This window comes from Psittacula echo (assembly GCF_963264785.1).
Source record: "Psittacula echo genome assembly, chromosome: 8".
Classification (NCBI taxonomy): Eukaryota; Metazoa; Chordata; class Aves; order Psittaciformes; family Psittacidae; genus Psittacula; species Psittacula echo.
This window is the reverse complement of record NC_137744.1, coordinates 5,772,564-5,916,742: the sequence shown is the minus strand read 5'-3', so window position 1 is coordinate 5,916,742 and position 144,179 is coordinate 5,772,564. Positions and strand designations below refer to the sequence as shown.

The following is a 144,179-nucleotide window of genomic DNA, read 5'->3' as shown; positions in this document are numbered from 1 at the left end:
GGAAAAGTCCTCATGTTTGCTGGAGAGGCAGCCTAGGAGTTAAATAACAGCTGTTCTAACATTTGCATGTTCATTGAGATTTCGAAACCACTTGAAATTAAACGCACAAATAAATATTTTACACTTAATATGATAGTTGTACGCTTAAAATACCAATTATTCTACTATAAAAAAAGATTGTGTGTTCAAATAGTCACATGTCCTTTACGAAAGACAATGTATTGATAAGAAGGCAATTAAGTCTTTATTACTGATGTAATTTAAAATTAAATTAATTAGATAGCAACTGAACCTTGAAAAGTGCTCTTTTAAAGATCAATTTCTATTTCATTAACTTATAATACCTACCATAAGAGACACAAATAAAACCGTAGCCCCATGGGACAGAGGATGTAGATACTGTAGGATACTTCTGAATTCTCCTACCTGTCTTTAAATAACCACGGATTTAGCATTGAATTGTCCCAGGACAATTTAGATGGCCTAAACCTCATTTATGAAAAACAGATCAGATTAAGAGCTACCAGCTCTTAGAGAGGAAGGTGAGAGGAAACTCCATGAGCAGGCGGCACCATCCCCAAGCTCACCAGGAGCTAAGGATGGGGAAACAGTCCCTTCCTTCTCCCCAGGAGAAGCTGCAGGTCTCAGTATGGAAGGATTTATTATTAAACAGGTACTGGAGGTGATGGCACAGCCATGGCATCTAAATTAAGAACATTTTCACACTTTGGGAAAATGACAAGAAAATGTAAAGTAAGCAGCCTTCTTTCCCGGAATAATTACAGCTCAGTGGTGAGGAGTCCCTGGGATTTACACCATCCTCCCAGCAAGAAAAGAAAAGAAAATCAAAAGGGCAGGTGCAGCCAAAGAAGGATGGTGGAGGTGCAGAAAGGGCATCTCACTGAAAAATTGTTAGTCAAAATAAAAAGCTTAGTTGGAACAATCACAATTATTAATGAAACTGCCTAAAATTTGTCGTGCTTCCAGACATTAGTAGGCTTTTCATAATGAGATTATCAGGATGTTTCACTCCTGTATTACCAAAGCAAGTTTTTGGCATTTTTTATTTAAAATGAGATATTATTTTGGATTTTTCATCTTTTGAATGGGTCTCACTTTACCATCTTCTTTTGGGAGCTTTTAGTAGAAAGACATTTTGTTTCCTGCCAGCCCAAAATGGCTCGTTCTGTATAGAGACAGATTTCTTCCTGTCTAGGGCATCAAAATGAAAAACTGAAAAAAGAAAAAAAAATCTAGCTTTCTACCCAAGAAATGAGCCTGGCATTGGCACAAATACCTGAGACAGAGGTTTGGGGTAAGCATAAGTGAAGACCACATCTAACCACACCCTCCCGCACTCCTAGCATCCTTGTGGTTTCTACCACTGGAAAATTAGCCAAGCGATCTCTCTCTTTGTCTCCCTTTCCCTCTTTGCCTCTGTTCATTAGGATGGTATGGAGAAAAATTAACTGCAAAACTGTCTCAGTGCTGAGACAATGATGAGGTCAATGGCATCTTCTGGGGAGGGGCTAATTGCAAGAAAAATAAAGTGAGGTATTAAATCTTTCTCCTTCGTACACTCTTAACTGCAAGACAACGAATCCCGGCGCTCCATCTCCCCCTTCCTAGGAGGGCTGCACCTTTGTTGTGAGTAAATTGGAGTCAGGCTTTTTCTTTCTCTCACTTTATATCTTTGTGACACCTTTATAGCTGCTAATTGTAGGGACAGGTGAGTGAACTCAATCTTTAACTCTTATTCTGGGGAAGCTACTGAACTTTTGTGCAATCTGCTAATTACAAGAACAATGAACTTTGACTCATTCGCCTTTCTCACTAGTTACCTCTTCAGGATGTTAATAACGAGGAAATGGAAGGGTGGCCTTCAGCCGCCCTCCATAACTGTCAGCCTTTACTGCACATGGGAAGTCTGAGATTGCCAAAATAGAAATGCTTGATTTGGGAAGAGGAATCTGAGCACAAAATTCAGCATTTTAACCCACAGGACTGGTAAATCTGCCTTTCTTTTAATGCAGTTGGTTCATGCTGAAGAACAGGTTGGTCTGAGTACATACTGTGCTCCGCTCACAGCACCATGACACTGCTCTGAAAGCACAAAAGAGGAGTTGCTGCCTTTATCTGCTGGAAAGAGCCCATGGCCACAGCAATCCTGTGGCTGCAGGACAGTGTGAGCACACCCATGGGTGCCATACAAGTGCTGGAGAAACAGCAGCTGGAAGATGTTTAGACTGTACATGGCTCATCATCGGTGCTTTCCAATGGAAGGCTAGCTGATAACAAGCTCCTCTTTCGGTTGCTTAACATTACCTGGGACATGCATCCTTATTCACCATACACACATGCTCTCCCAAGCAGCCTCCTCACCCCTGAGCAAGCCACCAGGTACAGCTCAGGTCACTTTTTCACTTAACCCTACAGCTATGCAGCTGGTCCTAATGGATTAGAGCAGCACAGCAAGCTCAGTAATTGCCCTAGGTCTGGATGAAGCCTCTGCTCATTTCTAAGCTTGCTCTCTAAAATGCCCAATGGAAATGAAAACCAAGGAGCACAAGCACAGGAAAACAAGGAGCACAAGCAAAGTTGTCTCAGCAGTTCAGTTTCCAGAAGCTGCAGTGCAGCATTCACCCTTTCCTCTCAGTGACATTGTAGTGACAATTAATCATATTGTCATCTGACTATTGATACAAGGGGACAATTAGTCACCAGGCAGTATGTGTTTCCCCCTTGCAGCACTGAAGCTAAGTTTGAGATGGCAAATGTTAGAAGGACAGGAGCACAGTGGCTATTTGCTCATGCAATTCAAGTACTTTTGGGAGCAGGCTGGCAAGGATAACTCCCCTCAGCTGGAGCTGTCAATGCGCAAATGCAAAGGTGGGATGGGCTCTGGCTGTATTTCCTGAGTTGCCCAGGAGAGGAAATCACAGGGGATGGCTTTGGTTCTTTGAAAGGGCTCTCAGGAACACCCCACACCAAGCACTGCATTTGTTAAGGTAGCTGGCAGACAGTCAGCCTTGTCCTCTTGAAAGTCCAGTTAAAAAAAGCAGTCTTGGAAAGGATTCCTAAAGGGAACTAATTGAGCGATAGCAATGTTCACCCTTAGGCACTGAATTCTCCTCAGCAAAGGAGGGGCACACTCCTTAAGATCATGTCAGGCTGCATATCTATAAATACACTTGGGGATGTGCAATTGTACTAATAATATCTTCATAGAGACTTTTGGTGGCAAACGTTGAAGCATTTTGCAACGATTAACCATGGCTCTGATTTCATGACCTCAGCATGGGCTACTACCAAAAAGGACAGAGGAAGTTTATGGACAGAATAAAGTTGCATAGAAAGGATGCCCTGAGAGGCTGGGGCATCTTGCAGCTGTGGCTCCCCAGCTCACCATCCAACTGCCAGGCCACGTTCCCACTCTACAGATTTTCAGCATTTTCACACTCCCTCAAGGAGAGATCATTTCTGCAAGGAAGGTTAATTAACACTGACCCACAGGCCATGATTAGAAGACAAGGCGCGCATTCTCCTGCATCATCTTTCCACATCCCGCTATCTGAAGGAAGGGACGGTGAAGCTGTGTTAAAGCTATTGTTCCTAGTGTTGAGTGCAATTATGCAAAATATGTTTAGAAGGGATAGTAATAAAATAAGCATTGAGGGTTGCATCTCAAATCCTTCAGGAAGCCAGTGCCAAGCAGGATCCAGAGGTCTGGGTTCAGGATATCCCTCTACCTATCCCCCCACCCCTGCAAAATGAAAGGATCAGGTGAAACTCTAAGCAAACTTTGCTGAAATAATATGGCATTCTCCTAGCTATCATTTAGATTGAAAATATAGCAGGAAGTCTTTTCCAGCTGAACTTGCTCCTCCTAATGACAGTTAATAACAATGATTGCTGTTCAGATTGAAACTGCATTAATACAAACTTCAATTTAAACAGCAGCATCTTTGTCTAACGCCAAGAGGTTTATGTGATGCATAATCAGCTCTTCTAAAAAGTGTCACATTCTATGCCCCAGCCTTTTAATCAAGAGGTAGTCAAATAAAGTGAAAAAATAATGGAAAAAGAAAGAAAAAAGAAAAAAGGAATACAGTGATTTGATATTATTCAGCATCCTTTTCTATGGGATATTTTACTTATCTGACCAGTGTCAGAAGGTGACTGACCTCAGTTTTTCCATTTGGGCCTAAAGCTGAGTATTTTGAAGAGGTAGGGCTTTAAATGAGGTAGGTAGAGTGTCACATCTGAGAGGATCCAAGCATTCGGCCCTAGTCTCACAAGAAGAAATTACTTCAGCACACACATGTGTCAAGTGGCTAATGCTACCCATTACAAGGCATTGGTACCTGATGGAGATCTGATAGGAAGATGTCTTGCATTCCCAAACAAAATCCATGTGTGTAAAGCCATGTGGAATTTTCCCTTAGAAAAATTAAGCCCAACCAAGCATTTCTTAAGCTATACAAGAAAGAGATAAGCGGATACCCATAAGCTTGCTGCCCTCACTGCAAGACTAAAGACCTGGAGGCAAACAGAAAATTGGACAAAATGAGAACTGAATTAGCAGAGGCAGATAGAGACAAATTGATTTAGTGCCTTCCATATTATTTAGACAAATAGATAGATGTCATCTAGCTTCATTTTAACAAGCAGCTCAGCAGGCATCATGTGGTTAATGATTACTACACCTGAAGGAGATAGAAATTAGGAAAGGAGCTATAAAATGGGAACTAAACAGGGGGGTGGAAGAATAAAAGGTAATAATAATAGTGGGACATGGTGAGATTGGAAGGAGCTTAGGTGGAGCTCCTCCAGGGTCACTGCTGGGACCTTTCTGGCTAAATATTTTCATGAAAAGCTTCCAGCCCCAAAAGCCTTGGGGACGCTCAAAGCCCAAACTGGGAGCAAAGACACTGGCTCGTGTTTGATTCATGAGGAAGCAGAACCTGGCAGAGGATTTGTAATTAAGCAGTGTTTTGTCAGAGAAAGGCCTGACTTCAGAATGAAGTTCTTCCCTTGGTATGGCTCAGCTGAGCTCCAGCCTTTAGCTGCTTGAGTCACAAAAAACGTTTTTTCTGAGTTCATCACTGTTATAAATCAAGTATTTCCACTAGTTAAGTCAGTTATTCCTTATCAAATATAGAAAAGGAAAAAGCCCAAGTGATAATTCAGTGGAAGCATTTGTAACGGCAGTGGGAATAATGAATAAATGCCTAATTTTAATTTATTTTCCTGCTGTGTCATGGCTTTATGTTTCCAGGTTTTATTAAGCCAGCCCTCCCGTTTTGAATCACCAGGTAGATCTTTCATCGCTCAGTGAGTTTCCAGCTCTGCCAGATGTTAACAGCAGAGACAGGAAAGGCCTAAATGCAAAGACTGACTTAGGGGAACACAGCATGGCTGATTGCTGCCCATTGGGTTGACAGAGCAATGGACTTTACTAAAATAAAAGGCCCTGCTGCTCTGTGTTGCATAGGAAAGGAAAAAACCTCAGCCTCTCTAGGACTACAGACTATCTTGCTAAAGCTTGACTGAGCACAGAGGTTTAATTCCAGTGTGGGAAGAAGGAAATCATTTACTCTGAGTCGGTGCAGTTCCCATCAGAGCCCCCTTCTCTCTCAGCAGCGCCTCATCCCCAGCTGCCTCCCTTTCCCCTGTGAGCACAAAGCAGAGCACGGACACATTCCTGTGTGGAATGGGCTGTATCCCATTACGGCAGCTTGGCAGCTTACCCGAGAAGAGAAGGAATCCACCTCCGATTTTGTAGGACCGAGGGCTGACAAAGGGCACACCACACACCAGCAGCAGTCCTCCCACCAGCCCAGTAGCGACAGCCAGCACGATGAACGCTGTCCAGAAACCTCTGTACACTGCACCGTAAAGAGCAAAGTCAGGTGAAAGGAGAGGAAAAGCAGTTCACTTCAGTCCACGCTTAACTCTGTAATGCTGCTCATGTTAGGCAGGGCTGGAGCTCCTGCTCTGCTAACTCCTGGCTGCTACATGGGTGCAATGTGCCTGGAACCTATGCAAGTTCAGGTTGAATGTCATGCTCTACATAATGGGATTGGAATGAGTTCAAGGGGTTAGAAGGGTTTGCCAGGGAAGTACACCACAAAAGGGTGTGAGAGTAAAGAACACTCTGCTGAGTTGTGTCTGTGGGGGATGGAAAAGCTTGGCAAGAAAGGAAAGAAAACAGGAAAATTTGGAGAGATGGAATCAGACCACATCTTTGTTCCATTTTAATTAACACTTACGGAAGGTGCCAGGTTCCTGGTTTAAAATACAGTTCTTGTAAGCAGGACTACAGGGAAAACGGGAGCTCATGATTTCCCCTGTTAATGGCCTTGCTTGACTCCAAGTAAGAGAACAGAGCAAAAGAACAGCTGCCTCTCCATCCACTGAATTGGGGAGGGCTGCTGTAGATTCATGTCACCGTGCCAGCCAGAGCCAAGCAAGTTCAAAGTGTCCATCGCATGCTACAGGACAGGATGTAGCCCACTAATTTCAGTCTCCCAGTAGCCAATTCTCTTCCAGTCACTGCCATAAACCTTGGCCAGAGGTAGTGGTCCTTAGGTAGAGAGTCCTGAAACCCTGCTCCCCATTCCCCTGATTTATCTGATCCCTTTGAACCACCGCATCTCACTCTGTTGTTTTTCAGAAGCGCTAGTTAGAGAGACTTACGCCGAGCACGAGCAAGTGGGTAATGCTGAAATGATTCACACTTGAAAGAAAAATGATACAGAGAAGATGCGTTTTACTCATTTGAAACCATTTTGTCAGGAGAGCCACTTAGGGAGAGATAAGTATCTTGAACTCTCCAAAACCACAGAATTCATTTTCATGTTTAACCTCCCGTCACCCATTTCTCTCAGGGAGCCTAAGAGGATGCAGATAAGGCAGAATTATCTCTGGAGCAGGTAATAGCTGGAGGACCCCTCCGCCTGGGCAGCCTCCTGTTTTGTCATCATTTGCATTTGGGGATGGACTGGTTTGAAATAAAATGAACGCTAACAACAGAAGCTTCTGCTCTCTGCAGGTGTCCAAATGCTTTGCAGCAAGGTTGGTGCAGCAGAGGAGCCCAATGCTCCCACTGCCCTAAATGTGGGTGCTGAGATATACTTGTCTCCCTGGAAACTCCAGGCAGAGCCCTATAGCACCCCAGGATGCAGCCACAGTGCAGAATAATCCCCCCGCCCAGCACCTTCCTGGGACCTGTCCCAACTGGCATTTCTGAGAGGCAGCTGAAGAGGGTTTCATAGCGAGGGCTGACAGGCAGGGACAGATGCCTCCAGGGCCCTTTATTTAGTATGGAAAAAATAGTGTGTTTATCAGCAAGATCATTCAGAAACCAGACATCATGCCTGTCTCTCCCAAGCAGAAAAAAAATCCCACTGCTTAACCCGCATATTTGCTGCACACAGCCTGCAATGGGCTCCTCCTTCCAACTGTCGACAGGTCCCTCGTATCCATTTTGCACTACGGCATGTTCCCCGAGGCAGGAATGCTGCACAGCACAGCAAAATAAACTAGCTGCTCGCCCTCACATCCTCCTCCTGACAAATGAGGTTTTTTTAGAAAAAATTAAATTCTCATGGAAAAAAAATAAAACATAAAAATAAAAAAGGTACTGCTAAAGGCTAAGGAAAAGGTCAAGATGTTTGTTTGTGCAGTACGCCTGCCCTGGATCCCCGGAGGCAAGGCAGAGTGATGCACACTATTTAAAGAAATCAATTCATTTCAAAAAAGATCATTGAATTAATTCTAGCTGCTGCCACCAATTTAGCAAATTAAAATTCCTAACAGCAGCTGATTCATTAAAGAACTCTGAAAATATAGAGAAACATAAATAAAAAGGGAACCAGTTGAAAGGAGAGCTCTCCAACTGTGTTGTATTCGGTGTATTAAAAATAAGCCAGTCACTTACGTGAATCTTCTAACAATTTGGTCTTTAACTGATTTTCCAGTGTTTGTTTATTTTGTCACGCAGTAAATCAACACCAGAGCTCTCCCAGGAAGCCAGATGCTGGAAACGAGTCAGCGATGAGCTGCCACAAACCTGCAGCCCATGAGAAATTGCTTGCCCACAGGGTCTGGATTTGGCCTCAGGGACTGAAGCCCTTTGCCTCCAGCACTTCCCAGGAAATGGGAAGGTGGGAGAGAGGATTTAGCATCCTCAGTTGCTCATAGGAGATGCTGAGCACACAGCGGGAGAGTGCACTGCTTATGGCTGGCTTTGGAGGAGAGAAGACGTGGGAGAACATCTCAATGACCTCACAGCTTGGGTCGCTCGAATGCAAGGCCATTTTGTAAAGGAGCTTCACAAAACTCTTGGTCATGCTTGGCCTCATGCATTTACAATGGGAGAACTATAGTGCTGAAACACACCATAAATCTCTACCCAACCTCTTGGGCAGGGAGCTGCTGGGGAAGGGGAAAGAAACCTACCTGCAGTTGTGTCATAGGAAGGATGAGGGAAAGGTCCGAGAGCAATGGGCATGGGGAAGAGGTAGCCATGGGTGCAGAACTTGGGGTGTGCTTGGCTGGCTGAAAATGAACATTAACAAAATAAATAAATAAATAAATAAATCCCTGCTTGCTTTTATTTTTCTGCAAAATCACAGTTACAGTATTCAGATGGCAATGCCCTATTCTGCAAACATCCACAAAACCCTCACTGAAATCAGAAGGCTGGGGAGTAAAGGATAGTAAATCCTGGTTAGAAAGAAAAAAGAAAAATAAGAATTATGACAGAGGAGAGGTATAACAGGATCTGGGACTGCTACTCGTACATCTTCTCATCTTCATAACCTGAGGTGGACATAAATCATGAAAGATGGAGCAACTGAAATCGGTCTAAATATTCCCATTGCTGTTTTCCTTCAGCGAATGTGTCAGACCGTCTGGAAAGGGCAAAGGTATTTGGGTACCAGAACAAGATACCTTACAAGGCATCCAGTTTGTGAGAAGTGAAAGCACAATTAGAATGGAAATGCCCCATCAATATTAATACCACTGAGATTTATCATGATTAAGGGTAATAGAATGAATGTTAAATGAATTAATTAATGGTTGGCCACTTATTTAAATATGTTCCCCAGCTCAAAGGAACACTTTATAATAGGTGGACATTAGTTCATGCTAAATTGACTATGGAATACCTATTGAATTAATTATTATATCTGTGAGAGCAGCAAATTAATTTGCCATGATCAATCCTATTATCATAAATACCTAAAGAAGCAATACAAATTTGCCAGTTATCAGAAAGAGCCATTTTACTTTCAGGTAACATTATATTATATTGTGTGTTTCCATCTAATATAATTAGATCACAAACTCCCTCTCTCAGGCCTTTCCTTTCTCATAAAAGGATTTCTGTGTGAAAATCCTCACATTATTCAGTTGAACAGTGGCAGTAACTGGTCTTGCATGATTTTACAGGAAACACAGGTCAGGGACTGGGGGACAGCAAAGTCATCTGAAATTTCAGTCACTGAAGAGTACGTTTATTGTGTACTGCATTGAATCTGCATTATTTGCAGCCAAATGCCCTACAAAGCGATCACACTGCTTCTCAGGCACATAAACATCTTTGACCAAACCGAAGCACCAGCGAGCACAGGGTCAAGGTTTTGCAGCGTAAACCTTTGCAAAACTTATTTAACATCTCTTTTTGTAATGCCAAATATTTCTCTAAGGTTGTGGCATCCCAGGGAAAGGCTGTCCTCTAATCACTCACTGAGAGCCAGTTGCTGGCTCAGCCACCAGCAAGGCTGGTGCCAGGCATGCTGGGGGTTGGTCTCACTCCTTTGCTCTTTCTGGTGGGAGCACCTGGTTCACTGGGCCAAGACCCCACACTTCAGTGCATGTGAGCCACCAGCCAGCGCCAACTGTTGTCTCAGAACAGGTTTCACCTTCTCCTTCAATTTTGTTTGAAGAGTGAATGTGCTTTCAGAAAAAAAAAAACCAAAACAAAACCAACCTCTTTTGCATCCATTTCTGTTTATTCACACGTGTAATTTCAATGACCTTCAAAAGCAAAACAGGTGAGATCTTACAATAAAGATCTTGTGTGCTTAAGAGCAGAAACACAGCTCTCCATGGTCCACCACTGCCCACTGCTAGAGGTCCTGAGCACTCAAGGAGACCACAGGCATGCACATCCAGCCTTCCCCATGCTGAAACCAGTGGTAGGTGGGAACACTTAGCACCCTGATGGCTGAAAACACCGCCACCCTGCTGCCAGGGAAGGCATGGGCTCAAATTTAGCAGACCTTGACTGAACACGGACATCAAGAGGTAGGGGCGAGGGGGAAGAGTTGTCCTTGCTGGTGAAAGCCACCACTCTATAAAAACTTTGTTGTGATATATTAAATGTCATCAAGAGGTTTCTACATTTCTGTGAACTCTGAGAGCAAAATGCAAGTCAAAAAAGAGCCCAAAAAGGGTGAGCAAAGTTTGCTTTTGATAGCGAGATAATGAGAATAAAAATAAAATTAAAGAAAGACAATTGTCTCCTCATCCCTGGAAGCCCTTCTTGTACTTGTTCGCAATTCAAACTGTGAGTGGATGCTGTGGATATGGTGTGGTGGCATCGTACTTACTGTACCAGAAGGTCCAGATGGTCTCCGAGTGACCCTCGCCAAAGAACCAGCACCGCCAGAAGAAGCCCTCATGATGGAAAGTGAGGATCTCTTTCCTGACCTCCGTCAGCATTTCAGCCTGTGAAGGAATGAAAGCCCAAGCTGATACAGGGATGATCTTGGTGGAAAGGTGAAAGTGTGTGGGTTTTGCTTAGACAGTTGTTGCTTTCATTTCTGTTGAGGCTTTCATTTGTTGCTTGAGCTGGTTTTGGAGGGACTGGGGAACACAGAGGCAGCAGCTGCCCTTGACTTTCTGCCATCTCATAGCGACAAAATGTTCTGATAGCAAATCATCTTCCAGACCCAAACCTGTTTCTTCTTTCTCTAATATCTTTAAAACACTGATTGTCAGAGCTGGATGGGTATGTCAGGGAGTAAAGCATTCTGAGTATATTCTACTTAAACACTTTCCTTCAGTAAATGTTATTGCTGTTGTAACCAGTAGGAAGCAGGTTGAATGCCAGGTAAACAATTTTAGGTGTGACCCAGCGCAACAGTTCTGATGCCCTTGCTGCTCCGCAGGATTCACGTAAGGTCTGGCTTAACCCCAGAAGACAGCTCATCTCTAAAACTTCCAGAGAGCCTCTTCCAATCACCAGCTCAAAGGTTTCCTTATTTCTCTCCCTCCGCTGAGCCCAGTAGAAGTTATGCCAAGCTTACACGAGACACAAATTACTCTGCCCAGACTAGTTTTCTCATAAACTATGATAGGGATGTTGACAATTTCTCCTTTTTTTTGAGTCTACTTGGACCCTCAGACGAAACCTGTGAGCCAAAGGTTTAGGTCTTTCTAAAAGGAAGGTTATTGCAGAGTTGAGTCATGGACTATTTTACCAAAAAGCTAATTAAAACTTTATATAGCCAAAATCAGTTTTATCTTTATCACATGCAGCTTGTTAGAGGAGACATGACTGTTACAAAATTACATTTGTGGAGGATGGAGAAGCTCCACCTTGGGCTCTGTGAATTAGAGGAAGGAGACAGGGTTCAAATGCAAGGTGCTAGAAGATACTTCCCTCGCCTCAAGGCTTTTATTCATCAACTTATGGCCACTTCCAGAGCTCTGAACTGACTCTCCTTTTACTTTCAGGGTAAAATACTAATTACGACAATGGTACCATACAGCCCTCCAACTTCAGCAGGCAGATGCTGCTGACTACAGCACATTTAATCACTGTTTGGCAGATTCTCAAGACCATCCTTATCTGAAAGGGACAGGATTTGCCAGTTTAAGAAAGGGCAGAGAAGGTAAAAAACACAGCCCAGTGTACACAATCAGTAACTGGAATAGAAATAAAAGAAACAGTGTCTGAAATAGAAATAAAATAGCTCAAAGGAAAGAGAACAGTTCCTATTTCTGCTTGGTGCTTTTGAAGTCGCTCTGCCTTAGTGACAGGCACACTAACACTGGCCAAGAGCGTATCTTAAATGTCTGAGATGCTTTTTCATGTCGTGCACTGCAATGTTGCTAGTCAATCCACTTTAGAAGTCAACAGCACAAATGAAAGTCTGAAACAATTAACACTGTCATTTCCCAAGTGCACAAAAGCTGAGTTGCTCTCCTCTGTCCGTGACACCCCACAATCTGTGGGGCTTTACTGCACTGCCTTAAACTGTAAAGACAGGCAGTTTTTCTATTATAAGTTTGGGGTTTTTTTCTTTTTTTCAGTAGAGAAAGTCATTTGGAAGCATGACTCAAGCAGCGTCCTACATTTGGTTATCGGATTTTGAAAGGAAAGAAAATATTTCTTGCTGGCATCATGATGCTTACCTGGTGTGACTCACCACACCAGAAGAAAATCAAACCTAATTGGATTGAACTTTGAAGTGACAAAAAGTCTGCACACAACAAGGATCATCCTGTCATTCTGCAGTTGAAACCACACGTTGATCAGCACAAAAACAGTTTTGAAGAGTGGGTGGCTCAAGGAACTGATCTGGTGGTTATTGTATTGAAGAGTTAGACAATAGCAAGTGCAGATAAAACCAGACTTCTGAAAGGATCTGTAAACCAGTGATACCAGCAGTTAGCACTAAAATACCATATTGCCCTGAGAAAATTAAAATTCCTGCCAGCTGAAATCCTATATAAATCTTAATTTTGAAATATATAGGACTTTTCTAGTGAGATGGGCAGGAACTCATCTGCTGTTTTCTGCATCTGATATTTGCTTTTGTTTTCTGTCTGTGCTGTAGTCACATCACTTCAGATGTAAATGATTGCCAAGCCCTACACTTGAAAACATGAACTACTTTTAAATGAAGAAACTACAGAGGAAGAAATCTTTTAATGGCAAATGTTAGGAAATATCTTTTGTCTTTAGAGGTAAATACTGTCAACAAGTAAAGCTCTTATGTTTTTCCTTTCATTCCCTAATGTTAGTATCTGCAAGATTACAGAGGTGCTGTCTTCAATGTTTCCTAGACAATACTGTACTTCAGTTAAAACGGTAGATACTATGGAAAAGCTGGTTTATATTTTAAAATTAGCTCAAGCTGACATTTCACATGAAGAGGTCATTTTAAATGAGCATAAATATTACCACAGATGTAAAACTTTCAAAATCTAGCATTTTAAATTATTTAAGTAGGTCAATTCTCCCAAAGTAAGACAAGATTTCAGAGTTTACCTCCCCGCTCTGCAGAGTGCTGTTCCCATGCTCAAAGACACCACAGGTCTCCGTAGCCAGAAGCCAGTAATCCGTCCCAAAAGCGATGAGAAAGAGCAAGATGCCGGTGCTGCCGAGGATCCCGGCTGCGAGGGCGGCTACTCCAACCTTCATGGGGTAAGCAGCAGATCTGCAAACCAGAAAAGAAGAAAAATGCTGAAGTTTCCACAGTTGCTGGAAGAGGGGGACGAGAGAAGGGCTATTTTTAGACACGGATAATAATCTTCTCTTGGCTGGTGTGAGTTTCAGTGGGTGGTGGGAACAGGACTAATAAAAGCAGATGACCTGGTGTAATCAAACAGCTGTGGCACTAAGGAACATGACAAATCACTACTGAGACAGAGCAGGAAGACTTCCAAATAAACACATGGCTGTTCATTTCAGAGGAGCGGTGCAGAGAGACCTCAGCCTCTTCCAGACAGGCAGTGTTTGTAGGTCGTGAGTGGTTAGGATACAGAACTGCCCAGGACTCTGTGCACAAGATTGGCAGAAAGGCTGTGCGTGGCTTGGGCAGATCTGAACTTGAAGATCTTTACCATGTCATGAAGACCTGCAGCCATTGCTGTGAGGTACCTTTAGCTGTGTCCTTGCAAGCACAGTATAGAAGTTTGGAATACCCACCTCCTTCCATCTCCATGCTTCCTCTGAGCAAAACGCTAACACAACTTTCACACAAAGTATCCCCAGAGATCCAAGTAACCACATTAAAACATTGGTGAGACCTTAAATATCTTGGTGATCTCGGAATTGATGCAATCAACCCATGCAAACATGTTTTAATCCACAGGTCCACAGCTAGCTAGACAAGGAACATTAAAATCAGCTGTACATACCAACATACCTAAAGCATCTTGCTATGCAGCTGTAGAAAGTTGTTCACTCTCCTGCAGAATATATAGCATCCATCCACCTCCCACCACCGAGCCTGGTGTGGAAGAAGTGTCTCATGGAGATGAGGACATTCCAGCAAGAATTTCATTGCCATTTGATTCTTAACATTTTTTGTCTTCTGCTGGAGCATCTGCTGTAGATCACTGCCAGGAATTGCATGCCAGACTAGGAAAATTATAATTTCTGTAGGACAATAAATATATTCCTGTAACATGCCAGGAGGTTGGGGGAGGAAATGGAAATTACAGTGAAAATTCAAGTTCTGATTTTCTAACCTTAGCCTAAGTCATGACCTGTTCTAAAAAGCAGGATAGATGACAATGTTGACTTCCTATGGGATTTTGTGTTGCCAAATAAATTTCCAAACCAATTTAATAGTTCAAGATAACTGCGAACATATGGGTATCTTGGAAAAACTGCACACTGGTTAGGGAAACTGGAGAGGGTTGGGTAAAATTTTGACTACACTTCTAGCCAACTGTTGAGGCATATGGGCTGATGAATGTGCTCGCTCTTCTTCTGTAAGTGCAATAGACCTTAAGTTACAATAATTTCTTCTATCCTCTGCATTGTTCTTTCTTAAATATTGCAGGTATACCCTTTAAATAATGCATTAAACCTCTCTGCCTCACTGTCGCAATGGCAGAGCTGCTCTTTGTTTAACCTGACTGCAGGCACATGAGGTATCCATGGGATCCAGGAAAGAGGTCTCTGCCCAGAGGGCTTCCCACACTCACAGGTGGAGGAAGAAAGGTGGACAGGCTGCAGACTTACTGTCATGTAGGCCAAAACTCAGCCCCAGTCCACACAACCCTAGCACACAACAAGTTTGAGCTAGAGCAGGACTGCAAGAAGCAAGAGTGCAAGGAGAGCAGAATCTGGCATGGTAGGGCCAATGGTGGGAGAGCAAGGCAACAGGCAGCTGCAGGTCAGGGCCAGCATGTTGTGTCAAAGGGTAGGTTTACATCTTGGTCAGTTGTTAAAATGGAATCAGGCCTTCTGATGTTAGTACAACAAGCTACAGCAGGGCTGAACACGGCTCTAACCAGGTAGAGACATCACTATGATGCCTTCAAACAGGGAGCAACAGATACGCATCTTACGGGAAAGCCATAGTACGAAGGCCATTTTCAGTGAAGTGAAAATATATATAATGTCTCCAGCCCGCTTAACCATCCCTTTTCTTCCAAGCAAACTATTTAGTCAGCTAAGGGAGAGGAGAAATCATTCTGACATAATATAGCCTCCCACCAAAAACACTTTGTGCGTCTGTAAGGGAACAGTAAGCAGCACTGCTCCTCCTCGCTCTCTTTGCACTGCCACCCTGGAAATGAACCCTCCTCAGCCTTCTAATTCTGCATGAATAAACACTTCACTGTCTCTCTTGGCCACTTACCCTCCCCTCCTGCTTTTAGATGCCATCTCCACTGGAAGCAATCCCTACTATTGTGATGGGCTTACACACAGGTGCCCACAGCCAACCCCCCCGTAAACCTTCACTCCTCCCATCGCGACATGTATTAACCCTCTCCCTGGGCAGCTCAGCATAATCACTGTTTTTCCATAGTTTTGAACTTCAACACCATACTCATCTTGCAGTCATCTGGTTACTTTGCAGGCAATGATTACTGCAGTGAGATGACATCTTTTTTGTATTGAACATAAAATGGTTAATTAAATACAAAGTGCAATATATCTATCATCTAAATAATCTTCAAGAAGTGTAATTTCAATCAGTTGCCATTTAACTAACATGTAATACTGGTTAAACCTGTCTGAAGTGACAAGGAAAATCAGTTGTCATCTATTCTTCTGATCTGTATCTCACAACTGAATGCAACCAACAAGGGACCTTTGGCAATGCTCGAAGGAGCTCAGTGAAGGCAAGGATTTGTACACCACAAGTGAAGGCTTATTTTGCAGATTGCACTGCAATTGTGTAAAATTAAAATGCAAAGTGGGCACTTGTGTATTTTTTACAAAGGGATTAATGCACACTTCCCCATGTCTGTGTGTGTTTTTCAGTCATCCGTATTTGGCATTGTTGTATTTATGCTAATGTGTGTTCGCAAGTTAGCACTGTTTACCATTTGGAAGGTGTCCTCAGCAATTCTCTGTTCCATTGGCAGAAAACCCCATGTGTGGCTGAGGCAGAGCATTGCTGGTGCCCAGCCTTGGCTCCTTATGGGCTGTTACATGCCCAGCCAAACATCCTCCAAATTCTTAGGCTGTGGAATAGGAATTGAGTTTGGAAGGTCAAAACATCTCCCCATGCAATGAACTTTCCTCTTCTCCTTGGCGCAACCCCTGCACCTGCCCACTACCATTAGGATCTGAAAAATTCCTGGACACAAGGGACAATAAGATTGTGCCCGGGACCCCGGCAGCCTCAGGGACAAGGCAGAGGCTCCAGCAGCATATGATGGGAATACCCAGGTTCCAGCACCCAGCACCTAACCCGTGTACCAGCATTGCTTCTCTATTTCCCCAGTGCTTGGGGAACAAAAGTAGATAAAATTCTTATAATAATAGGAATGTTTAGGGATGGGTTTTTTTTTTTTCATAAGACTAACAGAAAATATAGTTCCTTTACCCTTCAGAAAAAACACATTGATTAATTATAAGGTTCAGACCCATGTGGTTTTGAGGTTTAAATTAGGTTTTTTGTTTTCTTTAGTGTGTTTTGCTCATCTAGATTTTATACAATGCAATAGACAGCCTTGTTAATAGATAGGACACACATATACTATAAGAAGCGGAAAAAAAGAAAGAAGAAATGGCCACCAATAAATCATTCCAGCCCCCTCCCTTCCTCTGCACTTAGAAAGGGCTGGGGATTTTCTGATGAACTAATCAGAAAATGTAGAGCTTAAAAAACAAAGACCTTTTGAGCAAGTACCTCTGGAAAAACTTTAAGGGGTTTCTTAATTTTCAATGGTTCATTTCAAGATCTAAGAAAAAAAAATTCCATTCTGAAGGGCAAAAACACCTTTTGAAATCTATCAAAGAATGAAAACTATTATTAAATACAGAAATTGATATAAAATTTTTAATAAGGTATTTGTGAAAATTACGATTGTCTCATCCATTTTATTTCATCTTATCCTGGGCTCCTTCACGATGTTGCCTTTGCATCTGAACTCTGTGTGGAAACACTATCCCTGTGGAAAACGCGTAGTGTTGGGGGTCAGACTGCACACCTGGGGCCACACTATTGATAATCAACATCAAGTATTTGTTATTCAGAGGCCATAAAGAAGGCACAGTGGGGCCATAACGACAGCCCAGGATCTACACAGCCTGAGTTACAGTATCACAGTATCACAGTATGTTAGAGATTGGAAGGGACCTCAAAAGATCATCTAGTCCAATCCCCCTGCCAGAGCAGGAACACCTAGATAAGGTTACACAGGAATGTGTCCAGGCGGGTTTTGAATGTCTCCAGAGAAGGAGACTCCACAACCCCCTGGGCAGCCTGTTCCAGTGTTCCGTCACCCTCACTGAGAAGAAGTTTCTTCTCAAGTTTAAGTGGAACCTCTTGTGTTCCAGTTTGTACCCATTACCCCTTGTCCTATCATTGTTTGCCACAACCCTTTGTGTCTGCAGCATGTTGTAGGATAGGTTGGTCACTTGTACTCTGTAGTTTGCATTGGGATCTCTGGAGGGCTACGCCAAAGCTAGGTAGGTGTATCAACTGACTATCACCAGTCAGACAGTCTGACAGTACAACAGTCAGACATAAATACCATTTAATTACCAAGGAAAATGATCCTCAGTTCCTCCCTTACCTCTTCTGGTGTCAATGGAGAGCTGCCTTCAAGGTCCTCTTGTCCAGAGCTGCCAAATGAGGGCTGCACCACAGGCAGCACTAGAACCTAGGTGTAAGGAAAGAGAAGTCATAACCTGGGCATTTTAGTGACATTTATTTCCTAATTGACCCCAGTGACATTTTTTCTCCCTTAAGCTTTTAAACTGAAATTATGAATCTCCAAAACATACTTACTTGAGCAAGGAGCTGGGGCTAGTCAGCTCACATTTTTCATAGAATCAGTGCTTTACCTTTTGGCTGATCAGACTCCAACAGCGCAGTCCAAGTAATTGTTATTTTTTTGTGTTGTGGTCCATGCTCACAGAAAAATTACAAATTATGTAAACAGATCAAAATATTTTCATACTGAAAGCAGAGGATTTCTTACAATTTTATAAACAGATCTGATTTGAGTGCTTCCTTCAGAGACTTCCCTGAGTATCTCTGCACTGGAGCTTACCCTGATGATCTGTCATGCTCTGAAAGATGTTCCGTGTAGTGTTTCCTTAGGTAGATGGGGTGAATATCTCTCATAGGTGTCTGCCTTTACTGTTGTCTCCACAGACCTTAGAACAAGAAACCAAGAAAGAGAGCAAAGCCGTCCAGACCACACCAAGTGCTACCCATGCTGTATCATCTTTGCCTTGGAAATGCTATCAACATCCCTGAATGGCTTTGCAAAGAGCAGCCCCCCAGTATGATCTGCACGGGAACAGAGAGAAACAGATATCCGTATTGATATTTGCCCCTTTAATTCTGCATTAAAACTGTAATCACCGGTTCATCTCCATCATGCTCCTTTTTCATCCCTCCCGTCTACGAGTCTCTTGGAAGAAGCACATAAGCCTGGATGTTGAAAGATCCTTAATCTTATTCAACATCTTATGAGGTTGAATACTCCACAGTTCTTGATGTCAGGAGAGAAAGAAAAGCTCAAATTTGCTTCACCTGCTTCTTAAGTGTTGCCCGTATTTTCCAGGATTAAGCCATTATAATCTCCTTAAGCAGTCACGAAATAAAATAAATACAAGTCTGATTTTATGGTCAAAATAAAAATAATTTTTCAAAGTCCATGTGCTGAACATGAATTCTTTTTTGGAGATGTGAGTGCAAGGAAGATTTAGCTTAAATGCAGCTGCTTGATCTATGTGCCCAGACTTTTCCAATGCAGTTTTTGGACTTTTACTCTGCCGTTGAGCTACTCCCCATCATTAGCAACTTTTGCCTTTTTAACCCTAACTTCCAAAAGACTCTTGAAAACTTCCAAAATAAGCAGAGAGCAATAACTCTCTGAACTACTAAAGGAATCAAAATGATGCAATTTATTTCCACAGAACCATGCAATATTCAATGATACACTGAATCCATGTTTTTAACACTTTTTAAAGGACTAAAACCCTGGAAAGAATTAATTAGGCATGCTCTGAAGCCTGAGCATTTAACAGTTTTCCACCCAGTTGTAGAATTTTAAGACCACCAACACTGGATACTGGCAAAGATTATCAAAGGTATTTTGGGCTGAAATCCATACGAGTCAGAGGGCTTGGCCACTAAACAACTGGAAAATACTTCATGAAAGCTTTAGCTGTGCTATTATATTTTGTAAAGAAACGTTTAGAAAAAATCCATAGTATCTAGAAGGTTAAATTTGGGGCAGAATGACTCATTGGGAAAGTATGTACTGCACAGAATACTGTTTTCTCTTCAGATCAAGCAAATGGTTGATACAGCAGAGAGGTATTTATGGTACCAGCACTGCAGAGCAGGAGTGGAATAGGTTAATGGGCTGGGATCTGTGCAGGACCCAGTAGTACATGGGCATAGCAATGCAGGGCTGGCTGGAGCAGCCTCTGCAGCCACAAGCCACTGAAACACACACCTGGAGCTGAGCCACATCTGGAATTGTTAGAGGCTGGCATTGAAATGTCTCTTGTGTGAGATGAAAATTATACTATTTTGGCAAAATGCAAGCAAAATGGCTTTTTTCTTTTTTCCACATCAAAATTTCAGATCCATTTTCTGATTTTTCCAACTATTTCTGTTGCCTACTACAGTATTACAAAGAAACCTACACATGCCAGAACAGCCACCATTTGATAAGGTCCTTGGTAGCTCATAACCATATTGCAGGGAACTCATTTTACACAATGGGAAACTCAAACAGAGAAATACCGCTATTTAAGTATCCAGTGCCCAGAAGCATGATAGATGTTGTACAAGACAGAGATGGTACAGACATCCAGATATGTTGGACAAAAGCAAGACAGCTCAGAAGCCAAAAGCAAGATAAAATAAAAACAAACAAAACCAAACAATCAAAAAGCAAGAATTGACCAAAGGATTCACAGTTTCTATCCTTGATTAAAAAATCTTGATTAAAAACTCCTTGGCAAGCAACTTGATTTATTTTCCTTTTTGCTCTCCAGCTACAGGATAAAAGGGACACATCTTAGAAAATCTTTCTATAGCAGAAATTAAGGACAATTTTTATATGCTGTGAACATTAAACTCCAAGGAAACAGTAGACATTTCAACCCCAGAGAGCTGAGGACCTTCAGGTTCAGTATTTTCTTCCCCTCTCACATGTATTCAATTGCTGACACCAATAAACAGATCATTTTCCTCACTCATTACAATCGCTTGCCTTGCTCATGATCTTGTGATCACTGACCAAAGGCTGCACAGGGCAGGGCTGAATGCGCCACTGTTCAAAGCGGATCTGACAGGCTTGCTGTGCCAGACCAATGGCACCCAGAGAGACACCGTGTGTCACCAGCCACCACCGACATCATTGTGAGCATGTTACGGATGCGAGGAGGTAATAACTCTTAGATGATCTCATAACACAGCATATTTAATTGAAATAGAAATATATATGAATATGTTGTAACAAGACTTCCACACAAGGCAGATTAAAATGAGAAACAAACCAACATTTTAATAAAGTAACTGTAGATAACAATGCACATATACTAAAAGTCAATTAATACATATATGTACATACACACAAAATACATATATAAGGCTAAAAGGTCCAATTTTTGTTTGCAATGAGGTGAACTTCCAGTGATGGGGCAATGAAGAGGGGCCTTTGAGTCAAAATGAACTATATTAGCTTATGTCAGTTCACGGTGAAGAAGTTTATTCAAATGAAAATGAGAAGTCCACATCATTGCAAAGTAAATACACAAAATTTTGTGTCTTTAGTTTAAAACGAAAGCCCCACTGTACCAGGCAGTGGTCTCCTAGTGGAGTATTACTGCACAGAGGAGATTGGCTCTGGAAGTCCAAAAATATCCTGGAGGGGGTTTGTGAATTCCTACAATTTCTTTTATTCTTATTTCAGAAAGAGTCACTTGCTCAGATTAAATACTCTTGAATCCTTCAATGCAGAGGAAGGGGAAGAGAAAGAAAAATGTCAATATTTGCAACGCTAAAACTTATCCTATCAGCTAAGGATAAGAATTCGAGGGCTTGGAAACTTATCTGGAGTTTCGAAGAAAATTACCCAAATGTGGACATATGTGTCTTCCTCAGGTGCTATTACCTGCATCTACTCTGCAAAGGGGATCACACCTTTCCCGGCAGAAGCAGTCCTGGCAGCAAAGTTTTGGGTCCCTCTGGCTGCTATGTCCTCTAAATAGACGCATTCAAACCTCCTCTGACCCTCTCAGCTATGACAACAGTGATCATTTCAGGGACCCTTTGCAGGCTTGCTGCAAACCACCAACCACTTGCTTGCTCTTCTGTTTACGGGATGGCACACTCGTCTCCTGGTATTGACACTGGATGTGGAGCTTCCTCATCTTATTTTCTGAGGTGAACCATTCCTTAAATAAATGCTAAAAAAATTAATAAGACTATATTTTCCCCTTTTAATAAAGCTATAATAAGTTTCCATTAAAAAAACCATGTCTGGGTGTGGGACAGACCCTCTGGTAAGACAAAACACTTATTTAACTAATTGATTTAATTTTGGACTTACATGATTAATGTCCAGAAGCAGGACTTGGTTCTTCTTCCTGGCTAAAGTTCCCAAGGAGCAGAAGAGATCTGTTGCTGGCTCTGCTGTCTTTCCTATTGACATGCTCCAATGCCTAATAAGGCCCTCCTTGAGATTATGAAGTTTTTCCTAATGCTTAATCTAAATGCCCCCTGCTGTTTAGTCTATCCCTGCTGACTAATGAGAAGATCTGATGTCTCACCTTATTAAAACATCCTTTTTTGCAGTTATAGACAGAGTCATCAATTTTCCCAGGCTGAAAAGACCAATTTTTCCTAGATATTTCTTAGAAATTCCCTCTCAGACATTACCTTGCATTGTTAGTGCTCAGCTGTGCATCTTTGCCCTTGGTTCCTGTTACACAACACTGGTGTTTCGATAAGAGCACACGTTTTGATGCAAACCGCTCAGAATAGTTTGCCCTGTCCATATTGTCCTTTTCAGTATGCATCTTATTTACATTATCTACATGTATAGTAGCCATCCATGAAACAGTCAGATCCATCACTGGAAGCATCTCTTGTGATTTCACATCTCCAAAGCCAGCTCTTTCTCCACTTCCTCCTTCTCCCCCCAGGCCATACCGCTGGGCTGCAGTGGTGGGATAACACACATTGACTTGGACCGATTCTGCTTCACTTCCAGAAGCTTTTCTGCATTCCCCACTGCAGGAAGAGAAAAACACCAACTTGTATGAGAAGCATTCTCTTTGTAGGTCAATGGGAATGAAGGAATACTGAGAGCTACTGGAGGTGGCCATTTGCTCGTTGGGGGTGTGCTATACCACTGCAGGGATCACTTTTCAGTTATAAAACAGAGGACAAAGATCAGTGTTTCAATGGAAGAAAAAAAGGGGGAAACAAGACCATTTAAACCCTATTTTGTACTGCGAAATGTGTTACATTTCCGGATCAATATCATCATTCTTTTGACAGTGCCCACCAGCAACTTTGCAGAACAAAAAATCATATTGGTGACTACCTTAAAAGAGCTTTTCAAGATGCAGGTGTCCTGCTAGAGCATTTATCATTTCCTTTTGCCACATTAAGTGATTTTTTGGGGGGTGGATATACGAGCAATCATGATTGAAGAGTTATAGTCTCCTACAGCCGTGTTACCAGAGTATGGTGGGGGCTTTTATGCTCACATCTTCCTGGGGAGAGAAAAACCCTGCTTCTTATCACTTTCGCTCCTTACACGCAGGTTTCTCTTCAGGAAGAATATAAACATTCATTATAAACTGTGGATCAAAATAGCTACATCCCCAGTGGATGTCCATCCTATGAACACACAAATGCCACCCACTTCTGTTCCTCCCATCCACTCTTGCAACCCTGTAGTTAGTTACCTTTGTGCAGAGAAGGTGCCAGCTATTCCATGGCTCTCTATTTAGCAAGTTTTCGGTTAAGTGTTTAAAGAAAATTACAAAGGAAGCAAATATTTGAAATTGAAGGACAAAAAAAGATAGAAAAGAAACTTGTATGTAATAAGCATATGTAATAAAGAAACATTCTGTACATTAATATTAGTCCCAGTCAAACTATCTCAGCCCATATTGGGAAGCAAGTTTACTTTTTCTTGTTATTTCCAACAAACATTGACTCTTTTGTACAACCACTTTTACAGACATGATTGTCACCTTCACAGACACAACTTTGCTGAAAAGTCTTGTGCCAAGTATTGTAAAAATTCAGTGCTCCATTTCCCACTGAATATCACAGTATGTTAGAGATTGGAAGGGACCTCAAAAGATCATCTAGTCCAATCCCCCTGCCAGAGCAGGAACACCTAGATAAGGTTACACAGGAATGTGTCCAGGCGGGTTTTGAATGTCTCCAGAGAAGGAGACTCCACAACCTCCCTGGGCAGCCTGTTCCAGTGTTCTGTCACCCTCACTGAGAAGAAGTTTCTTCTCAAGTTGAAGTGGAACCTCTTGTGTTCCAGTTTGTATCCATTACCCCTTGTCCTATCATTGTTTGCCACTGAGAAGAGCCTGGCTCCATCCTCATGACACTCCCCCTTTATATATTTATATACACTAATAAGGTCACCCCTCAGTCTCCTCTTCTCCAAACTATAGAGACCCAGCTCCCTCAGCCTTTCCTCATAAGGGAGATGCTCCACTCCCTTCATCATCTTAGAATACCCCACTGTGGTTCAGAGGCTAAAATGACTGCCTACAGTTTTCACCAGCTACATCTTGTGTGAAGCTTCATTGATAAACCTTTTTTTTTTTTTTTTAATGTGAAATCTAAGCTTTCAGTTATCTAGAAATTGGGTTCAAGCTTATGAAAACATGAGGTCTTGACCACTAATCTTTCTGTGACTGATATTGAAAACAGACAGTGCTGCTAATGGGGCACTCAAAATGCATTATAATAATGCTTAGTGAGAAACGAAATAATCTTTAATGTTTGAAAATAATTCTGGCACAAACTTCACATTTTGAAATGTAATCTATTTTTATAAGGATTTAGTTTATTCAGTAGCATCACCGTAGACAGAATGATCTGCAATTACTGCCAGACATCTTAGTGCTTGGCAGAACACGAAGAACAGTACCACTTTCAAATGCTCATGTCCTGGCTGGACACAAGAGACAAGAAAGCTCTGTGTAAACTCATGCACCCCCTTGCAGCACGTAAGTAGTATGGAGGTTGAACACCTGGACTGGGACAGATCTCTCACTGTGATGATTCCCAGCATCACTGCCTGCCCTGAGCAGCAGCCTGGAGCACCTTCACTGCCAGCAGTGCATCCCAGCACACCTGAATCTTAAAATCATTTAGGCTGGAAAAGGTTTTTAAGATCATTCAGTCCAACCATTAACCCAGCTCTGCCAAGTCCACCACTAGACCATGTCTTGTCTCAGGTCGGGCTGAGAAAAGGCACTTCCCTCACTCATGATGCTCATCTAAGGAGCACCACTTTGTCCCCTAGGCTGGAGTGACGCCCCTGCCACTCTGCCTGCAACACACAGCCCAGGTCTTCCTGCTGCTGATGGCTGCAAGGTAGAGAGGGCAGGAGGTTGTGCCTTGACTGCCTTCCAAATCCAAACCCTGTAATGGATATGCCATAAACTCAGCACATCCTCCCTGTCCCCAGCTGGGCTATGCCACAGGGATGGGACCTGGCATTCAGGGGAGGTAGGAAATCACCACCAGCACCCACCAGCTCCCCAGCTTACCGGTGAAGGAACGGCACAGCTTGGGCTGCACGCTGGAGTCACCCTGCTCTGAGTAGGAGTCATCCTTCTGTGACTAAGGAAGAAAAGTACTTTAATGCATTTATGAAGATTGCTACCAAGTCTGTTAATGACACTCCTGCTTCATAAACAAGCCATTTGCAATCTTCAAGGACTTTGTTTCCATTCGTTTTACTTTTGCCAAGAAAAACAAAAAGAACTATAGCTAAAAATAGACCGAATAGATGTTCAGGAAATATTTACAGATGCTGATTTGTTTCGAGTTGGTGGAAGAGGTCTGAGCTCTCCAGGAGTGATTCGGCAGATAGGAGAGGAGTGAGCAGCCCTGGAATGGGGGGACGGGGCAGGCGAGTGCAGGAGTCAAAGCCCATCCTCAGGGCATGGACATTTCTCACTTTGGCTGTTCCCTCACTTTGGCTGCAGACCAAGGAGGCAGGTAAGGAGCTTGTGCACTAATGAGCTCCCTGTCCTTTCACTCCAGAGCTAATCTCTACCCTTCAGGAGAATAAATAAATAAGTAAATAAATAAAATAAAAAAAAAGAAAAAATGGAAAAGAAAAAAAAACCCAAAGCCCTCAGGTAGCACAATGCTGCCTGGATTGTTCAGTGCTTCTGTAAACTGGGAATAAGTCTCTTAATGCAGCTGTGATTTGGCACCTCAGTCCAGCAACCCAGACTGCCAATAACTCTGGACATCTCCCAGCCTGGTTTGCGTTTTGTTTGAGTTCGTTCTCCTCCCTCCCCTAATGAGGACCGGTGCCCTCCATCCCTTGTTCACACTTTTATTGACCATTTTAATAACAATGCCTTCCAGGCTCGAGCAGCAGCGCCCAGTTCCCTGGAAAGCCATTCCCAGGGGCATTTAACGATTCTCAGAGCATGCTCCATGAAAGGGCTCCGACATAATTACCAAAGGCAGTATGTCATTTGTGCACATGGCTTACAGGCAGCTCCAAATAAGCTCCTTCTGGGGGAGTGTACTCGTGTTTGGCAGAAGAAAAGAGGCCAAAGTTGCCTGGCTACAGGTGCAAGGATTTTCTGGGTGCTCAGTGGTAAATAAAAGCTGTCCTGGGTCCCAGAGACTGCCCTGCCAGCGCACTCTGTGTTGGATCCTTGCCTAAAACAAGGCAAGCCCAAAATCTGGACAGCATTCAGAGCCAGGGTGATGCACAGATCCAGCAAGCAGCAGCATTCGGCAGGAATTTTGTCCTGAGGCGGAGGAAGGCAAATTTTCTGTTGGAAATAGATAGTTTTGGAGCTAATCCTCTGGGCTGCATTTCAGATCTGAAATCACCTCGTAGTCTTGCCAAGGCTTTTCTGCCTGGTGTAAATCATTTAACCCGCACTGCTGGCTCGGGAAGGATGAAGATTGTTCTTCTTTTACTTCTCTCTGCCTTCCCGATTCACCCTCCAACCTCTCATTGGCAGGGGCCTCTTAACACATCTCTCAGTACTGTAAAAGCAAAGGTAGACACCTAAAGTGTAATAGACCCCTAAGGCACCTAAAGCCACCCAGGTTAGAGAGAAAAGGTGACTATCCTGCCAAGGGCACTGGTTTCTCCACACCAACAGTGGAGGGAGATGGACTGTCCATCAGGCAAGATGAGCTTCACTGCTGGTTCCTCCCGAGCTTAGCGCAGCCACAGACCTATATGCTCTTCCACACATCCCTTATTTTGTGGCGACTGATACAGGAGGAAAAGACCAACCCACACCTCATAAATTACAAGACAAATCCAACTGAGCTGCAACAGCTTTATATTTTGATAGCAAAGGAGTAACCAACTTCACTAGAAAAGGAAAACTATATAAGCAGACGGCCAGCAAGCAGAAGCAGCAGTGTTTCTACTGAACCAAAGGGATTTTTTAAGGATTCACTCAGCACATAACACCGAACTGATTGAACATGTCACCAAAGCTTTTATCGAATAGACTGGCAACAGAAGACGTGCAGGCACTCCACCAGCACCGGAGGGTTTTCAGTGGCCCTTTGCTTAAAGTTTGTTTCTCAGTTCCTTGATTTCCAGTTGGGTTTGCAAACGCAGTTGTAATGCTTCCATCTCGTGGTGAAATGCAGAACAGAGAGATGCGTGACGTGACAGCATCTAGTTTTTTCTTGCTGACTCAAGACCTGGAAGGCCAAACACTTCCCTTTGGGACTACAAAAGATGGAGCAACTGACAATTAGAAAGATCTTAAACACTAACTAGCTATAGTTTTCATTCATCTCTTTTTTAAATAGGAAAATGCCATTTGCTTGTCAACTTGACAGGAAATTAAATCTAAGTGATTTCATTTTTCCCAAAAATTTAAAATATTGTGCTGCTTTTAATGGGCCAAGATCTACTTTTTAGCACAATATTCCTTCTTTCTACTGACAAATTCTGCAATCTGTCCTTCTACAGCATGCAGGAACAGCACCCACCCTCCCTCCCACCTCGTGTTAATATTCTGGGGCTCTTCTAGCACATTATCCCATCACTTTTGGGCATCACCTTCTTTCTGTTTGCAGTAAAATGAGGCAGCTATTCTAAAACATTAGCAGATAAGCTGCCGATCACAGACAACACACCTGACTTTTCCTTTTGGGTGCAGAGGGATCCTTCCTGGGCTTAGAGTCTCCTCTACAGATGTCACTGGAATCAGCTCTCCATATTGACGCCTGTTTCACTTGGACTGGCACAAAGCAAAGGTGGCTGCTGTAAAGAGGTGCAGTTAGCACCAACAAATGACTGCTAGAGACAGCAGTATTCAGCACCAAACTGGCATTTCACAAAATCCACAGGAGCATTTGCCATCCCAATAGGATATTAGCCACCATCCATGAACCAGGATACATAGAGAGTGAATTCTACTGCTTTTGCAATTCCCCCAAAATATTCTGTTCTCTGAAAGGCCACCTCTAAGTATGCAAAGTGACAGAGAAACAGTGTTCCCAAAGGTGCTCAATTTCCTTCCAAATGCACTGCAGTACCCAATGGGAGCAGCAGCAAATGGGAAGGCAGGAGCACAAGGGTTAACAAGCAAATGTCGTTAAAGTACGTAACATTGTGCTCAAAATCAGCCCTAGTTTGATGTTGTTCTTTTGAAGTTTAATTATACCAAATGTTCTACAGGAACATGCCATGTTCTTGCCTATCTATTTTGAATTGTAAGTACCAATCAGCATGTAAATGATCAAATTAAATCTTTCAAGTTGTTTGCAAGAGCCGGAACACCTTTCTGGAATGAAGGGTTGAGAAGCAGCAGCATTTGGTGTGTTACTGTCATTCTCAGTGGGTTCTTCAATGACTGGTGTTTGAACAAAGAAATCAGAGCAAAAGAAAGCCTGCAGCAGTCCCAAGTTCTTGTGCTGTCATGGAAAATCACTATCTAAATAAAGAAAGATAAATTATTTCTTTTTAAAAGGTCATTTCTGTTCTCCTTAGTGATGGAGCCTTGCTGCCCAGATTAGAGACCACAGTTTGCACTTGCATAGTGCTCTAGCTCAAGCCATCAAAACCTAAGATTAAGAGCAGCAGGTGAAATTTAGGGATGGCTCAGCAATTACTGCTGCTGACCTGAGGGTTTGGGAGCAATAATATGAATTGCTTTTCCTCTAGAGCAAGAATTACAGAGGATGGAATGAACTGAAAAGACCAAGCCTGCTCCTCATGCAACATTCTTGGACCGTTTTGTCTTTCTGCAGGGAAATGTTGGCCCAACTTCTTCCACTGATTTCCAGAGAAGTCAGCAAAAGTCTTCATCAGCCACAGACATCATATTTACCTTGTTTCTCCTCTAGTTCATAGCATGAACTGACATGGAGCTGTGCCAGCAATGAATTTGGACTCAAAGCACTTCTCTCCGGAATCCAGTATGCAACACCTCCCTCTATTTTACTTTCAAGTCTGCCCAGAACCATAGTTGCTTTTAAAAGCAAAAAGCTCACCTCCAGAATAAATAACAAATCTCACAATGATGCTTCTGCCATTTCAAAGAGTTGGGGGGAAAAAAAAAACACTGAAGAGGTTCAAATATTTACAGTCCATCTTGGGCCACTGACAACGGGTGAACCAAATTCCTGCCTTTAACGAAATCTCCCAGAAAAGAAAACATGGGAGAAAACAGACCTCTGAATCCACGGTCTGAAGCCCAATTAATAACATTTGCTCAGTAAATAACTTTCCTAGCACGGATGGAAGCCTGTGTTCACAAAGCACTGAGCGGTGCTGCACCCAAGATGGCTCATTTGTTTGTTAGGAGTTGTGCTGGATTTTGGTTTTGTTTTGGTTTTATTTCTTAATATTTCCTACTCACTGGAATGTAATTTAGGATTGAAACACAATTTTTTTTTTATTTATGGTAACAGGATTTGTCTTTAAAAAGAAATATCATCAGTGCTAAACAGCACTCTTCCTACCACTTGTTATACTGGCACAGGGAAAGCATCCTGTGCATGGTCTGTGCATGGTCTGTGCAGGTCCAAGAGTTCACTGCTACCTCTTACCTCCTTCCTAGAGCTGACCGTATCACTTCCTCTCACTTCCACCTGCAGGCTCTTCTGCCGGAGGATCAGGATCTCCTTGGCATGCTCCACGGGCTCTGTTTCTCCGGGAAGGGTGTGCCTGTTGTACGCTGGCCCCTGCACGTTGCACCAGAGAGACCACTGTCAGACATGGAACCATCCCTCTCTCTGCAGCAGCATCCCCTCACTAATACCTGTGTCCCCCAGGGTTTCGCCCCCTGTAATCATCTTGCCTAGTTATGGGGGTAAACTGATCTGTCCAAGTAAGAGAGATGGCATGGAGGGAAAGAGCCAAAGAAGGAAGATGGGACTTCAAAATCTGCTTCTCTACGCAAAGCTGCCCAAGTGATCACTGAGTGACAAGACAGATATGCATCTCTATGAGTCCAGGTGACACATCAACCTCTCTATTCAAGGTGTCTTCAGTCTCAGTGCCTCTGCCCAACCCTCGAATATTTTATATCAGCCCAACTTCAGATATAAATCACACAATCAACAGGAACCATAAATCCTGCTTCAAAAGCCATATACCAACCAAAGCCGTATCTCTCACTAACATCAACTGCCATTGTCACTACAATGTCCCTACAAGGGTTGAGGCTGGATCCAGGAAGATTTGCAAACAAGAGGTATGCCTTCATCTTCCTCCCATTCACCATTCCTGAAGGTTCCCTCCCAGCCTTATCTAGTTGCTTCTCCCTGCTCAGCAAAGGCACAGGAAGGGGAGGTTGATCCCTGTGTTGAGCTACCAGCACCAGCCACATCCCCAAGGACTCAGTATTTCATGCATAATCTGTAAAACAAAGGCTTAGGTGGATTTTAAGGATAAGGCTCCATGTATCACCATGCAAACAGCGATTAAAATGCACAGTCCTCGGTGCTGTGTAAAGCCTCAGATTCGTAAGTTATTCTGTAAACAGCAAATGGTTTCTGTGCTATTTAACCAATTGCACCAGTTCCATGGCAGAACTGCCAAGCAGTTTTAAAACATCTGCAGATTAAGCTTCCCTCTCAGCTCACTGGCTGTGCTCTGTTCTATGAGAAAAAACTCAATGTGAGGATAACCCCATCCCTGTAGGTAACCAGGAGCTCCTGCAGCTGCTGGATCTGTTAACCTGATGCCTGAAGATCCATGTGCTCCTCCTTTCTCCTTTCTGGTTCTGGGTGCTGATGCCTAAAATACTTCATGAAATTATAGGCTGACTGGGTGAACCTTTCAAAAGCTGTCATGCTGCAAACAGAAACGTGCCACTGACTTGGAAACTGGATCTGGCTTCACACAGCCAACTATTCTCTGCTCACAAAGAGACATCATTAGTAATTATGTAAATATTCATAACATCTGCTCAGGCTGTTAGGATAACTGAGATAACTTTTGTTATTGGACATCTAAAGTACAGATTGAGGGAAAAGTTATACCGTTCTCCTTATTCGATACAGGTTCCTTGCCAATATTTCCTGTATGTTATCCAGGACAGCCGGATTCAGAGTATCCTCCCATTTTGTGTCTGTTATGACAGTCCTGTCATTGTTGCTGCGAAGGAAACCAGAATGCCTTATTTTGGAAGATGCTCAGCAGCACAATCAGTGCATCCCCAAAGCCCAGTGTCCATGGCAGCCCTTTCAGATTCCACCACCAGGGAACACAAGCAACAGATAATTCTTGCAGATGGAGCTCACTGCAGATGGGGCATTTGGTATTTGCATCAGAGCTGTCCCATCCATGTGCTCCCTGGTAGATAGAATAGCTGTGGGGAGCTGTGGCAGAGCAGAACCTTCTGTAAGGGATGGGATTGGCCATTCTGACACACAAATATTTGACCCTTTCATCTCAGCCAATGCTCATTCTCATTGTTGGTTCCTTCAGTTCACACAACGGTGCAAAGCCATCAAAAAAAATGGTGTAAAAGCCTCTTCCTCAGAGCACCATTTCTGTGTAATTCTGAGGGGGGATACAGGCGAGCCTCCATGTAAAAGAGGCTTGCCTCCCGTCATGAATGAAGAGTGTTCACCCATGCCAGTACACTGCTCATCCACCTGACCATTTTTAATACCCACCTGCTAATCTTTAAATCATGGTTACTTAGCGTTTGTCCAAGCTAAGTTCCTCCTTCCCGCGGGACAGCCCAGCAGGGAAGAGCAGCAGAAGCCAAGAAGTTTGCAAAAGCTTTCAATAACTGCTCCCTCTGGTTGGAATGAGTGACGGAAAGGGAACAACTGCAGGAGAAGGAGCACTCACAGCAAGGATGGGTGAGACAGGCCGTGCCCCAGCTGCCCTGCTTCTGCCAGCTCAATGGCATGTTTGCGCTCCAGCTTTTCATAGAGAAGCACAATACTTGATTTTGGCTGGTCGTATTCTCGAAGTAGGATCTTCTGCAGGTATTTGCTGTTAAAATATTCTAATCTGTTTGAGAATGAAACAAAATGGGTTTAGTCTCCTCCCACAACACCCCAGCAGCAAAAGCAAGCCAGCAGGTTTATAGCCCTTGACCACTTCATATTCCATTATATTCCATTACCTTCTTTCCAGAAATCAACAGTCCAAGAGATCAGTTGCTATTTATTTATGCACTACAGTACATAAGCTAAGATACGAAAACTTTGCCAAATACAATAAAAGCTCCCCAAATTGCCAGATTTAACATGAACTCTACTGTAAGTGCTACCAGTATGTGCAGTAGCCCCAAGGGATGCAACAGATTTAAACACTTCCAGATCCCCTCTTGCGCCATTTCCTCTCACTTTCTGCTCAAATGCAGCACAACATTTGGAAAAGATCTAGCCGGTATCAAATACTGACGCTCAAGTCTGGCAGTCGCTGGCTGTTCACAAACCTGCTCGAAGGGAGCCAGCAGCGATTCCCATACCCTCTAGTGGCACTTCCAAGTACTGGCATTCCTAAGGAAATCCCTGCCAGCTGCATTAACCAGAGTCCTTGCTATAAGTTAGCTGCGTTCGTGTCTGCACAGCCAAAGAAATAAACCTGATAAACTGTTATTAATTTATTTTAGGTTGTTTGCATTTAAAACAAAAAAAAACCTCCTACGTGTACAATCCATCAAAGTTCAGTGAAAATTGAGCACTTTGCAACAGAGATCTGCAGAGATTTGCTATAATTTGTCAGTCCACAGCAAGCAGTTGTGCTTCATACTTTTAGTTTTTAACTGTGCACACACTGGGTTGGAGTCCTCAGCTCCTTCAGGGCCAGAGAGGCAGGAGAGTGCGGGCAGCACTGCTGCAGGCAGGGACAGGCTGAAGCTACATGGGCTGTGTGTTGTGCTGGCGTGGCCCTTTTGTTTCATTTCTTTGGACAAAACCGAACAAACACAATAGCAGAGAAGAACAGGGTCTTTTTAGGGTGAAGCACAATATGTGACCTGCAAGTGAGGAAGCACCCCAAGAGCCTGGTCTCACCTTGGACAAGGAAAAGCTGTCCCTCTCTCCCCTCCCTTATGCCCCAAGGATGAATGAGACCCAGCTGCCCACAGTGGAAACTTAGGGAATAGAAACCAGCCTTATTTTTTCTACACATGTACACAGTTGTATTTTGGCAAATCCTTACTTGTCTTTCCAGTAATACTGTCCCCAGTGTCCAGATATATCTTCAATGCCAGCCAACAAATGATCCAAGAACTAAACAGAAAAGAGGATTTTGCTATACACCAGTTGCATGTATTGCATATGTGATGAACCCAATCAGCAAACATCAAAAGCCAGCAGACAAAATAGGAGACACTTTCAGCTCGGTACACAGCACTGGTAAACAAGGAGAGGGGCTGGCGGGCTAATTCCCCATCCAGTCATCCACGTATGTCCCTCTGCTCTGGAGTACAATAAGTGGTTTGGCTGCTGCTTTCAGGTCTGTGAGAGCAAAGAATAATCACTGAGGGAGGTGGATCTGCTCTTTATGATACGTACAGGACGGCTGATGGCTTGCATGTCCTGCATATTGGGCCTTGATAAGCAGGAAATGCTCATATTGAGGTTTTTGACGACAATGCGTCTCAGGAGATTGGAATCTTCAGCGTATAGATGCAGATAACATGCTTTGGTTTGAATAATAAATACTGTCTTCCCCCAGACGCTTCCCACTAAATGAAATAATTGACCACATTGTGCCTTACACAAAAAGATTATTATTGTTTGAAATTATATTAAAAATCCCAGACAAGTTGATTTTTCCACCTAGAAGCTTAATTTCTACAATTTCCCAAATTGCTTCCTCTCCTACTGGCAGCCCCAACTGGGAGAGGGCTCTGCTCTGCTGCAGGTCAATGGTCCTCCATACTCAGGTATACCAATGTCCCTGGAGCTTCCTCCAGCTCTGACATTTTTCGTGGGGTCAGAGACAAAAAAAATCAGAGCTGTTGACTCAGCCCTGCAGCCTGGTTCAGATTTAATGTCATTAGCTATTAGCAGTCATACAGTTGGAGGACCAGCAAATTACCTCACCCCCACTGGTCATCACTCTTGCAAGCAAGAATATCCCTACTATCCAGAGAAATAAATTTGAGGAAGAAAGCTGTTTCTGCATCCCAGTCTGCATTGTTGCTTTCCCTACTTAACTTAATTGGTATCCAGTCATTTTCAGCTCCCATTTCCTAATAAACACATTTCCAGAGATTATTTACTATTCACACACTAACAAAAGAAGAAAGTATTCTCTGTTCAGGATGGGAAAAGACTCTTCAGCCTATTGAACTGTTCTGTTAACCTCAGACAAAGCTCTGCAATACAACCTAATTGTGAGGATGCCAAACAGTTTTTATGAATGTCCTCAGACCAAATGTCTTTATTTCTAGCTATCCAAAAAGAAGATAAAAATACGTCTGAAGGAGCCATACCCACAGAAATGTGTCTGGGCACAAACAATGAGGTTCAGAAACAGACTTCTACGTTGGACAGAGATGCAAATGCAAAGCCTCAGCTAAATGTGCAGAGTACCCTGCTTCCTCATGGAGTTGATCCCCTGTCTGAAAAAATCCGCTATAACTAGAAAGGCCAATGTTTGGATGGCGAAAGCAGAGTGAACTGAATTCCATCTTAAAAATCATCTAATTTCAACACCCTGCCATGGGCAGGGATACCTTCCAGTAGAGCAGGTTGCTCAAAGCCACATCTAACCTGGCCTTGAACAATTCCAGGGAGGGGGAACTTCTATGGTTCCCTCCAATATAATTCCAGCCTTTATCCTCCTTTTTCTAATTTTTTTTTTTTTCTGCAAAAATGTCCAAACTGATGGCAGTGATGTGGCTGATGAACACACGGAAGATCCCAACCCCGAAAGCAACCAAGGTTCTTTTTCTTTCTTTCACTCTTTACAGAGAAGCAGAAATGTTTGAGTTCGGTTAGACTACAAGTTTTGGGCAAGTTGTCATCTTTCTCTGTCATGTTTGTGCAGCACCTAATGCAACATCCGTCTAAGTTGGTGACTGCTATGCCATTGCAAGTAATAACCTATGGTTAGGAAGCTGCATAAAACTTTAAACCTGGAAAGGGACCTGCAGAAGATTGAAACTGCATATCTGTAGAGTCCCTGGAGGCACACACGTTTCAGGAGGACCACATTGCTACCAGCAAAGCATATTGGAAAATGCTGGCTGCATTTTAATGGATGCACTTACCCGAATATGGATCTGCTCTCCCACTGTGGGAGCACTCTCTCTTTTCCTCTTAACAGCCAACAAGTCAACAAGAGGACGGATGGTCATTCCCTGCAGCACAACCACAAAGACAAAAATCAGCCTTTCTTCACATATCAAGCGCTCTTAGTGGTACCTGCACTGGGAAAAAAAATGTCACCAGCACAGGTTTGAGCCACAGCTACTTCCTTCCTTGCCAGAACAAGACCTGATGTTTGAGCTAACGCTTCTCATGTGCTCTGCTTTATTAGCAAGGCAAAATCTGCAAAGCTTCAATAAGACTGGAAGCTGTTCTTCCAGCTGTAAGCCAAACATTTTGTTTGCTTGTGGTAGCAGCCTGCCAGTGGGAGCTCACACAAAGGCTTCAGGATGGGGGTAGGCAGAGAGGGGAAATGCTCCGCTCTCCTCATCTGGCATCTCAAAGACCACAGAAAGTCAACCAATAATTTCAGGGTCAAGCCTGTGGCATGCTATTCCTTGTAGCCTACCAGATGGAAAGAGGCTTGAAACGTTCAAAGTTTGAATGCCTGAAACTATGATAGTCCTTGAGACTTCACAGCACGGAGCCTCCACCAGTGTTTGTCTGCTAACTTTGAGTATTATGTGTCACAGATCATTACCCCAACGATCTTTGATGGCCTGCCGGTGGCTAAGTTTACTAATCAAAGTATCCACCTGGTGAGAAGGGTCAAGGGAAGAGTTTTGATGCCATTTAAGCCTCGTGAGAGAACTTCTAAAGTGCTGTTGTGCTACATTTCTTAGTCTGGCTTTGGTGTGAAATGAGTTTTCTAGGACATGTTTATGGCAAAAATGATGGAGTAGTTGATGTTCATGGCTTCTGAATGTCACAAATGCTGGCACGGAGGAGAGCTGAACACATTTTTAATTGCAGAAACAATTAAGGTGTCATTTTAATAGCTAATAGCAATAAAAAAGCATTGCTATTCAGAATAAATAACATAAAACTCACAAATTCAGAAATAACAGACATCACAAAAATTAAGTAGAGACTATGCAATTGATCTCTTGGCTTCGCTGGATAATCAGCTGCATTTGGTTTCATTTTAAAGTGGCCTTTTGGAGTTTTGTGACCAGGAATCACAAACTTAAACTCCTGAATTCCTTCGGCCCTTCCTGACCTTGGGAGCATCAGTGGAATCCCATGTGCTGTCTCAGACCATGTGTTATTTCACAACACACCCGCAGGTCCCCTGTGATGCTCCTCCACCCACTTGCAATAATTCATTGAAAGTGCATCACCTGATGCTGACAACTCTATCATGGCTCATACAAAGTTTTCTACCACCAGCAATTCAATAGATAATGGGTGGGTTCAGGCAACAAACAACAAAAATACCCAAATCAAATGAAAGAAACTCACACATGTGCCAAAAAATGAAAACACCACTCTTAATTATTACATTTGCTAGCAATTTCATGCAAGAGGTCAGAGGCCAATAGACTGAGTGAACTTCAAACAGAGAACGTGTTATTTCATTTGTAAACCTCACAGAAAGGAAGAACAATGGCTTTTTGCAACATTCCAAGCCCATAGCTCCTTGAAGGACTTTCTGGGCTACATGGTGCATATCCAGGCCTGCTCAGAAGCACTGAGGACTTGACAATTGCTCAGTCAAACTTCTCAGAATTATCAACCAGGCTCATTGTGAGAACAGCCTTATGCAACTGAGTTAAAAAAGGCCAAAATAGGTTAATTTCTTGAGTTGTGTAATGCACTGATAGACCCATGTATGGACAAGCCCAAAGGCTAAGATGGTGATCACTAGCTCATGTAGCATGAGGCTTTTCAGAGAGTGTGATGAGGATTCCTAAGAAAATGAAGTCAGTTTGTGCTCCGACAAGATGCTTTGCTGGCCTTCCCCAGCTTAAAACAGCCCAGATAATCTCTCACCTAGCTTCCGTCCTATCTTAACACAGACACCCCCTGCCAAGTCTGTACTGATATCACTGAGAATATAAAGAAAACTTACTGTACAAAATAACAGCAACAGCAAAAGTCCACTATCTACAGAAGTTGGTTTGTAGCCAATATTTCACTTGTCCTTTGCACCTAAAGGGACAGAGCACCATCAAAGGTGCTAGGATATTAAAGATATTAATTCTTCAATAATGCATCCATCAATGTGGCTGGCAGCAGTGCCACGAACTTCAGAAGCTGTAGGAATCGTTTGTAAAGGTTCATCTTAATACATGTCTCTATTTGTGTATGTATAGGCTGAGATCCGGCATTGAAAAGTTCATATCCTTCTGTTTCAGCTTAAGTTTATTTCCACCCTCCCTGTTCTCATGGTGGCCTCAGCTACACAATACTGCAGGTATCCTGAGCCTGAGCAAAGTCTGTCTTTATAGACACTCTGCTCCTGCTGAATGGCTGAAGGTCAAGGGGTCGTCCCGCCGACACGTACCCACAGGGGACCCTGTTTAACTCTCACCCTTTCGCATGGAGATGACATCACCAGTTGAGCTTTGAGGTTACACAAAAGCCCTTTTCCCAGTCCTGGGAAGGATTTTCCGAAGCCTCGGCAGAATAGAGCTGCTGCCTTAGAACAAGCTTTGTCTGAGACTCAAGAGCGTCTCTGCATGAGCGGACGTGCCTAGTGACCGTGTCTTTTCAATTTCTGACCCACATTTGCATCTTAAAACTCGTCAACCTCCACCTAAGTACATTTCCCCTATCCCTGGCCCCTGCTCCCTCCTTTCAGTCTGAAAGCTGTGCCCGGTCCAGCTGCCCTGCGGGTCTCAGCTCCGAGCCCATCAGCATGTCACACGTTGACCATGTTTTCAGCTCATGATGTGGATTAGGTGGATGTGGGGAAGCAGAGAGCCAACACCAATCCTCCACATTGCCCGAGTGCCCAACACCCACACCTAAGGGGCTCAGGGAGGCCAAGAGAAAGGAATTTGCTCTTGTGGACTGATACTCAGCTATGGGGACACTCAGCAGCTGCCACCGTGACCCATCAGCTCCCAGAGCCCCGGCTGCTGCTCTGCTTCCTCCATCCGAGGGCAGGAAGAGGGCAGCCCCGGGTCAGCAGCTCTGCATGGACCTCATGCTCTTCAGCCGGAGCTCCTGGGGAGCTTTTCTGCATGGCATCATTCCCAGACCCGCATCCTGCTTGCTTCAACCCTATGGAGACCCACGCTCCGCTTTCTGGGATGGTGCACACCAGGCAGACATCAGTCTTGTTCACTTCAGGACCAGACAACTCGAACTTTCCCACCACATTCTCCTCCAAACTCGACAGCATTTCTGAGGTGAGCTGAGAGGTGTATTTCAAAGAAAGCCCGAAAGGAGCCTTGCCCTTACACAGACTTGCTGCTGGGCAAAGAGCAGGGAGACACCTCCAAAATCATCACACAGAAGGCTGCAAGGATGCTTTTACCACTAGATGTCAGAGCAATGCTGTCTGCCTGCTCCTCCCGAGCTCAACAACTCCTTACAACCTCAGCCTGTGCCTGAGGGAGAGAAAAGCTCTCTCCATCACAGACCTGGCAGGGTGCTCATCCAGAATCCGTCAAAAATAACAGCGTATGATTAGTGAGGAGAGCAATACCAGCACCGTCCTGCCCCAGCTGCAGACTGTCCATCCTCGCCCACTACGCAGCCGTGAGCTGGGGTCAGATGTGGTGCTGCTCATACGGTCCCAAAGAGCAGCCTAAGCTGCAAATGCTCCTACAGCCTTTCTGTAGGATTGCCCTTTGCAAAGCATACTCCAAAGACACAGAAATCAGTCTTTAAAACGGGGGGGGGGAAGGTATCTCCATGCTTCAAACAATAAACCAAATATCTTGGAGCAATCAATGCTCTGAGGGTTCACCTCCCTCTCCCACCCTGGCAGCTGCTGCGTGATGTGGGCAGGTTGAACTCACTCGCAGAAGCTTTGGTGGTGGGTAGGAAACAAGCCAAGAATCACCAGGGCAGAAAGAGAAAGCAGGTAGCAACAGGGCTTAGGGATCAGTTATAGAAGAAAGATTAAAGGCAAATAAATCAAAAGTGCTGACTTTTCTATTCGCTTCTGATTTCCTTGCTTTTATAACAAGACACACACCCAAAGTTGTTTTTTTTTTTCCAGTGGAAGAGTTAAAGCAATCCCCTTCCTGCTGCATCATCACAAAATAACTGCAGCTGCTTTGCTGCATGAATGTGAAAACATCTCAGACATTGACACAAAATATAAAATAAACTAATGACTGTTGTTGCTTCCGCTGTTGGGTGCCCCAATAAAACTCATTTTCAGAAACCATTAAAAAGTCACTCCCCCAAATTAGGCCCCTTTAAATTTGTCCCACTTGTGAACTACCAAAGCTGCAACGAGCAAAGTATAAACTTCTTACAGTTCTTACTGCCCGCGTTCAGGGGATCTGGAACATCTCCAGCATCTTCTCACCTCTGGGATCAGGAAAACTGATCTTCATTTTACTGCACGGCTCAGGTAGCATTTCATTTCACAACAAGGCCTCCAATAACAAGTGGCTCTTACCTTGCTCAAACAGCAAACTAGTTGTAGAGGTTGATTTGTGTTGGCTTTGCTCGCACATAAAACACATAAAAGCACTGCTTTAGAGAGGAAACCTACGCCAGCATCATTCTTCACAATTTTCAAAACTGCTATCCCACTAGGATGGACCGGATAAAAGATGGGACAAGTTATCATGGAAAACGCACAGCACGCGTTGCAAGTCAGCAACTGCTTGTCAACCTCCCAAGCCTTCTGCTTCTTTCAGTAATAATTTTAAGTTTTCATATGCCTAACCACTCAATAGAGGGAAAGATTTAATGACTGGAAAATCTTTGTATCCACCTAATAGCTTAGTACTGGTTATTTGCCTGGAAAAGAAAGAAACCATGCTTATTCTCTACACCTGCTAGTGACACCAAGACTGTTTTTACCTGTACAAACACGGTGAAGAGGATGACAACAGTTGTTGCTGCAATGAAGAGCTTCTTTCTGTGAAAGTCAGGCAGCAAGAAAACCAAAGAGAAACAAATGGCTCCTCGGAGACCCCCGTAGGCTATAATGAATTGGTCTTTGCTGGTGATGGTGTTCACGTGAAATCTGTTCACAAAGAAAGTCAGCACAAGAACCCCTGAAAAGCAGGAAAGATGGAAGCATCAAACCAAAAGAGCAATTAGATACAACGCAAAGCATTATACTGTAAAACACCTCTGACCTGGCAAACACCAGTCATGAGGAACTGGCCAGGGAACAAGGTATGCTCCCAGTATGCCATTGGAGAAGAGCTTTTCTTCCAGCTTGGTCCAACAGGTCTGTGTTTGATTTGTTCGCTTACGAACTAATCCCTGATGCATTTCTGATTTGGGGTATTATACCACCATTGACTGGCCACAGTTTTGGGAGTTTGTACGCCTATTAATTGTGCTATAAAATGCAGTTTTAGGTAGCTCATCTTGTAACAAATTCTCTTGGTTTTTAACTCAACCTTGTGCTTATTACAGCCCAGCTGGGAAACCAGAGCTTCCTTCAGAAGGACTCTGAGCTCTGCAGGGGAGTTTTAGTGTTCTCATCCCGCTCCAATGACCACGGATCCCAGAACATGCCGCTTACCTGGTGACTCAGTGTTAAGCATCAGCTAAACACTGAACAAACAAGAACTACTGGCAGCATAGGATATATTAACAAGATTTATTTTGATGGTGGTTAATGAAAGTTTTTAGGGCAATTCCATAGTCATGTGCCAGCCAAAACTTCACTCGTATAACGGCACAGAACCAGATTCCAAAAACTGAATTGAAATACTAATTGATTTACTCTAATTGGTGCAAACAAATGAGTAAATTGCTCACATTATAAGTGTTCTCGAGGCAAACGATTCTCAACAGTTTCACCACGAATTACCCTCCAATTTCCAAAAGTTTCCAAGCAGGAGCTTGGATAAGCAGCTCTCTTCTGCCTGTGTAAATGTTGCTTCTTCACAAACCTTTCACTCAAAAATTTATGTTGTATGAACTTAAGATGACATAAGGTGGCACAATAACTGATGTAATTTATAGCCATTTGCAAATACATAAAGAGATACAGAAAGGTACAAAAATTGGGGCCTTAAATCAGTAAGCCATGATCTAGTACCAACAGATATGATAAACATCTTTTTTCCTGAAGATTAATGGCCATTTTTAGAGCTGATGACACAGACTGACACTGACTTTAACTAGGAATTAGCTGGACCCACACCACTGCTGCTTTTCTAAAGGGTGTTTGGAGAAGAAATAAACTTCAGAAATAGTGCACTTGTAATGCACGTATCAAACATCTTCCCACACACACGCAACTAAAAATAGCAGACTGCACATCAGACCGGTCTGAAGAAAACAAAAAGCTGGGGATGTTTCAGGAATAACGAACTCAATTAACCTTGCAACACCTTCCCCATCTCCAGATCTCCATGGAGCTCGTACCCAGGCCAGCAGATGCGAAGTACATCCGTTTCAGGGTTCTTTTTAACTTCAAATAAAGTAAATAAAGCATACCTCAGCTCACGTCTGCAGCTACTGTAAAGCTCAGGCAGTGCTGATGATTGAAAGGAACAAAATTTACTTGAGCTGATATCATGGCCTTTGTTTTAATTTAATCATTCCTCATAAATTATCATTAGCATTCCCTAAACTAACTCAAGGCCAGTTTTCCCCAAGACATGACATACAATTCATCATTTTGAGCAGAATATATTTTCCTCTGGAGATGGACCTTGAGCAAGTGCAGAAGGAAACCTCCCTAGTGCTTGGATAACGGTAGAATATTAGTGCTGTAATGTGATTAGAGCATTTTGCTTTTTAGCTGATCTCTCCTACGTCAAAGTAATTCCAGGTCTCAGGCTTCAGCAGAATCATTTCTTGTTTAACAGCACGAGGAGGGTCCAATAGAGGACAAGATCACAGCTCAGGCACTAACCCCAGTATTGTTGACCCGAAAGTCCCCTATTCCTGCAAGCAAACTCTATGGGTGCCTCCCATTTCTGGATCAGTGCCTCAAGCACGTCCAGAGCTGCCAGCTGGGTCTGAGCAAGTCAGGATCTCATCTCAGCCACCACCTCCAAGACAGGAGATTCCCAGCCTGTGCAGCACCTGGCCCAGCTCATGCCCTCCCAGCGCACCTATGGCTCTCCAGCAAGGTGCTGCAGAAAAGGGACACCCTGCCCGGAATCAGATGTGCAAGATGATTTTTCAGCCCTGGTTTTTGTGGTCTTATTTAAATCAAGGGAGATTTTGAATGGAAAAAGGGTTTTCTTTCCTAGCTGCTGCACTGAGCTCTTCCCTAATAACATGCTGCATAATATGAGGATGCAATCAGAGGAGCTGTGTTTAGAGAGCCAGAGGATCTTGTGATGTTATTATGTTCCTCATGTCTTGCAGTGAAGAATTTTTTGAACTAAGAAAAGTCAAACTAAGAACTTGAACAAATAATTTAGAGAAAACCACTTTCCCATAATAAAACATTTGAACATTCACACAACTAATAAGCATGTTTCCAAGTGCATTTATGGTGCAGTTATTAAAACAAACCTTGGCATGTATTAAACAGCTAATGAAACCCACTCCGCTATGTCTTGCTAATCATGGCCAATCCTATTTAAGCAATTTCTTGAAGTGTCTATCAAATTTGAGTTCACTCTGACTCAGTGGTTTGTAAGCATAAATCCTGTTGAATTGGTTTTAGCTGTCAAATTCTTTGCCAAAATGTGTGCTGTTATACTTGCAGATATAGTTAATAAACTTCCATAAATGGGAAGGCAGGCACTGCACTCACTTTGGTGACAGTAACTGCACAATGTAAGAAGCAACAGAGAATCAGTCTCTCTGAAGCACCAAATCAGTGCAAAGATGCAACTGGGGACACAAAGCAGCGTATCTGTTTTTCTGGTCCTTTGCAATGCAGGAAAATAGGATCTCAGATTATTCTGGGACCAGGACTCAGGTTTTCATTGCAAGTGATCAAGAAAATTATCTTTAGCCACAATTATCAGGAAAAAGTTTTAATACACAGCTCTGGTCCTCTTGTTATCACCAAATCTTGGTCACTTTTTTCCTGTGAGATTGGTCAAACACTGCAATAGGCTTCCCAGGGATCGTGCAGAGTCTCCTCCAAGAAGACAATCAAAAGCTGTTTGGACAAAGTCCTGCCTAGCTGACCCTGTTTAAGTAAGGGTTGAACCCAATGACCTTGAGAGGTCCCTGCCAACCTCAGCAATTCCCTGATTCTGTGCAATTCTGTCATTCTCTCTCCTTATCTGAGGTTCTTGATTAGGAGCAGGAGCATCCTCACACTTCGGGTCCCAATTTTCATCTACCCAGCAGTAAGCAAGGTAGATGCTCTTCTGTAAAGCAGAACAGCATCTCTAGGAACAGCTGGAGGCTCCTCCAGTTTCTCATTTAAGGATGCTGCTGTACACAAACTTGTTACAAATTAAATCCCTTAAATCTCTGCAATTCAGAATATGCTGTCAGAGGCCTCATGATTTTACACAGCTCTCTGATCCCAAGCTATGTACTTGCAGTCTCCCTTCTACTGTGAGGAATCCAAGGGTCTAATAAGCATTGAAATAGGAGAAGAAATCATAGCAATCAAAGGAGGGTCTAAGGCAGAGATATCGATAAAAGAGATGTCATAAGAAATTCTGCTTAGCACCAGTGCTGTCTATGGTGAGTGCACAGAGTAGGAAATTGTAATAAAAATCAAGACTTGCTATTGAGAAAGCAATAGAGGAAGGAAGCATTGGCTGGGGTCTCCTACTTCAGCCCTTGCATTCACATCTGGGATAACCACACATACAGAGTGAGCAGGAAAGGACGATGGGGGACAGGAGCATTCTCTCATTAAATGGAATTACATTTTCCACTCCCATAAATAATAATATATATTAAAACATACCAAACAAACAAAAGAACCCTATAATTTCAGCATACCTAGTGCTCTCCAAACAAGACAGAAAATGACAGTGAAGCAAATGTACGGCCAGTTCCACTCATGATTTTCTCCAATGGTGGAAACTCCAAGGAAGATGAAGATGAGGGTATCGCTAACACTGCTCCACATCTTCATGAAGTATTTGACTGTGGTGTGAGACTTCAGAGAGATGTTGGCCTCCACGTAACGTTTCATGCCCATGGCACAAGCAATGATGCTGAGAAAATGAAACAAAAAATGTTTATACTTAAGCACATAAAACTAACACATTGCCATGTATAAAAAAAAAAAGGCTTCATCAAGTTTTACATGTTTGCAGGCATCTCACTGTAATGATTCACCTCCTACATCAGTCCAACGAAATCAGGAGGAACACCAGGACAATAGACACTATAAATGTTGCCAACACTGTCTGAATCTGGTTTTTAACAGCTAAATGACTCACTATCTATTGCATTTACCATAGCCACGCAGCAATACCTACAGTTAACAACACCCAACTCTTCCCATCATAATACACTGCTTTCAGCATTTTAACTTTGCCAAACTTTAGTCTTACAATTGCCTTGCAAATTTTCATGGATAATTGGTTCTTCAAGTTACAGGGTACATGTGGATAGCCTAATTCATCAGCTTTGCAAATCAGTACATTTTGAGGCCAGCAATCTTAGAAGATCAAAACTGTTGAGTGCTCAAGGAGTCGAAGCTCCATTTTTTATATTTCAACCTGGACAGAAACACTTTGTTCTAAATATTGCACCAGGAACAGCAAAATGACTTTTAAGTTTCCAAGATCTGATTTCCATTGATATTTTTAAGGTCATCTACACAAATGTTTTATTAATTTCGAAATTGCTTTCAATGGAACATCATGGCAATTCTGTTTATTATATTACACAGAGAAGCATACAAAGAGGTAGGTCCTCGGCTTGCAGAAGTGCACCTGGGTCTCGCAGACTGACTTTAAGCACTAGCTGTGACCAGGACAGGTAAGTGACCTACATAGATGCAAATAGGTGTTAAGATAGCTAGTGACCTCCACAGCATCTTATCCAGAATGTACCTTCTCAGCTAAGAGCTATTGAGAAAACTGCCATGCAGTTACTGCTTTGCAGTGAAACCATCACATTAAAAAGGGGCCTATAAAGAAAGATGGAGAAAGACTTTTTAGCAGAGCCTGTTGTGAGAGGAAGAGGGGTAATGGTTTCAAACTAGAACAGGGACATTCAGGCTGGATACAAGGAAAGAATTCTTTACAATGAGGGTGGTAAAATACTGGCTCAGGTTGCCCAGAGAGGTGGTAGACACTACCCCTGGAGACATTCAAGGCCAGGCTGGACATGGTTTTAAACAGCCTGATTTAGTTGAAGATGTCCCTGCTCACCGCAGGGGTTGGACTTGATGAGCTTTGAAGGTTCCTTCCAAAACAAACCATTCTATGATTTAACTGCTGAATTTCCCAATAAAGATTCTTTGCTTTATCTGGCCTTTGATGGAAAACAGGGTTGCCCCCGGCAATGAGAGTTTGCAGATGGGCAGAGCTGACTGTGCTCTGGTTGTGGGCTTATAACTTGTACGAAACCAAAGTCCCCGGTGTTCTCTCCCATAGCTAAATAGCAAGACAGTGCTGGCCACTGCATTTCTGCTCCTAACCTGTACTGCTGCTAACAGAAGCAGAGTAATGGCTCGTTTCTTAGCTCATCAGTGAACCTCTACCACATCTTCGCTGCCACAACTCAACATCGATTCCTGGACCAAGACAAAGGAATGGAAAACCACTATATTCATTTCTGCTCTACACTCATTTCTAAAGCACTAGGAAAATTAGCAACACTATTATGGGAAGATACTTATCAGATATGTGGTCGGAAAAAAAGGAAAACAAAACAAAAACACTTTTTCAAATGAATATGCACTTCCACCAACTGTGAGTTACTGATTACTGGGCTTTAGATTCAAACAAAACAACCCAAACTTAAATAAACAAAACCCAAACAACAATAAACCCACGCATTCCTATTCCTTTCTCTTAAAAATAATTCTCATTTGGTTTCCCTCATTGCCATGAAATAAACCCATACCTTTTTTTGAAGGAAAAAAACATTTGGGTTTGTCTGAAGTTAAAGCTGGACTTCAGGGAGAGGACTTGCGGCAAAGGCACAGGATACGAAAGGTTAGGCTCGGGAGAGACAGGATACTCTTGCTGGGGAAAGAGATTCCATCTTACCCAGCATTGTGAGACTTTTTTGTCTAACGTTGTTTAAGCGCACCTCTTTCATGTCCTGAGAAAATGTACCAATACCTTAAAATTTCCTTAAACTGGTCTTTTTTGATTTATCCTTTTCAGAGTGACCCACTTTGCGCAAAGCACTGAGCCAGAAAAAGTAACAGAGATTGAGCCACAGGCTGAAAAGAAAATAATAAATTCTTCTGTTCCTGCCTCAATAAATAGCGGGTAAAACAGTTCCAGCTAAGAAGTAAGAAATCCAACAAGCATTTCTGGGCAAGTGACTTCCAGAGCTGTGGTTTGGGAGCACTTATTCGTGAATGGATACGGGTTCACACCAGATTCACAGAGAAGGAACCAGCTTGACCTGTCTTGTCACAGCTTCAAAGATGGACACTGATACTAAGGCAAGAGGAAAAAATAAAACCAAAAGAAGACCAAACGAAGATAAAAGACACGTGCAGAGCTGTTCAGCAGATTGAGCTGCATTCACAGATTTATTTTTTTATTTTTGACTCTGTAGAACTGATTTTTTTGGCAATCAAATTGTTTTTCAAAGAACAAACTGCCAAGATCTGCTCCTTTCAATGCAGTATTCCCTGGTCACAAATGAAGGAATTGTTTGAAATCAAGATATATAAAAGAGGCATTTATAATTTGGCAATTATAAGACCAGCAGTGCAGGAATCAGCTGCCTTTGCAATTGTTTTGCTTTAGAGACAATGCATTATTCAAAAGAATAGAAAATGGGTTCCATAATGGGTATAGTAGATTGTGATTGATAGAAGGAGACACCATTAGGATTGAATGTTTTCTGCTCCATGATGATTATGCAGCATGTTTATTTCACTGTTCTGTCTTACAGTCCTATAAATAGGCTTTCTTTTACCTATTCCCAGAGCTAGAATTGTTTTCAGTAATGCCAGAATATTGCTTCTATTAACCATTCAAGGAAACGAAATCTGCAAGATATAGGAATGGTTTATCTTCATTATTATCAGATTTACAGCTGTTTACACTGTAGCTGTCCATGCAGTCTAAGTATGTCTTTTGGGAAATATTAAATAGTCAGTTGCAATCCTCAGTGCCAGCTGACTTAGTTTAAGTAGGAGAGCCAAATTCAGTGGATACCAGCCCACAGAAACCATGACTGAATCACTCTGTTTTTCATCTGTCTCTGCTTTCCAAGGTGAGCTTTTTTTGGCCATTAACACTATTATCCAAGACCCAACTTGGCTGAGGAGTTGATTAAATACTCCTTGCAGCTCTTCAAATGTTGGTTTTGGCTAGGCAAAACATGGAAAAAATAGCAAAATATGCCAAGAAAGCCTCTTCTGGCTCTGGCAAATCTACTAGACATCTCACTGCTTGAATGCCCAGGATTTCCAAACGCAAGCCATGGAGCTCAAATAAACGTTCCTCAATAACCTACACAAAGCGATCAGCCATCGGAAGCTTGCCCAGCAGGAATCATCTGGATTGCTTGTGACTTGCAGCTATTACCATCGATGTGTTATTGTGTAATGTGTGAAATGGGGTTATACCTCTCAGCTCTTCCACAGGCTCTTATACTCAGTGTTCACTGCTATACAGAGATTTCTGACTAAGCAAACTTTAATCTTTTTCTGTTACTTTTCAGTAAATACAGTCAGAAAGCTTTCCTGGACAGATGAGATGCTGGGATGTACTTACGCCACAATCCCCGAAAGGTGAAACATTTCAGCAGTGAGGTAGGAAAGGTAGCTGTATAGGAAGACAAAGAGTGGCTCGATGACACGGATATCCTTGGTGAATCGCGTGGTAAAGGCAGCGGTCATCCCAAAAATAAGACCTACTAGGACTCCTCCTAGCCCAACCACAAAGAATTTTCCAACTCCAGCAAAAACATCCACAGTTTTGATGGTTGGCATTTCACAGAAAGATCGAAATAGCTTGTAGAGTACCTGGGTGAAAAACATGAAAACCAGATGTTAACAAGATATTAACCAGACATGGCCATATGTAGCAGCGACACTAAAATACGCTGCTGGGATATCTGACAGTGCAGAGTCAGCATCTTTCTCTGTCAGTTGGGTTCCTACTACGGTAGTGCTGTGGCAGTCACATGCATTTACATCTATGCAAAGAGATGTTCACCCGAGAGCTTCAAGGACCTCAGCCTAGAGAAGTGGACCAGAAGTCCTATGCTAGAAGAGACTGTCGATGCGTTTTCCCTCTGCAGATCTCACATCCCACCTCTCAGCACCAACCCACCCTTCCTCTGAACATTAAATACTCTAAATAAAGGCTAATCCTTACCACCGTCACTGCATCATTCAGGAGCGATTCACCAAAGACCAAAATGTGTAGCTTTTCATTGACATGTATCTCTTCAAAGACAGCCAACACTGCCACAGGATCCACAGCAGCGATCAGGCTGCTGAACAGGAGATTGTGGAGCAATGACACATCCTGCAGGCGAAAGGCTTTCACTTGGCAGATCCCATACAGGGAGAAGCCAATCCCAAACACATTCCATATTGTCCCCACGACCGCGTAAAGGAGGATTGTACCAATGTTCTCAAAAAAGGGACGGCTGGGCATGAAGTAACCTGCGTCAAGGACGATGGGTGGCAGGAGGTACAGGAAAAAGATGTCGCTGTCCATAACAGGTGGTGACTTGTCATTTAAACCATAGATGATTCCCCCCATGATGAGTCCTACAAATATCAATAAACAGCTTTCGGGAACAACAGAAGGCAGCTTGTTGTAGAGATGAAACCCTGGAAGGGGACAGATAGATGAAAGCCATATTATCTCACCAGCCCAAACTGGCTAAATAGCATCAAACATGCTCCCACCTTCAACAGGCTACACCTTAGGGTAGTAGTAATCAATGCCCACAATTCAGGTGAACTCAATCAAAAATTTGCTACAAGATCTGAAAGATCACTGAAAATACCAAACTTTCTAAAACTACTGTTGGTTCAGCCTGCATTGCATCATGGCATAAGGTTAAAGATATATTTTAGGTAATACGCAAACAGAAAAACTAAATCTGCATAAATAAAAACATATTTGGAATCATTTATGACTTAATCTAGTTAATCTTCAGCACCTACATAAATAACAACTGCTAATTTTAAACAATACGGATTCTATACATTAAAAAAAATAATCACAGAAAGCATCCTCAATTATAAATGGTGCCACTTTTGATATTACTTAATCATTAACACTTAAAGCTAAAGGCAACATTTAAAACAGTCAGCCTTGTGCAACACCCAATGCTAGAGAGAAATGCTGACAACCACAAGTACTTAAGGTCTTTAAGAACAAGGCATTCTCATTTGAAGACGAAGGTGTCAGTGGACAACCTGCATGTAGTGTAGCTCGCAAGTTAACTGAAATGAATACACACTTTGGTACATACTGCAGTTAAATAAAATTCCTTCTCCTAGAAAGCCCGATATTCTTCCTACTAACAGCAACAGCATGCACAGGTGTGAACTTCCAGATGGAAAAACATCATTTCCAAACACAAATGCAACTGAGTGTTTATTTTCTACGTGTGCAGCATGTCTGGCACACAATCTGTGCATCCTTGGGACTTGGCATGTTATCTCAGGCTCCAAGATCGGTGAAGCAGTGGCCACTCCTGCCCAAGCCATCCCCAAAGAAACCCTTGTCCCTCCTTATCCTCTCAAGATACCTTACCTATTTTGGCCAAGGATGCAAGCATGATCCAGAGGGTGATTTCAAAGGGGACTTGGACATGCTGATAATCCAGAGAGAAGAACGCGTGCTCTGAGGATTCGTTGCCCTGAGCTTCCTCAGCAGCCCAGCTGATGTTCTCCGAGATGACATCCTCTAACGGTGGCATTGGTGGGGATCCCTGCTGAGCTCTGACCCTGGTGGCTTGGAGGACGGAGAAGAGCAAGGACCAGGCTAGGACAGCAGCTGCAGCTTTGCACCCTGGCCTCTGATGCTCCATTTTCCCTGGAAGCTGTCGGCCACAGGGATTTGAACACTGCCTGCTCCTGGTGAGCAGCTCCCACTGCTGCGGTGAGTGGTTGGGAGCACTGCTGGAGACTCCGGAGCTCAGCTCGCCCTGGCTGCATGGGTTGATGCAAAGAGAGGAACAACCGCTCCGCCTCACACTGACTCTCCTCCCTGGTCCATTAGTTTCCAGCTGGGAGACTGTGCTGGAAAATTGCACCCTTTGGTACCATGTGCCCAAACAGGCTCCTCCTGCAGAAGCTTCCATGAAGAAATGCCTCATGCCCCCTGAGACCAATAGCACATCTTTGCATGCTTGAGAAAGAGATAAGCTGCATTTACTCCTAACTCTTGACATATTTTGACTTCCAGTCTCTCAGCAACCCTTTTTGGAGGGTGAAGGAGACAGCCAGGCTTTGATGGAACAGGTCCCACATCAGCCTCACCCAGAAACAGACCCATCTGAAGTAGACTTCAGTGGATTTCTCCAGTGCCCCCAGAGAGAGCACACAGCAGCAACATTACTGATAATCACAGCTTCCATTGGTAAATCCAGCAAAGCACCCCATCTGAGGCTAAATACAGAGCTCCAGTGTTGTGCTGGGCAGAGATCACCTGTGCTGGACGAATATATTTCAACAGCCGCTTAAAGCTTCTTCCTATAATACAGGAAAAGTTCCCTTCACCTCTCTTGGCTACTTCAAACAGCACCAAAAGCTCGTTGAGCTTGCTTACAAAAGCTGAAGAGACAAAAATAAAATGTTATTTGCAACAACATTAGATGTATTAATAACAGAGATTATAAACGTATTGGGCCAAATTCCTCCATTGTGGAGTTTCATTAAGTTGATGCTGTTTCAACAGGGATAAATTTGGTCCAAAGAGCACACATAATTAAAGTACAGGGGCCCCAGGCTGCTGCTAGACTGATCGATGGCCTATTTGTTTCTCTTCAGCTGCCTAAATGACACCAAAATTGAGCTGCCAATAACAAGCTGGTGACCCCCTTCTCTGCTGTAAAGTAAGAGCCCAAGACCATGCAGACTCAGATCCTGGGCTTTCAGTACCATGCGAGCTCCCTGTTTCTGATCTGATTTGTAAAGCCAGAGGAGGATAAACTTTGGGAGACAGGAGAGATGCAGTGATACACTCCTGGAGCGTATCCTTTAGCATGGCTAATTTGAATTTAAAGTGTGCCTTTACCACACTTGCTGACTTTAAAGCAAAGCAACACTCCTCCCATTAGAGCAGTCTGCCAGCAAACTAAGCTAGTTTAAACTCAGTGCCATTTCTCCCTTTGTATATTTTAAAAGTAAGCAAAATTGCAGGACAGACACTTGGAGGAGAGAAATTCCACAGGGTTTTCCTCAGTCTCTGTTCCATGGTTCAATTCCACGGGGTCTGGAACAGGGAAGAGAGGAAGACATGAGAAGACAGGACCCTTGTTACTCCAAAGGAGGGAGAATGCATGTTTTTAACAGCAATTAAGAAGTAATTAAGAAATTACTTAGGGAGAGCTAAGAGCCATGGAAGCAGTTCTGAGCCCAGGCTCACATTCCAAGCCATCATATTTCCTCTCTTTCTGCTGAAATATTTGGTGCCAAATTTGAGAGTTTAAAGACTTGTTCCATTTGGTGGCATGGAAAAGGAGTTTTGCCAAGCTCCCATTCTCCTCCATCCCAAATGCTCCATTTCGAAAACACAAGTTAATAATCGCTTACATTTACCTTAAGCTAAAAATGAAATGTTTGCATCTTGGAGGGAAAAAAAGACCCACAGTGGGGAGCTCAATAGCGCTATCTGGAAAATGAGTTTGTCGGTAGAATCAATATCTATTTGATAATGGAACCAGAAAAAAACCCAACAGAGTTGGGATGGTATCTGAGGAAGGTCAACAGAGAAGAGAACATTAAAACATGCCTCATTGCTTTCAGATAAAGTTAACTTATAAAATCAGGACCTTAAGGGCTAAGCAACAGTTAACAGGTGAAGCAAAAAGGCACTCATGTACTTATTTACCTTAACTGCTCACCCAAACAGAGCTAAATGCACCGTGGTCCTTAAGATAGTAAACGTTAACAGAGGGGGAAAGAGCCTGAGCCAGTACCCTGTGCAGAGTTTCTAATGAAACTGTGTCCTGGTTTCTCTTGTCTCTGCTCCTTTCTGCAACAAGGGTCCACGCAGACAATCAGTGCAGCCTCTCGCTGCACACTGGCTTTCATCCTGCAGGCCTTCGAGTGTCTCTATTAAAAGCTCCATCTCTTCTCACTCTAATTACAGGCCTGCCATACCTAGACCTGCACAAGGATAATTAAAGACTCTTTGCAACATTTTGGACATTGTATTTCATGACAGCGAAAACCTTAAATTTGCTTTTAGGATTCTGAAGCTCATCTTTCTGGTTGCATTGTTTTACCCTGATGTTCTATATAAATACGCTTGTTACTTCAATTAAATTCTTACATGTATACTTGTTCATTACATATTAGTTATAAATAAACCGAAAGCAAAAGGCAAAATGTTTTTCCAAAGTTCTATAACAGAATAGATGTTGTTCCTCTTGTAATGGATATTGATATTATTGAACAACTTTTTAATGCGAGTACCATTTGATCATTGACATGCTTTCATTTTCTTTCTAACGTAACGTGCTTTCCCAGATTTTAAGTTTCCAGGCTAGATTCTGATGCCCATAATTGTATTGACAAGTACCTTGCCCCCGCTGGAATGAAGAGGACTACGAGAAGAACAGAGTATTGTGTGATACAGTAACAGCGACCACAATTCAGGCTCATGCAGTGAAAATGTTCTGTTAAGATAACTGTTTTAATTCCTTATACTTCTTAATCAATGGCAACACATTGTCTTTACTTACTTTGAGAGAAGAAGGAAGAAAGTGAAACCTTTCCCTGCCTTCCTCATGTGTAATTACTCCCAAGTATACTTCAACTCTTCTTTATCACTATGAACGCATGTATCTTTTAACAAAAATGGAAATATTTGTAAATCAAACCACAATTTCCATCACCTCCTGAAATCCATATATCAGCTACCGAAAATTATATATGAGAAATGTGAATAAGCTTATGCCTTATATAGGGGGAAAGAAAAACAGCTTGTTGTGCACCTTTTAGCTCCTGTACCACAAAGACTTTCCATACTATTTGGGCCTCAAATCACAAAATCATTTAAACATTTACGTAACTACAAGCACACAGAGTTTCACAGTTTATGGTTAATAATGTGAAAATCATATGCTGGAAATAGCCAGCACAAAGAATCACACAGTATAACCATCTCAAAAAACCTGCCGAGCTCATAACTCACACAATCACCTTATTTTTCAGCTTCTCCTCCTCACTACCAGCATTTTCCATTGCATTTTATTATGCCCAGTGAAGACTGCACATGAAATACTGATCTTTCTGAAGATCCAGGACTGAAGAGTACATATTTCCATCTGTACACAGGCCTGCAGGCCAACACAGAAAACACATAACGCTGACAGGCAGTTCAGCAAGATCTAATGGGAACTGAAACTGAGACCAAGCTCCTCATCACACTTCCCTTGCTGGGAAGGATCACACTCGCAGCTGTTCCAGACAGCTGGAATGGAAAGCCCCTTAAAATTCAAAGTTATAGCATGTGTTTTTCTCAGCCTATCACAGGCCATGGATATATTGAGAAACCAACTTAGCATTGCAGTGAGCTGGATGAATTGATGCCCTGCTTAACTCATGAGCACCCCACAGAGCTCAGGCAAGAATGGATATTTAATCTAACAACACTGACTTCATTCCAAAATCTGGTTTTAGTGAGAACTTGAACAAAATGCAATAGCACCAAGAAGTGAGTAAAGAAGAATAAATCAAAAGAATCAGACGTTCTGTTTGCCCACACTCTCTCACCATCAGGAAGCTGCAGAGGATGTACAGAATACTAGATGCAAATTTTATGGTTCACTGCTTAACATTTTGCCAACTTGAAAAACACAGATTTATCACTGATGATTTTATTTGCTAAACGGAGAGAGTTTGACAAACGCTCCCCCCACATCAATAGTCACAAGATCTAGATTCTTCTTGCCTTGTACCTACTTCTTCCATCCAACTTCCGCAGTTTCCATACTGCTCTCACTGCAAACATAGCAGCAGGTTACACTCCCCACGATGCAGCAGTCAACACAGCTTCACAATTAGCAACACCTAATTAACACAGGTCTTAAAGAATTCCTACAGGGCAATGCCAGGCCGAGTACCATTTTAATCATTTTGGCACTGACTTCTGTTTGGATTCTGCTTTTGTCAATAACAGTTTGAGCACTTTGAGCAACTGCTTAAATCGCTTGTAAACTAAATGGGCTTTAATGTTTTTCTTCACCATTATAACTGGAGAAGCCTGTAACGGTGGCCTTGAAGTATCCAATTTTTCTCCTTTTGCTAATCTAAAGAAATATTTGCCTGATTTAAACTCCAAACTTTGGTTCCCAGAGACACATCCAGAACTCACACAATCGCAAATCAGATTCATATTCAGGTGGTGATACAAGATTTCTTCTATTAAATAATACTTTTAATACTCCTTAGTTTTCAGGTGATCAAACTCAAGTCCTTAAAGCCATGCAGAAATCTCCAGATCACAATGCTATACAGCAGGTCAGACTAAGAGACCCAGAAGCTGAGCTCACCCAGAGGAGTCAACCATGAGGTGGAAGTTGTTTCTTGTTAAATGGGAGCCCAAGCCCATAGGACTTCCAGAGATCTTCCAAACCCTCCTCATGAGAGCACTGCTGAAGGCTTTTCCTGCTCTGGCCTGGAGCATTTACACATAAACAAGACTGGGAGGTATTCCTGGCAGAGGAATAAACTCCTTCAGGAACCTGTCCTGGTGGATGAGCACAGATCATGCCCATGGGTCATGTTTTTGCAATCCCCCATCCTTTCTTCAGCTACGGTCTGGCTGATGGGAAGGGTGAAGGAGTGCTTTGCCTTACACACACAGAGCCTCAGCTGCCAGGAAGGATGGGATAATTTCTTCTCATTCACCGTTTTCTTCCAGTTTACTCAACTCTTCCTGTTCCCCAACCAAATTGCTAACTGCCCACTGGGGAAACACGCAATTGTGGACAAACCAAATGCTGACCACTAGTGCTGTCATGGTGCGTGGTCACAATAGTGCTGTAATCCCAAAATAAAGCAAGAACCAACAAGGAAAACGAACCCTCTGAATCAGTGCAAGATTGTGGCAAACGGCAGTGCCATCTGCATTGAGCTTGTGACTGTAAATGAAGACATAGAACGGCTTGGACTGGAAGAGACCTTAAAAGTCATCTAGGAAGATGATGCCGATCACCAACACTGTAACCCTGTCACAGAAAGCCACCCAATTTGTCAAGCACAATTTGCCTTTTGTGAAGCCATGTTGGGCTGTCACCAGTCACTTCCTTGTTTTCAATGTGCCTTGTAATAGCTCGTAATAAAGTTGTAGTAGACTCAATGTACACAAGCACTATAACCCCTCACCTCGAAGGTGTGAGCATGTTACACCTCCTCAACACTGTACATTTACTGGTGATACCCCAGCTATGTTCATTCATGGACTTCAACTCAGCGCGAAGATCAGTCCCTGTGTACTGGCTTATGGAGCAGCCCTCTGCTCTCTGGACGCACATACACCTACATACCACACTGTACTCCAAAGCAGGCTGGAGATGAACTGTTAGGCGATGGCTAGTTTTTCTGAAGTCCTTTACCTGCTGGGTGCAACCTCTGGTTCCTTTTTGTGGAATAAACATAAGCAGGTGGCTACTTCCTAAGACGTATTTGTTATATAAAAACAGTCAATAAATCTATCCACAGTATCACAGTATGTTAGAGAGCCATTTCAGTGCAACGGCACTGCCTGTGATCAGTGACCTGTACTTTACACTCCGTAGCTGGGCTCGAGCAGTGCATGGTTAGTGAAGGGAACCAGAGTTGTGCCACCTTCCTTTCTAAGCACGCAAGCACCTCCAGCACACACTATTTTACATTATAACTTGCATGACTTTCGCATATTCAACACTGATGTCTTCCCTTCCTATTCCAGGAGAGGATGCTCGTAATTCAACTAACAGGAAAGAGGAATATGAACAGTATTTGTTAATTTAAAACTTCAAGCCAAGATGTTTTGGAAAAGAGTTTGCAGTTATGTTCCCTGGTCCATTAATTTCACAAATGTTACCCATTCGGAATAAAGCACTAATACAGTTTATGTACACAAAGAGTGAGAGCAGGCATGAGCCTGGGGTTTCTTTCACTCCTCTTTGTTAATGTTTGGTGCATTTCAGATTCGCAATTAATCCTTGAATCCAATTTCGTATGGTTGAGCAATGGACAGAGCAAGTAAATAAATGGTCAATGTGCCTCATACATTTGGCAATGGAAAGCAGAAGTGTGTAGTCACCACAGATGGGGAATGAGAACAAAAAATAGCAACACAGCACATTAAGAAATTATCTTATTGCACAAACCAAGAAATTTTGTTTAAAGCATCCAGGACCCCTATTTAGTAAGTCAGAGTTTAAAGGCTTAAAGCAATATTCCTTGAATGTATGCCTATCGCAAGGAACTCTAAGCATTGTGTCTTGGAACTTGGGAAACCTCTACAGAGCTTCCTATAGCTGGGTACGGAATGACCTGAGATTTTGCAGAAAAGCCTAATACAAAAGCATGAGAAGTGAATTGGAGCCATACCACATCGCTTAATGTAAAGTGAAGAACTCCATGCTCACAGCAAAGCCAGGGTTTCCCATCCCATGTAAACAGCAGGGGGAAATTAAAGCTAGCACCCCTCTTTGGGTTAATTCAACTGCAATGACGCTACCAAAATAAACACATAAGCCAGCATCAACCAACTTGCCAGCACTGCTGACAGACTGAGCAAACAGAATGGATCCCAGACTGGCTTGGGTTGAAGGGACCTTAAAGCTCATTCAGTTCCAACCCTCCTGCCACAAGCAGGGACACCTTCCACTAGAGCAGCTTGCTCCAAGCCCCTGTGTCCAACCTGGCCTTGAACACTGCCAGGGATGGGGCAGCCACAGCTTCTCTGGGCACCCTGTGCCAGCGCCTCAGCACCCTCACAGGGAAGAGCTTCTGCCTAAGAGCTCATGTCAGTCTCCCCTCTGGCAGGTTAAAGCCATTCCCCTTGGCCTGCCCCTACAGGCCCTTGTCCCAGGCCCCTCTCCAGGTTTCCTGCAGCCCCTTTAGGCACTGGAGCTGCTCTAAGGTCTCCCCTTCAGGAGCCTTCTCTTCTCCAGGCTGACCCAGCCCAGCTCTCTCTGCCTACCTCCATAGGAAGTTTATATTCCCAATAGAGAATTTCACAGAGTTCAGAGTAGCGTATTTCAGTTTTACGTAATTGGAGCTATATTTAGGAAAGATGCTGTTTCCACTTACCCTCAAGGAGAAGCAGCATTAACAAGACACGGGAAACCCCTGCAAGCCTTAGTGCTTCTTCTGGTTGGTTTTAAAGACACAGCTCTTCTGGTCTCTTGCAGTTAGCACTCATCAGGTGAAATTCCTCAGCCCCTAACCCACCTCCTTCAGCACTTAAACGAACACCAGTAAATAAAGCCCCAGGGAAAGTGGAACGGTGCCAGATGGTTTCCAAGAAACAGCAACTGAACGGGGTTTTAACAACAGTGCCCAATTTTCTCCCTGAAAAAGAGCCCCAGACAAGCATCCCAAGTGAAATAAAGCCCCAATAGACACAGTCCAAAGAACAACCCCAGCACATCTTGTGCAAGTTTCAGTAACCCATCTGGAGACAATCCTGCTGCTGATTGATGCAGGATTCCCCCCCCAGCATGCTCCACTGCATTAGATATTCCCCCAGCCTTTTTCCCTTTCCCAGAGCACTGCTCCCAAGCTAAGGGGAAATACCTGCAATCACTGCAAGGAACAGGACAGAAGGAGGAAGTTCTTTGGCCTCTTGGGATTCACAGGTCAATATTAAACACTTTCATTCCCACTTCAGAAGCCCACAGGCAGCCAGGACCTAGTACACAGGAATAGCAGGATTTGCTAGCAGCTGGCCACCCATGCAGGTGATTTATATTCCCAATAGATTGATGGGGTCATCACAAATAAATTAAACAGAGGAGATGCAGACAGGAATTAAGTGGTAAAGAAAAAGAAGATTGTGTTAATTAAAATCATACAGCTAAACTTTGGAAACCTATATGTAAAACAAGGGCAAACCAGGGGAAAAAATATCAGTATTGCATTTTTATATGTAAACTATTGCAGAGAAAGATGGATTGGCATCTTTCTAGATTTTAACCTGCAGAATATAACAACACCAGTTGATAGAAGCTGCTGTTCTGCATGCTTGAGCATCCTTTTTGTGGGAAATAATCCTGCCTCCAAAGAGAGCCGGACTTTGAGATTTATTTGCAAAATGGTTGTAAAGCTCTGGAAATCCTGAACTAAGAGGTGCTAAAGGAACCCACCACTAGATATCACCATTTCACTATTTAATAGATAGCAGAAAAATTGTTAACGTTGATCTGGCACGTAAAAATCCCTATTGCCCAGGTAGATTGAGTCACCTTCTATAGGGCCTTATTGCTCATGACAGAGCAGGCTGTCCTAACTATAGGTATCGTTTAATTGGGTAGATTTAACTGAAGAGTCCAGCTGCCTCCAGCATCCTCGTCCCATTACCTGATAAATAGTTCTCCGTGAGGATATGTGATGGGAACTGGATGTGAAAGCAAGAATTCCCTGGCAGCATTTCTCCTTTGATTTCTGGCATGTGGATGAAAAGGGCCACCAGCCAGCATTTGGCCTTCTGTAAAGCACAGCACTGCGTTCATCTGTAACAGAATACACCTGGTGTCCTCCAGCAGAGCATGCCTTGGAAGTGGTTTTCCCTATGTCATTTGAGTTCACCGAGCCATTTTTCCTCCGGGTGACAATGGGTGCAGTTCCAGTGCAGCTGATGGGGTTCTAATCAAATTCACAAAGGGACTCAGTACCTTTCAAATATAAATGAATCCAAAGCATGCCATGGATTGAAACATACCAATGTAAATTAAATTGACATTAAACCAGGATCTAACTGTGTAATAAATGTATTTGTCTTGGCTTTCCAGAAATACCAGATTTTGCTCCTAAAATGTATTCTGCAGCAACATATACGATACTTCTGCATGGGCAAAACTGCACAGCAGCAATAACAAAATAAGGTCTGTGGTGCTTTACATTAGCATTTATCTACATTCTCATTTGCACTGCTAAAATGTGCATTATTGTGCTATGCAGCTACATTGATCACGAAAAATTAATTTTCCCCTTCCTTCCTCCAAACTGTTCATTACAATTCTAAAAACTAAGATATCTTATGTTTTCCTAGTAGAAAAACAAAACCAGAAAGCATGCCAGCAATAAAGCCGTGTATTATCCTTACAGGTGCTAAACACATCCTCACTTCATCCACATCCATAATACGGCTGGTGTTGGTATAGCTGCTATCATGAACTCTGTAACACGCTTCTCACTTCCATCGGGTTGTAATACAAGCTAAAGTTATCAGGACAGCCTGTATCTGTAGCCTTTATTATAATGCTGCTTGTGGTATTGTGTGCACTTTTCCTTCTAGATAAAACTGACCACATATTTGATGAACTAATTAAAAACTGGGCTCTGAAACCCATCCTGAAACATGATGGGACTGACACAGTTTCACAGCGACCGCGTCTTCTGCCACACACAGAATATTGATTTCCACACTCTTCCACTGTGCCATTTCTCTACAGGTGATGGAAGAAGCAGGGACATCAGAGCTGCTCCCACTGCGGCAGCCAACAATGCTCAGAAGCATCTGTGAACATCAGTGTTGAAACCACAGTTGGCTTCAACACCTAGGGCCAGGACTCAGAGGTGAGAAGGAGAGAACAGGTTTCCTCTTGTGCTTCTCAGGGCTGGGAAGGACAGAAAACGGACCAAAGTCTGAACCTCAGCCATAACTCCAACTTCCACATTTCCTGAGGAAGAACTCTGGGCAACTAACTTCTTTCAAGACTTCAGTTTGAACTAGAAATGTACCCCAGGGGAAATCAAAGGCAAGGGCAAGGCAGCACAAATGCCACAGAGCACTTTTTTCTGTGGTTAATTGCAAACCCTTTGGTTACTGATGCCCTCTGGAGTACTTTTCCTCTCACCCTCAGTTAACTTATTCTCTGCATCTCTATCAAGGAAGACTTCGGTCTGCTGCCCACTCCGAACTTCTTCAGAATTCAATGCAGTTCTTCGGCCCCTTCCGAAGGACTCCTGACTTGGTTTTGAATGCTGAGAAGCAATCAGGGCAATGCACAGTAAAAGCAAAGCATCCTTTCTTATTGCCCTCTTAGAAAAGTATTACCCATTTTGTAAGTGTCGCTTGCACTCCTTACACCACCGAGGCCAATGGGAATTTCTGATTCAGCAAGGATGGTCACTTCAGTCTTGGACACATATGAGTCTGATTTCATTTAACTATTCTATTTGCCACATGCTCAGCAGGAATTGGTTTTGCCCATCTGTTGCAGGCATCTCACCTTGCTGAGGGTGCAGGTGCTTCATTTCCAAGGAAATAAAAGCAGAGTCCATTTACTAAAAACACAAATAAACCATAACCAACAGTAACTGACAGAAAGCTGCGCGGGTTTCATCAGAGAGGTAAGGATTTATTGAAAAGAAAACCATTTTTTAAAGAAAATCAAACACTTTTACAATCTTGATCAACTCTCACCCAGATTTTCATTGTAACATACTCCACCTACGCGGTACAAACGTACATTCGCAGTAACATTAGTGTCTTCATTCAGGTATCATGTCAATATATTCCCTATGTATGATACACACAAAATAATCCCTGAGTCCTGCACATCTCCATCTGCTCACAAGGTTTTCAAACCAAGGAAACATTTTCCACTGTGACCAAGCTTTGCAGGAGCAAAATTTGAACCCCAGTAGTTCAAACTTAGGCTTCAACTACGTAGTCCAGTCTAGCAAAGACAACGTGAGTCTTTCACTATCTGGTTGGGTGGATCAGTCTCTTAGAGGAAAGTTTTATCAGCCGTGTTTCAACTGGTTTTTGTTTCTTTCAGGAGTAAATCCAATGGTACGTGACTACTCATACAGACAGAGTCTTAGGGGGACATATACAGTATAAAAATATGGTTGACTAGTATTTTAGAGAGAAATTCCTTTCAAATTCTATATTAGGAAAAAAGAAAACAGTGACCTTTACTTCCTCTGCTAATAAAGTATGGTTCAAGCCTTCATATATTCATTTGAAAAAGTCTGTAGTGTGTAAATGTTTTAATTTCCCAACCTAATCCTGGAGTGAAACATTCGCATCCAAATCATATTCACCGCTTCAGCTAAGTCGATCAGTCACGATGTCAACTGCGTCCTGCAGCTCTTTCTCATGCATGCTGGGTTTGAGATTTGTAAGTTTGGAGTACTGAATTCAGAGCTATTCCTATGGGTAGTGTTGCACAAACTAAACAAAGCTAAAGAGTGCAAGAGCACTTCTCTGGCTTTTGACGTTTCGATATTCTGCTCCTGCGACAGCTGAAAGCTTATCTGAGTCAGGTTATTCCTTATCCAGCTGCAGGTGAGGAGGTTTGTTACAGAACCACATCTGGTCAGGTTTTCTTCGAAAACCTCTTTATAGAGCTCTGCCACTTTTGTTTCCATGTACCTGTTGAGCACGGAGTTCGAAAGGGGCTCCTTACAGAGCACAATACTCCTTTCCCCAGCTTCATCTCCAGACAGGGATTTCACACTTGGTTTTTCGGGATGCTCACATGGAAGGGACTGACCTAGAGGGATATCTGCAGACAGTAAAACAGGGCCATCGGGAAGTTCATCCCACGCATGGTCCAAAACACAACCTGAATCACATGCATGGTCCCCGACGCGGTCTCCCCCAATATGCAGGTCAGGGTAGTTTTGGTAAATGCTGTTGCACAACCAGGACCTGTACAAATCCGCCTGATCAGTATCCTGTTCTCTTCTGGGGATATGTAAAGCCGGTGACACGGTTCCTTTAACAAGCGCTTTCTGTTCCTTTGCAGGTTCCTTTTCTGCAGATCTCTGCTGAGGACTGCTCCTGTGTTCCATTTGGCTGCTTCTAGCAGAGATCTCATCCTGCTTCTCATGTCCATCAGCAAAGCCTCTGAGTTTTGGGTTGTCTACAAGTTTCTGTCTCCAGATTCCCTCTTTATCCCTTCTGGATGCATGAGATTTGCGAGGCTGATCTTGATGACAGCTTTCTTTATATATGAGTCTAGTTAAGATGCCTTCTGCCAACATGACGGCAAGTGTGAGTAACAGCCTGATCAGCAGAGTTCCATGTAGTCCTGTGAGTGACAAGCAGAGTACCTCAACCTTCTCTGGACAAAGAGGAGTAATAACAAAAAATTCACAGTGTGCTTTCCATAAAGACTGAGATTCTTTTTTTCCCTCTCCAAAATATTTATTTTTAGCAAACCGCATGTTTTTCTACAATTTCAACCTCTACACCCTGTCAGCAAATGTCATTCAGTAGGTATAGGAAGGGCATTAACTGGGTCCTTCATCGCTAATATGACTTCTGTTCCTAGTAACCTCTCTGTATTGTGGCTAGTTGAGATAGATCATAGTTATGGGCTGTAAAAATCAACAGAATTATTTTACGTGCCTATATCACTACCATCAGTTGCAAATCAGGGTTTTCCACTGAAAGACAACAAGTTCCAAGAGCTGAAGGAGTGACATAGGAAAGAAATCAAGATCAAATTCAGACTTAGAGGCTGATTTTGAATTGGTCTGAGCCCTCCTGTGAGGAGCCAAGGACCTTCAAAAGATGTTGATAGTTCAAATACAGCAAAACTGCATCCAACATGTAGTCCACATATAGAAATGTTTTTAGAGTTCCTCTTAATGATGATTTTAAAAGATAGATATTAATTTGTCTTCCCCAATGGCGATAAGTAGTATGCTTGTGTTATCTGTAGGCTTTTACTAAAAGCTTTAGGCTTTTAGTTTTACTAAATGCACATGAACAATTAAAAGCTGGCCAATATGTTTCAAAATAATCTACTGTGTTTAGCAATTCTTTACCATTCCTTTTGAATTCACCTACTGTTAAAATCACTGGGAATCTTTCCACTTAGTGCCAAGTCTGACCTAAACTCACTAAGGAAAAGATCCCCAGCACTCCTCTTAAGGAGGTATGGGAAAGATGAACACAAGAAAATCTGTCTATTCCTCAAATGCCTTGTTAATCTCTGAGTAATTCAAGTACCTTTACATGCCTCTACTGTGCTAATGGTTTGCAATAGGGGGCAGAGGCAAGGGATGAGGCAGCTTTACTGCAGAGTACGTACTAAATCTCCCACAGAACATGACACACTGGCATGCTGTTGAGAATACACCCAAAATTCTACTTGCATCATGGACAATTAAGGCTCAATACTTTTCACTGGGCTGGCAATTTCCATCAGTAGTGATGCCATGCAGGTCACTGTTTAGCCCTCCACACCAAAGAAACCACTGCAGATTGAGTATGTTTGATATATAACCAGGAAGATCCTCCTCACTTTACTCATTTGCTTCTATCAATCAGCCACCAAACTTGACTCACTGGGTCACTTTTTTTAGTCCCAGTACTCCTTCCAGAAAGCTGTTCTACAGCTCCAATTACTTGAAAGATGGGATTTTTTTATTTCCCACCTGTTGGCACGTTACAGCCATTTGCTTTTCCTTTTTCAGGGTTCTGTTTCAGCTCCTGAAGCTGAAGGCAACACTGGAATTGCAATATGCCAGCAAGTGAGGCAATATACCATGCCTTCTCCTGGTTACATTAGCATAGCCATTTATTTTACCTACGGGATCATTTACGTATGCTTCATATACCTCTGAAAAAATGGGATATAGGTACCCAGATCTTTAAGTGCTAAAAAATATTGCTGCATTGCTTTGAAAATGGTCATAGTGTTCATGTAGATGGTCAGTGTTAATGGAGAGCTGAAATATGGATATCTTAGCAAAACTGCCCTCTCTAAGTAAAGCAAATGGTGCCTGAATTCTGGAACAAAGAGTGAGGAAAAAGGGCACAAAAAGCCCAGACTTACCAAACCTCGTCGAGTAAGGGAGGCGGATGGTCACATAGCCCAGAACTCTCCTACTACAGCGGCTGCACAAGAACTGATTCTTACATACCCCTTCTTCACTGCTGTCTGTGTGGAAAAAAAACTGTACACATGATTTAGTTCCCCATTTTTTTTTCCTTTTAAAACAGAAGTGATCCCACTGGAAAAGGGCACGGGTTTTGAATACCAAGTGACAGCAGAGCTGAAAGAGGATGTTAAAAAGCAAATGGAGTTGTTTCCGGCTGTGGTGCAACGCTGATGAGTTGCTAACTGCCACAGTACATCACTTAAAACCAACTAAGTCCTCTGAAAGACCATCATGTCTTACTTCACCCCGCTGTTCAAAACCAAAACTGAATTCCACCCAACACTTCCATCTACAGAAGTTCAGCTTCGTGCTGTCACCCACCTGACTTACAGAGGCGGTGATATTTACCACATTTCCCCTTTTGAAACAAATAGCCAGATTTATAGTCTTCTGACCTTTTTCTGATGGGGAAGAAGTTGAAAACTTCACCAAATTTTCTAATGAACTATAGCAGCACGCAAAGTCACTCAATTCAGCCTCTGTATTTGATACATATAAACGTGAAATAGAAGTTCACTACATTAACTGTTTTATTCCAAGTCCAGCTGCTGCAAGTTTCCATTTAAACCAGCACTATATCATTTTAAAAACCCCAACTTCTTCGAGTTTTCCAATACCTTCTCCCACAGCAACTCCTTATTTACCCCAACCCGAGTTCGAGCTCTCTGGGGATGCCTCTTCAGCCAGGTTTAATGACAGCGGCACAGCGAGCCTGGTTTCGCTCCTAGAAGGACCTTTTTGCAGCCGAAAGGCGCTCACGGGGCTGGGCTGCACTTTTTAGACACCAAGAAGCACGCTTCATCCCTCAGGAAGCACAGGTTAGACCCTAAGAAGACACGTTTCCGCGCCCGCCGGCGGAGGGCACAGGCAGCAAAGGCAGCCGGCGAGCCCGGAGCCGCGGGGCGCTACCCCTGCAGCAGGCTCAGGCGGCCGGGCCGAGCCGCAGGGCCGGGCAGGGGAAGGATGCGCTGGACTCGCTGGGAGCGACGCTGCGCCGGGGCCGCACCGCCCGCACGGACATCCCTGACTGACATCAGGAACGTCCAATGGGAGGGCGCGGTTGGTTGCCACAGCAACACCCCGAGGCGGTGGCCGGTGAGGGGCCGTGGGCGCCGTTAGGGTTTGGTACCCGGGCTGCGGCGGGTCCTGCCCCATCCCGCCCTGCCTGCACCCGACGCCGGGCTTCAGCAGACCCGTGGGGAGGTGGCGGCCACCGGGATTCACCGGCCGCGGGTGTAACGGCAGGGCCCGTCTGCCTGATCAAGTGCTGTTGGCACAAACAGCGAATTACTTCTCCTGTGCGCTGGGAAAGGGCTGAGAGAGGAACGGAGTCCCGGGGGAATTACATCGCAGCTGATGGTACATTGATGATGTTGCTCGTTTCCTTTAAGAGGATTTTGAAATGTTGTACGGAGCAGCTCGGAATGAAAAGTCCAGGTTCGTGCCCATGTCTTCCAACAGGCAAGCCTGTGAGAGAAGTTACTCTGTATAGAACCAATTTTGCTACTTCATGAATGCAACATATTAAATACATGGATTTTACATACTCGGAGTACTCCATGCTCCCATAGTGAGCCAGCAATTTTCTACTTCATCACCTTAAGCTGCCTTCTAGAAGCCTTTTGCATTTTCCAGTTGTTCTGAAAGTTTACCAACTCAGTTCAAAATTATTAGTAATAACCTATTGAAAATGGTTAATAATGAACTTTCCAATCTAAAACATTCTACCAAGATCACATCATACAGAAAATTCGTAGAACGCTTCCATAGGGAAACTCATTAAAAGATAATTACCTCTTAATGACTTATTTGTAGAGGGATTTATTTTGCGTGGTTAGTGCTACCTGATCTATTCAGATGGATGTAATCCATCTCCAGAACAAGTGCAGAGGCTGTCACAACCTCTGTGAGAAAAGGGGGGAAAAAGGAACGTGGCAAAAATGCAGCACCAGAACTCGGATCTGCAATGGGCTACCTGGATGTGAGCATAAGGAAATACTTTGATTTTCCCCTTACTCCTTCAACCAGCTCAACATCAGAGTGGGGAAATGTGAACACAGATTGCCCCCTGCTAGGCAGTGCCATGCACACATTCCCACATCACAGCAAAGCCCTGAAAAAGCAAGACTGGCGAAAGAGGAGAATGCAGAGCCAGGAAACCTGACTGGCTGGTTCGAAGGTAATGGGTTGTCTCAGTGTCTTTTTAAATTGGCTATTAAAGTTCTCTTACCATAATGGGGAAAACACAGATCAGCTCTGATAAAAGTTCTTAGCACAGGTTACTGATGAGTCTGAGTCTCTTATGTTAATGGCTTTAAATTAGTCCTTTGAAAAATAAACCCCAAAACATTAATTACATTGTTCTTGGTAAGCCTTATACCTTGCACGTATCAAATTGTGGGCTTGAGTGCACAGGACTGGCCCCTGCCTTTTCCTCCTATCTAGAAAAAACCCTCCCACCCAAACCCCAGAAAACCAAGACACAGATCTTTGTATACTGTGTGTTTGTGTGTGTATATATGTATGTATGCGTGTACATACATGCACACACTCTCACCTGCATATGAGCTGCTCCAGAGCCCCTCCTCGACTGCTGCTGTAGCTCAGGTTAACCCATTCTGGCCTTTGTCACAGTGAAGTTAAACTAAACACACTCTCTGAAGACCTTTCATTAAGGGACTAACAGGCACCTACCTCCACTGTGCACCCCTCAAGGCATTTCTGGTATTTGAAATCTGTGCAACACCATCTTAATGATATGATCAGACTTTACAGAATTTGCCATGAGATACAGGTTGAGAATATTACATGAAAAAAAGAATAAAGTCCCACATTAATTGGTAGAAAAGTTTATTACTACAGCGCGCACCACTGCAACCTGAACCAGCAAGTTAAGTGAACATTATATGCACACATGCAGTGTGTTTTCTAAACAGATTTTTGAAAACTGTCATTACTGAGGTTTACATTAATGAATAACAGCATGGGGGTTTGACTTGTTATGAACAAACAAGAAACATGGAGATTTTTCTGTGTTATACAAGTGAAGAGCATATACAGGAAAGGTAAATGGGATTCACTGCAACTCAGAAATAGCATCCAAAGCCTTTTTCCTACCTTACACGATGGACCATTTTCTAAGATGGTAAAGTAGAGGAAGTCCATGCGAGTGACTAGCAATGAATACCATTAACAGACATCAGCGTTAACTGGTGGTTCTCAGTTGTGCTTTAGTTGTTCAGATGGATAAAAAGTTGATCATATCAATGGCACACAAGCAGCCTTACAAGCCACTCTTGAAAGAAGTAAGTTACTGGCTTCCTCTGGAGGATGTGGATTGAAGACTGAGATTTGGCCAAACCCGAGGGCAGTTTAGGGGCTTTAGAATGCATCTTCTGAGGCTCTACAGAACATCTTTCAGGTGGTGCAAAACTTCAGCACGTAAAGCTTAAATTAATGAACCTGCTGGATCTACCAGGCACGAACAGAAGGTAAAAAATGAATAGTTTTAGTTTAAAACTTTATCCTACACTGCCCTCTGGCAACACAAATATTTAATAACATAGTTCCCTAAAAGCTAATTAATCACACATTGCCAAAAAAGCAACAGGGACTGTCTGGCACAGTCAGGCTCTGCAGGCATGGGATGAACCCAATTTGCTGCATCCGCTTCCCATTTGTCACAGCCTTAGGGAACGAGAGGGGAAGCAGGTGAATGAGGAAGTGTATTCAGTGCTCCCCTAAAACCCCAAAGCCTCCAATGACTATTTTGGGTAGGAGCATTCTAAGTAATTAAACCCCACGAGTTGCAATAGGTAAGAGCTCCAACCCAACAGACGCAATAGAGGAGCAGTGCATGTGTTACATGCACTTTGTTGTACAGAGCTTGCAGCGTTTTCATTTGAAAGCTCCACTTCATCCAGCTTAAGGGACCACTTCAAATCGTGAACAAACCATGCGAACCAGTCAATCGTGTGAGAAAGCATTCTAGAATGATTTTATTGGAATGATACAGGAATGGTTAATATACACGTTAAATCCTCAATGCCTGCCTTCTACATAGAAAAACAACAGATAAATGAACAAATTCCGTTCTTGTGCCCGTCGTTAACCCAGCACAGGTACAGTACAGAAAAACAGCAAAGAGGCAGCAGACTCCCAGCACTCCAAAATTCATGCAGGATATCTGCATCAGAATGAATGCAGGTTTTACACACAACAAGGAGTTATTTTCAGTATTTTTCTGTTTGTGCTGGTGCCTTGTTCCCTGGACAAAGAAATAATTCAGTCTGTCTCAACAGAGCTTTCTTAGGAATGCTGACACAGTCTGAACGCTACCATATGGCGAGGCTGGGGGACCAGGCGAGGGAAGTGACTTTGCTTTCTTAAACCTGGCGATTTTCTTGCCCATCAGAAGCAGAGATCAGCATGTCTTGGGTCGCTGAACTGTCAGAATTTGGCAGACATTTTCAATTACAGCTTCCCCAAAATAACGACTGCAATTCACAAAACTTACACCATTACTTTCCTTACACAGGAAACACAGCAAACAGGCAGGAGCACAGTGACTCACGTCTCAAATTCCGCTTTCTTCACAAGACTTCACGTCCATACTTTCTCAAAAACTCGTTTAGAGTTTAGTTAAACACTAGTTGAGACATAAAGATGGTGCCAATATTAAGAAAGAAAAATCACCTCAGTTCAGAAAGGTGAAATCATATTGAGCAACAAAAATCAGACACTGGGTTTAAAACATAACCTAACTTCCATCCTCAAACAGTCTTCGAGATAAATTTCACAGAATTTCAGTAATTACTGAAATATTAGTTAACAGAATTACTGATGACGCCGCTGATGACAAAGCACAAAGGCGTGTGAAGGCAACATTAATCTATCCCTGTGCTTTTTGATACTCTGCTTGCTTATGTAAGCACAAGCTTGAAACCAACCTCCCAGGCTCCTAATTCAGAAGAGATAAAACATGAATTAAATGTCATTTTAACTAACTTTAACTCACTTTTACGCTAGATCCAGCAGGAGTTTCACCATGAGCTGTCTGGCAGCAGAGCTGCTCTCCAGCCACAGCAACAAGCTGCATTCTAACAGACGCTGACAAAATCATTAGTGGTAGTGAAGAGAGCAAAAGTCCCAAAGAAACATTGGTGAGGGAATTACTACACTTACTGCAATTACTGCACTTTAGAACGTCTTTGTAAACGCTAAGTTTTGACTTTTATCCCATTCCTAAATTTCAGACTTTGAAACCAAGTACTCCAATCGGTGTCAGAAAGTATTGAAAGAGCACTGCCCAGATTTTAAAGCATCAGTGTAAAATAACCAAATGGCGATGCAGCCTTTTGCTGATCTGTACCCTTTTGTTTCTCTGTCTTCACAGAACAAAGAAAATCAAAATTGTGTGGGTGGAGCCTTTAGAATTAGCCTCTAACTATGCCAAAGACTTTCTTCCTGTGTTTTGATCCTTTTGGGGTGCAAGTACGTGGTGCAAAATGCATTTTAAGTTACCCACACACTTTCAAAACCTGTTTCTCACCCTTCAGGGCACTTGTAATTATTTGTATTTTTGCAGAGTATGGCCAAGAAATACAGTCTATCTCAGGAACACTGGGAGAACTGACAGGTTAATATTGCACCAATACAAGACACTTTAGTGGATTTGCAGTTGCTGCAATAGCTTCATGATATGGCAATAACAATGGAAAAGAAGTTTTTAAACCTTAAAAAAAAAAAAAGAAGTCTCGCTTAATTACAATATCCTCACTATTCAAACATTTATTTCCTCCTTTGAAAAAATACTATATGGATCTAATGACTACTTGAACATGCAATACGATGCCTAATGCTATAAGCAGTGTGAACTGGTATTTTTGTAGAGAAATACATTAAAGGCTTTCACCCTTACACAGGTAAGGAAATGCCATTTCTGGCTGTTTTGGCTTATTTGCAGGAGTGCCTGGGGATTAGCGCAGTCGTCACTGAGGTGCACTGGACCTTGCACACGGATGTGTAATCGAGTCGTGCTTAGGCAGCTGTGTGATGAACTTGCCAACGAAAAGGCCATCCATTGCCCAAATCCCTTTTTGTGAAAAGAGCCCACGTGGATCACTTACATGAGAAAAACATGGCTTTTTTGTTTGTTTTTACCATCTGTACAGTGTGTTACAATACAAATCTTAAATATCCACTCTACAAAAGAACAAACACAACTTTCAAAAGTGACTACAATGGCTATACTACACACCACCACCTACAAGTTCATCTGAAACCAGAAAAGACGCTGAAAAATTACTGTGTAATTCAGTAACATTTTTGAGGCAACTCAGGCACTAAAGTTAGTAGCTGACAAGGTTTTAGATGCTGTTTTCCGTGTTTTAAATACTTGGATCCCTAGGTATAACCCCATCTGTATTATTAGTAGTAAAATAGTTTCTTTAAGTTTACACAAAATGGACGAATTGCCAAGACAGTTTGAATTAGGTGAAAATCATTCATGTCCAATTGCTTCATTCCTATGCTTCCAACTTGGCAGTAACACACTTCGTGCTCTCTAACTTTATGTTCACATTGTCATCTTGTGTTCCAATTTGTATTAGGTGAATGCTGCAAGCACCAATCAAATGTTAGAAATCACATCTACATTTCTTGAAGCAGAGACAATTGTACTATTTTATAAAAAGCTGTGGAAATTCCCTTTACAGAACGTTTAAGGCAGTTGAAATTCATGCTTGCTGCTTTGCCAGTGCTTCAGCTTCCTGAAATAGCAGAAGAGAATTACACATATTAGTACTTCATGGAAGGTGATAACTTACACGTACCTGGGTTAGCATATGACACAACAAAATCTGCAGTGGTACATGATTAAGAAGTGAGCAGTACTGAACCCAATTAAGAAAAGAGTCCCCACCACCTGTAATGATATTACAAAACAAGTCCCATACGGTGCTGGCTTTAACCCCGGTTCTGAGCCACCTCAAGTTAAGAGCTGCAGGAATATTCCAACCTGTGCCCACAGCTGGTTCTGACCATAAAAGTTTAAAAGAAGAAAAGGAGGGGGAAGAGGTCTCAGGAGAGATGCTGTATCCTTTCTGAACCAAACCTTACTGAGCCAGCATTTAGCCACTGCCTCCCGGAAGGGTGACTGGAGCAAGCTGTGAGTCCTCAGCTGGACACAGCCCAGAGCTGCTCCAGCACAAGACTCACACATGAGCCCTGTTCTGGGCTGGCAGCAGGTCCGTCCTGGCACCGACAGTGCTGAGTAATCCCAGCTCCCTGCTGCACTGCAGGGGGACAGGAGCCAGCAGGGACACAGAAGAAAATTAACCTGCATTATTCAGTTGTCTTTCAGCCTTTGTAAGGGGGTCACAAAGGGGAAGAGAATGACAACAGAAGAAAAAACTAACTTTTTTTTTTTCTGAAGATGTTTTCTACAACTGTACTTTTGCCTGAAGATTTATTTAATCACCTGTTAGCAGCAACACGGCCTACAGGAAGATAAAGAGTCCTGGTGGTCTCACTGCAGCACTTTAGGCTGGACAGTGTGGTTTATTTTAAAGCAAAAAGTTTGACATATGCTAAACTTTTACGTAACGGAGTTGTTTGCTTTTGTGACTAAAAAGAAATACTGAAGGTAACAGATATAACAAAATCATTGCTAACACGAGCCAGCATGCTAAACACATAAAAAACAAGAGGAGGAAGGACTAAGAAGCGAATTTCCAAGAAGCCTATCAGACTTGCAAGAGAGGGGACGGGTGGGTGACCCCAGCCTGCAGGGCAGGAAGTACCACGCACATCTCCCTTATCTTAGACATGGTGGATCACCCTGGTTTTCCTGGCTATCTGCCCAAGCACCTCCCCTCCTGACTCAGGGGCGTGGGAAAGCCTCGCTTGGCCGCTGGCTCAGGTCTGCTGTGCTCTGGGACTGCGCTCTGCTCCTCTCTGGCCACGTCACAGGCCAAAGAGCAGAGCCAGGCGTCACCGCTGCTCGCGCAAGGGCATCTGGTCCATTCATGGCAGAAAAGGCAGGCGAAGAATGGAGGAAAGATTAAAAAGAACTACAAAGCGTGGTGAAAAAAAAGGATGTTGGATATTCTCTAAAAGACAAGTGGCTCTTTGAAGGGTAAGAAAGAGGAGATGGTTCCTTTGGCTTTGGAACAGCTCCATTCACCAGTCATGAGCACTACAGAAGTGACATCTAGCATTGTTTTGTTTCTCTTTCCAGAAAACGCAAGACAAAGTACTTATCTTCAAAACAGGCAGTGGCAAACCGGGAAGGATTCCAGGTATTCCCCTCATCCCTAGGAAAGTGGGTACAAGTAACTCAGAGAACATGCTAACCTATCTATCTTGAAGGTCAAACTCTGTTTCCTCAGGTGTGGTCCTGCAAGCTAACAGGGAAAAGGCTGGGCTTCTCAGATTTGACACTACAACTCTTTCATGCTTTTCCTTATTTCTCCCTCAAGGTCCCTCACTGAGCATGCTCTCAGTCCTTAAATAATTAATCACAGCCTTTAACTCACAAAATCCTCTCCCCTTAAGACCCACCCATATTGCCTTAAGTAGGGATATTTAAGATAAATAGAATGCAAACCTTTCTCAGGGTTTGTAGGTCTAACCGTACCCTCAGTGCCCAAAGCACAAACCAAATCACCAGGGCTCAGTAAATAATTTCACATGCATTTCACGTGCTTACTTCAGAACTCTTCTTGTTTAGCATTAATATTGGACCTTTGTGCTCAGTCAACTACCTTTTCATATCCCTCCTAATGACATTTAATGGAGGTTTACTGTCAAGGTCCTCTCCTGCACTCACATACAGGTTGATCCCAGACTTTCCATTTTATGTAGCAACAGACATGGATGCAATGTGATTAACTACAAATATTATATCCAAGCTGCATGCAGCTATGCTGTAAATGCCAATTTCAGCATCGGGCAATCAGCTTGATTTTACTTCATGTAATTATGGGACAGATACCAAAAGTCAGACTAGCAGCAGAATGCACTGGGTACAAGGTCACTTATGCAAAGGTTATCTTCATCAGCTCAAACGCACCTCCCCAGGCTGCAGCAAGCAATTCAGCAATAGTAGAGCTGCATTGTGTTTCTCCTTTTGAAAACTCACCTTTTCCTTAGGTGAGGACAGAATCAGAGCAACTAATAGCCATGCTGACTGGTTCTGCAAGCTGGCAGGTTAAGGAAGCAGCAATATTCATACACATTACAGACACAGATGACCTGATTTGTTATGGCAGCACCTGCTCCCCAGCACCACTGCACTTCCCACTAAAGGAAACACAAGCTTTCTTGCTGTGATCTCAGGACTGCTTTCTCACTCCTTGGCTCCATGCTGCACACACTCTTGTGTGATGCTGTGCAGACGTTCCCAGAAACTTAAGGAAGATTGACATGACTATGGCACTGTGTGCAGCTGGTCTTCCGATGTCGGCAATGCATGATGCTGGGGTTTTGCTCTCTGCAATTCTGTACGAGGCAGAGTTCTTCCTTACTACACCATTTCTACTGCTAGAATCAGATTGGCTCCCAAAACTGCTTCAGTCTGATCCACAACTTGTAATGCTCATCACTGACAGATCACCATCCGCCTTTAAAATTAGGTCTCTTAGTGATGCGCAGAGCATGACCTTCAACTCTTACATGAATAAAGCTGAAAGGAAACGGCGTGTTTATCCGTTGGAACAAGAAAGCTGGAAGTGACCTGGAGGATCCTGCTGTTGTCAAGTGAAACGTATAAAGCAGACTTGTCCTATCCTATCAAAATCAAATGGAGAATTCCAGCTCATTGCATCCGCAAAGCAGCAACCCAGTTTGTAATTGGCGAAGAAAAATAAGGCTTTGGATAACAAGCTGGAGGAAAAAATTACTCTGACGCAAGACCACATTTCAAATACAGTGACTCTGGTTTCAAAGTATATTCTAGTACAAAAATCTTACCAAAACTTCACATGAATTAAGTTTTTCACTGAATTGAAAGAATTCTTTGGGTTTGTGACAATTTTTTTTAATCTAGATTTCTTTTGCATTCCTCAGTGAACAAGTGAGGAAAACCAAAAATCCAGTGGTCAGAAACAATTATTTCTAGTGAAGAACTTGACCCAGCTCTTCTTTCCAAAGCAACGAAAGCTCTTCCATTAACTTAAATAAGAACAGGGTGGCTCTGCAGTGAAGACACCAAACAGTGAAGACACCAAAAAAGCATCTGTACCGAACACTGAGTTCTTCTCATAGAAGGAGGGAAATTGCCTCCAGGGAACACCAGATCCTCCGAATAAACCAGCACATAACAGCATGTGCTATGATGCTGGAGCCTGAAAGTTATCAGATCCGTGGGTAGGTTGACTGAGGCAACCACAGAACACATAAAATATCCTACTATGAGCAGAAAAGAACAAGGTGTAGAATACAGGTTGGAGTTTTCCTTGAGAAATGTGCACACTTACCTTTGAACCAGGTGGTGCAGTCAAGCCTAAAAACGCATATACCGCATTGTTCTCTCGTGCTTCGAAGAAAGCTTCATAGTCCTTCACCAAAGGAGTCCAAGAAGGAGGGGGAAACAAAAGGCAGAACATGAGTTGTCAGAAATAGCCACAGCTCAATTTGTGTTATCAAACACGCACTGAGCAAGCTGCTTCCTGTGGCCGAATGCAAAATTCACTCTCCCCTCAGCCAATTATTGTTAGCACTAATCCCATACCCACTGTACTGCCTGAAAAGGGAGTATCACTGTCCGGAGCAAGAAGATGCTGCTGTGAGGTGCTTCTGCCTTTCCCAGAGGGACAGCCTCCATAGCAAGGCAGTTATTGTCACTGGTCTGGCCTGGATATCCCTTCTGCAGAAGTAGGCTGAGTTTGTACTTTCTCACCAGAAACACTGATGTGCCCAGATGTCATCATTGCTAATTACTGAGCAGGAATGGCAACTGTGCAACTACGGACATTAACTCTTAAACCTGTTAAAAGTTAAATTTAAACCTGTAAACTGAGAGTACACCTTCTCCCATCACGTTTCTCATTAATGATTACTCTACGCTAATGAAGGAAATCAGGTAGCACTGTTCATTGTTCTCATAGGGCCCTATAGTCGTTCTAAATATGTACACAGCCACTTCCTGGGAAAATTAAGCTAAAAACAATGAAATAATAAAAGAAATACCAATGCTTCCTTCTCTGTCCTTTTTTATATTTGAGGCAGAATGCAGTGTTGGTAGAAACAACGCAGCTTAGTTGTCTGCTACATTTGGAAGAAGCAATCAAAAAAGCCCACAGCATGGCTCAGCAACAGCAGTTGCCAAACACCGACTAAGCGAACCCATGAGGTTTGTGCAAGTCCACTGTCGTCCCAGTTCCCACATACTTTCCTCACCCTGATTTCCAAACTCAGCACATATCTGTCCTATGACTTTCCTTCTCTCCCTTTTTAACTGAAGCAACAGCAACAGCTTCCTCCAGCTTTGTGGGGGAGTGTTCTGATGCAGGAGTCCAGCCTGAGAAAAACTAACGCAAAGCAGTAGCTCAGAGCAGGCTCAGTCAGCGCTGAAGTCAGGAAGAGAGCTGCCATTAGAGGCATGCTGCTTTGCATGCCTGTCTGTGTCGTAGGCAAAAGCCTAAGAAACAGCAAATGCCATTTGAAAATAGCAGCATGTTCAGAGCAGGGGCAGCTCTAAAAGAAGCGGCTGCAGCTGAAACAGAAAAAACTACAGGGCACAGAGGATTCAAGCTGCCTTGAAGACAAGGTGCACTGAGTTATTGCTCGATTTGTACATGCAACATTCTGGTGCTAATTTGATAAAAACGTGTACAATTAAGTTAAATCCCCCCTGAAGTCCTTCTGTTGACAGTACTGGGGCTGTTTGATAACAAAGGGGTTGTTTATCTTGCTAGTGCATAGTCCAGCAGTCTGCTCTGTAGCATCTCCCAGGAAAGGAATGTGTGTGACTAAGGAGCAGGGTTCATGCCAGCCTGCACAGCACCGACAGTTACAGCCTTCCTGCTGTGTACAGGCCAATAAAAGCCAATTTGCTCATTCCTCTGCCAGCTATGCTGCATCAGATGAAATACACAGGGAAGTTCATGCTTGAGATGGATCAGATAAAGAAAAAGAGGTTCAAGTGTGTGGGCACAGAATTAACTTTGGCCTTCCTGAAAGCTAACTGTAGTAATTTGAATCAAGCTATATTAACTATCTGAAATTCAAAAAGTTCAAAGTGACAGCAACCAAAATTTGAGGGATGAAATAAACCCATAGCAAGAACTAGTCTAAAGCATCTAAATCCCTTTTCCCAAAGCTACTGTATTCACAACTGTCATAGGTTGTAGTTGGGGAAGCACCTCTGACAAGCAGGCATCCAGATCTAGGTGCATACAGCTTTCTTCTTCCTGTCCCACATCCCTACATGGCAAACCCCATTCTGCCGCACAGCTGCAGTGGTGCAGCAGAAATCTGGCAACACTGCACTGATAAAGGACAACCACACAGTGATCTACTTGCATCCCTGAAGCTCTTGTGCACCAAGGGAGAAAGGTGATACTGTTGCAACTGGACTTCCTACTGGTACAGAAATATCAGCTTCTTCTTTCTGTTTGTTTGTTTTTAAAGAGGCAGCGGAACAGAGATGTTCACCTCTCTGTGACTAGCCCCTTCTCAGCTTACTGCTGCAGACAACTATTTGTCATTACATTTGCCGCTCCAAACCAACTTTTTTCTGTGTCACAAGCACAGTCAGTAATATTTTGAGAGCCGAGTAGTGCATTAGCTCACTGTGGATATTGTTTCAAGTTCTGCTTTTATTACAAGCAGGAAAAAGTTTTCTGGTCCTTTGAGAGTAATTTTTCAGTAGCCACAAAATTGCCTCACAAAGGTCCAGAATCAGCAGGTTTCGGCTTACAGACTTTGCAGGTCAGAACCAGACTGCAAAATGACTTAGAAATCCAACACACAGCACCAGCTCTCATACTGTGAGCTCTTTTCAGAAGATATTAAGTTTAAAAAATAAAACTAACAGTTAATCTAATAATCATTCAAGCATGGCCTGCTGAGCAGAAGTGCTGCAGGGCAACTTACTTTTGATCAAGCACTAAAATAATTGGAAGTAGGAATTGTATTTACAACATAAGTTTAATCCGTTCAAGGCACTGGGGTAAGCGGGCTGCAAAAGCCTTCATTTTGCAAGCAGTACACAAAAACTGATCAGAGGATCACAAAACTGATTTAAGATCATGGCAGACATCACTTCACAGGAGCACTTATTTTGGAAGATGAACAGACTATAGAGCTGTCTGGGATCCACACATACGGGCAAACCCCACTCAGTCAGAACAGACCTCTGAAGTTGCTAGAGACCATAAGGTTGGTGCAACAGTGCCAGACCTTTGTGAAGTGATAGCTCACCATCATGGTGAACATGAGAATTAAATACCCCTGTACACTTTCAGGGCTATAAGAGGAGAGAAAAAGAAAACAGAAGGGGGGGGGGGGGGTGGTATATATATATACACTGCAAGGTGGTGGTAGGCTCTTTCCAGTAAGTAGCATAATAACCTAAGAATCAGGAGCTCCAATCTTTAATCTCTCCTCTATGGTGGACCTGGAATCAGTTACTATTACAAGCCCAAGAGGAGGGATGAATGTCTAACACCTTCCATGCCCCTCGTACTGTGCACGCCTGAACATACAGCTGGTCAAGTCCTTCCCTGCTGATGACAACAGCGAGCACAGAATTCAGCAGCGAGCAAGAGGACTGGGAGGGAGAAGAAGATGCCGGGACCTGGAACTATTCCTTACCCCGAGGTACCGGCTGTCATTGAAGAGCCGGGGGGGCAGGGGGTTCCCACTTGCTGGCCGGCTGTCCTCAGGGACGTTCTCACGCATCCATTTCCGATTCTCCTCATTGGCAGCAATATCCTTTTCCTCAAACTCAATTTTGTTGGCTTCCAAGAAACCTAACACATCTTGTTGCTGCTTTTTAATCTGTCACAAAAGAGAAAAGAGGAGAGAAAGCAAACAAAATCAGCCAAACCATTTTTACTGCTGATTATGCAATTCCAGGGTTCAACGCAGAAACAAGGGGGTGCAAAACAGGCCGAAAATGGAAATGACAAAAAAACCTCTTAGAATAAAAGTTTCCTAAAGAGTTGTATCTGAGCTTTGACTTGGGCTCCTGTATAACTGAACAAGCTGAGATCTACAGACATGTGAACACTGTGAATCTTAAAAGTCTCCAATGGACAGCAAAGGTGGAAGCAGTCTCCTCACAGAGGCTGTGTTGGCCGGGCTTTACAGTTAAGTCAATACAATTAAGAATGTTGCTTTTTCAGGTGCAGTGAAGTTTGCTGGAGGGCCACCTGAGGTCAACCTGCTTCCTTTGTGCCCTGGAAGCACAGGCTGAATCCACCCTCATAGAAACCAGAGTCCCACCTTGCTGCAGGGACTCTGTGTTAGAGATCTCATTGAGTTCTCACTAGCAGTAAGATCCCGAAGTAATTTTGGCTTATGTTTCTTTGAACAAAAAAAATCAAACAACCCTCTCCTGCTATGTTCTGGGTTTCAGTGGTGGCAGGTATGGTCTCTGAAGAGCTGCGACCCCACAAGCCCTGTCCTTGCTCATCTGAAAGAGAAGTCTGGGGGTGTTGACTGCACAGGCTGGACAAGATCCCACAACTGATGCAGCCCATCCTCTGCATACTCACACAGCACCCACGTGAAAAGCAGGATCTGTGTGGCAAAAACTGTGCTGGCTTTTTAAAGGACAGGTGGTTTTTATTTACTGCCATACATGAATTATTGACCTCCTGATAGAGACAGTCTGCTTATGCTCTGTTCTTCCTTCACGTGACTGTACCACCATACAGGAAATTATAACCATGCGCATCCTGGCAAACAATAAAAAAAATGGGATTTAATGGGAAATTTGGTCTCTTCAAATTATTCCCTTCCCTGCAAACCCAGCCCGAGGCCCGGCTTTAACCCAACCAGCTCAGTGCAGCAAAAGCAGGGCTTCGTACAGATGTACTGCTGCTAATTCAGGTCTGCAGCAGCGGTCCCGAGCAGCCTCTCCATATACGGCAAAGGGAAACCTCCTTGAGCAGCGCCAGGGTCAGGCGCAGCAGCTGAGAGCCAAATACGGAGCCAGAGCTGGAGCTGCAGCTCACATGGCCCCAGAGCTGGACCAGGAGCCGTGGGGAGGCTGCAGGGTGCTGGTGCAGGACAAGTGCAGCCTTGGAAGGATGAAGTTTGGGAGAGCACAGCCCAGCTATGCCTTGGCTGTCTTTAAGCATCCATTTAGTCCATTGCTGCTGCTCTCTCCTCACAATTGCCACTCACCCCTCATGGCCACCCCTCCCCTCCCCTCATGGCTGCATCAGACCTGCTAATAAATGATTTTTTTTCCCCCTGAACTAATGACATTTTCATTAACCATTTCTAAATTACAGATCCAGTGACTTTTCATCAGTCTCGGGTACTTGTCCCAAATCTGCTGCTTAGCGAGAACACACTTTGAGCTGCCCCAGATTTCTAATAAAAAAAGAAAACCAAGTTTTTACCCGATCTACTATTAAACTGTGCATTCTGCCATGTAAAACACGAGCTCAGTCTGGCAGTTATTATCCTTTTCATCTCCTGAGAAGTCTCTTCATTCTTGAAATCATTTTTACTATTCAATTGCCTCCGAGCCATACACACATCCTCACATTCCTTACAGCATCTCAGCTCAGCCTCTCGGTTCAGCCCCTTCAAAGGCAGACTCTGCAAATCCAGTCCTTCCATGCAGCCCCCAATGTGACCAGGCTGGACTATCTCAGCCATTAAGATCAAGTTTCTTCAGCATGATGAAAATGCCTCTGGCTACCCTACTTGCCATTATTTCAAATATTGAACTTTAAATAGAGTTTTCCTCTGAGACACATGTATGCCAAACATCTCTCTGTACACTGCCACATCGCCCATTTTGCTTTATTTTCACTCATTCTCCCAGCTTCACAGAACAAGGACAGTTTCTGGGTTGCATTTTAAGCTACAGGTATCACAACCAGATCCCAAGTTCATGAACCCTCTCTGCTTGTTTATGAAGAACTAGCAAAGCTGGAAATGTATTTCTCTTCTGCTGGAAAAAGCACCATATGAAAGGCAAGCAAGGCCGTTTGGTTTCTGTGCGGCTCTGAGTCTGTCTGTAGTCAAAGGAGGTGATTCTCTAAAAGCACTGTGAAGAAAAGTGAGGAGCTGGTGTTGATGCACGAGTAGTATCAGTTTGAAACCCTAGTTTTCTGGCCCAAGAAAACCCCCCTAGGTTGGAAGATTAAGAGGTGATGTCTTTTCCCAGCTCCGCAAACAAGTCTTCCAACCACAGTGACAAGCACTTATGCAAGAGCATTAAATGTTCCAGAGAAACATGGCACCAACCACCAGACAGAACAGACTCCGAGCTGCCAGATCGCATTATTTTATGGGATCTTGTTTAGATAACTTCTATTAAGCTCAGGAAGGGAAATACCACATGGAGGGAAGTGCTTAAAATAAAGCAAAAGACGCCTGCTGCTGCTTCAGGGTACTTTGTCTCACTCAAAAGGGCATATGCTCTCCTCAGGACAAGAGCCTGGGAGATGGTTCCTGCTGCCCATGTTTGGGAAGGAGTGAGGAGCCTTTCTTTAGGATGCGCCTGTCAACACGCAGCACTCGCTTCCTAAAAAAACCTCTCCCAGTTGCCTAACCAGGCACGGACACCAGCCAGTGCCTTTCCAGATACCACACCTCGTCCTGTGCAAACAACTGTCATGTCTAAAGCTATTTTGGTTTATAGGCTTCAGCTAACTGCAGTTTGCAAACACAAAAAGCCTTGTTTATACCAAGTATTCCCGACACATTCTGCAGGGCAGAGAGTGCCAGTGGAAAGCCAGGAATGTGCATACAGCCAGAGTGCAAGCTGGAGAGCAGAGAACAACGCTGCTGAGGCAGGGTACTGCAGTGTAAGCACTCGTGGATAGACGCAGAAGCACAGGAACAACAGAGGACACAAGGACAGGGATGGGTAGACAACCATACGGAAGGAAAGTGGCAGCATTCAGGAGCGGATGGAAATAAGCAGAATGGATGGATGGAGACGGAGGGAAGATCCTGTGGTGGAGGCAGGATGGAGACAAAGGGACAGAAGGAGAGGGGTTGGGGTGTGGAGCAGCAGACGCCAGTACTGCTGAAAGAAAGGGATGCATGTGCTGGAGCTCACGGCTGCACTGCTTGGGGAAACACAAATGCCTTCAAGTTTTGTTCGCAGATGGCTTCACCTCCAGCCCCAGGCACACACACCGGGTTTCTCAGCCTGAACACACCAACATACGCTTCTCAGGCCATACCTGGGGGAAAACCAGCTAAAATTACTCGAGTGGAAATGTTACACTTTTTGCTGACGTTCCTAAGATAACGTTGAAACATTAAACCAAACAAATCTATTTTCACTTCAGTTTGGCCTTCAAAGTCTGTTCCAGACAGAAATAGCTTCACAGCAAGTTAGCAGTGGTTAAATGAAGTCTCACCACCAAGCTGTAATCTTCTGCATACAAAATGGGCATAAGTAACTTCAGAAGCTGATGATTCCAGCAGACTTTCTGATTTTTAAGATATCTTTGTGTAAAAAGATTCTCTTTCTTCCCGGCTACAAGCCAGTTATGAAGCATTAAGCTCTCAAGAGAGCATGTGCACAGAATAACAGGATGAAAATGAGTAGTTTAGGATTATGAACAAGTATTGTTCCTCACTTGAACACACATCAGAAGTTAAATTTACCATTCTAAGATGTGACTCGCATCAGTACACGACGTCAGTAACACAAGCGAAACCACATCAGGGCTACGAGGAGTAGAGACAGGTGACATTTTCCAACAAATTGCTGTCTGTCACAAATGGAGTTTTAAGCCAAAAGTGGGCAAAAAACTTTAGAGAAAATGCTGCAATGTTTTAGAATCAGTGTTTTTTTTTTTCTCCTCCAAATCCTCACTCACTGGTAAAAAAAACAACGAAACAAAGCCCCACAACTAAAATATAACAAGCAGAAAGGAGGCAGGGGTGATGCTGCAGGACCCTGGTCCAGCCAGCAGCAATACTCTATCCCCAGCTTTGGCCAGGTCTGGAAACTGGCTGCTCAACAGGCAGCCCCTCAGCACTACCCTGCTGCAAAGAAACAGTTGTGTTAAACATTTTATTGTAATGAAATTCAAAGAAGTTTCTACCTTTTTTGCACACAGGCATGTACATACAAAAGAACAATCTAGTTTACACTGGCCAAGAGAGGTTTGGGGGGTTTTTTTAAGTCTTGTTATTTTTTTCAGTTTATAAATAAATTCCTTTTTGGACAATAGACATGTTTTGGAAAGCTATTTATGGACCACTGGAACCCAAACCAAGTTTATAGTCCGAGTGCTGCTGTTTCGATCACACAAGAAACTTCCCCATGCCAATAGTGCAGCTGCAGCTCTGCTGTTCCAGCACTGGCATGGGGTTTTCTCTGCCATTTTTGTGCATCCTGTGACCTCTCTGCAGGGAAAAAAAACAGTTTTGCTTTTATCCCCAAAAAGATGTGATTAAATGGCTCATACATCGTTGTAAGGATTTTCAAGAACTTTAGAGACATTTCCTTAAAGTTCCAGCCATGGTTGTATCATTGCTTACAGCACCCAGCTCCTGCTGAACACATGGCCCGAGCTGCTGCTCCCAACCTCACAGGCAGAAGCAAGAATAAGGACAAGAGAGAAGCAACCCCTCATCTAGACCTTCTCGGTTTAAAGACAAAACCAGCTTTAAAGGTTTTTACCTTTTCCAATTCCAGCCTTCTGGGTTCTAGATAAGAAAAAACAACCACATCTTTAAAGCGGTTGTGTTTTAAGCCACTGATGATATTAGACAAGCTGCTTCGTCACAGGGAGGAAACTCTTTCAATCACAGGGGATATCTGTGCAGAAAGGTGAAGAAGTTCAAATCCCCAGATGACGCTACCATTTGCAGCCAGAACCATCAGTTCTTCAAAGGGTTCAGTACCTTTTGAAAGACCAGCTCAAATTTAAACAGAGAAAGGGAAAAGCAAAGTGGGAGAAAACTGCAGCAAACTCCCCGCTGCAGCCGACGGGAAAATACCCAGAAAGTGGTTTTCTTTGGAGGGAGCGGGGCAGCACAAGGAATGCTGTGCTGCTGCCAAGTCAAATTAACTTGCCGCAGGGCGTCCCGAAGGCTGAGCTGTGCGCTGTGACTTCAGGACTTGACCACCTCTGCTGCTGTGGCTGGCAAACAAGAGAACAATTCACAGCCACTTCGGGGAATCAATAAAAAGATGGGGTTTTTTTAATTGTTTTTACATTTTTCATCTCATTTCTGAAATTATGCTGCCTTCCCCCCTGTGCCTTGCTAATGCAGAAGCTAATACTTCCCAATTAGCTGCAAAACGCTGTAATTTTGCCTCCCAGTGCAGTATAATATGTAGGAGTTACACAGTGTAGCAGCTCAGCTATGCATTGAAATGTCACAGATTCCTGAAGGCCCCCCAGGCTTGTTCTCCACCCTCAGGACACTACAACAGGCTCCCCTCAGAGACAAAATACCTCCAAGCAGGCTTGGTCCTAGTCTCCATCAGTTTTCTCTGATTTTAGTCTAATACTGGGTTATTCATAAGCACAAGCCAGATTATTTTTTTCCCCCTATACAGCATAAAATTCAGAGGTGTCAGTTCTGGTGGTGCTGGTGGCCACCATCTTCTATAAATGATGGTCAAAAGGTGGGAAAGTTGTTGGCACCTACAGCAGTGACCTGCTTGGTCAGAGCTTTGCAGGCCACCTCTCAGGTGTCTCCCAGCAATTCATGTCTCACTCTTACTTCTCCCTTCCTGCTAGAACATCTATCTATTTTTAGGTCTGGGTAATTATCATTAGAGAACCACTTCTTTGTTCTGCCAAGCATTACATGTAGTTATATCAGCATTCTGTCACTCACTACTTGGTTTCTGGTCTGTAAGGAATGAAATTGAGGACAAGCACAGCAAAACCGCCATGAACTTATGTGACCTAAATCAAACACAGGAGGCTGGAATAGCTGTACTTATACTGCCTGCTTTTTGGTTTGCAGAAATCAGGCAGCATCCAGATGGGCTCCATATGTATTTACTCTCTCCCTCCAGGGCCCTTTGGGATAGCCCATGGCACATCACCATGTATTCTGCATAGCTGCTACAGCAGCCCTGCCTTCATGTGGTTTGCCCCCAACAGCTGAGAAGTTGTTTATTTGGCCATGGTTCTCACTACCATTGACCCTGGTTGCATGAGTGTCCCGTGCAGCCTGAGAGCCAGGGCAGGAGGCACCCTGCTCCAGCTCGCAGTGAGAGCAGTGACCAAATTCCTGTTGCTCACATGTGGCTCCGGAAGACACTTTTTAAAAGCAGGAAAAAGTCCTGGGGTGAAAGCAAGCACCGCTCAAGAGCAAGGTTGAGGGTAAAATCCAGCCTTCTGAAAGGCTTTTACAACCTAACCTGGTGGTTGCATCAAGCCTGGAATCATGTGGTCTGTCTGCAGCAGGGCATTACCAGGCGTAAGGTACCACATCACAGATCAGGTTTTGCAGCACCAGCCAAGAATAGAGCTAGAACAAAGGACAAAGTCTCTACTTCCCAAAACAAGACCACAACTTGCTTCAGAAAATATAGAAAGTTACATAAATGGAAAAGCTGATTCATGAGAACAAAAACTTCTCTCATGGATTAGAATGCCTTTGTAAGTGCACTCATTCAATAACCCAAGCCTTAAAAATTTGTTAAGTCTCACACCCGCAAATCCCAACTCTAAAACTCTACAGATCCCAGTGCATTCAACAAGTTATTTCCTACCAAAAGAACCAAACATGAAAATTAATGCCCCCTCCTTGTACTAAAGTCTAGGGATCAGGATCCTCAGCAGAGCCAATGACCCTTCGGACCCAGCTCCCACTCACTTTTCATTTACTCTTTGACTGAGAAGAGAATGAAATCTCCAGTGGGAGTTTGGCTTTTAGTCCCCTCAGCCCGCTTTGGGAAGTTTGGCCAGTGACACACGCCTGGCTTCTCCATTTGGTACAGCCCAGTAAAGCAGCCTGCAGAGCAGGTTCCTGTCACTGACTTGCTACAGAACTTCAAGGAGTTGATTAAGCAAAAATAAGAAATCTTTTCTCTATTGCTCCAAAGGAAAGAATAAAGTAATATTGTCATCAATTGGAAGATACTGATTTAGAAAACTAACTTCAGCCTGATTCTGCTGAGAAGCACAGGAGAATACTAAATATAGGCTCTCACGCATTCACTTAGGCTGTGAAACAGCATTGAAAGTTGAAGTAACCCACGCAGGCTCACCACCTCTGAAAGGCTGCCAAGCTGCCCACTCCTTCCTCCTCTTCCAGCGCTCAGCACCCAGCTGGATGCTGCCTTCACACTATGTACATGCACTGTGCATATATGTGTATATGAATGGTGGGACAGCACCGCTGCATATGCTCAAGACAAGGACTTCTGCACCTTGTGAAATGACACTCACTTAGGAAAGGTAATGGTGTAAATGCCACTAGTGCCTGGTTTCCATCACCCCTGGATGCACACAGGATTACTCCCACTCAGGGGAGATCCAGGCGAGTACTTCAGCTGGAGATGTAAGTACAGCACTGAGAACAGCATGTGTCAGGAATCAACGGTCATGGAAAGCAACTGCTCAGAAATAGGATTCCAAAAACTCTTTACAGTTACCTTACATGGTGATTTGGGGTATTTGTCACTTGGTATCTGCAAAATCAGACATCTGTTAGCAAAATTCAAGGCTGGAGTATGTTATGTAACCCCTTAATCATGTTGTGGGCATAACCACAGAAGCAGCTGAAAAAAGCAATCCCTAAGGAGTCCACCATCGTTAGTGTTACATGGGATGAACCAGTTAAAAATATTCAGACTCAAGCGTTATTGATTCTTTCATTTAAATGTACACAGGATTCAAGTTTAATGTTGCAGCAAGATTTCTGAATGTCACTAGTTCTGTGTCAGACAAGCAGTACAGTCAATTCTACCAAAGCTCTATTACAGTCAAATTCTAATGAGAAAGATACTAAAAGGCCATAAATAGGTCAGAAGTGACTTCCTGCATTGCATCCAATCTCTGTTTAGCTACTTTCCTCCAGCAGTGGCCAAAAGCAGATTCCTTTACCCATTAGTCAAGTATGAGGACAAGTAACATTTCCTTATTTATATCTTCTTCCCAGCTTCTGGCAAACAGCAGTAGCAGCACTGCCTTCTGAAGCCTTGATTGTTTTTTAATGTGTTTGAAGTTTACCTTCTATGAAAGCACCTTAACATCAGCATATTATCACAGCTTAAGTCAAGTTCTGCTCTTAACAAATAATATCCAAGCACTGGGGTCACGTGGAGTGAATCCATTCACTCTTTTATACCTGCTTGTCAAGGACTGTCGTGGTGTTACCAGGTTTCTAACACAGAACATCTTATCACTGGCAACACCTGAAGACAATGTATACAAGTACCATTTAATAAACTTCAGATTTTGTTCCAGTACGTGAAAATTCAGTTAAAATCCAAGAAGTTCCAAGAATGGGTTCACAGCACCAGAACTGTTACTAGAAGAGGCACCAACCCTCTCTACATGCCTGCTTTCTGTAGACAACCTAACAGCCTGAACAGAGAGAAACAGTGAATGCAAAGCTTCCAACTGCTGAACACTGGGCAAAGTGTTTCAGATCTGGAGAGGTGTCAGACTTACACTTGTCTTCTCTCAAAAGGAAGAATCTGTGCTTGATTTAAAGCAAGGTGGGTGCCTGATTGCTGCTGAACTCCTTGCTCACACTGGGCTCCACACCCCTGCAGTCCCAGGAGTGACTGGAGCACAATTCTCCCCTCCCTTCACATGGTTTCTGCAAACAGCCCCACCAGGAGCACTGTTTGATTAAGGATGAACCTTGCACTGGAAGCAGTCTGGTATCTCTGAGCCCAGGCTGGCAGCAGCTTGAGCCCAGGCCTCTCCAGCATCCAGAGCCTGCCCACCCTTGCACAGAGGCTCACTCTGTCCAGGCTGCTCCACTCCATTGCTGGGTCCAGGGATGGTTATCCAGGAATGACCCTCTGGGAAGCATAACCCTCACTGGGACCACATACATTCAACCTGCCTAAACCGGGGTTATGGAGAGAGACCTTTGCCTTAAACTCCAAATGCCTGTCTCTGAGCAGGTCTTGCCTTGGCACGGCTATGTGGAGGTCAGAGCTGGACCAACTCTTCCAGTTGCACAGCAGTATTGTTTTGGGGATCCTCAACACAGCTCACTGTGCCAACATACTTGTGGCATCACACAGAAAGGCACAGGGGCAGGACGCCTCTCTCAGCAGCCGGTATTCCAACTGACAGCACACATCAAACCATGGCCTCTGGCCATTCCCATCTTGGGTCTTTATTTCCTTCAGCAATAGGAAGGACTTGCAAGTGCAAATATTCACATATCAAGTTTTTTTTGCAGTTCCTTTTGTGCCTAGACTACTGAAGTTAGCCAAAATAAATGCATCTTGCAAAATCAAGCTTCCAGACCTAAGCCTCCCGTTACCTTGCTTTAGATAAGAATGTAAAGAAATGTTGATGTAATGCAAAGCAGTAGCTTTATGTGCACCGAAACCATTCACAAACCATGGCAGCACCCGGAACTATCATAATCAAAAGGAAAACACCACCATTACAACACAAAACAAATTGACCCGTGGCGATTTTCTAAGTCAGTTTTGTGGCATCTGACTTTCATAAGCCTGAAAATCGCCTGTCTGGTCCAAAACCAACAGAGAGGCAGCTTCCTACGGCAGGAATACAGGCTCCATTATCTTGGTTATCTGTTAACAAAGCATAAGCAGCAGCACAATATGAACTCTTCATTTATTACGCACAGTTGTTTTCTGCAGCAGACTTGGAGCTTGGCAGGCTCTCCCTAGATGTCTAACGTGCACCCAGTCACTACATCCAAACTCTGCGCAGGGTTAATTAAAAACAAACAGGTTTGCACCAGTATAAACCAGTATAAAACTAACGTAACTTCTGAACACCACGAACGTGAGAGCGGCAGCAAAGCAGACAAAGGAACCAAACGCACACTGCATTATCCTGCAGCAATCACCAGCTTCCAAGATCACCCGGGAGGAAGAAGTGCAAAACCCAGTGCCAGCTTAACAAAAACTGCCCCAGGGACTGACACAAATGGTGTATCGGCCAGAGCATCTCCAGAAACTCCACTAATCTGAGCAAGCTTTATGGTTAGCAGGAAAACAAATCTAACAACAAACCTGTTGTCATAGCTTCTGAACTTTCCCTCATTAATCGTTACTGATGTGCAGTCTGGCACAACTAGGACAGAGCAGCTGAGAACTGCAAGCTTTAAGAGACCTTGTGTAACATTTCTGCTTCAACATCAATGAAGCCATTCGGGTTAGTGCCAGTACTGAGTGCTTGGACCAGTCCATCCCCGCAATGAGATGTCCCCACCATGGCTGGACCTGGGAGCAACCCGCAGCCAACCTCTCCACACGCACCAGCCAGCACACGGGCTCTCTGTCATCACTTCAAGTCCCCTTTTCCAGGCAGTGCCAGCTGGGTTGGCCAGGACAGAAGGTAAAGTTGTGTTCACCCCGTCCTTCAGACCTGGGATGCTCAATGGGCAACTTGGAGAGGACCTGAGCAGAGGGTGGCCTCCAGCAACAGCCTCTTCTTCTGGCATGACTGGTCAGTGCATTGCCTGTGTCTCTACAGCCTTAGCTGCACTCTCTTATCTGAGGCACAAAAAGTAGTTTTGGGAAACAAAAGGTTTTGCTATGTGGAAGAACAAAAAAGTTCTTAAGTCTAAGCTACCTCTGTCACAGACTCCTTAAACAATTCTGAATGCACCCTTCGCCTCTCAGAACTTCCTCTCCTAAGCTGTTAGCCAGCAGGAATAATTATTTTTTCAAATCACTGCTTATTTACTCTGTTATTTGTGTTAAGGATCACTTCTGGGTGTTTCTACAAACAGTATCAAACACACCACAGCCCTGCCTCACATACAGGCTTTACACACTGACTAGAACACAATTTAACACACAGAAGACTAATCTCTAACAAGATAATCAGGCTCAGCATCACATGAGTTGAGAAAAATCTCAGAACATGATGACATATTCCTAGATATCCAAAAGCTGTCAATGTGGCTGAGAAAAATGGGGGAAAGGCACTGAGGGTGCCACTGAAAACCTGACTACTTGCTCCAGAAGCTTTAAAAAGGGCTTGAAGTCCTGAAAGCCTGGACCTCACCAACATTGTCAGGTTCTGAGCATGGTTTTTTCAGCCAGTTTTTTCAGTCTCTCTCTGAAAGCCGACAGAATTATTCCTCTTTTATCTTCATTTTTACAGAGGGCTCCAGGCCAGGTTGTAGTAGCCCATCCACGCATGCAATGCTAGCAGCAGCTACCCCCTGTGAGAACTGCTGGCTGTCATGTTACACCAATTAGAACACCACAGGTCTCACCTTGTTCCACTCTGAAACTTCATCCTCCACATGCAGCATAGTGCTTGGCTGGTATTTCTGAGGGAGCACTATAGAATTCAGGGGGCTACATTTGGGATGTTTATTGAAACAGCTGCTAATGAAATTCTTTGTCAGAATCTGTGGATGAAGAGCCCTGCATGGCAGACAGAGTGGAAAGGAAAAACATGTTTTGTTTTGTTTGTCTAATGAGAGAAGAATGCTGACTAAGAAAGGAGTTAAAAGACAAGTGTTGCACGAGGCTCCTGTGGTTTGCAATAAAAGGGTTTGTTTCCTGTTATGGTTTAGCACACTGAGAGACTAAATTAACTGACAAGACTAAAAGTTTACAGCATTAATAGTTGTTTCACTGCCTTTATATTGCCAGGCATTTATCGTCTTTAAATAAAGAACTACTTTAAGAAGAAATATGGTATGACTTCAGGGATCTTGTGCTGCATACAGGTGACTCTGATCTGTATTACTTTCTTTGAAGAACTCGTACACCACAGACATTATTCAGCTAAAGTCTTTTTGATGACTGCTATTCTAAAACAAAACCAAACAAATTGTTCAAGAGAAGAAAAGCTTTCATTTCCTGAAGTAAAATAACTACATATCATAATACAAAGGAAGAGGGGCTTAAGAGAAAAGCTACGGATTAAATACAAGTTTTCCTCCTCTTCCCAAAAAGTCAGGCTGAACTGAGGTAACAGCAGCAGGTCAGTATAGCCACACCAAAGCATCCCAGAGATGAAAGATTTAGCAGACAGTAGATAATAGACCAAGCCTTCTGACTGGATAATCTTCTTGGGTATCATTTCAAGCGCATATCATCCTGGGCGCCCCAGGTCCCTTCTTTATTTTAGTGCAGACTTAGGCAAAATATTGTAACTCCAGGAACTGTGTCTTCAAAGGGGGGAGAGAAAAAGGAAGATAAACAGAAAGCCCACAAGAATCAGCCACACTATAGTTTCTAATAGTTTCACTATCTGAAGCAGTACAGGATTTGTCCAACTGCTGTGTGCAGCAGCCAGGAAGGCCAATGCCTGGGGGCTTCTCTCAAAGAGGATTCCTCAGGACACATCCTGGAGTGGCACTTTACAGGAATTTAAAACAAAATGAGTATTTTCCAACATGGTAAGGTCCTTCCTATCGCCAAGGGAACATCACTGCACTCAAAGGGAAGTGCCACCTTCCACCCCAGACCAGGAGCACTAAAGCAGATGCTGCCTGTGCCTCGGTGGCAGGCATGGCCATTGACAGAGCCTGACCTAGAGGCCACTTTGCAAACCCCCACTGGCTTCTCAAGGTTTTTATATCACTCTTGTCACCATAGCATCTGCTTTTTGTCTTTCTTTTTTAAACCACAGGCTTTCTTCTGCCTCCCTTCCTTCTTGGTAAGCTAGCATCTGCTTACCACAACCAGGGACTAAGAAAAATACACACTGCATTTTAGTTTTAAAAGTCCCCCAGCTGTTTATTTGCTGTAGGATGGAGTTCTCCAGGCCTGGGCGAGAAGCCAAAATAGCTTTACTCCCCTGATGTTTTTCAGTCTCAGCCTAATACTTGAAGGCTGGCAGTCTGAGGTGATAGCTACCCTAACACCTTCCAAGCTGCTAATTTTGGTCCCAAGTCATTATATAGAAGACATAGCTGTCTGTCCAGCTGCTCTTCAGTTTACACAGGTGCGAATTCCTGGAAGGAGCATTCCCTGGCATGGCTTTTTTTAAGCTGGTCTTTCCACAGCATGCACACAACTCAAACTTCAGTTCTCTGTGGATGAAATGGAGCCTCTCACAGACATCTCCTGGTACATTTTAATGAGATGAAAGGAAACAGAAATTTAGAGAAAGACTGCTCAAGTACAAAGGTTTCATGGGCTTAGCCACCAGAACCATGAGACATGCTTATCTGCATTACAGGGTGGAAAGGAATTTCCAGTTCTTAATCAGGATTATCAGGTCACTACCAAGTAACTTTGCAGACCTGCCCCTTTTTTATCTTTATTTCTACTCACATATATTGTACTTCCTGCCTACATCTACTATCCATAAAGCAACTTCACTTGAACTTCATTTCTTTCCATGTCCAGTGAGAATGTTTTGAGATGTATTTTCAATTCATTCACAGGGTTATCCTGCTCTTCTCCAGTTCTGCCAGCTGCTCTGCAGCTGCTGCTCTGGCTGAGTACATTTGCAGCATGTGCACAGGAATGATCTTGGAGAAGCAGCATTAAGTATTTCCTAAGGAGTAAAATCTTGTCCTGCTGTAGTCCATGGCAAAACTCCCAGTGATACTAGCACAGCCAAAGGCTGATCCCACGAGGTGAATACAGATGCACTGTTTAAACCTGCCTGGAAACTGCTATCCTCATAAAAATGTGAAAAGTATTATTATTTTCCCCAGAGGCTGCTTACATTGGGCTTTGCCAGTTTATTTTGACCTATCCCAAAGGCAGGAAGGGTTTCTGATACATCCACCTTATTAGCTAGGTCTAAACACAATGCATGTCAGCATCTGCAGTTCATGCTACAAAACCATGTTGGCTTTGGAATCATCTGCTGTCTGCATCACCCAATGCTTATGTTTCGCATGTAAGAGATGCTCAGATCATGACCGGCAATGAGGCGCGTGAAGAACAGTGATGTTCATTCCTTCAAGCTCTCATTCACGTCTCCCCATCCAGCCAAGAGCCCAGGAAAAGAGTCACATTGCAGCTTTGGTTAAGGGAAACCTTTCCCAGTTGCACGGAAGCACAGCATCCAACTCAAACCTCAGAGGGAGAGGCTGCATGTCACCTGGCAGAGCTTGCTTAATGCTGACTGCCCCAGTTACAAACATCCCAATCACCACCTGCATCCCATGGCATGTTTCATTATACGTAAACCAGGAGATCTAATGGCACATCTTCCCTATGCAAAGTCTTACTCAGTGTCCAGACCTTGAGATTTCAGCGTTTATCTCTCAGCAGGAAGTTTTGAGACTACCAGCATAACAAAGAGCTTCATACAAACATCTCTTACAGCCTTGTCCTTGGCTCCTGAACTGAGCTGCAGTTGTTCAGAAGGAAACCAAGAGGAAAATTATTATTGTAACTTCTGCTCCTCCTGCCCCCGTTTCTAAGATACAGGGACAAATACAGTTAAAAGTTCCTCTCATATCTGTGGTCTCTCCCAGCATCACAGATTTTGCAGTGACAGGTAAGATTTCAGTCACATTGGTATGTCTGAATGTAAACCAGCTACAGAATCTGTTTGCACTTCAGAGGAAAATTCTAGTTTCAGCTAAAAGTCCTTCTTACAACTGCAGGAGTTTGTAATAACCACACATTAAAAACAAACCAGCACATCCCAAACACACAGATACATTCTTCTCCATCAAACATTTTTCCTGCACAACACATTCTGAAATTTTTACATGAGAACTCTTTAAGATCATTTTGGGAGCAGAGCCAATTTCACCCAAGAACAGAAGCACAGCTTTACTGGGTCCGATCCAACACTTGTCTACCCCAGTATCCTGTCTCCACCGGCCACAGATCCCAGGGAAGAGCACATGAACAGACTGAGCGTGCAGGGTCACACCACATTATACGTTCCCAGACACCAATAATCTGCAGCTCTGACTCAGAGGTGTAGTAATTACGTTTAATAGCCCTTAATAGACTTTCCCCCTTAATTTGTCTCACTACTTCCTAAACCATGCAATTTTTGGCATACACTATGCTCTCTGGTAGCGAGTTTCTCCATTAAACTACAGGTTGTCAAAGAAAATGCTTCATTTATTCTGAACCTGCCACCTGCTAGTCTCACTTGCTCCCCCCCAGCCCTATCACTGCATTAGGAAAAGCGATGAATAATCACTTCCTATCTGTTCTCTCTTACGCCTGACAGGATTTCACCACTTCTCATACCTTTCAGCTCTCTCTTTCTCAGTTGCAAATTCTACCTTGTTTGGTTGTTCCTCCTACAGTGATCACCTCACCCTATTTAATATGTCTTCTCACTTCTTTGCATCATTTAAAGTCAACAATCCCAGCCTATTAAAGATATAGATGCACCACAGATTTATACAGCAGTAGGGTTTTTTCTTTCCCCTTGCCCTTTCCCATCCTAAAAATTCCTGGCATTTTGTTTGTCTTTTATGGCTACCAATAAGATATTTCTGTGGAATTACCTAGTATGGCTCCAAGATCTTTGCTTAACAGTATCAGCTCACTCTTGCACAGGAGGATGATTGTTTCTTCCTAGTTTCCCACCTGGGACAGCTACAGCTGCTCTCACACTGCACAACTTCACCAACAGCCTTGTCACAGTACAGATCTCTGTAGGATGTCCTTGTAACTTCTGCATATTGCAAAAGTTGCCTATATATTCCAAAGTCTCAATTCTTATCTGGTTTTATAACTGATGTGTAATCAATTGTATAAGCCAAAAAGAAAGAAAAAAATCCCCACATCTTATCCCCAGTAGCTTAGTTTCTTTATAAATAAATAGATTTTCAACTTGGCCAAAGCTTATCCAAAACTTTCTAGGAGTCCAGGGTTTCAGTATTAAGAGATCACCTTTGTTCCTAGGCTCAGTGGCTGCCCCAGGTAAATCAGCCGTGAGGCACAGCTTTCTTTGACAGTGTATTGATTCTTCCTCTGCTCTGTATCTGTCCACAAATCCACTAGGAAGAAGTCTAACAAAGAATAACATCAGTTTGCACAGCACAGGAAGATAACTCATAGCTTCCAGATTTCCCCAAGATCCCTTTCTAAACCACTGCTGCCTTTGGCTCCTTTCTTCACTACAATACCCCAGCAATTGAAACAGTAGATCTCCCAACAGGTAACAGTGCATGCATGGAAAGAGAGCCCCAATAAAACTAAACTTCTGGTAGCTAGTTAAAGAAATCAAATCACCACATCCACTTCTCACAGGGGAAACCAAGTCCAACAGGAAGAAGCTGTAAGTCAAGGTGCAAAGACTACTTCAGCTGTACCCAGACAGCAGCAACTTCAGGCAGTCTACAGCTTGATGTTAACCCTCTGGATTTTCTTCTGTCTCACTTTACTGTCTTCCAAATTTCAGAGAAAGGGCCTTAATAGTCAGCTGGAGATGCTGTCCTTCAAAGGACATGCTCCTGGATGGAAGCTTTGTTCTGGGACAAATAATAGTAGATAAGCATAACAATTAAAACTCTTCCAGGCTTGATCAAACACCTGACCAACAAAAGTACTTTTTATTGAACTCCTCTGAATATGAGGAGTTCCTCTGGGGTTAAACAAATGAGGAATACCCCTGGGGTTAAACAAATGCTGTTAACACTGTATTTTCATGTCTGAATAGCATAATACTGATACAAGTTGTGGATTTGGTTCAGGTTTCCAGATCACTGGTTAGTCCCAGGCACTAAGATCAGTGGTTCCAGAGCAACAATTCAGGGCTGGGGAGCATGAAAGCAGAGCTCATCTATCTCCAGCTGTGACAATGACACCTCCTCAGCCCTTCTTTTTATCATACAGCAGAATATTCTAGTTCTGTTTCAAGCCTGAACAGCTGAAATTTATCAGTGTTTGTCTATACCTGTTTGTCTCTTTTCTCTCCAGTTCCTCAAATAAGAAGAACCTTGCAAAGATTCTTGGGTTTTGCATCCTTTGCTTGTTACACACATACCAACGCACTGACTTCCAGAGGAATTTTCCAAGGTAACTTTAATGCCTCAGGACAAGAAAAGTTCCTTGCTCAACTTTACAAATATTTATTAAGAAAGCACAAGTGCTCTGACATAACACTGCATGGATCATATCTCAAGAAGTGCTGCAGTTCAGTGTTCAAGCAAAGCCAGTGCCAGCTGACAGCTTCTTCTCCATGTCAGCCTTTTCTCCTCAAGCAGAGCAAGAGAAAGACATAATCCTGATGGACCATGTCAAAGTAAACACTGTCATACCAGCATATACAATCTACAGAAATCCTCAGCAAAAAACTTTTCCTAGTCTTAACTGTGGAGTATGATTTCTCATGCTGTCAGAAAACTTTTTATTTAAGCACAGTAGAATGCTTTTTATTTTTATGTATTAAAACTATTACAACAACTGTGGGCAATTTCATCTCTGGCTCTACCAAAAATTTAAATGTAGTATTTTAAGAAAAATATTTAACTTACCTAGAGCTTGGAATAATGACTTAAAGGAAAAACCCCAACCCACAAGGCGGATGGAACGTATCCGAGCTAACTGCCTTGCTAGGTTTGTGTTATGTATTTTGTCTCCCACGAGAAGAGCTCTAATTCAGAACAATTCATACAACTTTTAAGGAGAGAAATAAAGTTTCCTTAACTGGGTAGCCAAAAAAGTACTTGATGCATATTAAGTTTACACAAGAGATGGATTTAAAAATCAATACCAAGCCTTGAAAACAAGTCAGTTTTCACCCACAGTGTATAAACTGCATGAGCTAGTTACCATAAAAATATATACAATTGTGAGATTGCTTTTAAAACTACATATGCAGCTTATTTTCCTAAAAACACCTGGTTTTACCTAACCTTGCGTCATATGACAATACTATCTGTAAGATTCATGTCAGTGTTTTCTTCTCATATGAACTGCACCGATACTCATCGTCGTTTGGACCAGAGGAAGTTCTTTAGCAGCTCCACTGCTTGGGGCTTCCGGGATGACAAATGTGACCACACGCATCCGGGCTTTGACAACACATTTGCAGCCTTGGACACGACTGCAGCACAAGACACACTTACTAAACACACCCATAAACCACCGGATGCAAAGGACCACCCAGGCTGTGCCCTCAGCACAGAGCCCCCATCACCGGGGGGTCACACAGTGAAATGCCAGCACTCAAAAACCTCAAAAACCACCAAAACAGACAGCAGGCTGTTATATAAAAATATTACTTATTTTTATCTGTACAATATCTGCCTCTCCATGTTTTCATCACTGGGATTGCTTTGGAAGGATGAAGGGGCTTCACCAGCCCTCCCAAAGCCCTAAGCTGCTGAACAGAGACAAGAGCTGGTGGTTATGCACAATTCTGCTTGTTTCCAGCTGCTCTTCCCCAAAACTGTTCTCCCTCAGGTGCAACCTGTAATGCTCTAGAAAGCATTTGCCACTGGCTATATATCCCCAGCAGCACCAGAAAGCGCTCCTGTGCCTTACAGGGTTATGTGGGGGAAAAGAAAAGAGTAATTATGAGCAAATGTTCATTCTCCAGACCACAGGCTACTTTCCTCTTTATTTCCTGGTGGGTGGGGAGGAGAAGACCCAGATCCTTTCCCAAGCAAAGAAACAATACAAGAAAAACATAAAACACTTCACAACCCCAACTCTGTGAATGAGAAAATAAACTAAAATTTCCTTTCCTCTCTAACACCACCCCTAAACAGCAGTGAGCCTGATGTGTAACATGGGGACTCTCACACCAATTCTGGAACTCATCTCTTATTTTTCCCATGTCTGCAGTTGCAGTGGGAGGTGAGGAAGGAAAACCACCCACGGGGCCATCCAAACATGCAAGGAGGAGAGATAGAAGCACGGGCTGTAGACCACAGAGGTGAAGTGCCTGCCTCTGAGCATCATCTGGACACCAGGGTTGGATGCAGGAGTTTCCACAGCCCACAGCACTGGTGGAGGCACAGAGGAGAGCTTGGCCCACCATCTCTGGTGCTGGCACTTCACTTCCATAGCCATAGCATCCAGGTTTCATCCTTATTCCCGGAGCTTGCAAACGGACACTGGACGAACTAACGTAATTCTCTCCAAGTCCATAATCGAGACCAGCGCAGTTGCTGGCAACAAATGCACACTCGTAAAAGCGAGAAGAATTTTAACAGCTGGCTCCTTTCCACAGGAGATCAATAAAACTGCGAACCCAAATGCCTTCACAAAGACGCACACAAGAGCTTCTGATACTGCAGGGAAGCTGGAGCAACCTCTTACCCAAAAAGCAGCAAATACCTAAACGCCAATGGAGAAAATCACAGACTGGACTTGTGCAACTCGGCTTATTCCTTCCTTGTACCCTTTTTCTTCCAGGAACGAGAGTCTAATTACTATTTGGCCTCTCCTCCTTTCGTCTCTTGAAGGATTTGAGTAGAAGCCTACAGCCAAATCACTCTCACAGCCTGTGCAGTCCCTGCTCCAGTCAATGCTTGGGTGCTTCTGAATGCGACATTTAGTCTGCCATTTTACATTCCTAGCTTCCAACACTGTCGCATACTAACACTGTTCACTACAACTATACATCATGCAGAGACTCTTCAGGACAGAAGCTACAAATGCATATTTTCAGGTTTGGTGTCTACAGCTCATGTTCATAATTACAACACACCCCATGCATCCTTGCCTCGGCCCATGACTTGCCAGTACAACATTCACGCTGAGAAAGATTAAAGAGGGCAACTTTCCATACAAGACTTCCAAATACAGCAGGAAACTGGTGCTGTAACTATCACATGATGATTTCTGGGGCGAAATTCAAATAGGAGGCCAGACCAAGGCTGCAATATAATTCCTTAATTATAAACTTCCAGGATATTCAGTTATCTCTGCTTCTAGGCCTATGGCAATGAACCACCCAAACACAAAGTCACCTTTACTTCTACCATATAGAGCATAAAGCAAACCTCATGACTGAGTACAAACACAGGACTTTGCAGTCAGTGAAACACACCAAAGATAACACTGAGCCTGTCAAGAGGCAGTTCAGCAGTCACACTTTCCACTGTAAAAGCCATGCCCAGGCCCTGGATGATGCATTTACATGGGAATTAAGTGAACTTCACCAGAAATCCCTTTAAATATACTTGTAAGATGCCCCTGCTTAGACATGAGCTTCTTAAGATACTTTTTCCTCCCAGATACACACCACTGAAAATAAACTTTACGGAGAACAGTGCCTTGGGGAAACATTTTATGTATTATGATGTGGCAAATTATACTACATAATAAAGTATAACTTGGCCAATAAAAGACCACAAAATTTGGGCACCCTCCAAGACTTACACCCCCCGGCTGTGAGGTGTGAAGCAATCTCAACCCCTTTTCCCTTCAGTAGGAGGCAATGTTTCTGGAGTCTCACAAAAGCTTCACCAACTTACAGAAATGGGGCGGCTGTGTTATCTTATACTTCTTTCTGATTTGCTTCTACTTAAGCAAATTAACCTTTTAAAACCCAAACTAACACGGTGCCAGGTGTCACTGGCAGTACAAAGCCAACTTAGCAGGAGTGAGAGCCCTTACAGGGCTGATGTTAGCCAGTTCAGTTACTTAGCTGGGAACAGCTTTGACTCTGTTCCATCTCTCTGTAGCAACCTCCTCTTATGTGGATTTTCCATTCCTGGAGTGGGTTATTTCAAATTGAGCATCCAGAAAGGCTCCTCTAGTCCTCCAAGCAAAGCCTGTCTCACCAATGGCTTAAGACCCATGAAAATGACCCACTTCCACAGAGCACATTTCCCTGTGGATAGCTGCCTCTCTTGCCTGACTTTTGGTTGAAATATTCATTAAAATTCTTATACCAGAAAGAAAACAGCCACCCTGTGAGGTACTCTGCTGAGCCCTGCCAACAGAAACACCCTCGGTGTACTCAGTAAACCGAGAAAGTGCAAGTCCTGACCATTACCACAAGGTTTCTTGAGCTGCACCAGCTTTAGACACAAGTATATCTCTATATATGTACACACAGACGTCATAAAACTAGCGATTATGTGCATGTTACACTCAAATTCCACAAAAACAGACTACGCCAACGCTACATTCAAATTGCACCATCAAAGATTCACAAAGGAGCCTAAAAGGCAGCAGTCAGTCAGAATGGAGCCTTGCGACATACAATCCACACAAGGACCAGACAACATCGCGGAAACCACCAAGCTAATAATTAAAAGCCTAATTTAAAAGCAGGAAAACATAGTTAGCATTGAAATCAGTGGTTGCACCCCCAGAGCTTAGCATCACCACACAGATAGAAATCAATAACTGCCATTAAGAGGTCACTGATAAAAATCTATAGTAACTGAATCAGCCAACTTGAAACCTATTAACAGCTGTATTAGAAAGAATTTACTTTTTCAATTTGCTAATGACCGTTTCTTTCCCTTCAGATGATTGTTTTGTATAAACCCAACAGAAATCCCTTGGACCCCCCCCTACTCGGGATTTCAAGACATTCCCCAGATGAGCATCAGATAATCACCTGCTTTTCACCATCAGCACGTCGATGATACGGAGATTAATACAAAATGACTCGGGAAGAGAGCAACAGCAGGGACACCCGAGGCACACACTCCTGTGCCATCTGCACTCTGTCACTGTGGGGCTCAGCCTCTGCCATCAGAGCTAAACAAGGGGTTCCAGCATCACAACCATCAACAGCAAAGCTTACCAACGTAGCATTTTATCTGCTGAGGACTGAACTGAACCAGAGAAGAAGAATTTCTGTACATCACCATCATCTGAAAGTTTGGGAACCTACACCTGATGTACACAGCATAGCAGTGGCATGACAAGTCATCACAGAGCCACAGCTCAGTCTTTTTATCTGCTCACAGTAAAAGTCACTGACCATTAACTGCAATAGCTGGCATTTTCTACGTCTCTGGCATTTGGTAGTTCAGTAGCACATTCATACCGAGTGCAACAAAATCCTCTGGATTTTAGACTTGGAGCACCTTTGACACAGCTCAAGCAGACATCAGACAACCTTGTACATTGCCTCTCCAAGCTACATCTGAAACTTAGGCACGAACCCCCAGTATTTTTGTTTGCTAGTTTATTTTCCTTTCGAAAAATGCGGTCTCCTGACCAACCTCTGCCTACTGGGGCCATAAGAAGTGAAACCCGGTATTTCCACATGGCAAGAACCTACAGATCCTCAGACAGCGGCCACACATGCCTGCCACCATGCATGAGCCGATGTAAAGCGAATAAAGTCATCAAAACCAAATACTGGCACGCTGGGTGACACCATTCAGAAATCAGCTTCAAGAAGGAGAGAGAAAAAACACAATAAAAAGAAGGCCCAACAGGAACCCCAAACATGGTTGGCGTTGATTCCCGGCGCAGGACGAGGGGTACGAATCCAACCCCTGGGGCCCCGCCGCCGTGCGGGAGCCCCCCAGAAGCCACGGATCCACGAAGGAAATGACATTCCCTTCTCGACGGCTGCACACACACACAGACACAGACACAGACACACAGAGCTCCCGCCGAGCGCCGCGAAGCCCGCCTGCCCCAGCCCCTCCTCAGCCTGCCCGGCGGGGACCGAAGGGAGCCCACACCCGGCCCCCCGCCCAGTGCAACTTTCCCGGGCTGCCCCTTACCGCCGTGGAGCCGGAGGAGGAGGCGATGTAAACCTTGATGACCATGCTGGGAGACGAGGCGGCGGCAGGATGCGGAGCCGGCGGGTGGGTGGGTGGGTGTGTGCGGGCGGCGCAGCGAGGCGCGGGCTGGAGCTGAGGCGGCTGCGGGAGGGCGGGAGGCGGCGGGAGGCCTGGCCGGGGCTCGCCCCGCCCCGCCGCGCTCACTGGGCTGCGGGCCCGGCCGTGAGCGCCGCCCGGCCCGGAAGAGGGGAAAGCGGTTAAAAAAAATGGAAAGAAGAAAAAGAAAGAAAGAAAGAGAGGGGCGAGGCGAGTTCCCGATGAACCACGCGAGACGTGGCGGCGGGAAGCCCCGCTGAGGCGACGCGGGGGCCCGGCGCCTAAGGGGGGAGAGGAGCGGTTGGGAGGCCCCTGCAGGCGAGCCAGGCGCCGCCTCCCCGGCGACGACCGAGCTTGGCCGGGCTCCGTCGTTACCGCTCCCCATCCCTCGGCAGCCCCTGGAAACGCGCCATCTCCTTCACCGGCGCGGGGTGCCGCGCTGCCGGCCTCGCCCTTGGGGCGGGAGTGCTCCTCGCTACCTGGGGAGGCTGGAGCCGGCCCAGGGGTGCCTGTTCCCGTGGCTTGTCACTCGAGGGGGTGACAGGAGCCTGGGATGGGCAGATGTTACTGGGCAATGACACTGAGAATTTCCTTTTATAATTCATTCCAGCTTGAAAGTTAACTGCCCAAGTGGCGTGTCCGTGCCAAAAGACAGGCTGACATCCAGTTGAATACTTCCCATAATTACGTTAAGGCTCTTCAGCACAAATAAAACACCAAAGAATCACATACCGGCACCGGTGATATGAGCTGCCCCTCCGTGTCCCTCCCCTGGCCGGCTCTTGTCTGTGCTGTGGCTGGGGACTTGTTGCTGTGCTTGGTTAACGCAGGACATGGGCTGTGCCAAAGGCTGCTGCAGTTCCACAGCATCAATTGTATTCATTGGGACCACTGGATGAGGCCTCAAAGAGTTCTTAATTGCTATAGTCATGGTGACATGTTATTTAGGGAAATTTATATTTAGCACCTGTCTTCCACTTGCCTCTGGTATTCCAAATATTACCCTATACGTATTTTACTATGCATTTTGACAGCAACTTCGCAGAAAATGGGAAAGACGGTGACAAACATAGCAAGCTGAAATTTTACCACCTACAAGTTGAGATGAAGGAAACACGTTTGTTCTGCTCGTGGCAAAAAGGAGGGAGGTGTTTCTGAAGTTATTTTTTTCACACAAAATAAGCCTTCTGGTTTCAGATCATCAGGTGGTTCTTTTAAGCACAGAAATCATAAGAAACAATTTAAAAAGTTAAAATTAAAAAGTCTATTAAGTGACCTATATTCAGTTTATTAATATCTAATAGGAAAAAGAACTATTGTGAGGATGACATGCCTAATTTTGATATTGTTTATGATACTTACAGAATCACAGAATCCCAGACTGGTTTGGGTTGAAGGGACCTTAAAGCTCATCCATTTCCAACCCCCCTGCCACAGGCAGGGACACCTTCCCCTAGAGCAGCTTGCTCCAAGCCCCTGTGTCCAACCTGGCCTTGAACACTGCCAGGGATGGGGCAGCCACAGCTTCTCTGGGCACCCTGTGCCAGCGCCTCAGCACCCTCACAGTGAGGAATGTCTTCCTAACTTCTCATCTAAATCTCCCCTTGTCTAGCTTAAAGCCATTACCCCTTGTCCTATCACTACGCACCCTTCTAAATGTCCCTCTCCAGCTTTCTGCTTATCTGAATCTTTGAGACTGTCATGTGGTGGATGTATGTTTTGAGAAAGTAATAAACCAAGATTTACTTTGGATGATGGTACACACACAAAAAAACCCCAAAACAAACCAATTCCCCCCGTTCAGGGAATCTCAAAATTTAATAATAATAAATTGTGTACTTTTGAATCTCTTTAGAACAAGCCAAGTTAAGTCCAAGAGATTAAAATTCTTCAAGGAATGTTTCTTCAGATGTGTTTGTACAGCCGCCTTCACAGCTGCTTGAGAAATGCCCTGGTAATTCCCTTTTCCTCCAAAGCACAACGCTATGTGCCAATCTGTAATCACATTCAAGACAAGCAACACCAGAGGTGGAAACCACTGCTTATGAGAAAGGATGAAAATATGGAGGTGGAGAACAGGATGGTGAGGTTTATTTGAACTTTGGGCTCACTCGTCATGGTGCTGGCTGGCTGCCTGCTCTCTGGCCAGCTCTCCTCCCCTCCTCGTAACACACCTCAGCTCCTTGGAGTTAAAATTCTTCTGGAGTCTTTCTGCCAACTAAAAACCCTGATATAATCATTAGTCTCAAAAGTGCACTTTAGAAAGCATTTTATCTTCATGAAAGAAGATTTATTAAGTTAAGAGCAATACATGAATTGGGTATTATTGAAACTACAAGGCTTTCTTGACTCATAATAGTAAATTTTCTACTCTGTTGGCAGAAGAGCACTATGCTTTTTATTCTCAGGCTACTCATGTAAAATCCTTGGTATTATTTTTGCTTTCACTGTTAAGCACTTGTGAAGTGTTTAATTAGCCTTCTCAAGGTAGATCAAAACCTCAAACACAATTAATAAATTGATATTATGCCTCAAAGAGGAAAATCTCCTTTTCTTGTTCAGACAACACAACAGTCTGTATATAATATTCCATGATGATTACTGTCCTTGACTCCTCTGTGCACTCGCTGCTTAGCATGTGTTTGTTCAAGGCCATCTTGTCAGGCTGCATCCTTTATTACTGCCACTAGAATGAAAACTAAACAGTTGGATTTTGGTTTATATTATTTTATACATTATGAAGCAGCAGTATTAAGTGTCAGCGCTGGCACTGACTTCAGTGGAATGTAGAATGTAAAGGATCCTTTCCAATGGATGGTCGCCCTGGAGTCATCCAGGGATTTCAAATAAAGATGTTGCCAGTAATGGCATTGTTTTTTTTGTTCACCCACAGAAAAGGATGGGGGCTTCTAAATACTGGCAAACTAAGCCATGTTTTAAAAACAAATGTAGTAGAAGCTCACACTGAAAGGTACCATAGTAATCAACTGCAAAACCTCTCCTGCACAAAAGGTCAGGAAGCCCATGTGCTTCAAATGCTCCATGGCTTCTTTGTGACCGTGAAGAGAAACACATCTAGAATTCAGCTGCGTTTGTGTAGTAACATGAGCCTGCACCAGGTTTTGTTCTCTGACTGTGCTTGTACTGTTGCTAGAGAAGACAATCTGGACCTGCCTGAATTCCTGAAACGGAGGAACCTGTGATGGGTAAGAGATGTCAGCTCAGCACCCTCAAGTGCTGAAGAAATCCATTCTTCATGTCCAATCCCGGCCTATCAAGCTTGCAATAATTGGAGCCAGGAGGCAAACTGTGGGTCAGAGCAGGTCTTCCAACTTCACTCACGCTCTGCCAGAGCCATGGCCTGCTGCAGCCTGTGCCAGAGCACTGATGATTTATGGTGGGTGGAAACTCCACTCCCCTGCTCCAACATGTTTGTGGAAGGGGCCAGGACAGTCTAGGAGACCTGCTTCTTCTCTTTCTCATGTGGAGACAAAGCAAGGCCAGATTTCCTTGGGTTTATATGTAATTGTTCAAGATACATGGCAGTCGGTTTGCATGAGGAAGTAACCACACTGCACACAATACAGCACTCTGTGTTGTTGCTTTCCACCTGTTGGTTACAATGGAACTAATGGAGTTATGCTGCAGTCCCTCTAAGGTAGAGATGTGTGCCTGTATGACATAAATCACAACATAAATCACAACATAAATCAACACTGCTCTTGGATTGCAACCCAGACAGGCAACTGTGTCCTGGGCTGCCTGACTAGCAGCATGAGCAGCAGGTTGAAGGAGGGGATTCTCCCCCTCTACTGCACTCTGGTGAGACCCCCCTGCAGTCCTGATCCAGCTCTGAGGCAACAGCACAACAGGTACATAGACCTGCTTGAGTGAGTCCAGAGGAGGCTGCAAAGATGATGCGAGGGCTGGAGCAGCTCTGCTATGGAGCCAGGCTGAGAGAGCTGGGCTGGGGCAGCCTGGAGAAGAGAAGGCTCCGGGGAGACTTTAGAGCAGCTCCAGTGCCTAAAGGGGCTGCCAAGAAATTCGGAGAGGGGCTTTGGACAAGGGCCTGTAGTGACAGGCCAAGGGGAATGGCTTTAACCTGCCAGAGGGGAGACTGAGATGAGCTCTTAGGCAGAAGCTCTTCCCTGTGAGGGTGCTGAGGCGCTGGCACAGGGTGCCCAGAGAAGCTGTGGCTGCCCCATCCCTGGCAGTGTTCAAGGCCAGGTTGGACACAGGGGCTGGGAGCAAGCTGCTCCAGTGGAAGGTGTCCCTGCCCATGGCAGGGGTTGGAGCTGGATGAGCTTTGAGGTCCCTTCAACCCAACGCAGTCTGTTATTTTGTGCCCGGCTCTCGCAGAGGGGTGCCTGGTGCCATCCGAACTGCGTCCTTCGGCACCAGCACCAGGAACGTGAAGGGTGAGAGAGGGGTCAGGGCCTCCCCTTGGGACCCCTCGGCGCTGCCTGCCGCGGCGCGCCCCCTGCTGGCCCGGCTCGGCCTCAGGAGGAGGAGGAGGCAGCGGCGGTGAGCAGGGAACCCTGCGGTGAGCTGCAGGTTACAGCAGCTTCCAACAGCTCCCCCCCCCGCGTTTGCCGAGCCCTGCGACAAGGCTGGACTTTGCCTGGGGCGACAGAGAGCAGGGCTGGTGCTGGAGGAGCGGCCTGCGTGCCGGGCCTGCAGACTGGAGCCCTCAGCTTGGTTCTCAGCTTGCAAATAAAGGCAAAAAGCCAGGTTGGACAGGGCTTGGAGTAACCTGCTCTAGTGGAAGGTGTCCCTGCCCGTGGCAGGGGCTTGGGACTGGATGAGCTTTAAGGTCCCTTCCAACAGAAACCATTCTGTGATTTTAATCCTCATAATAATGTGTACTGTTCTAACAGTTCAGCCTGGGGCTTTCCAGGGGCTGAACACTACCCACTTCAGGGCCTCAGGGTACTGGTGCTGTGGTGGGGATTGGCAGCAACCTCTGAGGGAACATCCCAGCAATATGGCCTGTGCAGTGACATGCTAGAGTCCTGGACCAGCCTTACAGCAGGCTCATTTGATGGTATTTGGATGAAACCAAGCTGAAAGGTGATTCCAGGTATGCACCAGTGCATTGTAGCAGCTGTGTTGTCATGTGGGGCCTTTGCACAGGCTGTTTCACGTTACAGGTTTGTTCCTTTTGCATCCAGCACCTGCCAGCATTGATCTGGGCAGGCGTGCCAAGCCTTATCCAAGACAAAGGCCAGACCACTTCCAAATACTTTTGGCAGACTACAACTTATGCATAAAATACCACCTAAACTGAAGCCCAAGGTGCCAACTACTCCGAGGGCTGGTGGCTCTGTGTTCCTTTGGTGGCTCCAGCAGTCCATTTGCACTGGCAGTAGGATAGCAGCAGAGGTTGCGCTCCTGCCAGGATTGCCTGCTTGGTCAGCGCTGGCTATCAGCAGCCAGACACTGGATCCTGCTGTGGCTCCCTGCTGCTACCTGCACAGCCAGCCAGGCTGCAACACGATTATTGACAGCAGTGTTACAGGGCTTAGCTACAGCAGACTGCATGGGGGATTGTCACTGTTCCCTTCCCTGACACCTTCATGTCCCTCCGCTGACTTCCATCCAGAAAGGGGCACAACTCCCTGCTTAGCATTCAATCTCTCCCTGTCCCTGTGCTCCATCCATCCTACTGCTCCGAGCCACCACCCAGCCCAGCTCTGATAAGCCCTGTAAGCTAAGCTCCTGGAGTGCACTTAGTAACCCTGAAGTACCTGAGGGAAGTTCATGTAAGGGAATACTATAGATACCAGGATTTCAGCCAGAATAACAGGAATAGCCACTTTTCATGCCGATTTAGGCCAGTTTATTGAACTAGGCATTCACTGTCACAGAGGTCTTGGGAGTTCCTTAGTTGCTTTGTTGATTTATTGTGATCCTTAGGGATGCTTCAGCACAAGACAATCCTCAGGTGAGCTTGTGAGTTCCTATCCAGGAACTTACCCAGCCTCCTCCACAATCAATGCAGAAGCAAAGAAGTCGTTTGGGTTTTCTGCTCCAGTACTGTCTTTTCTGCATATTCCCTTTACAACTCGATAGCAGACTGGTTCTAGAAGACATCCTTCAGGCTTCCTGCTGACAAGACTGAAAAATGACTTGTTATGCTTTAAAATCTGTTTGCAAGTTGTGTGTCAAACTGGTTTTACACAAGTAGCTTTACATTTCACTTATGATCTTCCTGCTTTCCTCATCAGAACCGAAGTCCAACTTTTTGCAGAATGCCATCTTGCTCCTGACAGCCTCCCTTGTCTTGTCTTTTAGCTATTTTTTTTTTAGCCACACTTGATCTTCTTACATACTTTGACAGAGGACATGCATTTGGTCAGAGCTTGCAATGTGATGTCTTTCAGTTGGCTCCATACCGCGTAAACCCCTTTTACCCTTTTACCTACCCCTTTCAGCTTTTTTCAAGAGGCCTTCTCGCTGTTACGGAGTTCCCCTTTCCAAAATTAAGAACAAGAGATTTCTTTAGCTGTTGTTGCTCTGATCAGCATGGTGACTCTTAAGTATGTAATGGTCACTGATTCAGAGACTGAGTAGTCAGGTCCTGTTCTCTGCCTGCAGTCAAGAATTGCTTCTCCTTTCATGGCTTCCCTGACCAGCTGCTCCGTAAAAAGTTGCTAACAATGTCTGACCCTTCAGCCTCAGACATAACAGCTCTGTGGTCTACATCGAGACATTGGGCATTTCCCAATGCAGTTGTGGTTTCTGCCACTGAGCCTCCCTTGTCTTCATCTCTCTTCAGTTAGAGCTGATGGAGTGAAAACTGTGTTTTATAACAGTAGTAGCAGTAGACTTCCAATTATTTCTGTGTTGAGAAGTCACTGAACCTGTTAGTCTCCCTTGTGATAGGTGAGAAAATATATTTTCTGGTTTATAATGCCAGATTGAACATCTGTCCTTGAATGGAGTGCACCAGACCCCAAAGGTGCCTGCTTTTCTCCATGGACAAGAGAGGGAGTCCAGACAACTTACTCAAATGTAAGCATCTGCTTTTGCGTAGACAAATCCTGCCTGTAGCTCCCTGCAAGTTATTATTGGTTTAAGCATCGTATTATTTACACATCCCAGTACGGCATTTGCAGGTTTTGTCACTGTGTGACCTTGCACTAAAGGCACATCCCTCTGACCCTCCTGCCAGGCACAGCTCTAGGCAGTTCTGGGGACAGGACTCCATGCAATGCTTCATGCAAGGCCAGGAACTAGCAACACTTCACCCACACACGTGACTTCTGACACTCTTCTGACTTGCCTTTCTCTTCTCACATCCTCTGTTTTTGAAGAGAGAGAATTGTTACCGTACAGGCATCCATCATGCACTTGAGACCTGTACAGCAGCACACACCATGCAAGAACTGTGGAAGAAAAGGCAAATAAAAGACAGGTTGGCAACTGAACAGCTGACAAAACTACCCATTTTTCTTTTGTGCTTTTTCTGGCTTCATTTTAGTAGTAGTCTTAGCTTTGACTGCTTTTCCGCATTACAACTTCTTTAAAAGAACCAAAACTAGAAGAAAGAAGTAACTAAAAGAAAGACTTGCTGCTGACAGTCAGTTTGTCTGACTGCAATGGACTGAAACCTCTAATGTGTATTTTATCTGTTTAATAAAAGTCTCCATTTACTTTGGTGCCTGCAGTCATCCCTTTACTGTCACGGACCAGCTAGGCAGCTGTAGCTAAGCCAAAGATTTTACTGAAGTAAAGATGAACAGAGTCAATGAGAATCCTAAACCAACCAACAGAGTTACACCCTCATGTTCCCAAATTAATAAGCGCTAAATGTTTCATTGCAATCAATACTGAATTTGAGACATAAATCAATTTTCACCCAGGACAAACTGTAAGATTAACCAAGCACAAACATCTTCTACAGATCGATAATCCACTCATCCCAAAAGTTATATAAAATAAGGCCAAAGGACACTTCAAATGCGTAACAGGAAAATATGTTTTGTAATATTTTGCCACAAAACAATGATGTATTAATATTACTTGTTGTATGTGCCATGACTATGAGCACACACAGAATCCCAATTCCCTTGCCTATGAACCCATGATTGTGGGGCTGCTGCACAGTCAGATGAACCAGGCTGAGGGTTGGATGTGTCCAAAGCCCACATCCTGCCTGCTTCTGGTTTAACAGGAGGCGTCACAGCAGATTTCACATGGCAGCGACGGCAGCCTCACTGTGCCATCACCATGCTGCCACCCTGCTGATTCCAGAGACAGCAGTGTTGAAGAGCAGCACAATCACTGCCCCTTCAGTAGGACCAAGTTTTCATGCATGAGAGATGAATGAATCAGGGAGTAAAATGCCTTGGGCCTGAAGAGCATGACTGTGGGATCTGTGAGAGCACTGAGATCCTGTGGTGGAATCTCCTAATGTTCAAAACTTTAGTGATTTTTAGCACAAAGGAGTAAGAAAGCAACGTATCTAACCGCCTATTTGGGGAAGGCTAGAAGTCAGCCACCTAAGAGTGACTTTGGTGTATTTTGCCTTTATTAAGGAATACCTTGATCTGCTTCAGGCCAGGCGGGTGATCAAGGAAAACATTCATCAAGTACTACAGATCTTCTCCAGATCAGGAACAGGCTTTCCACCTCTGCAGGACATTCCTGCAAATAGAATGCAAATATTGGTAGTGAATTTTAAATCTGTGCTTCATCTGCAGTGTGCATTTTGATCCAAGCATTCAACCAAATTACCTGTCAAGCAAGTTGTTCAGAAGATCTTGACAGACTCTTCACCAAATTGCTGTTCCTTTTCCACAAAAGTTCCGCAAAGACTTCGCAGACTATACACAAAGAATGAAACAATAACTGCAGGGAGAGGGGCGAAACCTCTCAAGGTCACTGACAAAAGCAAGAGCAGCACAAACCCTGTTGGTAATGAAGAACTTCTGCTATTGAAAGTATTGCTATTGAACTTCTTGCTCTTGAAAGAAGACCAAGAGCTCTCAAAATGTGTTTCAGACAATTTCTAGTTCAGCAGATGGAGAAAACTATTGAAAGTGCTATTTAAAATCTTGATTAGGAGAACTTGAAGGGGACATTATTAACAGGTAATGAGAGAGAAAAAAAATCCACTGATACAAGAATATGCTCTATTTATACACACTGGAAGGAAAAGCAAAACAAAAGAAAATCTTCTTACTGACAGAAAAGAGGAACAAATATAGGAAGACACACACAGAGAAAAGCTGTACCTTCCTCACTTCAGCCTCCAAATAAGGTAAATTGCCACACAGCCTTTTTAGGAAGATGATAGCAACAGGTAGCAGCAGGAAAGAAGAGACTAAGTTGTATTTGGTTATGCAGTTACACAGGTGCCTGGACAATGCCCTTCCCAGTGTTTAGGCCAGTCAAAAATCATGGCATTTGATGGTTCTACATTGGCTAAAGGGAAAGCATGGAAAACTGCGCAGTCCAACTCCGAAGTCCAGGAAGGTAATGAACTATTGGCATACAAACCCTTTCAGAATGAGGTAATGTAAAAAGTGACAAACCAGAGAGTCACCATGAATTTGCCAAGAATAGGGGGAACAGATGTTCAGAAGCAGCACTGGAAGGGATCTGGGGATTACAGGAGATCAGGAAGAGTCTGAACCGACACGGTGAGGCTATTGCAAAGTTGGCAAATGCCGCACTGAGGTAGGTTACCTGATCAACCTGCTTATGGGGTGGAGGTGTAAAGACGAATGCAAAGTTGAATAGTCCAGAGCAGCCAGAGAATGAGAAAAGGTTTAGAAATTGCAGCCTATGAGGTCATGACACCTAAGAGAATTTGTTCAGCCAGAAAAATGAAGTTTAACAGCGGATATGGCAATATTATGTGCAATGACACAGGATCTAAAAAGATAGTGTAAATTGATGCTTATTAATTGTCCTTTTTATCTGCTGGACACTGGGCAAAGAAACATAAATTCACAATCAACGTACAGTTTAGATGCTGTGGAAAACCTTGTGGTTTAAGGACAGTTGAGTGCTGCAAAATGCCACCTAGGAAGACTGCAGAATCTCCTTTATTGTAGGCTTTAGAAAGGGATGAGACTGGCTTTTGGGAGGAATAGTCAAATTTCAGAGCAGCAGCTCCTGCTTTAAGTCTTAGTTACCAAGTGTTTTGCTCCTAAGGTGGTATTAATACACCTCTTTTGCTCTCCCTACTCAAAAACATGGTGGAAACCCTGACAGAAATCACCATTAGCTACAATGTAAATAAGAGCGAATGTTCCTTAATCCCTGCACAAGTCCGAGGCTTCACCTTATGGCCTACCTCAGACTCTAGGCCCAGCTCCACGGATGATCTCACTTGCCTCAGCTCTGGTCTGACAGACCAAAGGGCACCTCAAAGCCCAACCTGGTCCCGAAAATCCCTGCTCAGCCGCTGCTCGGCCCCGGAGGCTGCTACACTCTGCGGTCACCCCGCTTCTACCCGGCAGGGCCGCGGCGGACAAAGGCCGCAGCCCCTTCGCGGGCTGAGGCACACGGGGGAGCGGCGACCCCTTCCAACAGGTACCGCCCGGGCGGCAGCGTTGGCCGCCGCGGGCCGGTCAGCTCCTCCCGCCGCCCGCTCTCGGTGGCGAGGCCGAGCGCCCCGCGGCATGGCGGCCCCCCGGCGCGGCGGGAAGACCAGGGCCGCCGCCAAGGCGGCCATGTTGTCGTCCTGCGGCCTGTGGTAACTTTCGGGGAAGTTTCTTTCCCGGCCTCTGGGGGGAACGCGGAGAAGGAGGCGGGGGCAAAGACAGGAGAGTTGGGGGGGTGAAAATCCGCCGCCGTCGGGGCAGGACGCGGCGGGGCCGCTCGGAGAGGCGGCAGGCTGGGGACGTAAGGGGGTATCCGACCCCGCTGTCTCCCCGCGCCCCCGCCGCGGGCCGCGCTGGGTCCTCCGGCGGCGGCGCCGTATTCACCGCGCGCTTTAGGCCACGGCGCTGCGCAGACAGCGTACAGCCGCCGTCCCTCCGCCCGCCAGCGTCGCTCGCGCCGCGGCCGCCGCCCCGCCCCTCCTCGCCTTCGCCCCGCCTCCCCGGGCCGCTGCTCGGCCGCCCATTGGGCGGCGCGGCCGTCAGTCGGCGGCTGGGCCCATCTCGCGCTCCCCATTCATGCAGTTTGGTTGCGTGTTGGTGTATTTTACTGTTTGCAATAAAGAGGGGGGGATTTTTTTTTGTTCAGTTTCTGCTGCAATTAACTCTTGGTCCCTTTTATACATCTTCTTTTTTTTTTTCCTTTTTTTTTTTTTTGTTCAATTTTGCAGAACGGTTGAAACAGTTTGGGTTTTTTTTTTTTTTTTTTTTTTTTTTTTTTTCCCGGTGGTTACATATATTTTTTTTATATCTTATCTAGATCTATATATTTTGCAATCAACTATTAAGGTGCAACTATGCCCAAAAGAAAGGTAAGTACGGAAATAAGGACAAAATAGGGGGAGAGAGAAGGGGAGCGATTAAAGCGGCGTTCGCAGAATTATCCGCGGGGTTTTGCGCGCGCGCGTGTGCGTGGATTTGGAGTTTTTCCCTTTTTTTTTTTTTTTTTTTTTTTTTTTTTTTTTTGTGCATTTTTAATTTCCCGTGCATGTCCTAAAGCGGAGCCGGGGACGGGAAGGAGAAGGTCTGCGGCGGGTGTGGGGCTACCCGGCGCGGGCAAAGGGAGGCCGCGAGTTCACTTCGGGCCGTTTTCGCTGGCGAGGAGGAGGCTGAGCAGTGTCTCCATGCTGGATTACAAACAGCCATGGTGCTGCCGCTGCCCCTGTGGAGAGAGCACAGCCCGGCGCGGGAGGCTCTGCCGCTCACCCACCGCCCAAACCTTGGTCCCAACCCTCCCGGGCACCTCCGAGGGTATTTTAGGGCAGATCGGGTCCTTCCCCGGGAGGATTTGGGTCCAAACGGTGCTTCTTTCTCCTGCGTTTGCCTTTGTTCTCCTTTTTTTTTTCCTCCCACTTCTTGTCATACCAGATGGTTGTGCAATGGTAATTTGGAGCCATTAGGCGGCGCAGAATTTGAAACTGTCCTTGAAGGAAAGCGGGGAAGGGATTCACCACCATAATTAGGAACTTTGGCTTCGAGGCCAACACCGACCGACTATTCCCTTTCCTCTTCCCCCCCCGCCCTATCCCCGACCCTCCTCACTCCTCCCCTCAACCGCGGGCACCGAGGCCGCCATCCGCCACTACAGGGGCTGGGCGCTCCCGGCCGCCCCACTCGGCCCTGAGGGCTCGCTCCTGGCGCCCCGCGGCTGAGGGAGGAGGAGAAGGAGGAGGCGGTGGTGCGGCCGCCCCCCACCCGTCGGGCTCCTCGGCCGCCTGCGGGGCTTCGGCCCGGTCCAGCCGCCCCCGGCCCAACCTGCGGTTGGGCCGGGGGCGGCTGGACCGGGCCGAAGCCCCGCGAGCGGCCGCGATCGCGTCGGTACCGAGCGTCCGGCATTGTCCTTGCGCGGAGCCGGCGACGACCTTGTTGTGGCAGGTAATTTGGCGGGAACTTTTTAAACGCGGCGACGCCTCGGCGCGGTGACGTGAGCCCGGCGGCCCCGTGGCATTGTGGGAGTTGTAGTCCGGGGGGGGGGCGTCCCGCCATCGTTCTCCTTCGCTAGATACCGGTCTCCTCACGCCGTAGGAGCAGGGAAGGGAGTCAGGCGTTGCGGTTCATGTCTGCAGCGTGGCACCGGGTGTCCCCTGCTTATCCCTGGGCTCTCTTCAGGGCTGTAAGGGAGGTGGCCACAGAGGGTGGCGACACCACCTCACCCCGGTCTCTTGCTTTCCTTGCAGGCTCCAGCTGAAGGCGAGGCAAAGGAGGAGGTAGGAGCTGCTTCTTCCATGCTAGTCCCCCTTCCTCCAAGAACTTGGGTAGCGCTCCACATAAATTATGAGGCCCCCCACGCCTTGTGCATGGCCTGCAGCCCCCAGGGGTGGGTTTGGGGTGCCTGTGCCCATCCCTTCACTTGTCACCTCAGGTGGGTTTTGGGTGTCCCTGCTGCAGCCAGTGGCTCCACTGGGTCCAGCAGGAACATGTCCCCTTTAGCCAGTGGCTCAGTGACAAGAGTCTTTATGGCACCACTCCTGTAAGTAAAGAAACTTTATTACTTACAGTAGGGTAAAAGGGAGGTAGCATGGAGTGAAAACTATTGAACGAAGCTGCGCTTTGGGGAAGTCATCACCGTAATGGCCGTAATTTAGTAAGTTCTAGAATTTGTGTGGGGCTTCAAAGTGCCATTTTATTGTGGGTTGTAGTTCTGAGAAAGCACTGCTGTATATGCTCCCTGAGTTTTAGTGACACGTCTCTCTTTACACAGCCAAAGAGAAGGTCAGCTAGACTATCCGCTGTAAGTATCTTTATTTATGCTTTTCATATTACAGTCACGTAGGATGCTAAGTTCTAGGGGACAGTTATAAAGAAACTGTTTCATTTTTTCCCCACCAATATTGTGAAAGGCATGGTTAAAGTATTGCAATATTTAAAAGAAAAAATTCCCGTTCTCTGTTTCTAGTCCTTGAGCATCAACACTTTACAGGCTTACTTTATACACGTGTTAGCTAACATTCAGTCTGGATGCATGAGTATCCAGAGTCAAGGGATACTGATTTAAAGATGCATTTGTTCTCTGTGGGTCTTCTCCATGCAAATACCTGCTCATAGCTCCATAAATTACCTGCTCTCTTCTTATACTTGTAATCTGCCCAATGAATTTATGGGCCCAGCTGTTGGGTAAACTGAGACCTAGAGGGTGTAAATCTGTCATGTGGGTTCAGCCCAAAGTCACAGCCTTAAACAGGCTCTTGGCAGCCTTTTCTACAGACACTCAGTGCACCCAGCCCTTTTTTAAGCCATCTTGGAAATGCCAAGTTTGGTATTTAAGAGAGGAAGTACTTAATTTTAGTGACAGCTAAGCTGTGTATTCATACATAGAGTTATGTCCAAATGTTAATACCTTTATTTTTGACACACACTTGCCTTCACAGTAGACAGTAACACCCAGACACGGTAATGATCCACTTACTACTACTATCAGCATCTGTACCGTGACTACCATAACATAGACGTGGAGACATGGGTTTGGATAACAAAACACGCTGATCTGTCTCTGATGTTTTCTTTGTAATACAGAAGGAAGCAGTCAGCTCTAAACTACTTTTTGTTTTATAGATTCCAGAAGTTACCAATATATTACTAAAACATGTATAGCATTTGTCTAACTGTTTCTTGTGTATGTTTTGTGCAGAAACCTGCTCCACCTAAACCGGAGCCAAAGCCCAAAAAGGCAGCACCTAAGGTAAGTGTTCAAGATCTCTTGAACTGAAGTTGTACTTCTCTTTCTCAAGGTGTTCATAGAGGTAAAAACCCCATCCACAACTAGCCATTTTGTTTCTTCATCATTTTCTTTAAAGATTTAAGTGAGTTAAAAGAACATGAAAGATGTAAGGATAATTTTATCCAGTTCCTAATGAAGGAATGTGGTAAACTGAACAGGTTTTAAATCGGTTGTGATGAGGCTTTACTGCTTGCCTGGCAAGGCCATTCTGAAGTTTCATGTGATGTATTGCTGGATCGGAGAGTCAGTTAGAGAAAGCATTCAAAATCATGTTTTTAATTACAGTTTCTTACCATGTTTTCATTGAAAGGCATGTTTTTCAGTTAGTTATCAGCTTATAGGATTTTAATCTGGAGATAAAGTTCTACGTGCCCATTTTCTTAAGCTGGATATATTTGGAAATGTCAAAAATATTGGCATATCTGACAGTATAGTTAAAAAAGAAACTATTTAAAGCTCGTTTTTGCCTTGAAAGAACAGTTTGAAATTTAAAAGGGGACAGTTGTGCAATCCATGAGGTGTTCCTTATGCCCCTTTTCTGCCAAACTCCCCCAGCGGTCACAGCTTGGAGTGCTTTTTTTAGGTCTGTCTGTCAATATGCAGATTGCATGAGGATTTTGCAGCTGGGAAAAAGCCAAACAAATAAAACCCAAACAACCCAACCCCAAACAAAACCCCCCAGCCCCCACTTTAGTGTTCTTTTTAGCCTGTTCCCATCGTACATTTTCCATTGTGGTTTCAGCGGGTCATACGAGTGAGTCACAGGTGCAGGAGATGCTATAGTTACAGAAGGGGTTGATGTGCTGTGGACCAGGAGGTCTGCTCTGTATGTTTAAAAGCTCTTGCAATAGCATATGGCACATCAGGCTTCCAGGTGATGAAAACTACTCCACCTCCAAGGCCTTCTGTACTGAGCAGCAGAGATGTCATGAGACACGGACAAGGTGGGGAACCCAGCTTGTAGTTCTGGGGACCCCACGTCTCAGCTCTGTAACCGCAGTGCTGCGTAAAGCAAGTTTTTCACATTGGCGTCTCTGTGGTGCAGCTGGATTTCTGGATGCCATTCCAGAGGGCAGGGGAATCCAGGAACCCTGCTGCCCTGCATTCCTGTGGCTGTCAAGCTCTGGATTGCATCTCCCTCTAGTGGCTGCTCCCCCGGGAGGAAGAGAGCCAAACATGGGTGGTTGCTCTTCCAGCCCAAGTGGCAGAGAGCTGGCTTGGGGGTCTGAAAGACCTCAGCTTCTGCTGGTGACCTGTGCAGAGGTCAGTGCAGTTGCACATAACACACATTGTTAGTATTTTCTGTTTTACAGTTTTTTTACATTCAGTTTTTGTGGCAGCATCTCAGGGTTTGTACACGGAAGCTGCATTAATTGAATCTTAAAAGTTGTGAAAATAATCATTTAGAACTCATTTTATAAGAGGGAGTAGTGGTAAAACAAGGGTTAATGGCTTTAGGCTGAAAGAGGGTAGATTTAGATTAGATATTAGGAAGAAGCTCTTCCCTGTGAGGGTGCTGAGGCCCTGGCACAGGGTGCCCAGAGAAGCTGTGGCTGCCCCATCCCTGGCAGTGTTCAAGGCCAGGTTGGACACAGAGGCTTGGAGCAACCTGCTCTAGTGTGTGGTGGCCCTGCCCGTGGCAGGGAGTGGAACTACATGATCCTTAAGGTCTCTTCCAACCCAAACCATTCTATGGTTCTATGAAGTTAAGGACTCTCAAAACTTAGTTTTGTCCCTTACTGCACAAGCAGTATGGTGTGGCTTCACTCTGCATTTGTAGGCAGTCTAGTTCTGTTGGGAGTGCTGCCTTGGTCATTGCCCTGCACAGGGTACCCCCGTTGGACTTGGAAAGCATTGGCTGTCATGCTGGTTTGAGGTCAGGATAGTTGAGCTGTATTTTTGGCTCTCTAAGAGCTCCTAATCTGGTAGATCAATATCTGTGTAAAAGGTTATGTAGTAAGTATTGAGCAGGCATCTTTAATTCTTGTTTCCCCCAAGTGCTTTACTTTACAACCTCCAGGTTCTTTAAATGTTTTATATTTGTCTGTCAGAAAAGATTCCACCTTTTAAACTCAGACATATTGAAAAATAGCTGGGAAAGAAAGTTTTATCCCTGTGTAAAACACATGACCTTATCGCTGAGTTGATGTTGCCATCTGTATAGAAAAAATAATACAATAGCATTAGCTCAGAACTAGCTGAGAGGATGGAAGGAGCTCGGAAATTGAAAAATAACATTGTTTCCTTGGGTATTTTTTTCCTGGTCTCACTCAGTTGTGGAAGGCGACTTGATCCCTTACGGAATAACTGTTACCATGTTCCAGAAATCTCAGATCTTGCAGGACAGAGCAGAGATCCTGGAATCCTCGCTCACAGCTGTGTGCTGCCAGACACTTTCTCTCCAGTCAGTCCAGCTGTGGAAGCCAGTTTCTGTGTATTCTCCTCAAATGCTTTCTTAAAAGGGGCTTTACTGGCAAAGAGCAGGCTACAGAGAATTACAGTTTTAGCTCTGTTAATACTTCGTTGTCTTTTTTTGATGGGGTAAGGAAAAGACACCCTTCTTCAAAGGCCCCCAAGCCTTTAAAAAACCTTTATGGCTTACATTGGAAGAGCAAGTAACTAACACAGCTGTGCTCTTGAGTATGGAGCATACTGATGCTGCGGGAGGAACCCTTCACAGTGGACTCCTTACTTGTGCTTCAAAGGTCTGATGAGATCTGTTCAAGTGACAGAGAGCAAACCAGCACCACAGTAGTATTGCAGTTTTAAATCTTACTGCCAAACAGTACCAATACTTGGGGGCTGATATTACTGTGACAGTTCCCTTTTTTTCTGCCTGTCTTCAGTATTGGAGGACTGTTCAGCCAATGGAGGGGAAAAGAATTGAGTGGAGGCATGGTTTTTTCTTTCCTCCTCTGGTGACTCTTCCTTCTCTTGGAAAGATCCACTCCATATCGCTGATAAATCAGTCCCCAGGGATGAGGAGAGGCCTGTTGGGAGTGGGCATGGCCTGGGAGAAGAGGACTTATAACACTGTATTGCAGTAGAGTTTCCCAGATGGGCTGAAACCCCTCAGCAAGGTCAGACTGGGGAGCAGGAGGTTAGACTGGAAAGAGACCCTCACCCATTCGAGTGCTGCTAACCTCCCGTCTTAAATTTTCTGCAGTATTGTAGGATGTGGTGCTAATTTTGGTGAATTTTTAATCATCAGTATCATGGAAGAATTACGTGACTGCTCCTTATTATATTCCATATCCAAGTTCAACCCTTAGCAAGCAGCTAATTTTTTATATGAATTAATTTTGTACGCTGATAAGGTGTTGAAATAAGAAAGTGTACTTCTTGTAACTTCTAGTCACAGAGGCAACTCCATCTTGTGAGTAGCTCTATATATATTCAGTAATCTGTTATCTTTGCTTCCCTGTGAGCAGTAATTTTGCAGATACTTATGGTTCCTTTGTTGGAACTAGGTTAATCAAGCGAGGAATTAAGCTGGTTTGCTTAGTGCGGTTACTTAGCGGCAGCAAGAGGCAGATCCTTGGAAGTGAAACTAATGAGAGTTGTGCTCATTACTGCACTGGGGTTGGGATCTGACCTTGCCATATAGAAAACTGTTGGCTACCAAAGTTGTAGCATCAAGTTTTGCTTTGATTTAGCCTGATCCACGTATGAGAATCTGCACTTAAATAATAAATGCAAAGTTCTTGTTACTGAAGTAATGCTGTTGAGCCCCCAACTTGTCGATCACACAAGTGGCTTATTATAGTAAGGAATATTTCTGGCAGGGAAGGGGGAAAGTCCTTTGACTACAGCTTTGTTACAGTTTTCTAAATAGGCATTAATAGCACATCTGAAGTATTCTGGTATTTCCACTAGTTGTACATGTTCTTTTTGTTCTGTGGTATGTCTTTCAGCAGCACAGCAGAAATACAGGCCAGTTCAACATTTTTTAGCTAATTTAATTGAATGCCTATTTAAAATAGGAATTCTTTTAACCCCAGCCATGGCTGCTTTTATATTACGTATTTCCAAGTAGCACATTCAGGACAGAACAGAAGGACTTCTCCTTAGGAACTTTGATCTCGTCTTTGTCAATAGGAAGTTAAGTGAGTAGAAGGAGGTTGTGTAGACTGTTTTGGAGCTTCGAAGGTGCTCACGCGGATGTACACGGTGGAATGTAGCATAACCATATCACGGTCTGTTTTCTTAACAGAAAGAAAAGGCAGCAAATGATAAAAAGGAGGACAAAAAAGCAGCAACAAAAGGGAAAAAAGGAGCCAAAGGCAAAGATGAAACTAAACAAGAGGATGCGAAAGAAGAAAACCACTCTGAAAACGGAGATACCAAAACTAATGAGGTATTTAGCTACAGTAAACGTGGGACTAAACACAGATGTACTGGTAATAGAGCTGCAGGAGCTAACGGCTGGGCCTCCTTGTCAGAAGGAGGTGTGTTTCACTGCAGTCCTGTACAGGCAGACAAGCTGCAGTATCTACACAGGGCAACTGCCAGGGAGAGCCTGAAAGAGTACCATTCTCCTTCAGACTCAGTCCTGCTGTATGTTAGAGCCCTTCCACAGGTGGTCTGTGCTGTTGTAGTGCCCCTCTTGGGGTTGGCACAAGAGCAATGCAGAATATTTGGGGAACAATAGAGCTCAGTCAGATTGCTGTCTAACCCTGAGCTGACTATGCATAGCCTCTCTGGGCTGCTGGATTGCCTCTTCTGCTCAGCACGGGTTGGTACTGTGCCAGAAATCTGGTTTTAAGTTTTACACAATTCTTTAAAACAATTCTTCGCCTCAGAACAATTCAACGAGAGATCTGCAAAACAAACTCGGTCTTGTCTCTTGATCTGCAAGCCTCTTTCTTACAGGTTCTTACTGTATCAGCTGCTTACCTAAGAGCTGCCATTGGCTAGGACTGGCTATAAGCTTCAGTCAGCTCCTGGTGGCTTCTTCCTAGCAGATTTCTTGCTGATAGTAGGAGCGCAACGTTTGCTGCGGGCTCCCTTTGCCCCTGTAGGCACAGACCAGCCTGTTGTGTTCTCTGTTGCTTTTGACTGGCAGTTGTCTGTCTTCATGTGTTGAGTATCATTATCCAGTCAACAGGCTGTTTCTTCTTTCGGTTTTAAAACCAAACTTCTTTTTAGCTTCTTTGCTACAAATTACTATGGGACTAATGTACTCCAAAGGATCTATGATAGAATCTTTGTTTGGATGTGCTGACTTAAAAAGTAACAGCTGTTTTTATAGAGAACAGATGAGAACCAGTTTCCGTGAAGTTTGGACAGTAGACAAGTATCATGGGTTTATGTGTAATTCTTATACTTCCCTGTGACTTACAGAGATGAGGACTTGAACTTGCCCTAGTGTATGACTGATCCTGAGCTAAAATACAGTCTAAACTTCTGCCTCTTTGGAGGCACTTAACATTCCCAAATTAACTCGGATATTAATGAATACTCATCTGTGTGTTAAGTTTTAGATTTCTCAGCTGACATGTTGTTGCGTTGATGTTTTCTGTAGTGGCTGTGTGTTCTTGTCTGTCCACACAAGATGTTGTCCATGTCTGTGCTAACAAACTAGTCGCTTTGATGCTTGTTAGAATGGAATCCGATTAGCATTACCAATAATATTTCTATTCTTCCCAAACACTTTTATAGGCACCAGCTGCTGAAGCATCTGATGATAAGGAAGCCAAGTCCGAGTAATGTTAACCCTGCCCTATATCTCCATCATTTGGTATCCGTACCTCCATGCTGTATTGTTAACAGAGAGGAATATTTTTATCAACTATTTTATAAATGCAGGTTTTTTTAGCATGAATTTAATTATGGAACATCTTCATCTCGGTTACTTGGGAATTAAATCCCTAGCAAAGAAAACAAAACAAAAAATCATTGTTTTTAAATTTTGTGATTGTAATAGTTTGTATGGTACATGGAAAGAATAAGTGGTGGTAGCTTTTGACTTCTGTCAGTGTGTCCCTTTTTGTGTAAGTCATGCTTACAGACTCCAGGTTTTAATTTTCCCCTTGTATGTGTTGTATGGTTTCTTAAAGTGGGGAGGTCTCAAAACAAATAACCGTGTTAAACATTCCAGTGGTTCTGTGGGTTGCTTTTATAAAGAAGGTGAGCTATTTTCATGAAAAAAAAAAAAAACCTAAGAGCTGGAAATCTGTTGTTTCCCAAATGTAATTTTATTTTGTCAGTTTTGAAAAAAAAAAAAAGAAAAAAAAGAAAAGAAAATAAAGTGTAATCATGTTTTTAAACGAAATACAAACATTTCTTTTAAAAGGGCAGGTTGGTTGTATGTACCCACTGTTAGGAATTTTGCTGGATTTATCTTAATAAAAAAGACTCCTCAAAAGCTGATTGTGGTTTGTTGCTTGTGCTGCAGACGTACTGCGGGAATGCTACGGAATTCCTGCAGTAGCACAGGGCTTGGGGCCGAGGGGACCTGTGCAGCCAGAATGCTTTGGGCCACAGCACGACTGGGGCTGGGGCCCCTCTCTTCCTCAGCTGTGCAAGTGGCTCTATGGGCCAGCCTCTCAGGAGCTGGGATAGGAACAGGCAATGGCAGAGGAGCCGCAGAGCTGGGAACAGCTTCCAGGTGGAGACTTGAGCTTGTGGACTTCAGTACTTGCTCAAGCCAAGGTGGGATGCTTGGTGTGGTCCAGCACGCCTTGAGCAGTACAGATGTTACTGTAAACTCTGAAGGGCATCGTCTGCTTTCCTTTTATGTGTCTGTTAATAGGTGTGATTTGAGGGGGCTTCTTTCCTTAGAAACATTGCAGAAGCTTAGAGACTACCACGTTTACATCAAACCCTTATTGGTACAGAATGGTTTTCTGTTGGTGTAGGAATGTTCGTAGTCCTGGTCAACATCCATGCTTTCATAACTGCTATTTGTAGTGTTCTTTAACCACGTATTACTTACAAAATGCTCTCTTAGACTCACGTAGCTTCTCCTAGCATGATAATGTGTGTGTACAGAAGTGCTTTCCACCAGTGCAAGCTTTATTATTGTGGGAAATGACAGCCGGGCTGGCAGGTAGTTAAGTGGGGCTTTACTATTGGTTTTTACCTTGCCTCATTTTTGTTGCTACGGCTATTCTATGCGTCTTTATTTAAAGACACTTCAAGTTCTCCTCTTAAAGCCTCATTTTATATAAAGTCTCTTCACAGTGATGGCCAAATACATTATATATTTCATACGAAGAAAAATGTCTGCAATGCAGAAACCTTATCTTTTGCATTAAATTGTTTCACAGCCCAGAAATAGGAAATTCCAGGAGCTTGCATATTTTTATCTGCTATCCAAAACTGAGGCATTTCAACACATAGCATCCTGTATTAAATGTGTGTTTCAGGATCAGTACCCCAGGGCATCAGCTGCTGGATGATCTTTAATGGGGATTTAGTTTTCAAGGCCTAAAGCACCAGGGATTTTTATTCCTGCTGCACCACCTTCATTTGGCAGAACTGCTCTAAACACAGCAGGGTTAACTGGGCCAGAGCTCCCTCAGCAGCAAAGGTGAGAGAGTATTTAGGGGCCTTTTCCTTTGCAGGATATTCCCTATCTGCAGTGACTCTCAGGCATACTCTGCTCTCTCCTGCAGTGAAAGATGGAGAGAAGTAGCTGGAATCCCTTCCCTGGTGGAAGCGTGGTGAGATGTGTGGATAAAACCAGGGAGGTTCAGAATGTCCCCATTAGAAGATGATCCAACAACAGTTCAAATGTCATCCTGACACTTTCACGTCTGAAAATGACTGGATTTAGCCTGCTTTTGAGTAGTGAACAATCACAAGCACAGCAGCATGCTCTGCATACATGGTACAATCATTTTTAGGGTCTGACTGGATGCTGCTTGAAGCTGATGAGAAATACCAATGGGCCTCTACTGCCTCAAGGAGAAAATGCCCATTGGAATGAAATGTTTTATACTTGTGTATCATCTCCCTGCCCCCAGTGGTTTCTCTTAATGGGCTTGAAATAGCAGCTCCAGGTCTGCAAGGAAGGTGAGCTCCTTCTCCAAGTCTTGGTACCACTGGACCATTTCTCTTCAGCTTTAGTCACTGAGCACTTCAAGTTATTTAAATAACAGCAGACACTATGAATATGGATGATATTCTTAGCCAAGGGCTCATCTATATGCCAAGGTATCACCAGCCCCTTAATTGAGGTCGTTCTGTATGTCAAGGCATGTTTCTCCATTTTCATCCGGAGGTTGTTCCACCAAAACATACAACTGAGTGTTTGGTTTTGTTTATTCCTTCCTCTCCTAGTGCCAAGGCGAGAGTTGTTCTTAATTCTATAACTATTGTTACAATCAGACTCCTGGTTCAAATAAGTACAGAAAATTGCTTAACTTTTCAGACAAACCTCGCTCAAATTCATAACTTTTCTGAGCCAGGGGGTATTGAGCGAGTTGCACAACTGAATAGATCGCCTGCCTTGTGCCAAGTCCTCCTCATCTGTTGGTCCTGATGTCTAGACACCGAATCAAAGGCAAGCTCCACGTCAGCTTGCGAGCTTTGCTTAGCTTATGGTTGTCCCAAAGCAGAGGCTTCGAAGGGACAAAGCTTTTCCACTGACCAGTCAGCTGGGTGCACCCACTTTTGGGTTCAGCTGCAGTATGTGGGAAGCCACCTTCCCCATGATCCTTGAGTGCCACACAGCAGTGCCCTGGGTGCGGGTGGGACATGTCTGCCCATTCCAGTGCTGTTTATGAAAGGCTGGGATTGCTGCTCGGCAGGCAAAAGCACTGCAGGAGCTTGATTATTGCTATTAATCGTAACAATTAGGACCTTAGAAGATGCAATGTGGTGAAGAGATTCATGAGTCTAAAGCCAGTGGTGGTTCTGAGGGGATATAAGGATGGTTTTAGCTCGGGGGAAAGATTTACAGTGAGGTTGGGAAGAACTTGCAATAGTGAGATGCCCGTGCAGCTCATGGGTTATCGGACAAGACATGGGTGCAATTGTTGGCTCGGATTTTGTAATGAAACATGGTGCAAGGAGGCTTTAATGCTGGTTATAATGTTTTGGATACTCTTTTTGAGGCAGTTTGGAAACCTTACGACCTGTTTATCATGCAGGCAGTGAGCACTGCTGATGCTGTTACCTGCTAAGCGGGAAACCTGCAAATCTTCACATCTTACCCGCAGAGAAAACCCACGGTGAATGCAGTCTGCAGCGCGCCCCAGTGCTGGGAACCCGAGTGACCAGTGCCAGGCCCAGGACAAGTCGCGGTGTTGAGAGCAGGGGGTTGGAACTGGATGATCTTTAAGGTCCCTTCCAACCCAAACCATTCTGTGAGAGGAGAGCAGAGTGGTTACAATGGGAATCGGTGCCTGGGGCCACGTTACCCTGCCACATAGAAACACCGACAGCGTGCAGCGTCAACGTCAGTACAGCGAGCTGACAGTGAACAACGACCCCATTGTAGTGCAATGAGGGGATCACGTTAATGGTTCAGACTCGAGGGGGATCTTCATAATGACTTTATTTAGTAGCAGTCATTGGGCAAGTAAGGCTCTTCACTAGGATTTTTGTTCCGTCATCCGTGCCAGGCTTGGTGCATTAGTACAGCTCCCGATGTAACTTCTGGTGCAGGCTGCTAGCGCAGCATGGGGACGAGGGAACTTCAGATGCCTTTGAAGTTTAAAAGAAAGTGCTGAGACTTCCCATTCCTTGCAATAATGCATGTTCTTGTTGGATCCTCAACAGAACTTGGGCAAGCATTTGCTTATTGTTTTGTCAGAACAATGAAAGGCTTCGAAAAACACTGATCGCCATCCTGGAAAGTGAGGTCTGAAATAAAAAGAAGTGTCTCCAGACTCTTTCCCGGTGTCCACCATCAGCAACGTGCTGGGGCAGCAATGGGAGAGGAAAAGCACGGCAGAAAAGGCAAATCACAGGGAGGTACTTGGGATTAAAACAAAAGGGTAAATGGGGGAAAGAAAGAAACAACCCAGTCCCCCCATACCATGAACAAGGCAGGGGTTTAGGTACATCCTGCATCCACCTCTGCTCCTTTGACAGAAGCGACTGCACACAGGAGCCGGAAAATCTGACAGGTCTGATTAGCGGAACAAGAGCAACTCCCTGGTAGTTAATGGAGTTACACTGGTGTTAATCTGATGAAGGCAGAAAGAAAATTGAATCCCCTGAATAGAAGCGGGTGGCTCTTCTTTCTAACTGTCCCATTGGTGATGTTCCTTCCCCATGCAGCTGGCGTGGGAGCCCCTGCTCTGAAACCTGATGCTCTGGACGGGCTCCAGAGAGCCGAGAACACCCCGTGGGCCCCGCTGCTCTCCAAGAGCCTCTCCTTTGGAGAGAACAATGTCAACGTGGTGTGCAGCCAGAGACCATCCCAGTGCCCCAGGGAGACGGGAGCCGGGCACCAGCACGCATGGAGCCGGGTGACGGCAGCCAGGGGTGTCTTTGTGGGCCACCATCCCCTGCTTTTGGAGCAGTGTCGTTAGGACTGGGCTGGAGGAGCGCTGCTCCCACAGCCTTCATCCACCCCGACCGAGCCAGCGCTGCTGGAGGAGGACAGCGAGGGGTGAGGATCGCAGGGGAATGCAACGCTGCCTTCCTCCTGTGGCACCAGCAAGGGGATTGCTTGACACGTGTCAAAGGGAAATATGCCTTGGGCGACACGGTCCAGGGTGAGGTGTCCCTGCTCATGGCAGGGGGTTGGAACTGGATGATCTTAAGGTCCGTTCCAACCCAAACCATTCTATGGTTCTATGTAAGGGATGTCCAAATGCGTTAGCGTGAACTTCAGAGTGACGTAACACCTGAAAGCGGTGAAATGGAGTAGGTGCTTATGTGATATAAAGGGAATTAAATCACAAATTAGAACGCTCTCTTTCTGAAAGAGTGGAAATCAGACTGACACTCTAAAGCCCTCAAAGGCATGTTAATACAATTGGACACATGTTAAACATTTCCAGACGGTCTTAAAAGAAGGAGGGGGAAAGAAGCATAAATAACACAGGCAAAAATGCTGCATTGAAACCTAAAAACAGAGTGGTCAAGATCACTTCTCCCCCCCTGTGCCAGCATCCCCAGCGGTGGGTGCCCATCCCAGGGCCCGGCTCCTTGGTTTACCATTGGGAAATGCCTCCCGGCCAAGCGAGGTGTGTTGTTTCCATTAGGGATGAAGGGTAACGCAGGCCTGGAATTCACAGTCAGAGCTGCTTGTGAGTTATTTGAGAGCCAAACCCCAGAAAAATGGCCAGGGTTTTGTTTGTTTAACGTTACCCATTCGGGGAGGGGGTGGAAGTACATTTCTTGGAGCTAAAACCAGATGTGAGGCATCTCGGCCACAAAGCTTTCTGGTTCTCTTCTGTTTGTTTTTCCCCCGCTAAGATAAAAGAAGCTGCAGAGAAGGTTTAGATTGCGGCACCGCTCAGATTTCATCCTGGATACAAGGGTTCTGGCAGATGCTGCTCTGCGAGATCACAAGGGATCTTCTCTTTTACTGATACGGGGCCGCTCTTCCGCATGGCACACATCTTGCAGTTGGACAGGGGCTGTCGCTGAGCCCAGGGCTGACCCTCATTTCCAGCTGGGACGAAGGTTGGTTTGGTTTCCTCCTTTGTATAACCATAACTACCTCCTCAGAGGTGCCGGCCATAGCTACATCGTGGTTCTGTTTCTCCTCTGCTAAGGAGGATAAGGCTGGGGTCGCATCTCCAAGCCTCGACAGCCCTGTCCGAGGGAGATCCTGCAGGATCGGCCTTCCCCTAAGGCCACCTCCTATAAATCTCCCTGTGCTGCAAACAGAAATGTGCAGATCTAGGCCAAGCTTTCCCTGCTTCGGTTTCACCACCCGGGCTGGTACAGAGCGGGTGCATCAATGCAGCTCTTTGGAGTAAACACCGACTTTTCTGCTCTGTGTTCACGCCTGCGTAGCCCAGTGGGGTCTTCACTATACCTGGAGCATTACCCTGGGAGTAATTAAAATCATTAACAAGTGTAATTAACTGTTGGAGGGAAAAGGAGAGTTTTAGCACATTATAGCACCAACAATTAAATAAATTACCCTTTTTGTCTTGAAAAGAATTGGCAGAAGGGGGAAAAAAGGAGGAGGGAGATGTATAAACTCACGCAGTGGCACGGAGAAAGTGAATAAGGGTCAATGGCTCTTGTGTTGGAAGACAAAGCAAACAAAGAGGCACCAAATGAAATTACCAAGTGGCAGATGCAAAACGAACATATTTCACACAATGTGTAATTAAGGAACTCATTGCCCAAATGGATCCCCAAAATCGCCGTGGTTTAGAAAGCGATTAGACAAATTCTTGGAAGATGACCCAGTGGGGCTGTTGAACACAAAGACACGTCCCCAGTGCAGGACGGGCCAAGCAGCAAACCATGGGAGGACGGGAGAGGACCCGGAGCCATCCCTTGGCTCTGCCCTTCCCCATCACCTCAAGCTACAGCTGGAGGTAACAGGACACAGGCTTGTGCACACCTTTGGCCCTCCTCGAAAGGAGGAAAGCTGGAGCACTGTTAAAGTGCACATGGCTCCGGCTGTTGGTGGGGACAGACACACAGCGTGGAGGTGACCGAGGTACTGCAGACTGCTGCACGTGTCCCTGCCAAGCCCTGTGCTGCTGCTGGACCCTGGCTTCTCAGCAACTGAAGCTGAGGAATGCAGCTGAAGGTGGTCCAGATACCCATCTCCCACTGGTGCTCGATGTGGGCTCAGGAAGTATTTCCAACCCCCTTTTTGGCCCATCTTGGCTATGAATCTTTCTAGCTTCATTTAGTGCTGTAGCCTCTAGGTGGTGGTCATGTCTGAGTGTTCGCGTATAACTGCTGCACAAACCTAACTGGGTAATCAGGGAGGCTCCTGGGGGTTTGAGGTTAATCAGCTGGGTGGGAGGGTGGCAGCACTGTGAGCAGGAGCATGTTCCACAGCTCCTGACACCACTGGATTTAACACCGTGTCTCCAGGGATGCTGCTGTGCAGCACGGGGTGATGTGGTGAGCATCTGTATCCCAGCTGCCACAGTGGAAACACCCGGTGGGGCTGCACAAGCACAGCAGAGACCACAGGGCCAGCCACGGCGTCAGCTGGGGCTGCAAGGCCAAATGCATCCGCAGTTCTCCCCCATCATTTGGAAGCACGACATCCCTGCGAGAGCCTGAACCCTCTGGGGTGACAGCGCTCCTCCCTGCCCCCCTGCAGCCTCTTCATTGGGGAAACCTGGGGTCCACGTGTCCCCATCCTCCGGTCCTCACGTCAGGGTTGAATTTTGGGCTTTCAATCGGGATGCAGGAGACCCTGCAGGCACTGTGGGTTCCCAGTGGGATGCCCACACTTCCCTGATGCCCTGGTGACAGGGATGGTGCTTTGTGCCAGTCCTGCGGTGGATAAGAAGCAAGAAAGTGCTCTTGTTTAATAACTTCCACATCCTACTTACTGGAGTATGTGAGCTTGGAGGGAAAAGAAACAGCAATTGGTAGAAATCCAAGCGGATACAGAGATGCGCTCATGGCCCTGTTGCAGTGAACACAAATTTCTCCATCAGGTTTAACAAGGTGAGGATTTCATTCTCTAAATCTTTGTATGTAATGTGCTGGATGAACGGTGATACTCGCTATCCATAATGAAACTATGGAAAACCAGGCCAGCTGGCCAGGGAGGCAGAGGGTCATCCATGGAGGGTATGGAAGTTAAGCACAGCAAAGCCTTCCTGCTGCCTGCTCTTCTTCCAGAAGTTTTCCACCTACAGCCCGTGGAAAGCAGCAGCGATCACTTGCTGTGTGCTGAGATCTAGGTGGGATCAGACAGGACTATCCTAGATCCACCGGTTCTGCTTCAAGCGTGCCAGTTGGGCTCAGCTGCCTTTTTGACTGAGACCTAACACCTCTCACGTGGTCCGGGTCTCTCAAACAGATGTGTCCTCTTTTCATTTCTTCCTTGGGCTTTTCAATCCATGGGCAGCTGCAACCAACAACATCAAGGCAGAAAACTCGGTCCTGCCCTGGCTGGTCCTGCTCTGGTAGCACCTTACCCTCTGCTATGCCCAGCTGCTCATCACGACACAGCCATTAGAGCACTCATTGATTTATGTTTATTTAGGGTATCTCACATTTATCTTCCAGGTTTTGCACAGAAGAAACTTCTTCAATAAAACAGAGTGACCATAGAGGAGCTGAAAGAGAAAAACAGGCGCAAGTAGGCTGTTGTATCAAGGTCTTCTGCATGTCCAGCCCCGCTGCTTTGTGTGTCATGGGAAATTTGTCCATCTGACATGAAAACAGGGTCACAATCATGCAAAGGAGATACTATAGCTCATCTTGAATTCAAGATTTATTTTAAAGATCCCTACTTTGGTCTTCAATGAACTGCAGGTGCCAAAGTGCCGAGCTGCCCTTTGATCTTGGGAGTCATGGTTCCAGAGAAGGAGCCTTTGTTTCCATGTCCACAGGGAAGAGCTGGGACACACACGAGTCTGTGGGCGCTCAGCTCCGTAAGAGACGTGCAATCTGGTATCTGAGTGTTCAGAGCTGTAGCTAATGGCTTTTCTTGCACCAAGAAAAACATACAGAAACCGGGCTGGAAATGATCTACGCTGAAATACCACGCGAACACGGTCCTGCAAGAGCAGCCTAATGAAACCCAGAGCAGCGAGCGCTGGGAACAACCGGAACAAAACCACCCTCTCTCTTTCCCAGCCCTCTCTTGGCATGCAGCTGCGAGCCCGGTGGTGAATTTGGGGCAGATGGTGTCCTGCTGGTGCAGGGCTGCGCGAGCCAGGTCCGACTCACTGCTGCTGCCGTTGGCACGGACGTGGTGTAGAAGCATTAACTAGAAACAAATGGTTTACCAGTGCTGAGAGGCATGTGCCGATGGCTGGAAGATGTCTTGCTTGTGCACAGGTCTGTCGTGGCTGCTCCTGGGGACACTGGTGATGGCCACGGGGCTAATCGGTAAATTAAAATGGGTCTATGAGGGCATCTCATCAGCGCATTCTTCAAAAGACAAATATATTGGATGGAGTGGAGAAGAGTTGCCCACTGCTGTGATTTCCTGGGTGCTGCGCTCGCTCCCTGGCACCCGTCCTCTGCCTCGCTGGGATACGAGCTGAGCTGGGATGCCCAGTGTTGGCTGCAAAGTGTCCTGACCTCAGCATCCCAGCATGTCCTTGGGAGAGCAACAGTGTGCCCATTGGTGCAGCAGCAGTGGGTATTATCTGCAATATTTAGTTTATAGTTTATATGTAATATATATCATATATATAAGACCTTATATGTATGAAATATACATATATATATGTATAATGTGGTTGCAGGTCCCATTTCTTGAAGCAGGAGTGGCTCCATGGTGGGTGCTAAAGCCCTGTTTGCTGTCCCCAGGGGCTGTCCACCCCCTTGGCAAGTGCCCCCACAGCCACTGCTGCCCCAGCACCCTCCCCACGCTGGTTCTCCTCTCCCGTCAGGTTTGGTTATTGCCACGTTCAGCCCTCGACTCTCCAGCTCGCTTCAGTCAAGATCTGCATGACAAAACCACCGGCTCGAGCTCGGTTTGGTGACCGCTTCACCAGGAACCTTAGGAGTTTCATCAAAAGCTTGGATGATTTTAGGGCCTAGGTTTTTATTCATTACAGCATTGCCTGACAAAGCCCATTACATCATCCGTTTGGAAGAGAAATTCTCTGCAGCTGCTTGTGTGGCGCAGGGGGGGTGTTGTTATAAAAATAAGACAGATTTTTGTTTTCTTTCTTTCAGGGCAATTTTCCTCCCAGTTGCTGGAAAACGGTATGCTAAAAGGCTTAAAAAGTGGAAAGGAAAAGGGCAGCACACAGCAGTTTGAACCATTCGGGTTCTTTTCTTATTAATTCCTTTCCAAAGACCAAGGAGGGGGAGAAACAGCCCCATTACCCCGCGCATCGAGCGCTCCCAGCCAGGCGTGAAAAGCAAAGCCAGTGTCATGGCAATGGCAGATGGCACGAACTGGGAGGGAGGGCTCCATCCCGACCTCCGGATGGACCACACTCCTAATTAGCTCTGGAGCAGAGAGTAATTAAACCCAGAGGTAAGGCAAGTGATTACTTTTCCTCTTGCAGGGCACTTGCACAGGAGAGCAGGCAGGGATGGAGTGTGGGCACAGGATCTCCAGCCCCACACCAGCACTGGGAAATGATTTCTATCCCAGCTCAGCCCTCCTGTGCTGCCAGGGAGCAGGGAACCTGCACCAGCTACTCCTTCTCCAAATGACTGTAAGCTGCAAAAGATGAGAGAAAATGTGGCATTGCAAGGAAATACCAATAGAATGGGGAGAGGCAGCGTCTGGACTCCATGCCAGTGACATTCAAATGTGCCATACTCAACTATTTGGTGGTGGTGTGGCATCTCACTATTCAATGCACCTACTTGAACTAGCCCAGTGTCAGAGCCGTACCTTTTCTTTCCTACTCAGTTGTTATGGAGTATTGTGTTATGGTAGATAATCTCATTGCTTTTAATCCACTTTCTTTCCTTTGCTCCAAAAGAAGCAGATGGAAGTAAATTATTCTTGTTGCAGTTGAAATGGGGCAAAGCTCTCACAAAGCGAGATTTGTGAGTACTACCAAACATACGTGAGCTCCCCATTCACTGCAATCAGAAGAGTACTGGGGGAACAAGCCATAACTTGGTAGCTGTGTATCATTGGACATCAGTGCTTTTAGACTTCACCTCGAAAAAAGCCCAAGCCAATGAGCAGCAGCACCATCACACGCATCCTGCTCTGGCTATCTAACCTCAGTCTCTCCTCTGGCAGGTTAGAGCCATTCCCCTTGGCCTGTCCCTACAGGCCCTTGTCCCAAGCCCCTCTCCAGCTTTCCTGCAGCCCCTTTAGGCACTGGAGCTGCTCTGAGGTCTCCCCTTCAGGAGCCTTCTCTTCTCCAGGCTGCCCCAGCCCAGCTCTCTCAGCCTGGCTCCAGAGCAGAGCTGCTCCAGCCCTCGCAGCATCCCCATGGCCTCCTCTGGATGCCTATTCTCCCTGGGAGGATCCCAGTGAAGCATCAGAGCGCCAAGGAAGCGCTCTGTTATTGTGAATGTACTTATTTTTGCAGCAGCTCATCTCTGCACAAGCCAAAAGTCCTGACTTGCCTACACAGCCACGTCTGCTGGCACATCCTGCCGTGTGTGCGGGGCTCTCCTCGGGTTTTATGAACGGGCTGAACTTTGCCAAGCAAATGGGAAAAATCATGGCTCTGCAGAGCCTTCAGCACTTATTGACACATTTACAGTCAGCCGCTCTGTGCCCAGCGCGCAGGGAATGGTTGGGGTTTGCGTAACGCCGGCTGCCTTTTTGCTTGGCTTAAAATAGCTCCGGCCATGGGTCTCCCATCACCCGCTGGAGCACTGGGTACATCTCTCCATTTGAACCATTATCCAAGTCCCTGGGGATAAGTATGATTTTCAGCATAACGTGGCAGCGTATCATCCTGATGGACTCAAAATCAAATGCAACCAGATCTCTGCAGCCTACCTGAAGCACCAGGCAATTTCTGTTTCTTTTTTATACTGGATTAGTCAAGGCTTGCTGCAGGGCAGAAACATGGGTGCTGTGCTCCCTGTGGCCTTTATGTTTTACCCCATACATGCTCTTTGCCTTCGACAAGGAGGAGAGAAGCTGAACGGGACAGCTCCTGTTTGCTGCCAGGGGTTCCCGGCTAAGGAGCCGCCGGTGCTGCTCCAGCTTGGTGCAGTGCACAGCCGTGTCTATACTATGGCACGATTCCCATCAAGGCTTCTCTGACATAGAGATGGCCAAAGCTATTTGCTCCAGTTTCAAAAGTGGCCAGGATTACGAGAGAACTTGGGAGCATTTCACCAGCAGTGTTGTGGCTGAACCATCATGGTCCCAACCCAGCTGGGATGCCCATGGGAAGAGCAAAGGCTCTCAGGAGAGAGTTTGATATTCCCAGATATAACTCTGGAATTTCCACCCGTTGCTCCTATTTAATGCAGAAACAACGGCAAAACAAACCTGGCTGGAGGGAACAAACATGGAGCCAGCATTTGGGCCTGTCTGAAAGAGGTTAACACTATGTCCATGAAAAATACTTAGCCATAATTAGTCCCCACTCATTGCCTTGAGCTTCACATATTAATACTCTGGATCTCACATCTGTCAGAATAACTTACTTATCAGCAACTCTTGGCTTTTCCTGCTCCGTCGCAAATGCATATTAACTTCCGTCTTCAATGGGGTTTGTGATTTTTCAACACAAGAGAATAATGACCGAGCTGATGGGCAGTGGCACAGAGGGCTCGTTCAGCAGATGGGGGGAGCCAGGAGCAGCTCCTTGCTATCCCTAAAGCAGCTACATCTGCTCCTAATGACGGCCTTAATAGCCCGATTTATTTCAGTTACTAGGGAAGGGAATCTTAGCAAATTATGTCAGATGAGTGGGCTCTTTCTTTTCCTGAAAAATAACCTGCCCCCCCTCCCCAAAAAGGAGGGGGGCACTGGGCTGATTGGCACTGCTGCACTAAGCCTATTTACTGGGATCTAACTCCAAATTTCAAGCACAATTTAAGGCAAATGCTAAACATGAAAATGGTGCTAGCACCACGCTATTAAGAAATGGGTATGAAATGCATTTGAAGCCTAAGCTGCTGATTTCTTTTCCCTCCTTACATTGAAAGAACTTACCTGTAATTGTAATGTGCACAAGGTTATTTTTTTACATCCAAACAAATAAGACAAGACCCAGAAAACTGAGGCTGAGCTCAGCTGCCAGCCTTGCCCTCGGGGTTGGATACACTGCGCTCCACCACAGACATGGGCAGCATCCACCAAAGAAATGCCCATTAAAGAGAAGGAACCTCCCATTGGCGCAGACAGGGATGTGGCCAGACAGGGGAATACAACTTGTCCCTGGGTCTTCTGTCTTCTTGTGGTTGCATTAGACAAGCCAAGAGAGTAATTAGCTTCATCAACTGCTCTTTGGGTTTAGAGATCAGAGGCAGTTCCTCACTAAGTTCCTAACAATTTTATTCTTTTCTGTTGAACATGGTGCTCCTGCCACTCACCTTCCCTTTAGGAAAGGCATAAAACAGTGACCGTGTTTCTCTATGGGACTGGCTCGCATCAAGGTCAAACTTGGCTCAAATAGCTAGGAAAGCCCCTTTGCCTTTGCAGAAGGCAGAGATGGGAAAGGACAAGCAGAAATGCCTGTGAAGAAAGTGTGGCCTTGAAAAGAGAGGTTTAGCAGAGATGCTCATCAAGGGATGTTGGACTTCGGGTCTAGGACCTCATGCTGCCCATGAACCACCTGCCCCCGTTTCTCCCCCTAATGTAAGAAGGGACATCATGAAGGGACACAGCTGCTGTCAGCAAGGGAATCCCATCTGCAAGGGGACCGGCTGAGTGAGCTCCAGAGCATGCCGGGCAAGCACTGCGAATGCACAGATGACCTGAAGGACTGCAGAGATACAGGGAAACCTCTGCAGCTGCTTTCCAGCGGGAACGGGCTGGGAGACTTCCCACAAGGGAAATTAAGATCTTGGCTGGTGTAGAAACTACAAACGCTGAGGTCAAATCACGAGATGCAGCTGCAACACCTCTGACTGAGGTGGCGGGATGAGGAGCGCAGGTCATGGAGAGCACCACAGCCTGGACATGGACGCCACAATGGGTGATCATCCACCACAACCCGAAGGTGACAGGGAGGTCCCTGGGTCTTGATGGCTGTACATATTACCCATCCTCAAAAACCAGAAGTGGGGAATTACAGAGCCTAACTGAGATACCTGGGAAAGGAGCAGGAAAAAAATACTAATCAACTTACAGTGATCCTTGGAGATTAATAAACTTATAAAAAAGCAGCTGGTGTGGATCTGTCAAGGTCAAATACCATCAAAGCAAATGAGTTTATTTTATAATTGGCCCAGTAGTGAAGGGAGGAGCAGCGTGCCTACTGTGTTTTTGAATGGTTTCTGACAGCATCTTATACACCATTCTGATGGGTGAATGAAGACAGAGCCAGGCTCAGCTCAGCACAGATGTGCCTGGGTGCAGAAGAATCCTTCACCTCCCACTGTCACCGCTCTGTCACCTCCCTACAGCCTCAGGTGAGGGAAAGAGCAAAAAGGAAGATCCATGTCCTACATCACTGCTTGGATGTAGGTGTTATCCTTCCCTTTGTATGCAAGAGAACTTCATTTAAAAACACAGAAGGAAGTGCTCAAATACTCTTGAGTCCATTCATTTAATCTTAATTAAAACCCATCCACATCTGCATGCATGGGGATCTTCTACCCTAGCCTGGGAGGAAAAGGAAGGTAAAAAGGCCTGCACAGACCATTAGTAGTTTTGCTTTCATTCTGGCTTTATTTCAGCCCACAATAACATGCTATTCCTGTTAATTGTGCAGTAAGGACCTAAGGCCATTAATCATACCTCACAGAAGCATTCCCATATCAGCTTTATTAAAAGATCCCATTAAGACAAAACCTTGCTCCTTTGGGAATGCCCAGATCTTGTGCCCAGTCCCGCTTGGAGATGGAGCTGAGCTAAGGCTCAACCCCACTCACCCCCTTAGTGAAAAGCTAAAGGGCAGTTCAGTCACCAGGGGGTTATGACCTGGTTTGTAAGACCTGTGGCATCCCTTGGGGAGCTTCTGTTAGTGCTGGAGATTTGGTTGTGTTCGGTTTCATTTCATTGTTGATAGAAATTGGATTCTTTTATATCTGCACCAGCATCTAATAGGTCAAGAGCTCAAGGAAGCAAAAAATATATTAAAAAAATAGGATCTGTTTTTATCTGTTCTCTGAGCATGCAAGATTGCTTTCCAATGCACATTTTATTTTAAGGTGAGTTATTTCGTTGCCATAGTAATATTATTCAGGTTTTGAACTGCTACCGTTGTGGTTTTCTTTCAGGCTACACTTGTCACAAGCGGTCAACATCCCAAACCCCTTCCTAAACCAGACACTGGCTTCCCATGGTGGTGCAAAATACCTTGGAATGTCAGACCCAGTCTGCATGATGAAGCATCAATGCTATGGCATGGGGGAGACATGGGGCTGTGGGCAGTCAGAGGCGAGAGTGGCGTGGGGTGAGGACGGCCAGGGCCATGGTAAAACTTGGACCAAAACCACATTTCTGTACTCATTTCTTATCCATTCTCCTCAGCCCTTGCAAGGTGAGACTGTGAGAAGGTCAAAGATAACCTTTGGTGGCTTTACTAATTGGCACTTATTAACAACACTCATCTGGCTGTGGTGCATTGTGTGCAGAGATCCTCCTCCAGGCTCCAGCACACTCAAGAACAAACTCAAAGAGCTTAAAATCTCTTTAAGTCCTATTTGTTGCTCCACAGATGTCTCATTTCTTTATCCCAAGCCTAATGAATTTATTTTATCACTGAGAGAACGGCATTAAAATAAAGACTTTATCTAAAAGGATCTGGAATGACATTAAGAAAGATGTAAAGAAAAGGGATGTAAAGGTAAGGAAATATTATTGTGGTCATCTGGGTGAAACAGGTTCTGTAAATTAGTATTTAATTTGAGAGACTGAATATTTAAACAACCATGGTATTTAAATATTTAAATTTAAATTGGAAATGCTTTTCTTGCTCTAATTCATTTAATTAAAAGAGGCACAGTGTGCCACAGAGTAGCCTAAAACCTATGACGCAAGCGCCAGACCATAGATATGACTGAGAGCCCGTTCCACTGCGCAGCCACAAGCAGTTCAAACAAAGCAGTTTTAAAGGTTTCTTTCCTTTTCAATTTCAAATAAACCATTTCCAGATTAACAAACCAAGGCTACGTGCACGTAGAAGACCTGAGACCCATGTAAGCCTTCTAGAGATTGATGCATCTGGATAAATCCAGCACAGATTAAAGCAAAGCTTTCATTGCACAAACTCCCCCTGGAATGAGCTGGATGCTCGCGACGCTGGGAAAAGGACAGAGCTGGGGATAGCCAGCAGTGGATAACGGATGCTGAAGTCAGGCAGAGCTATTTGGTGGTGGAGGCGTGGAGGCAGCGGTCCTGCGCTGTACATGGTTCTGTTGCAGTTCTCTTTGCAGAGGGAATTACCAAAGCAGAGCCATTCTGGGAGCATTAGAGCCGTGGCAGTTTCTGTGCTTCATAAGATTACCCACGGCTCTCCAGCTCCCGACAGAAACCCTCGGAAACACAGCGCTGTGCCTGAACACAATAGCAGCCTAGAATAAAGCAACAGCCCTAACAATGAGTTTCTTTGCTGTTATAGGTTTTAGCAAAGCCCATTGTGTTGTTTTAACACCCCTTTTTGTATTTAGATTTCTAATGTGTTTGACTGGGGGAAGGGAGGAAGGGACAACCAATTTAATTCAATAATCCCCCTAAGCCTTGCTTAATGCACTCTGGTTTGCATCTGTGAATTTTATAGTGGTATTCTGGGTGGCTGCAGCACTGCATTGGAAAATGTCCCATCATTTATTTTGCAGCTATTTGAGCGAAATGGTTCCCAGTGCCGGGCTGCCTGTTCATTAAATCCATATTGTCCAATGAAACCAACTCTGTCACCTCGGATGGGGCTGGACCTCAGGGCTGCCATGCCGATTCCTGGATAAGGTAGCTCAGGATCTGCGTGCAGATTGCCGAAATTAGTATTAAAGCACAAGCAGGAGACTTCCACAGCTAGTGAAAAATCTCATTTTTGGCTAAAGAGGCGGGTGGGGCTGCAGGGAACAAAGAAAATCCCCAGCTCAGGGATGTCTGTGTCCCCCGGGACAGGGCTGATGCAGCAGAATGGGTCCTCCTCGCCCCCCTGAACGTGATCACGCCTCAAGCTGTTTGCCCTCAGGGAGGACGGGATGAAAGTGCTGCAGGAGAAAAGTTCCAGCAAGAGTTTTTGTCCTATTGCTTTCTTCTCCCAAGAGGGAGGGAGCACTGCAGCCTGTGTTGTTTTCCCCCATCCTTGTAAGAAAGACAGGAAGAGACTCCTTGAAGACTATCGAAGCATCCCACAAGACTCTGTTCTCCTTAAATCCCTACACTGGTGCTCCCAGCATTTCTCTGACATTTGCTCAAACCTGACGCGCTCAAACCTGATGCATTCAAACCTGAATGAGAACCTGTTCCAAGAGGTTAAGCATCGCTCTCCCTGGGGTTTTTCAATATCCCATCTCAGGATGCACTCTGTCTCCCAAGGAAACATTCCTCAGCTGTTCCAGAAGCACCCTGGAAAGAGATCTTTTGGATCTAATGGATAATGTGGAGAATAAACAAGAGATGGTTTTTTTCACCTCTACAGTCTGTGCAAATGAAACACCTCGTGAAAGTAAAGACCAATGACAGAATTCTGTCTTTATGGCCACTATTTGCCTTCATGGCTTCACCTCACATCTACTGACCTTGCGTGTTATTCTCCATCAATACCAGCCCAGCACTCAGCCACACAACTCAGGGACTTCACAAATTGTAAAGAAAAACTCTCTTATTGGTGTAAAAGGAATGAAAAGGAAGAGCCAAAAGGACAAGCACTTGCAGGTGCTGAAAAACACTTCATCAGAGATTAAATCAAATTAGCCCTTCTATCAAGTAAAGCTTTAAGGGACCTTCCAAGAATGCAAGTCGTCTCCAAATGGAGGTGACAAGGAAAACATAGTCTAGCAGGCTGTATCTCAAACCCTAAAAAGTTAAGGCCCCCTCCAAAAAAAAGGAGGTTCTGAAAAGTGAACTCCGGAGGATATCAGACTTTTCCCAGAGATGAGAACTGGAAGGCTACAGGAGAATGTATATGTCCACAAAATGATGGAAGTACAAGAACTAAGTGAAATATGTGACTCACTGTTTACTACGGAGGAATTTATGGAGGTTTCCACGTTAAAGCCTTTCTTTATGAGGGATAAGATGGAGAAGTTATCTCAAACTGAAGATCACTAGAAGAGGCTTTAAACTGAATAAATACAAATAAAAGGATCAAAATTCCTGTGTGGGACAGCATTTTGAGAGCTCCAGAGAAGTGCTCAAATATGAAATTGCCAGACTGCTTAACCCTAGTTTGAAAGCCCTGGTCTAAATCAGGCCTGAGATTTAAGGACTAGAACCACAAGTGAAATTAAACTTTGATGGATGCAAAATCATACAAATCACTACAATGGCATCCAAACAGGCTCTGACCGACTACTGCTTGCTGTGCTGGCATTATCATAGAGCTATGCACAGTGCTCAGGGGCAGTCGGAAGGCAAACAGATGTAAGGAATTGTTAGGGAGGACACAAAGAACAAATCAAAACAAGTGTTCCTACGGCCCTGCAGGAGCCTGTGGTGTGCCCGCATGTTTCAGCCTTCTCTTTACAGGGTGCATACCCAGAAAAAGTGGAAAACACAAGGGGAGGGAGTAGTGGTCTGCAAAAATCACCTTGTGGGGTGAAACAGAGTAGGGCTTTCTTATTTGGAAGAGATGCCTAAAAGAGAATATAGCAGGGATACATAAAGAGCATGGGGAAGGGAGGTGACTTCTCCTTGATTTGGTTTTCGTTTGTAATCTTGGTGTTATTGTGAGACTCACAGAGCCCATTCCATTTTCCTCATCGTCAACCTGAAGCATTAGTTTTAGTCATGACTTAGAAAGTTCATGATAAACCCACAGAAGTATTAATGAGCTTATTTACAATGCCTACATGTTATGGATATCAACAAATATATAAAATACCTCCAACTGGCTTTAAACTTCTTTCTATTTCAATAAAAGCAGCACTTTTAAAACCTGTTGTGAACTGTGTGTGCTCACTCCCAAAAATAGCTAATACTGGCCAAGACAATTGAAAGACATAAAAGTCCTCATAACTTAGCAGAGAAAGAGTATGGGATACACAGGGACATAATTCTATTTACATTATATACTTAGTTGCTGGAGTTCCAGTAAAATTTGCATGTCCAGCTATGCGAGGAGAGAGGTGAGGAATTCACAGTTGCAGTCACACACTGTGCCCAGGCTTACAGCTCTTGAGCACTTCCAGAAGTGAATTAGGCCCCCAAAAATGCGAAAATTAATATCAAAAGATTATAAAAAAAAATAAATAGCAAGATCTGAAGTTGCTGAATTAGCCCCAGGAAATATCAGGTGGTGTTTCTGGGGTGAGAGCCCCTTTTGAGCATCATGACCCCTCAGCTGGCAACAGCCCTGACCATCTTAAGAGAAGAGCTAGGCTGCTGGGAAAGGGTGGAGATATGGGCTCAGTCCTAACTGGGGAGCTCCTGGGGACACAGGGACAGAATCAGGCCCTTAGATAGGGATGTTGTGGACCACAGTTGTAATACCAACATTAACAAAAACTACCTTGTTGCTCATAAATAACAGTAATCCAGAGTGACCTTGACAGGCTGGACAGGGGCCAATGACAAATCTGGAAAATGGGTTTGACAAGGACATGTAGTGACAGGGCAAGGGGGAATGGCTTTAAACTGACAGAGCAGAGATTTACATGAGCTGCTAGGCAGTTCTTCCCTGTGAAGGTGCTGAGGCGCTGGCACAGGGTGCCCAGAGAAGCTGTGGCTGCCCCATCCCTGGCAGCGTTCAAGGCCAGGTTGAACACAGGGGCTTGGAGTAACCTGCTCTAGTGGAAGGTGTCCCTGCCCGTGGCAGGGGGTTGGAACTGGGTGAGCTTTAAGGTCTCTTCCAACACAAACCATTCCATGATTCTATGAATTTTCCTGCTTATAGAACTTGCTGGATTACAAGCACTTTCAGGTATAATGTTCAAATTCAGTGATGCTGAATACACTGGAATACTGACACTATTTACCCAGTCCTTCTGCTTATGAAGCTATGAGCTTATACATACATAGATCACTGTTGCCCATTTTCATATGCGTTTCATCCATATTTGAAATTTTGCCTTTCTATGTAAAATATAGACATAACTAATAATACTCAGAGAGAATTAATTTATTTGAAAACTAGGCAAATAACAAGCTCCCACAGCTGCAGCAGTGATGTACATACCATCTAGCCAATCAACAGCTAACATCAGCTAATGGCTGCCATAAGAAATATGAAATATGGATCGGTCCACAGAGTAACAGATGATACTGTTTCAGGCAGGTGGCACTTTAGGCTTTAGCAAACGGATTTCAAGATTCTCGAGAGGAAGAAACACTGTATTTACATTATGCAGCAGAAGTAATCTATCAAGTGAGATGAAGTGTTATACGATAGAATTTAGAAACAAAGGAGAGTGGCGTCCTGACTATTTCCCAATAGCCTTCCATATGGGATAGTATTACACCCAACTCTTGGGTTTCGGGCACCATCTAGAGGAAAGATTGGTATGATGCAGAAGGGAATTTAAATACTATTTCTTTAAATATAGCAATAAACCTAGAGCAGATCTTGTATAATACCCAGCAGCTACTTAGTTATTATTTAACAGCTCATATCCAGGGAGAAAGCTGTATGAAGGAGTGGAAATATGGAGATTTCTCCCACAAGACAGGATGGCAGTTTGCACGCAGAATCTCTGCACTCAAGCAAAGCCCAAGACTATAATTACTGCTAATTTTTTGCACCTCATTTTTTTTAAGAATAAATAAACTGTGATACCTACATTTAATTTTTAAGTGCTACATTTAGAGATAATCCTAAAATAAACCTTGACTTTTCCATATTCATGTTTGCTTACATAGTAACTGCATAGTACAAGGCTCCAATTCTTAAATTCCTTCTAAATAGCACTTATTTTTCTACCAGTTAAACAAAATCTTGGACTTAATTTCTGCAACACTTATGATCCTTGTGTGCCACTTAGCTGCACATGAAATGCCCAAGATAAGCAGGATGCACCTAGAAATGTGCATGGAAAATACAGAAAAAAGTTGAAAATGCTTTTAACTTGCTCTAGTGTTTAAACCCAAATGGATTCAAACATATGTACTCCCATCTACATTTACTGAAAAGGAAAGGAAGAGTCCAGACACCCCTGCAGGATTCCACTCTAAACCTTCTTTTTTCGATTTGCAGCAGCACATTTTTGTCTGGTTTGTGAAAAATTGCAATCATGTTTTCACACTAAAAGCAGGTCAGAATCTGACCCACTGGGACAGCGTAACACTGAAGAAAAAAAAGATATTTACCTGGTGTTACAAGCTGACTATTGGGAAGTTAATTTAATTTATAGTCAAATTAAAGAGGGATAAACTCTGCTGGCTTGCATTTACTCTCAACTTCAGTAACAGGGCATGATGGGCCACAGTGGAATACAGGTATGAGAAATACCCTGAGTGCAAGCACTAGTTCAGCCTGGGTGGATCAGAAAGAGGCAAAAAGCTGAAAAATGGCTTGTTTTCAAGTGCTGAGAGTTTTCTACAAACCAAATGGGTGGAAGGGATGGGTGTTTGAATACTACCGGTTTCTACTCCTAGTATCTTTTAAAGGCTTAAATTTCTACTTATTAAAAGGCTTTCATTTCTACTTATTTATTCTTTAAAGAGCAGTATGGAAAGAAATTGTTACCATCCAGTTTCCTTCTCATAGCATGTCTGCTTCTGAATACCTCCGTTGTCCATTAACAACTATTACCACACCAGTTAATGTGTTCCTCACTATTTGGTGCCGCTGCTTTTGTTGGCATTTACATAATAGAGTTCTGCTTTGGAGAAAGATGAATAAGCACAATCATAAAATCTGGCTTTCACTAGGAGATTTACTATCATCCCTCAGCATGCTGCTGCTCGGACGCAGAGGATCGAAAGAGAGATGAGTCATGGAGCTGCAAGATGCACGTGTGGCTGCAGTGTGCTGTGGAGACAGAGCTTTCAGGGAATGAAAACTACACTTAAGGATGGGCACTACTCACCAGGCAGACGACTCCTTAAGGGGGAAACCTGGGAAAAATGGGAAGAAGTATCAATCACAGTTCTTATAGCAGCCTCAGGGAATAATAAAGCAACTGGGAAAACATTAACGATAGGAAGCCAAGACGCCGGGGAACCAGCAGTATCAGAAGAGGCTTAGGAGTCACTGCAGAGCAGTAAACTGTAGTCACAATGCACTGACAGAGCTCAGCCAAGGGAAGAGTTATACAACAGATGTTTTGGGCACGACTAACAC

General features: G+C 44.5%; 5 protein-coding genes and 1 long non-coding RNA gene across 6 annotated transcripts in view; 2 read left to right on the top strand and 4 right to left on the bottom strand.

Moving 5' to 3' along the window:
* Positions 1 to 13,444, bottom strand: part of LOC308224823 (transmembrane protein 182-like) — a gene marked incomplete at both ends in the record, with an annotated part of 15,945 nt that extends 2,501 nt beyond the window's left edge. Inside the window, 4 exons of the mRNA XM_080625088.1 lie at positions 5,751 to 5,888; positions 8,464 to 8,562; positions 10,623 to 10,740; positions 13,292 to 13,444. Coding sequence (XP_080481214.1) covers positions 5,751 to 5,888; positions 8,464 to 8,562; positions 10,623 to 10,740; positions 13,292 to 13,444 — 508 coding nt within the window. The remainder of the gene's footprint in view (positions 1 to 5,750; positions 5,889 to 8,463; positions 8,563 to 10,622; positions 10,741 to 13,291) is intronic.
* Positions 13,445 to 22,560: 9,116 nt separating this feature from the next.
* LOC308224769 (sodium/hydrogen exchanger 2-like) lies at positions 22,561 to 50,531 on the bottom strand (the record flags this gene model as incomplete). Its single annotated transcript, XM_080624975.1, has 12 exons — positions 22,561 to 22,697; positions 25,220 to 25,286; positions 29,727 to 29,861; positions 31,164 to 31,278; positions 31,984 to 32,148; positions 33,307 to 33,377; positions 35,369 to 35,458; positions 40,299 to 40,495; positions 44,331 to 44,548; positions 48,251 to 48,501; positions 48,857 to 49,320; positions 50,255 to 50,531. 12 exons carry the CDS (start codon positions 50,529 to 50,531, stop codon positions 22,561 to 22,563), a joined length of 2,187 nt encoding a protein of 728 aa, XP_080481101.1.
* An 11,428-nt stretch (positions 50,532 to 61,959) lies between these two features.
* Positions 61,960 to 64,770, bottom strand: LOC308224480 (TLR adapter interacting with SLC15A4 on the lysosome-like; the record flags this gene model as incomplete). Its single annotated transcript, XM_080624459.1, has 2 exons — positions 64,686 to 64,770; positions 61,960 to 62,930 (listed from the first exon to the last, which is right to left on the bottom strand). The coding sequence occupies exon 2, from the start codon at positions 62,881 to 62,883 to the stop codon at positions 61,960 to 61,962; it is 924 nt and encodes a 307-aa protein (XP_080480585.1). The 5' UTR covers positions 62,884 to 62,930; positions 64,686 to 64,770.
* A 3,994-nt stretch (positions 64,771 to 68,764) lies between these two features.
* SH3BGRL (SH3 domain binding glutamate rich protein like) lies at positions 68,765 to 101,767 on the bottom strand. The gene is made up of 4 exons (XM_080625108.1): positions 101,683 to 101,767; positions 78,610 to 78,795; positions 75,270 to 75,350; positions 68,765 to 71,561 (listed from the first exon to the last, which is right to left on the bottom strand). The coding sequence occupies exons 1-4, from the start codon at positions 101,725 to 101,727 to the stop codon at positions 71,529 to 71,531; spliced, it is 345 nt and encodes a 114-aa protein (XP_080481234.1). The 5' UTR covers positions 101,728 to 101,767; the 3' UTR covers positions 68,765 to 71,528.
* Positions 72,580 to 79,611, top strand: LOC308224835. Its single transcript, XR_013957588.1, has 3 exons — positions 72,580 to 72,928; positions 73,031 to 73,091; positions 79,376 to 79,611. It is a non-coding gene; the product is annotated as an uncharacterized lncRNA (long non-coding RNA).
* Positions 101,768 to 112,205: 10,438 nt separating the features above from the next.
* On the top strand, positions 112,206 to 122,632 carry HMGN5 (high mobility group nucleosome binding domain 5). The gene is made up of 6 exons (XM_080624702.1): positions 112,206 to 113,203; positions 114,569 to 114,598; positions 115,093 to 115,122; positions 116,020 to 116,070; positions 120,323 to 120,466; positions 121,771 to 122,632. Exons 1-6 carry the CDS (start codon positions 113,189 to 113,191, stop codon positions 121,816 to 121,818), a joined length of 318 nt encoding a protein of 105 aa, XP_080480828.1. The 5' UTR covers positions 112,206 to 113,188; the 3' UTR covers positions 121,819 to 122,632.
* The last annotated feature ends 21,547 nt before the right edge of the window (positions 122,633 to 144,179 follow it).

What these genes read in the sequence shown, in the direction of transcription:
- SH3BGRL (XM_080625108.1), bottom strand. Translation starts at nt 101,727, where the DNA reads ATGGTCATCAAGGTTTACATCGCCTCCTCCTCCGGCTCCACGGCG. An exon ending in CCTCCTCCGGCTCCACGGCG is followed by an intron (nt 78,796 to 101,682) that starts GTAAGGGGCAGC and finishes CTTTTGTGACAG; the next exon opens with ATTAAAAAGCAGCAACAAGA. An exon ending in ATGACAGCCGGTACCTCGGG is followed by an intron (nt 75,351 to 78,609) that starts GTAAGGAATAGT and finishes CCTTTGGTGAAG; the next exon opens with GACTATGAAGCTTTCTTCGA.
- HMGN5 (XM_080624702.1), top strand. An exon ending in CCAAAAAGGCAGCACCTAAG is followed by an intron (nt 116,071 to 120,322) that starts GTAAGTGTTCAA and finishes TTTTCTTAACAG; the next exon opens with AAAGAAAAGGCAGCAAATGA. An exon ending in GAGATACCAAAACTAATGAG is followed by an intron (nt 120,467 to 121,770) that starts GTATTTAGCTAC and finishes ACACTTTTATAG; the next exon opens with GCACCAGCTGCTGAAGCATC.